The 136,577-nt window shown below is 50.9% G+C and overlaps 23 protein-coding genes across 23 annotated transcripts; 9 read left to right on the top strand and 14 right to left on the bottom strand.

Annotated features, from left to right (window-relative positions):
* Positions 1-9,934: 9,934 nt before the first annotated feature.
* On the bottom strand, positions 9,935-10,534 carry MYCGRDRAFT_97913 (uncharacterized protein; the record flags this gene model as incomplete). Its single annotated transcript, XM_003847027.1, has 1 exon — positions 9,935-10,534. The coding sequence occupies one exon, from the start codon at positions 10,532-10,534 to the stop codon at positions 9,935-9,937; it is 600 nt and encodes a 199-aa protein (XP_003847075.1).
* Positions 10,535-19,201: 8,667 nt separating this feature from the next.
* On the bottom strand, positions 19,202-23,605 carry MYCGRDRAFT_97914 (uncharacterized protein; the record flags this gene model as incomplete). Its single annotated transcript, XM_003847026.1, has 9 exons — positions 19,202-19,205; positions 19,371-19,472; positions 19,696-19,763; positions 20,961-21,008; positions 21,320-21,533; positions 21,601-21,664; positions 21,864-22,050; positions 22,258-22,456; positions 23,241-23,605. 9 exons carry the CDS (start codon positions 23,603-23,605, stop codon positions 19,202-19,204), a joined length of 1,251 nt encoding a protein of 416 aa, XP_003847074.1.
* A 6,150-nt stretch (positions 23,606-29,755) lies between these two features.
* Positions 29,756-30,337, bottom strand: MYCGRDRAFT_97915 (uncharacterized protein; the record flags this gene model as incomplete). Its single annotated transcript, XM_003847025.1, has 1 exon — positions 29,756-30,337. One exon carries the CDS (start codon positions 30,335-30,337, stop codon positions 29,756-29,758), a length of 582 nt encoding a protein of 193 aa, XP_003847073.1.
* A 7,677-nt stretch (positions 30,338-38,014) lies between these two features.
* MYCGRDRAFT_97917 (uncharacterized protein) lies at positions 38,015-39,021 on the bottom strand (the record flags this gene model as incomplete). The annotated part of the gene is made up of 3 exons (XM_003847024.1): positions 38,015-38,167; positions 38,607-38,854; positions 39,012-39,021. 3 exons carry the CDS (start codon positions 39,019-39,021, stop codon positions 38,015-38,017), a joined length of 411 nt encoding a protein of 136 aa, XP_003847072.1.
* A 1,941-nt stretch (positions 39,022-40,962) lies between these two features.
* Positions 40,963-42,388, bottom strand: MYCGRDRAFT_111784 (uncharacterized protein; the record flags this gene model as incomplete). The annotated part of the gene is made up of 4 exons (XM_003847023.1): positions 40,963-41,037; positions 41,137-41,383; positions 41,444-41,715; positions 41,768-42,388. 4 exons carry the CDS (start codon positions 42,359-42,361, stop codon positions 40,963-40,965), a joined length of 1,188 nt encoding a protein of 395 aa, XP_003847071.1.
* A 297-nt stretch (positions 42,389-42,685) lies between these two features.
* Positions 42,686-43,000, top strand: MYCGRDRAFT_97919 (uncharacterized protein; the record flags this gene model as incomplete). The annotated part of the gene is made up of 1 exon (XM_003846941.1): positions 42,686-43,000. One exon carries the CDS (start codon positions 42,686-42,688, stop codon positions 42,998-43,000), a length of 315 nt encoding a protein of 104 aa, XP_003846989.1.
* A 1,451-nt stretch (positions 43,001-44,451) lies between these two features.
* MYCGRDRAFT_97920 (uncharacterized protein) lies at positions 44,452-46,241 on the top strand (the record flags this gene model as incomplete). The annotated part of the gene is made up of 6 exons (XM_003846942.1): positions 44,452-44,464; positions 44,707-44,714; positions 44,854-44,962; positions 45,294-45,364; positions 45,477-45,511; positions 45,998-46,241. The coding sequence occupies 6 exons, from the start codon at positions 44,452-44,454 to the stop codon at positions 46,239-46,241; spliced, it is 480 nt and encodes a 159-aa protein (XP_003846990.1).
* Positions 46,242-46,979: 738 nt separating this feature from the next.
* On the bottom strand, positions 46,980-47,810 carry MYCGRDRAFT_97921 (uncharacterized protein; the record flags this gene model as incomplete). The annotated part of the gene is made up of 1 exon (XM_003847022.1): positions 46,980-47,810. One exon carries the CDS (start codon positions 47,808-47,810, stop codon positions 46,980-46,982), a length of 831 nt encoding a protein of 276 aa, XP_003847070.1.
* A 1,992-nt stretch (positions 47,811-49,802) lies between these two features.
* Positions 49,803-50,262, top strand: MYCGRDRAFT_106667 (uncharacterized protein; the record flags this gene model as incomplete). The annotated part of the gene is made up of 1 exon (XM_003846943.1): positions 49,803-50,262. A coding segment is annotated over one exon (214 nt), but the record flags the coding sequence as incomplete, so codon positions are not given.
* On the bottom strand, positions 50,261-51,352 carry MYCGRDRAFT_97922 (uncharacterized protein; the record flags this gene model as incomplete). Its single annotated transcript, XM_003847021.1, has 1 exon — positions 50,261-51,352. The coding sequence occupies one exon, from the start codon at positions 51,350-51,352 to the stop codon at positions 50,261-50,263; it is 1,092 nt and encodes a 363-aa protein (XP_003847069.1).
* A 777-nt stretch (positions 51,353-52,129) lies between these two features.
* Positions 52,130-52,974, bottom strand: MYCGRDRAFT_106672 (uncharacterized protein; the record flags this gene model as incomplete). The annotated part of the gene is made up of 1 exon (XM_003847020.1): positions 52,130-52,974. One exon carries the CDS (start codon positions 52,840-52,842, stop codon positions 52,495-52,497), a length of 348 nt encoding a protein of 115 aa, XP_003847068.1.
* A 617-nt stretch (positions 52,975-53,591) lies between these two features.
* On the bottom strand, positions 53,592-54,188 carry MYCGRDRAFT_106674 (uncharacterized protein; the record flags this gene model as incomplete). The annotated part of the gene is made up of 2 exons (XM_003847019.1): positions 53,592-54,001; positions 54,072-54,188. The coding sequence occupies one exon, from the start codon at positions 53,950-53,952 to the stop codon at positions 53,731-53,733; it is 222 nt and encodes a 73-aa protein (XP_003847067.1).
* Positions 54,189-57,418: 3,230 nt separating this feature from the next.
* Positions 57,419-57,829, top strand: MYCGRDRAFT_27948 (uncharacterized protein; the record flags this gene model as incomplete). The annotated part of the gene is made up of 1 exon (XM_003846944.1): positions 57,419-57,829. A coding segment is annotated over one exon (411 nt), but the record flags the coding sequence as incomplete, so codon positions are not given.
* Positions 57,830-59,183: 1,354 nt separating this feature from the next.
* MYCGRDRAFT_97925 (uncharacterized protein) lies at positions 59,184-60,189 on the top strand (the record flags this gene model as incomplete). The annotated part of the gene is made up of 3 exons (XM_003846945.1): positions 59,184-59,317; positions 59,513-59,523; positions 59,645-60,189. The coding sequence occupies 3 exons, from the start codon at positions 59,184-59,186 to the stop codon at positions 60,187-60,189; spliced, it is 690 nt and encodes a 229-aa protein (XP_003846993.1).
* A 7,554-nt stretch (positions 60,190-67,743) lies between these two features.
* On the bottom strand, positions 67,744-68,157 carry MYCGRDRAFT_97926 (uncharacterized protein; the record flags this gene model as incomplete). Its single annotated transcript, XM_003847018.1, has 1 exon — positions 67,744-68,157. The coding sequence occupies one exon, from the start codon at positions 68,155-68,157 to the stop codon at positions 67,744-67,746; it is 414 nt and encodes a 137-aa protein (XP_003847066.1).
* Positions 68,158-69,631: 1,474 nt separating this feature from the next.
* MYCGRDRAFT_31070 (uncharacterized protein) lies at positions 69,632-69,829 on the bottom strand (the record flags this gene model as incomplete). The annotated part of the gene is made up of 1 exon (XM_003847017.1): positions 69,632-69,829. A coding segment is annotated over one exon (198 nt), but the record flags the coding sequence as incomplete, so codon positions are not given.
* Positions 69,830-72,350: 2,521 nt separating this feature from the next.
* Positions 72,351-74,897, top strand: MYCGRDRAFT_97928 (uncharacterized protein; the record flags this gene model as incomplete). The annotated part of the gene is made up of 5 exons (XM_003846946.1): positions 72,351-72,529; positions 72,668-72,849; positions 73,212-73,375; positions 73,431-73,764; positions 74,611-74,897. The coding sequence occupies 5 exons, from the start codon at positions 72,351-72,353 to the stop codon at positions 74,895-74,897; spliced, it is 1,146 nt and encodes a 381-aa protein (XP_003846994.1).
* Positions 74,898-76,781: 1,884 nt separating this feature from the next.
* MYCGRDRAFT_97929 (uncharacterized protein) lies at positions 76,782-79,027 on the top strand (the record flags this gene model as incomplete). The annotated part of the gene is made up of 3 exons (XM_003846947.1): positions 76,782-77,957; positions 78,556-78,615; positions 78,824-79,027. The coding sequence occupies 3 exons, from the start codon at positions 76,782-76,784 to the stop codon at positions 79,025-79,027; spliced, it is 1,440 nt and encodes a 479-aa protein (XP_003846995.1).
* A 23,598-nt stretch (positions 79,028-102,625) lies between these two features.
* MYCGRDRAFT_83225 (uncharacterized protein) lies at positions 102,626-103,039 on the bottom strand (the record flags this gene model as incomplete). Its single annotated transcript, XM_003847016.1, has 1 exon — positions 102,626-103,039. A coding segment is annotated over one exon (243 nt), but the record flags the coding sequence as incomplete, so codon positions are not given.
* A 12,655-nt stretch (positions 103,040-115,694) lies between these two features.
* On the top strand, positions 115,695-120,273 carry MYCGRDRAFT_97930 (uncharacterized protein; the record flags this gene model as incomplete). The annotated part of the gene is made up of 6 exons (XM_003846948.1): positions 115,695-115,873; positions 116,412-116,651; positions 117,390-117,422; positions 118,166-118,328; positions 118,404-118,613; positions 120,178-120,273. 6 exons carry the CDS (start codon positions 115,695-115,697, stop codon positions 120,271-120,273), a joined length of 921 nt encoding a protein of 306 aa, XP_003846996.1.
* A 405-nt stretch (positions 120,274-120,678) lies between these two features.
* Positions 120,679-121,925, bottom strand: MYCGRDRAFT_97931 (uncharacterized protein; the record flags this gene model as incomplete). Its single annotated transcript, XM_003847015.1, has 3 exons — positions 120,679-120,738; positions 120,867-120,950; positions 121,329-121,925. The coding sequence occupies 3 exons, from the start codon at positions 121,923-121,925 to the stop codon at positions 120,679-120,681; spliced, it is 741 nt and encodes a 246-aa protein (XP_003847063.1).
* Positions 121,926-125,404: 3,479 nt separating this feature from the next.
* MYCGRDRAFT_97932 (uncharacterized protein) lies at positions 125,405-126,732 on the bottom strand (the record flags this gene model as incomplete). The annotated part of the gene is made up of 3 exons (XM_003847014.1): positions 125,405-125,753; positions 126,004-126,191; positions 126,583-126,732. 3 exons carry the CDS (start codon positions 126,730-126,732, stop codon positions 125,405-125,407), a joined length of 687 nt encoding a protein of 228 aa, XP_003847062.1.
* Positions 126,733-134,555: 7,823 nt separating this feature from the next.
* MYCGRDRAFT_97933 (uncharacterized protein) lies at positions 134,556-135,542 on the top strand (the record flags this gene model as incomplete). The annotated part of the gene is made up of 2 exons (XM_003846949.1): positions 134,556-134,647; positions 135,083-135,542. 2 exons carry the CDS (start codon positions 134,556-134,558, stop codon positions 135,540-135,542), a joined length of 552 nt encoding a protein of 183 aa, XP_003846997.1.
* Between the last annotated feature and the right edge of the window lie 1,035 nt (positions 135,543-136,577).

A 136,577-nucleotide genomic window follows, 5' to 3' on the forward strand; every position in this document is an offset into this window, starting at 1 on the left:
CCCTAACCCTAACCCTAACCCTAACCCTAACCCTAACCCTAACCCTAACCCTAACCCTAACCCTAACCCTAACCCTAACCCTAACCCTAACCCTAACCCTAACCCTAACCCTAACCCTAACCCTAACCCTACCCTAACCCTAATCCGAAGTAGAGTTAAATCTCTTCCCCCCGGATCTACGCCTAGAGAGACAGTCAATTTTATACTCTCTACGCGCAGCAAAGCTACCTAAAAACTACCCCGTAAGACTCGCTATCTAAAGCGCGCCTCCGGATACGCGAGAAGTCCGACACGAGGACTCGAGAGAGATACTTCCGCAAAAACGATAGAGAACACAGATATAACTACTCTGTTATCGACTCCGACAATATAAGTATTTCGTAGAATACGAGAGGGCTAACTACGCAAAAGACGATCTCTTTAGCGTCTGGAAAACCCGATACGAAATAGCAAGACAATAGGAGATTAATAAGGTACCTAGGAATACAAATAGCTACCTTAGTCGATTTCTATAGAGCTCGCTAGGAAAACATAGAATAGGAGGAAGACGCGCTTTAACTAGTGCCTTCTATACTATCCTATTAGGACACGGATACCTAAAGTCCTATCTCTATCGCTTTAGACACGGAACGACGCTAGACTGCCCTTGCGGACGACGAGAAACAGCAGAACACCTCGTATGTAGCTGCCCTATCTACGATGTATTTAGGCTACTACCGCTACGACAAGCACAATCTCTACTAGAAATAGTAGAAGATAAGGAACTCCGGAAACACCTTACTACCTTTCTCTCGGATACAAAGATTGCTTCTAGGTCCTAGCACCTAGCAAGAGGCGAAGACGAGACCGTCTAGCCTACACTCCTTTTACTTTTCCTTATTTGTCTTTCTTTAAAGTCCTTCGATACTAGCTGGCTACTATCCTAGGCACGGGTCTTTCCCTAAGGTTAAGAGATACAAGAGAACAACGATTGTACATAGATAGACTGCTATCGCGAGACAGCCGTCCTATATAGTCATAGACTCCTATAGGACGTAAATGGAACAAACAAACAAACAAACAAACAAACAATAACTACGACAAAGATAATAAAGAGCTAGACGTAGAGGTTAAGCTCGAGTCCGATTTAAAGAGTAAGAAGGAATCTAAAGCCCGCTCGGAGATTAAGAAAGGCGTAAAGGCTAAAGGAAAGGCGGAGGTAATATAGGCTATTAAAGAGGCTTCGTCGAGCGCTAGTCCTACCTAGGAATACTTTATAGAGATAGGCCCGGCCCGTTAAGTTATCCGCCTCCTCCCCTAGGGAATAGACTATACTAAGTAATAGATTAAGGATAATAACGAAGCGTCGAGATTAGCGTACATTACGCGTTAGTAAATCGTTAACGTACGCTTCCTTAATAGGGCGCGAGCGGATAGTCGGTAGGCTCCTACGTACCGTCCGAAGACCGTCGAAGAGGCTAAGAAGGCTCTCTAAATTCGGTCGCCGTACTTTACGGAGCATCTCTCGGGATAACTCCTCGTTGTAGTCTATATACCTAAGCTAATAGCGGAAAGTAAGTACGTTTCGGACTAAGCGGAAGTAGCGAGAAGCGTAGTATAACGAGCTCTATACGGAAATAGTATATTTTCTCTTATAGAAAACAGAATAAGAAAGTTATACTCCTAAACATTTAGTAGAGTCGTAAAACATAACTATAAAGCTATTTCTTAATATCGAAGCGGGCTATAAAGATATTACTTATGTCCGAGGCTACTAATATGCCGCTGTCTTTTGTCTAGACATTATAAGTCGCTTAATAAAACCCCTAGCGTAAGTATAATCGTAGCGTAGCCCCCTATTTCCGGCGTACGTAAGCCTCTAAAACGGACTATCTCCTATCTACCTCTATCTACTTAAACTCGACTAGCCTAACATTAGTACTCTAGGGTATTATAACGCTTTACCTTAACTCCCCCCTCCCGCCCGGATTCCTCTCCTTTCCCCTCCTCTCTTTCTCCTCCCTCCTCTCCTTATTAACCTCTATTATAACCTACCTTATCCTATCTCCCGTCGGTAACTAATCTACCTTTACCTACGGCGAGTTCCTTATATACTTTAACTCTCTATCTAACTACTTAATTATTAATTCTAAATCTATATCCTTATACTTATTCTTATATAATCTCTCGAACGAGGGATATATCTTCCTATTACCGTACGGTCGGCCTATAAAAGCGTAGAGCCGGATAGAAGAGACTAGCAAACTACGACGAAGATAACGAAGAGCTAGAAGTAAAAGTTAAGACTAAGCCTAATTCGGAGGTTAAGGGGAATTCTAAAGCCCGCTTAGAGATTAAGAAAGGCGTAAAGGTAAAAGAGAAGGCGGAGGTAATATAGTCTATTAAAGAGGCTTCGTTAAGCGCTAGTCCTACCTAGGAATACTTTATAGAGATAGGCCCGTCCCGTTAAGTTATCCGCCTCTTCCCCTAGGGAACGGATTATACCGAGTAATAGATTAAGAATAACGACGAAGTATCGAGATTAGCGTATATTACGCGCTAGTAGATCGTCGACGTACGCTACCTTAATAGGGCCTAGGCGGATAGTCGGCGGGCTCCTACGTATCGTCCGAAGACCGTCGAAGAGGCTAAGAAGTCTCTCTAAGTTCGGTCGCTATACTTTACGGAGATTCTTACGGGATAACTCCTCGTTATAGTCTATATACCTACGGCAATCGCGTAAAGTAAGTACGTTTCGGACTAAGTAGAAGTAGCGAGAAGCGTAGTATAACGAGCTCGATATATAAATAGTACGTTACCTCTTCTAAGAAACAGAATAAGAGAACTATGCTACTAAACATTTAGTAGAGTAAGTTACCGTACCGCTAGCCTACGAAAGGGAAATTGCGCTCTATACTTACTTCTTTACCGGCCCGCTAGCCGATAAACGATACTTTCGCCCTACGCTTACTTCTATATAAAAGAGAGTTACCGCCCCGCTAGCCTACGAAAGGGAAATTACGCTCTACGCTTACTTCTATCTTTAATATAGTTACCGGCCCGCTAGCCGACAAACGATACTTTCGCCCTACGCTTACTTCTATATAAGAGAGAGTTACCGCCCCGCTAGCCTACGAAAGGGAAATTACGCTCTACGCTTACTTCTATCTTTAATATAGTTACCGGCCCGCTAGCCGATAAACGATACTTTCGCCCTACGCTTACTTCTATATAAAAGAGAGTTACCGCCCCGCTAGCCTACGAAAGGGAAATTACGCTCTACGCTTACTTCTTTACCGGCCCGCTAGCCGACAAACGATACTTTCGCCCTACGCTTACTTCTATATAAGAGAGAGTTACTACCCCGCTAGCCTACGAAAGGGAAATTACGCTCTACGCTTACTTCTATCTTTAATATAGTTACCGGCCCGCTAGCCGATAAACGACACTTTCGCCCTACGCTTACTTCTATATAAGAGAGAGTTACCGCCCCGCTAGTCGATAAAACTTCTATACTTTATAATAGATATTATCTATCTAGGTACGTCGATCTAGCGAGGATCTAGTAAGGCCTTAGCTATAAGCTCTTCTCTACGTTATAAAATATTAGGTAAGCGTTATAAAAAGATAAACTTTCCCTAAATTTAGGATGTCTTAGCAAAATACTTTATTTTCCTAGACTTTAATAAATTATTTAAATACCTTCCTATTCTTTAGATAGAATAAGAGAAAGTGCGTTCGAAAGAGCGAGCCTTCTTATTCTAGAATATATATAAAAAAAAAAAAAAAGGAGTTTTTTAGCCCTAACCTAAACTAAAGGTTGTCTCCTAGAATAGATACTACGAATACGAAGTTTACCGAGGTAGACTTCCTTCTAAATATAGGATACTAGAAGTAAGCTAACGAGATCCTTAAGCGAATCTTAATAAAGATTACGAAGAAGGAAGCTACGAAGGAGGAAGCGGAGGAAGTAGCGGTATAGACCTAGTATATACTATCCTAAGTAGGACGTTAAAAGGCTTAGTCTAATAAGTAGGATATTAAAAGGCTCGGTCCGATAAGTAGGACGTTAAAAGGCTCGGTCTAATAAGTAGGACGTAAAGTAGCTCCGTCCGATAGGTAGGACGTAAAGTAGCTCCGTCCGATAGGTAGGACGTAAAAAGGCTCCGTCCGATAAGTAGGATATAAAGTAGCTCTATCGACCTAGGACGTAAAAGCGGAGATTATCCCTTAAGGATAAATTAGGCGTTTACCCTATTAAAAAGGAGTCTCTTCCCTCGAGATAAAAGTAGGCGTCCGATTAGTAGGACGTTAAAAGGCTACGCTACGACGTAGGAGACGTAGGCGACTAGTAAGGCCTAGACTAGCTTTATACTAGACGATTAACTCTATCCGGAAGGCCTAGCGGTAGATATAAGGTATATACCCTAGATCTACGGCTACTTCCTCTTAAAGCTAGGGAGCGGGAGGAAGAAAACTAGTCCCTCTATAGAGTAGTAGGAGGCTTAGAGGAATACGAAGGCGACGGCGTAGTAGGGGAGAGGAGTAGACGACGACGATCGCTAGAGGAGGAATTCTAGCCGAAGGGAAGACGGCTCTCCCTAAACCGTTCGGGAAGTACTTATAGACTAGTATATAAGTAGCTCGATCGGAATTAAATATCTCCGATAGTAGATACGCTAGATAGAGGGAGGATAGAGCTCTACCGGACGGTCTTAAAGCGGGATATTCCTCCTTAACGAGACGGGGTTATAGTTTCGGGCGGATAAGGAGACGTATACCTCGTCCGTTACCTAGGAGGTTTAGAAACTTAAGGTACGATAGATAATAAGTAATTACTAGAGCGATATTTTATATTAGGATACGGATTAGCCTATTAGTAGTCTCTCTTTTTAGCGGTTTAGTTAACTTAGGAGATAGTTAAAAGGACACCGTAAAACGTAGTTAGGCTAGAAGTAGCTACGGTACTATATATCGCGAGGCGCTTTACGTAGGAGCGTAGGTCTATTTCCTCCCCTCTAAAGACGGCTAAAAGAGTCGGTAGTAAGGGCTTAGATAGGGCTTTAGTTTAGATTAGGTATAAAGGTAGACTAGCCTATATAAATAAGTATAATAAACCCCTAACCCTAACCCTAACCCTATAACCCTATATCTACTAGCTCTACCTCTAGCTAGACCCGACTATAGATACTCCGGGTAGATTAGCCGTACTATATTAACTTCGACGCTATACGATAAGCCGGCTAAACGACGACGATACGGCGTAGGCGCTCTACTATAGCTAGGAGAGAAGGGCGCGGTATCGATAGTATCTATACTATATAAGCGCCGATATAGATAAGCGGAATACGGAAATCGTATTACTCTACTAGTAGGTAAGCGAAGCCGTACTAGGACTCGCCTCTATACGTTATCGAAATTGTCCTCTAAGTAGACGAAAGGCGGAGGATATAAGTAACGGAGGTAGAGAGAAGAAGAATAGAGGTAGAGAGAAGAAGGATCGAGACGGAGAGAAGAAGGATAGAGGCGGAGAGAAGAAGGATTAAGAAGGAGAGAAAAAGGATCGAGAGGGAGAGAAGAAGGATTAAGAAGAAGAGAAGAAGGATCGAGAGGGAGAGAAGAAGAATAGAGGTAGAGAGAAGAATAATAGGCCTTAAAAGGCGATAATAGACCCGAAGCGAAAGCGAGCCTAAGATAATAACAACGCTACTTATAAGCTAAAGCGGCTACGCCGCCGTAGTAAGAAGAAGAAGGACTAGTATCTTAAGGCGATTATAAAGCCGAATCTAGACGCTAATAGCAGGACGCTCGAGACGGTCTATCTCTATAAGAGAGCGTAGCGCCGCGCGAACGAGAATATACTACTAGTACCGACCCCGGCGACGAAGGCGAGAGGAATAATAGTAATCGATAAGGTAACGAAGGGATTTACTAGTCGATTTATCTCGATAGCGACCCTCCCGGTATAGGAGATATTTCCTATCGACGATCGATCTACCTTACTCTCCTTCTCGATCGATAAGATAATATAGGAGCTTACCTACTAGGATACTATAAAGGCCTACGGAAACGATAGGATATATATCTATCTAATAAAAACCCTCGCGACGACGAGCTTCCTCCGGATCCTAGCCGCCCTCTATAATTTCTATCTCCGGAATAGTAAGACGCTGCGGAGCTAGAACGAAACTATCGTCTATCTAGTCGTTAAGGATAAGACCCGACGGGAGAATAGTACGATACCGGCGAAGGACGCTAATAACGTTCGTCCGATCTCGCTAGTAACGATATTTTAAAAGGTCTTTAAGCGCCTACTCTTCTAGCGCTTTAATAGTAGGATATAGGTAAGGATATATCCTAACTAGGCGGGATTTCGAAGTTACTACTCTACTATAACGAACGCCGTAGTCGTTTACGCCCTCCTCGAATCGAGCCGGATTATATACGCCGTATTCCTCGATTTTTAAGCTACCTTTAACGTCGTAGATTATATACTACTCGTAGACGTTCTACGCCGGCGGAGATATCCGGAGAATATACTAGCTCTAATTACGAGCCTCTACTTTTTCGACGTCTAGTCCTTTATCGTTTTAGATTATACGGCTTCTTAGTAGTTTCCGTAGACGAGGGGAGTTCTATAGGGCTTACCCCTCTCGCCCTATCTATTTAATATCTTTATTAATAGCTTACTCGAGGACTTGAATCGACCTAGGATACTCGCCCTAGCCGGCTCTTCCGACGTAATACCTATAGCGCCGCCGATTCCTTACGCGCTATTCTTCGCCGATAATAGTATTCTCCTTACTAGCGACTTAGACGAGGTACGTATACTAATCTAGATCCTCGAGCGCTAGTCCTCTACTAACTATATCGCCCTAAATATTAAAAAATACGGCTATCTAGCTCCGGCGTCTTCGTAGGAAGCGATCTACCTCTTTAGTACGGAGGTACTAAGACGGCCGAACAGACTGCACCTTCACGCGGTGGCCGTCGTAAGTACCTTCCTCGGAAGGGAAACCAAGACAGTCTGGAAGAAACCTCCTCGAAAACCTCTCGAAATCCGCCCGAAATCCTTCTCGAAATCCGCCTCGAAACACAAGCTATAACAGAACAACGGCACGATTCGAACGAACAGCCCTCTACGTTACGAACGAGAAGAAGTAGTCTACTCTATCCTATACGCGCACCTCCTCGAAATCCGAATCGAAATCGTATGTCCCTTCTCTGGTAGAGACGTCGTTGCCCTCGAAAGGAAGCATACATACACTTTAAAGAGCTAGAACTCGGTAGAATCTACAACTCTACGATCAACCTGCGTAGCTGTATACGTTTAGAAGCGGCATACAGTTCTACAAAGGCATATTAAGGACAAGAGAAGACAGCGAGTTAGACAGCTGCTTTTGCACTGCTTTTGCACTGCATTTCGAATTTGCAGCGTGCGTGCGAAGCGGAAGGATCCGCTGAAAATTCTGCAAAAAGCTTAGCGCGAAAATTCTGTAGCCCCGGCTACAGATAACGACACTCGTTTGATTTCCTTTGTCTTACGCTATTTTAAAGTCCTTCGGCAGATTCTGCTTGTAGGTCCTGCCTTAGGCACGGGGTTTCCCCTAAGGTTAAAGAATACCGAAAGAATTTGATTGTAAATAGATCTACTGCCTTGCTTGCAAGGCCGTCCTACATAGTCTTGGACTCCGAAAGGACGTAAATGGAACAAACAAACAATAACAAACAAACAAACAAACGGAGGTACTAAGGAGAGAGGTATATACCTACCTCGGATTTCCTATAACGGCGCGAGGGATTAACTTAAGAAGGTACCTTAAGAGCCGGCTCGAATAGGCCGGGAAACGAAGCGACTTCCTAACCCTCGACGTAGATAGTTAGGGCTTCGCGTATCGCCTACGAGTCTATTAGTAGTATCTTATACTAATGTTCGAGTATAGCGCGCCTCTCCTCGTAGCGTTTACTAAGGACTCTCCTAAGTTCTAGGACGAGACGACTAAGGACGTTACGAAGCTAACGAAGTAGATCTCGGGTTATACTTCTAACCCTTACTTTACTCGTAATCTCCTAGGAATCTCCGCCCTACCCTCGCGATTTAAAGTACTAAAAACTAGCTTTTAGGTCGTAAAGAAGTACGCTCCGGAAGAAAGTCCGCTACGGAAGTTAGGATTACTAATCTAGAAACCTAAAGCGTTCTTCTAGCGCTTAATAGAGGATAAGCTCTACGAGAAGTACTATAAGATACCCGAGTCCTAGCCTCGCGACCGAAGCCTTAGCGAAGACCGCCGTTCTATCTAGCGGTTCCTACGCTAGGAGAGAGAGGAAGATATAGCCGAAGAGGCTAAGAAGTAGAGCCTAACCTAGATTATACTAGAAGAAAGCTACCTAAAGTAGGACTTATAAGGAGCCGATTACTTTTTAAAGGCGCTATAGTCCTTCTAGAAGCGCTTCCTCTAGTATCGGTATAGAACCTTCTATATCTATAGTTTCTATATCTATATAAGTAAATTTATCTAAGGATATAAGACTTACTACTAGGAAAATAGGACGAGCTAGCTCTCGAGGAAGGAACAATAGGTAAAGTAGAAGATATATAAGAAAATAGATACTATAAATATAAAGTTTACTAAGGTAGACTTCCTTCTAAATATAGAATACTAGAAGTAAGCTAACGAGATCCTCGAGTAAATCTTAGCGAAGATTATAAAGAAGGAAGCTATAAAGGAGGAAGCGGAGGAAGTAGTAGTATAGACCTAGTATATACTATCCTAAGTAGGACGTTAAAAGGCTCTATCCGAGAAGTAGAATATAAAGTAGCTCCGTCTAATAAGTAGAACGTAAAGTAGCTCCGTCCGATAGGTAGGATATAAAGTAGCTCGGTCCGATAAGTAGGACGTAAAAAGGCTCTATCTAATAGGTAGGATATAAAGTAGCTCTATCGACCTAGAATATAAAAGCGGAGATTATCCCTCGAGGATAAATTAGATATTTATTTTATTAAAAAGGAGTCTCTTTCCTTAAGATAAAAGTAGGCGTCCGATTAATAGAACGAAAAAAGGCTACGCTACGATATAGGAGACGTAGGCGACTAGTAAGGCCTAGACTAGCTCTATACCGGATAATTAACTCTATCTAGAAGGCCTAGTAGTAAATATAAGGTATATACCCTAGATCTACGGCTACTTCTTCTTAAAGCCGGGGAGCGGGAGGAAGGAAACTAGTACCTCTATAGAGTAGTAGGAGGCGAGGAAGAATACGAAGGCGACGGCGTAGTAGGGGAGAGGAGTAGACGACGATAATCGCTAGAGAAGGAATTCTAGCTAAGGGGAAGACGGCTCTCCCTAAACTATTTAGGAAGTACTTATAGACTTATATATAAGTAGCTCGATTAGAATCGAATATCTCCGATAGTAGATATACTAGATAGAGGGGGGATAGAGCTCTACTAGATAGTCTTAAAGCGGGATATTCCCCCTTAATAAGACGGGGTTATAGTTTTAGGTAGATAAGGAGACGTATACCTTATCTATTACCTAGAAGGTTTAGAAACCTAAGGTATAATAGACGGTAAGTAATTACTAGGGTATTATTATTTATTAGGCTATAGATTAGCCTATCGGTAGTCTCGCGTTTAGCCGATTAGCTACTCGGGGGATAGAAGGACACTATAAAACGTAGTTAGGCTAGGAGTAGCTACGATACCGTATATTATAAGACGCTTTACGTAAGAGCGTAGGTCTATTTCCTCTCCTCTAAAGACGGCTAAAAGAGTCGGTAGTAAGGGCTTAGATAGGGCTTTAGTTTAGATTAGGTATAAAGGTAGACTAGCCTATATAAACAAGTATAATGAACCCCTAACCCTAACCCTAACCCTAAACGTGAAACGGAGATCGAAGCCGGGCTCCTCTTTAAAGCCACCGATCTTCGCCTTCTTGTCCTTGGAAGGACCGCTTTATGTCTCCTTTAATGAGGCACGCTCAGACTGCGTACCTCGACCCCAGGTCGATGCATCAAAGTTCTCCCGGTTTGTCGGACGACCAGAGCGACCGCGCGATTCGGAAGGCTTACGACTAGATGAAGTCTGATTCCTTCCATCGTCTTCTGCGCCTCGCTTTCGACTGCTAACATTCAAGTCGCCCAACTTGGACTTGGTGCGGGTGATCTTTTTCATCAGCTCCGCGAGGGTATCCTTGATGTCAACTTCTTCGTTTTGCACCGTCTGCGCCTGCAGCCTCGTCTTCTGGTCCGCGAGGGTTTGTCGCGTCTGCAAGAAGATGTCGGGCTGATGAGGCTGAGGCTGAGGCTGATGCGGCTGCGGATTGGCTGATGGCATATGAAATTGGCCATATCCTTCCGAGCGCGCTGCGTACAGGCGCGACTCGTCCCAACAGCGGCGTTCTTCGGCCAAGAGACGAAGCTCCTCGTCGCGACGCTTGTCCGCTTCCCAGTCCAGACGCTCCTTCACCCGCCGCGCGTCATCAGTTTGAGACGGTTGCTGGTAGCCGTAGACGTTGTAAGGCGGCTGTCCATATGCGTCCAACGCTACTGGCATTTGCTGCGAGTCGAACTGCGCTGGCCGACGTGGTAGAGGGTGCGGAACGAAGGCTTGTGGTGCCTGACCTTGGTTGTATCGCGGAATTGGAGGCCGCTGCGGGCGCTGCTGTTGCTGCTGCGGGCGCTGCTGCTGCTGACAACTTTGGTGGCGACGACTTTGGTGGCGCCGATGACTGTGTCTTTGCATTCGCTGGCTTCGACGACGACTGTGTTGCTGGTGTCGAACTTAAAGTCGCTGTCGATTGTGACGTCGAAGACTTATCCGCCGCTGCAGTCTTGTCCTTCTCTGCGCGCAATTTGGCGGCGAAGGCCTGGTGCGGTGCCTGTTGAGGAGTTGCCTTTGATGCAGGCTTCTTCTCTTCAGGTGCTTGATCGGCCTATCTTAACGACTTAAGAGACAGCTTTAACAGGGCTGTCTGTGCCTTAGACTCGGTTCCGTATTCGCCCAGCTATGACTTGGATGAAGATGAAGGAACTGGAGCCTTCTTCTCTTCTTGTGGCTTTGGGCGATTATCGGAAGAACCTTCGCCTGCCGAAACACTCTTGCTGGTACGTGCTACAGCGGGAGTTGAAGTCGGAGCAGGAGATTGGCTCACATGTTGATCACTCTCTTCTTCGAGGGGCGACAGTGGTCTAGGAGGCGCGCCTCTTCCAGCCGTCCTCGAACCCAGAGGTCGCGGTTCCATTTGTAGTATGACCATTTATCTGACTTGAAGTTGAACATCCACTCGTGGCCGAGTGCCTCCAGGTTGGGCGGCCATTTTGGTGCTTCGTCGGTGGACTCGATCTCCTGTTGACCTGTATTATCCGATGCATTTGCCTTGCCTATCTTTCTACTGCGATCGCACTCGTCAGCCATGATGTGTGGTGACGATGATGTAGAGCTGGAAGGTTGCATCAGGGAAAGTCCTTTGCAGCGCAGAATTTCGACAACACCTCTAGCGCAAACATTGATCGTGTCCTATATGTGGCAGTAGGTCACTACACCTCATTTCTCAAAACCTCGTTTTATCGCTATTGCGATGTTGCTCTGCCAACGCTTACTAAGCGCTCGCAACGTCTACCTCTCTTGCTCGCAACAGCGTTCTTCTTCTTCCTTTAATTACTACCCTTACCGCCCTCGCCGCCCTATAATGCTACGAACCGCCCTTAACATCGACTACCTCTAAGCCGAGATTAAGCTCCTACTTAGAGTCTCCGAGTAGACTTATAGCGAAGTTATCGATTAGCTAAGGAACGAGAAGAACGTATATATCGAGCCTCGTACGTTCCGAAGGATACTAGCGAGATAGGAGCTATTAACGTAGCTAAAGGTGTATTAAGATTAGGAATACTAGGCTCTATTAAGTACTAGGATTAAGGAGCTCTTCTAGCAATAGGATGTTAAGGATAAGATGCTATTAAGGTACTTAAAGAAGGACGGTTTTTAACTATTAATAACGTAGCTACGGAGGGTTCGGAAGCGACTAGGCTTATATCGAACGACCCTAAGACATAAGTAGCCTAAATACGATAAGGTTATCCGGATAGTGTTAGAGGGGACGATTAAGGGTAGTGCACTAGATAACTTTGGATATAAACGATTAGTAAGGCACCTACGGAAGGAATATAACATTATTAGAAGGTCTATATATACGCTCGTAAGCTAGATACGTCCGCTCGTAGGCTAGATTCGTCCGCTCGTAAACTATAATTTACGCTACTTCCCTTACTCGTAAACTCCCTCGCCTAGCTCGTACGCTAACGCTCCTTTGCTCGTAGGGATCGTATAGCTAAGATCTCGTATTCCCTTAATCCTATAGGCTATAATGCTCGCCGCCGGAAGGGTGGTCGTAAGGACGTCTAGCATAGTCGTCTAAAGGCTAAGGGTCCTAATTATATATAGTCGGTAGATGCCTACTATAAGTTCGAGACCTTTAGTATCTACTTCTACGCCTATATCGATATATACATACGGAAGATTATTTAGATCTACGTAGGTACTATAGCTAAGACGGTCTTCTCGGTCTCTAAGTAGTATTTAGATATAGTCCGAGAACTTAGCTTTACGCCGAAGGTAGGCTCGTTACCGTACGTCCTATGCTCGTAGCTCTACTAACTTCTATAGATTATACGAGCGGATTACGGCGTAGAGACGCTATTAATAGCTAATATACACCTCTTCTACCGTAAACTTTAGGAGGGTTAGAGCATTAAGTTCCGTAATAGCTTCTAGTATATAACGAGTAAGGGCAATTAAACGATCGAGCGCTTCTAGGGTCTTAGTACAGCTATAGCATAGAATCGATGGCGTAATGCCTTCTACCGGCTTCGCGATGAAGAGCTCTATAGCGAGGATAGTAGGGCTAACCGCGTAGCATTCCTTGCGGTCTACGTTCTAATCCTCCGGTTTACGGTCGAGTAGTTCGTTAATAACTACAACAACTACGCTATTCGAAAGTAGGCTAAAGTCGTAGGGCACTTGCCTAGTATTCCTACTTATAACTACGACTACCCTCCTAATAGCGTAGAGGATCGCGGAATTTACCTTAACGTAGAGCATCCGCGTATTAAGCGGATAGTAGATTAGTATACTTAATTCGGTTAGTATTCCCCTACGTACGAGCATTCCCCCTACGTACGAGCGGCTCGCGAGCGGTTACGAGCCTACTAGGGTTTAGGGGCGGTGTAGGGATTGTTAGCTTATAGGCCTACTTCTTAGGCTACTAGCGTTACGAGCGGTTTACGTACTATTACGAGCTAACTATTAACAGATCTTCTTATATACCTTCCCCCGCCGACTCTATAGTAGGCTTCCGATATCCTAGTAGCTAGTAGCTATCCGGCGACGCTCGATAGTCGCGAGCTAGACGCTAATAAGGATAAGATCTATATAGATATATATCTCTACCTCCGCGATACTACTACTCGTTATCTTGCCGCTAGTAATAACCTTACGGAGTTTTAGACCCCTCCGAAGGGCGCTAAGTTATAGCCGCGTAACCGTATAAGGGACTTCTTCCGTACTAATAGCTTTATATTCGACTAAACGATATATAGGCTATGCCCTCCTACCCTTCCTCTTCCTCTTACTCTTACTTACTACCGTCCCTTATATATATAGCGCTCTTATAGCTACCCCTTAGTTCTACCGCAATCCTACGGCTCTACCCTATACCTCTTATGCTAACCTTAGCGATAAAAACTATAGCTTCTGCGGCTGCCCTCTACCCTTACGAGCTCCGGCGAGCGACGACGACGAGCCTACGAGCGAACGCTAGCCTACCCCTCCTAGCTCTAGTACTCGCGAGGGGTTTTATATCCCGTAGAGCCGCGCTAACATAGAGATAAAGAAGGACGCTAAGCCGAAGGCTCGTAAGACCCCTAACGCTACCGCTAACTTATTAAAGGAGGCTAAGAAGGCTAAGCGTATTAGGGAGCTGTTAGCTAATGCTAAGAGTAGGAACAGGGCTAGCCCTAAGAAGAAGGACGATAAGGTCGTAGCGTTGCCGGTCGTCTTTACTATTAAGTGCACTATCGACACTATCGATATAGAAGATCTAAGCGATAACGACGAGGACGTAGTAGCTATATATTCTAGTCGCCGCAACGGGTATACATAGTTAGCCTAAGGCACTATTACTATAATAGACAAGGCTCTCGAGGACGCTATTGCGGAGAAACGTAGCAATGTCTTCCTATAGTATCTCTTAAACGAGAGCATAACTACGAGGAAGCGGCTATAGAAGCCCTACTACGACATCTACCTTACGAAGGAGTATAGTAAGGGCTAGCCTATTAAGCTCGGTAATACTAACCTCGCTACGGCGGACACTACGCTTAGGATGCTATAGCTCTTTAATCCAAAGACAGGCCTTAAGACCCCTTCCGCGAACGTCCGGATTACTTATATTATCTACGTTAAGAAGGCTAACGAGCAAGGCGACCTTAAGCCTAGCTCTAAGAACGCGGACGACGGCGGCTAGATATATTAGTACCTTAAACGCTCTATAAATAAGGACGGCGGACCTACATTTAAGTATGTAATTAGCTATAGTATATAGACCGATAGCACTGTCCTACACCCTAACGGTCGTATATTTAAGGACAAGGACGGCGTTATTTACTATCCGTTTATATAGACTAATAGCTATACTAGCGTCGACGGTAAGAAAGTCCTCGTAGGCTAGAGTTACCTACTCGTAAGCTAGCTCGCACCGGAAGTACGCTACCTTACAATAGACGTAGGCCCGTCCGGTAGTAATAGTAAGACGCTCGTAGACTAGTCTATAGGGCTCGTAAGCCGTCCTCGTTCCGCTCGCACTACCCTTCTTAGCTCCTCGTAGGATCTATAGCGCTCTAGCCCTCTGCCTTAGTAACGCTCTAGCTCTAAGCGCCCTACTAGCCGCGACCTCTAATTATCGCCGGTAAGCTAGCCTAACGACGATTACATTCTACTCGACCCTAATACGGACAGCTCGGACGATATAGCAAAGGCTAAGGAAGCTACCGCGAACCGAGCTAAGGAGAATAGTACATCTTCGACGATTACCTCCGTAGTAGCTAGTACGCTAGCGCTAGCGATCCGTTCGGACTCGACGGTGCCCTCTTCGTTAGCGACAACGACGATAACAACGCCTTAGTTAAAGTCGAAGGCGCCTAGCACTACTACTAGCACTACTACTAACGCTACTAGTTAAGGGGGTTTAGAGATGCTAGAGGAGGTCGCCGAGCCGGTCGTTAAGCCGGCCGTTTAGTAGTAGAAGATAAAGAAGAAGAAGAAGGTTAACGAGCCGGTAGCTGTTAGCACTAGACGGAGCGAGAGGACTATTAAGCTTACCGAGAAGGGTAGGGCTAACTAGAAGGACTAATATATACGAATCTAATAAATATACGCTACCGACGACTCGCTCGTTACGTACTCGCGGACTAAATAGACTAGCTCGTAGCTAGAAGGAGTAATAGACGTATATATTAGTATCTTAATATCTTAACACCTTAATTCTCTTCCTTAAAAACGGCACGTAGTAGGCTCGTAGGCTAAAACGGCTAGCTCGTAAGCGTAAGAACGAGGGATTTAAGGAGATATTTAGTATTAAACGCATTTATTTAGGTATTAACGAGCAGGCTCGTAGCGCTCGTATAGGGCACGTAGGCTAAATCGATCTATCTATTAATCTATTACGCCTAGTCTACCGAACTTCTCGTTAATAGTACGCTAATACTATAACACCGACTACTTAATCTTAGCAATAGTAGCCTTTAACTTACTACGTACATTATTAACCTTATCTATAATCTCCTTAATTAGCTTAGCCTTAATCTTAGCCTTTAGCTAACCTCTTATACCCTTTAAAACTCCGTTCTTACGCTTTAATTCCGACACCTCCGACTCTAGCGTAGCGATCTTATCCTACGCATTATTTATCTTACTACGCATGTTACTAACAGCCTCCTTTAATACACTCTTCTTTTCTACCGGCTCCTCCTTAATCTTTACCTCCTCTCTAGCAAAACATAGAGGCTTGCCCTTATAGTAGTAGTAAGCGTAGGCAACTATAGTCTTAGAAGTCTTATAGTCGAGTCCGCGATCCTCGCACTAGCCGCACTTAGTAACCGCCGGAATGCCTGTTTTTTAATATTAGCCTACGAGCCTTACTACGAGCCTTACGAGCTATATTACCTTCGTCCGTTTCTATAACTCTACGTACATAATTATACCTCCTAAGCATCTAACGTCCGCTCTTCTTAGTGTTTTTATCGCTACTCTATACTTTAGCGAGGGACTCGTTCTATAGCTCGTCGGAGATGTACTAGAAGTCTTTAGAGGTAGCCGTAGTAGACTTAGTAAAGGCGAGGAGGTCGGTAGGTAGCTAAGATATAGGAGCGATAGCTAGAAGGGATGTGGTCGCTAGCTTAGAGTCGCTGCTATCGTCTAAGAGAGAGGAGAGAGAGGAGTCGTCGTCGTCGAGACGGCGCTTAGGGTCGCGAGCCTTACTAAGTTCCGTATTAAGTGCCGTAAAACTAGCTATTTTTACGTACGAGCGGTATATATTATGTAACGAGCGAGCTACGAGCGCGCGCGGTAGAGTAGTAGAAGTAGTAGTGTTAATGAGAGGTTTAAGAGTCGAAGAAAATAACACTTATCTAACTAACTAAACGGCGTATTAGCGCGCGCACTTATATATAATTGTCGATATTGTCGATAGAGTAACTCTACTGCTGTATAGGTGACAATACAAGCAATTGGCGACAATGGTGGTGGTGGTGTTATTAAAGAAATAAGAAATGAGGTGTAGTGACCTACTGCCACATATAGGACACGATCCATTGCCAAGACTTTGGTGTGGAGGGAACTGCGATGCAAAACAGAAAACATTCGATGAAGATGCGCGGTCGACACGCTTTCATCCTCATCGACATCATCATTATCATCATCATCATCATCATCATCATCATCGCCACCAAGCACGACGACGACGATAGGACAAGCAAAGCCTGCACGTCGACGAACGACCAAAAGGGATAATATGGTGCATGGATTGCTGCAGAGTTGGAAAAACTGCAGTGTGACTTGCAAGATAAAGCTCACGACGAGCTATGCATTCCGTGTCAAGAGATTATCATTGACGGCGACACTCGTCGTGGTTGCAGACGAGCATATCCTGGACAATGGCCTGATAGCTTTTAATCGAGGCAACGTCGAGAGGAAGCTGAGGAATGCCGCTTACGAAGACGGTACACTCCCAGACAACGCCCAAGGGAGGTACAAGTGGTGGATGCAAGACAATCCAAGTTGTCGTCCGCACCTACAAAGTCAGCGGCGGCAACGATAACACCAGCAGCTTCGTCATCCAACGTGCCGCACTCGGCCTTCGGCAAGGGCTTTATCGGCTTTCCGGACGAGGGGCGTTTCCCTTTACTGGAGGCGAAGCCAAAGTACCTGTGGCCCGAGAAGGCGACATTGGCTCCGATGCCTAGCGCGAGGCTAAACGTCCCTGCTAATCCTCGCCACGGTCATTCAACCGGTCAGAGAGGTCGCGGCAACGCGAGCAATCTGATGTAAGGCCAACTGGGTCGTCAAGGTAGCAACCTTCGGCAGCATCCTGGCGATGGCAAGCCTCCGCAAAACGTCGAGCGAGCCGTCATCCCGTGCGACTTCGATAAAGACGGCAATAACAGAGCTTGTACTCAGGAAGACGCGACGTGGTTGGATCACAATCGCTTGCCACCTTCGGCAGCATCCTGGCGATGGCAAGCCTCCGCAAAACGTCGAGCGAGCCGTCATCCCGTGCGACTTCGATAAAGACGGCAATAACAGAGCTTGTACTTAGGAAGACGCGACGTAGTTGGATCACAATCGCTTGCCAATGCGTGGGCCGATTACTGGAGACACTATCCCGCGCAACGATCCGAAGAAGTCTAATGCGGCCAACTCGGCTATCCGAAAGGCGTAGCTCGAGAAGAACAACATCTGGCTCGAGTGTGCTCGCTGTCATGCCTACGGGTTGACGTGCGATCACGGCTTGCTATGTCAGGCTTGCAAGGACGGTGGATATTAATGTCAAATTAAGGTTTACAACCTTGGCATGGACTGTCGCTACGGCAATTGCCCCGGGCTTTATAATAACATGTTCAAGATGATGGCTAATGCCGCGCAGGATCTGGTTAATGCTTCGCAGAATCTAACTGCGGTTAAGCCTGGCCCGATTCTTAACATTGTTAGTAAGTGGATCAAGGAGTTACACAAGTAGCGCATGGATCTCGAGGAGTATTAAGTTCACTCCAGAAATGGGGATACGTTGCCGAGATCTCGCTACTTCTCGCCACTTACTGCCCAAATGGCGCTCTGCACACAAGTGGACGCCGCCAGTGGCCTCGCGCGGACATCTGAATGTGAAGGAAATCCCGGCTACTTCCCCACCGACAAGGACCCTCGCTGGAAGCTCGCACTTGTGTCTCGGAAATTGTGGAAGGACCAAGTTGCTCGCGACAATAAGGTGCTTTACAGAGGCAACAAGTCGAAGGAATTGCCGCTACCGGTGGCTTAGTCCGCTGCTAAACCGCGCGGATCGTCCAATGGTGCTCCCAAGACTTCGTCGGATGCGTCTTTAGGGAGGACATCTGGGTCGACGGCAGCACCGGTTCCTGCACTACCGAAACCTGCAGCGACAGACTCCGAGCCGCCAGCTGCACAAGCAACGTCGAGCGGTACTACTACAGCGGTCCAGGCTATGCTGGCGGCAGCGCGTCTCACGGACGGCATCGGCAAGGCGACCGGCATGAACGCGGAGTAGTCACTTTAGCAGACTACTCTCACACACACACTCTCTCTCTCTCATTCTCTCCTACTCTCCTTCATCGTCTTTTAAAAAGGCGGTTCTCCTTCATCGTCTTCAACAAGGCGATTCATATTCATCGTCTTTATGATAAAGGCGGTTCTCCTTCATCGTCGTCCGAAAACGGTTCCCCTTCACCAACCTCATCGTCCGCAAGACGGCTCCCTTTCATCGTTTTCAAAAAGCGGTTCTCCTTCATCCAACATTATTGTCTTGACAAGGTAATTCCCCTTTATCGTTTTCGGAAAGGGATTCTTTTCCTAAACTCATTGCCTTAACAGGGCAATTCTCCTTTATCGTCTTCAGAAAGCGGTTCGTTCCTATCGCCTTAATAAGGCGGTTCTCCTTCATCTAACCTTATTGTCTTAACAAGGCAATTCTACCTCATCGTCCGTAAGACGGTTGTTCCTCGTCGTCTTTCAACAAGGCGATTCCCTTTATCGATTTCAACCAGGCGATTCAAATCTCATCGTCCGCGAGACGATTCTGTAGGGGTTTGTAGTATTCAACGCTCACATAGCGATTCTGGCATCTGTAAGTGGCAGATGGGGCCATGCGGGAATCGAGAGAGCAGGAGCCAGGACTCGAGGAAGGTCGGGAGTCGGGCGGGTGGGATACCTAGAAGAAGAAGTGCGAAGTTAGTAATGTTGCCGGCAATCGATAGTGCGTAGGACGATGCTAAGCCGTCATATATGAGGATTTATTAATGAATTATGACGACCTCTTGCTACTGATGATATGAATCATGACGACCTATTTACTAATGAGTCGTCATATTGACCACTCTGCTTCGATGGTTCCTCCTGCGCCCGCTGACAAGCCGCTGCGTGTTCTAGCTCACCTTCGAAGGAACATTCTGATGTGCGACTGTTTGCTGCCGTGGACTGACATTGGACATGTGAGCATAATCTATGGCGTTGTCAAGTTTGGGTGTTGACAGAGGCAATTTACGAGGTGACCTGAGGTGAGGTGAACTGTGGACCCGGCCATGATGCTCCACTGCATCGACACGGCCTCAGCCACCTCGCCTGCCTTATTAGATGTGCTAGCGGCTCTCGTAGTGAGTACGCTACCTCGATGTCGGACCTCGTCGATGCCTGTCTTTTCTTAACTAGCTAAACGGAATAAACATGGAAGACGAGACTCAACAGACGAAGACAGGAAATGGTTAACCTTTGCTTCGTGATACATTGCAGTAATATCGCCGACCAGGCTGACGTCGCTAGAGTTAAGCGTTCGCAACAGGCGATTGACGGAGAGGGAGTCGGCCTATCTTTGGTCGGTAAGATGGAATGTACAAGAATGGAGGCCTGATTCTCCTCTCGTCGCTCTGCACTCTTCTTGCCACGACGACATCCTAAACCCACGGGCACGAGTCCCTTTGTCTAGTCCATGCCGACGTTCGAGAGAGCTCCTCGTCCTTGTTCTAATGAATGCATGGATAGGGTGGACATGAAGGAGGAGATCGAATAGCTGAATTCGGCGTGAAGCAGAGTCACCCTCTCCAGCATGCTAGCAAGTCAGAGTTGCGAGAGATGACCGCATGGGAAGCAGACGTGCCCTGTTGATCTTACTCATCTCTAGTCCATGGCTGTCGTTGAAGGGACTAATACCGAGTCTGCTTGTATAGTCCAGAGAAAGGTGCAGCATACCCTCGTCCAATCTCAGCAAGAAGAGCAGCAGCTTCCTCGTCATACATTCCAGCAAAACCACAGATTAAGACATCGACCTCGAAGTCAAGCAATCAAAGTAGATGACTAGCGAGGAGAGAGTTGGACGATTTACAGGGAGGGATCCTCAGCTCTGATCTCATCGCTCTACACTCTCTGTGAGATGACTCCTTTTCATATCCATAATAACGAGTTCATGCCATCGCTCGCCGTCGACGCTAAGGAGTGCTGCTTGATCTTCGTTGTCATTCGGCTCGTAGTCGCTAGTGATCGAGCATTACCACGGCAAAAGGGAAGTGCACGACCTCTTACTCTCGAGTTGGTATAAGATGTCAAAGACAACTTGCCGATATTCAAAAAAGGAAGCTATGGCCAGCGGCGGGAATCGAACCAGCGATATCGTGAGCAGAGATGGAAGAGCCATCCAACCTCTTACCACTCGGCCACGCCGGCGATCTAATGGGATGGCATTCTTGGTACGAATCTATAGGTAGACCAGCTATCGTTCTTCGACTACTTCACTGCATTTAGCTTGAGGCTGGTGGAGGAACCGAAAGAGAAACGAATTGAAACGATTGCTTTTGTCCTACGTCCCTTCCTTCCTACTCTTTCCAACACCAGGTCGATAAGCTCCTTGCCGACGGTGTGGTTTCCACCGCAGTATTTTCCGGGCTCTCGTCCAAAGACGCTCGGTTCATCGACTGCGCTATGAACCAATGGACACTTGCAATTTCTGCACTCAGGCTGCCCACAAGATCCTTTCATCATCCGTCGTCGCCTAGTACTCAGCCTTACCGCCCTCATCACCCTCGGCGGAGTCGGCAGCAACCTCCTCGTCATCGCGCTCGAGCGCAGCCAAGTCCTCTCGCCCTTCTCCATACCCTCGCCGACGTACCAGGGGACGAAGGCGCGCTTGCTGTACATGAGATCGACCTCGTGAAACAGGGCGGACCAGACCTCTGCAATGGCGGTATTGTTAGAAGGAATACAGTGGCCGAAGGCGCGCTTGCTGTACATGAGGTCGAACTCGTGGGATGCAATGGGCCAATGGCGGTAGTGTTAGAAAGCATGCACACCTCTTGCAGTACATGAGATCGACCGAATTTGTGGGACAGAGCGGGCCAGGCCTCAGCAATGGGGCTGTTGGAAAACATGCACAGGGCACGGTTGACCTTTGCGAGATCGCCCGTTGGGCACGTCCCGTAGGGGCTGGTAGCAGCTACCGATCTTGAAGCCAGTTGGCCACCAGTCGACAGTGCGCTTGGACTTGAGGATGGCGACGGCCTGGCAGCAGATCCGACGTCTCCGCGATAATGTTCGTTGCCGGAATCGCACGCACGTTTGCTGTACATGAGGTCGAATTTGTCAGAGGAGAGCTGGTGAACGTCCTTTACGACGACGTCTCCGCAGTACAGAAGGGCATGTGGCCAAGGTCGAACTTGTGGGACAGGGCGGACTAGGCCGGTGATTTTGGACACATGCACACGGGCACGGTTGACTCTGGCGAGATCGTCGTCTGGCACGTTCTGCGGTGGCTGGTAGCAGATGCCAATCTTAAAGCCACTCGGGCACTAGTCGACGAATTGAATGTGGTGCGCTTCGTCTTGAGGGTGACAACGGCCTAGTGAACAACCTTGGGAACAACGTCTCCGTTGTAGAGCAAGTGGCCATGTACTTGCCGTTGCGGGGGTCGCACTCGACCATCTGGCTGTCTGGCTCGAAGCAGAACATACTGATCTGCTGCACGCCATTGGCCTCGTGGCAACGAGCGGGAAGTGAATACGCGGGTATGGCACCAGGTTGGTCTGGAACTCGTCGAGGTCGAACCGGAGGGAGGCGGCGATGGACGAGACGACCTTGGTGAGCCGCGGAGGCAGGCTGCGATGTGCTGCTTGTTGTTGCAGAGACTTCTGGCGGACATCGTCGGACAAGCTGCTGAAGTGAAAGACAAGGTTGGGGAATTGGCGTTTGTAGGGTCTCTGCCATTGTCGGATAGATCTAGATTATCTTGCTTGTGCGCACGCTCGTCTTGCGTTTGCGGCATTCACGCACAGCTGCGAGCTTCTTCTCGAAGGCTGTGGGTTGTGACCGGCAAGACGTTTTCCAAAAGGCTCCTCCGCCTTGTCTTGAATTGAAGCACGACGGCGACACCACTCCTCCTCCGCGGATCCGTATTCTTATCTTCTTCATCGTATGTCTCGACAGCTTGCTTCTAGCTTAGTGGCTGCTTCTTGCTTAGTGGCTGCTTCTTGCTTAGTGGCTGCTTGGTAGCTGCCCGTGCGTGTCGCGATGGTCGCCAGCCGGTGCCCACGTGCGCTCATTGCTTCCAGTGGTAGCGAGACTGGATCGTAATGATCTGGCTGTTTGGCTCGAAGCCGGTCTCCTGCACGCTATTTGCCTCGTAGGCAACCTTGACGGCGAACACAATCGTTGAGCGGGAAGTGGATGCGGCGTGGGTATGGGACGGACTAAGTTAGTCAGGAACTCGTTAAGATCGAAGTGGAGGGAGGCGGTAATAGAATCTTGCATATGCGTGCATTTCTTGCCGTAGTCGATGGAAAGGCGTTGTAGGGTAAGAGCGCCGAACCCAGAAGGTGTAAGCTCTGAATAATGGGGAGTGGACGAGTTGGAGAAGATGGTGGTGAGCAGAAAGCTGAGAGGACAAGAAAAAGGAGAAGGAGACATGAAAGATGCCCTGGCTGATCCTTCTGCTAACAGTCCCCAAGACTGCACACAGGGCATCGTCGCATAAGTGCTGGGTTTCAGAGTGAAAGCGTCGGAGGAGTCCAGAGTATAGGCACCAGAGTTCAGGTCGGGACCACCAGCAACCTCCGCACCACCACCACCGCCCGCAACGTTGATAGGCACCTCCGCATCAGCGCTGGAGTTCAGGTTGGAAGCACCGCCGCCGGAGGCCAGATCGAAAGCGCCAGAGTCCAGAATATAACCACCACCGAACGTCGGGTTATTAGCGCCGCCGAAGTCCAGATCAAAAGCATCAGAGTCCAGAGTAGAAGCGCCGGAGTCCGGTTTGGAACCACCACGAACTTCCTTCCTACCACCACCGACCGCAGCATTCATCGGCAGCGCGGACTGCTCCCCATCGACGTCCTCACCACCCTCATTTCCAACCTCTCTCTTTCCCCTCTTCCGGCCCCTCCCACCCTCCTGCTCCTCTCTATTTCCCCTACCGTCGTCCAATGGTCCTTCACTTTATACCTAGCATCACGCCTTTCTCCCCCGTCTTATCCCACCCCTTCGCTAACCCTATTAACCGCGCCGCCCCATCCTCCTTCCAACCGCTTCCCTCCCTATTGCTACCCTCTCCCGATCCGTCCTGCTTACTATTCTCTTCCTACTCCCTCTCCGACGATCCTTTACCGGTTCGAGGAGCTCTCTATAGCTCAAACTCCCTCGCCCGCTCTAGAATACTACGAAACCGTCGGATTAACTAAACCCTCGGACCGCCGTCGTCGTGTCTGGCGTAGAAGGTCGCGCGGGCGATGAGAGCGGCGATTCGCGTAATGGAGTTGTGGGCGCAGGGACAGGGTGGGGAGTAGGTAGGGGCCCAGTAAGCCGGCCGATCGGGAACAGCTAGGCGATAGTGACTACGGCTGCGACGATTGCGGCTACGATGACTGCGACCGTAACAAGCCAGGCGATAACTTCGACGACGGCAATTCCGCCTCTCCCTCCTCTTCCGCCTATGTAGACCAACACTCCCCCTCACCTCCTCCCCCTTACCTCCTCCTCCTCCTCCTCCTCCTCCTCCTCGAAGCACAATCGTCTTGTAATAATGCAAATCCTCAATTAACGCCAAAATGCGCCGAGTGCGGGTCATGCCGATGCAGAGCCGACAGCGGGTGTGGGCGTGTTTCCCGTAGACGTCGACCGGGCAGGTGGCGGCGCCGGAGGGATTGAGGGCTTCTATGTTTTTCTTAACACGATTGGTTAGATGGTGGGTCTGTAAGGGCTGGGATGGAAGAGGGAGGGCTGGGATGGGATGGAACGGGGGAAATCGGGTGGATTGGAGGGGAGCTTTGGTACCTGGAATGTTGAGTTGAGCGCCATAGTAGGTCTGGAGGGGAGTGATGGTGGATGTTCTGGTGGATGTCTTGGAAGGTTTCATGGTTGCGATGCTGGTTGCGATGCTGGTTGCGATGCGCTGGTTGCGACCGCGCTGGTTGAGATTGCGCTTTGCGAGACAAGTCGCAAGACTAGACGAGTTAAGCTACGAGATGGTCTTGTACAAGCAGACGGGGCGATGCAAGACAGAGCTGCAGCGACGCCGCCGAGATGTCGCAGTAGGAGAATAAGGACAAGAGAGAGGGAGCAAAGATGGAGGTCAAACATACATCCAAGACAGGTTCCAACATGGAAGATAGGTACCAATTTGGCGCGACAGGTGGAGCACACTGCATGCCGGCAACGTCGCGCTCGCGCCCAGAAACGAGATCAATACCGGCGCTGATAGCAGGATCGCTACTGCGGCCAAAAATCCGGGTTGGTGGGTGCGGGCGGGCGGAGGCATGGAGGGACGGAGAGGTGCAGGGGAGCATGGGGACGGGGGGAGTGCGGGTTCATAGAGTTGTTGTCGGGGGTGGAGGAGGAGTGGAGGAGGGGTTCAGAGGTTGTCGATGGGGTATGAAGACGGGGAAAGTTGTGGAGAAGAGGAGGAAGGGACAATGGGTTCGGGATGGAAGTGTGAAAGATGGAGATGAAGACCCGTTCGGCGTAGCGTAGAAGAAGTAGAAAGAAGTACAGTGAGGGCGAGATGGTTCGCAGCGGGTATGGATGGTTCGCCGTGGGTATGGACCGAATTCATTTCGACCGTATGCCGCAGCTCGTCGCATGCGAGCGCGGCGGCGACGAAGTCGAGTAGCTTGTCCCTCACGAGGACCAGCATCAAAGCGGCTGCCATGCCGATTTCTCATGCCTGTGAAGCTCGTTTCCACACCGACAGAGATAATCAGATGAGAAGTGAGGTCCTGTCTTGTTCGGTTGTTGTCGCCCACAGATGCCTGAGGCAACAGTCGGGCCATGAGGTTGACGACAATGACGTCATCAGAGATCGTCAAACGTGGCCCACAGGTTTGTAACAGTGTGACAGTGAACAGAACACGTCGCACACGGGAGGCACCGCACAACAACAACCCGGTGTTCAATCTCGCTACGTCCGGGAGACATCCAACGGGTAATACCGTAGACTTCCCAATCGAGTGGAGTAAGGTATCTATCTTAATTACCTGCGAGATACATGTCCATCTCTTCTTGCTTCCGATGCGGTAATATTCATCATCCTCGACGACATGGTCTGTTGCGTTCGCAGGGCACGATCGATCGGGACCGTGCATGAACTGGGTGGAAGTGAACTTGCATGAACAATTCCCGCCTTCCCACGGCCACGACGACATCCTGAAAATCTCCTCTTCAGATTTGGTGCTCCCCCAAAAAGAACACGAATTTTCGGGCATGTTTACTTTTTCCGGAAACGAGACGTCGAAGATTGGCGGTTCATTTCGCATGGCTATTGGGACAAGGAGCCTTCCCTCCTACATATATCTCTCGTCTGATGTGTCCACGATGCCTTCCTCGCCCATGCTCCAACAAGTTTTTCGTGAAGGCAGGGAGGAACCTTGGCATCAATGTCCGTTCTGACGGCGAGAGATACTCTATACGGTACGTTCGTTCACCTTCTTGCCGACCAACTTTTGCACGGAACCTAACATGCTTCCTCCCAGTTCCTACGAGACATCTCTACTCTTCATCCTTCCACCGAACGCAGAAGGCCGGTTGCGACCAACGAACCCTCTCGGCGACCTCTTCCGAGCAAAACCCACCACCACGCGCACCAATCGACCAAAAGTAGCCCTCGCCCACCCATCGTCTCCAGCCCAATCCAAAAAAAGAAAAATCCTACAACACCCCAACGGACGACGAGGGAAAGAAATCAAAAACGCCACCTCAATACCATACATCGCGCAAGCTACTCATTGCTCAAATCACCCACCTTCCGCGACCCGCTCGGGCACTTTCGGCTGATACCTTACTCCCACCCCATAATCACTCTGGCCGCCAGCCATCCACGCCCATCACCTCCACTCCCGAGCGTCAATGGAACAGGATCCTCCCAGCCATCCCCGCTATCCCGCCATTTCTCTCCGTCGCTCTTTCAAGGTCTGATCAGCCTTGAGAGAGTGTGGGAGAGGGGCAGAGCATGGAGTGTGGGCGTAATCTCCTCCGGTCCCTTGTCGTGGGGGAAGTCAAATCGTCGCCTTAAGGATCACGGAGTACCAAGAAATTCATCCTCGCTCCGGGCGTCTGTTGAATTGGAAGGAAGGACCAGGGTGTGGTTGGAAAGACCTCGCTGCTGGGGAAGTTTGGTGTTGGTGATGGAAGGAGAGGTGTGGACTGAACGGCGTGGGAGGTTACTTTTGTGTATTTCAGCCGGCAGAGAGTGCGAGAGAGTGGCGAGGGAAAGAGTTTGGCGTCTATCCTTCCTTCCTGCCCATCCTATCCGTCCCATCCATTTGCTCCGAAACAACGGTCTGATCAGCCGTTGGTTTGGGATAGGTGGATGGACGGGTAGGTGGTTCGTTGAGTAGGAGGTGGCGGTTCGACCCGTATACTGTTCTGTATGTGGAAAAGGGTCGACGAGTCGAGAGAATGAATGCTGTTCGTCTGCTTCTTGGAGCCAGCGGCTTGATCACCCGTTGGTTTCGGACAGACGGCTGGGAAATCAATGTAATGCACGGATGCTGTTGTGCTAACTTGTGCAATATTCACCTAGTGTGGTTAAAGTTCGAACTAGACCTGGACTATCGCTCAATTCACTTAGGAAGTTCTTGAGCCATACTGCTTCTTGAGCACAGGCGGCGGCAGCGATGTATTCCGCTTCTATCGTGCTTTGAGCACATGTCTTCTCTCGTTTTGATGCCCAAGAGACGGCTGCTCCAGCGAACATCGCGAACTATCCGGTGGTGGATCTTCTGGTGTCGACATCACCACCCCCCCCCCCCCCCCCCCCCCCAGTCAGCATCGACGAACATGTGCAGGTCGGGGTTCTCGCTCTAGTGTTTGCACTGGAGTCCGAGGTTGACTGTCTTCTTCAGATAGCTATAGAGTCTTTCAGTGGCAGCACTGTGCGTCTCGTTCGGATTGTGGCAGTGCCTAGAAAGTACTCCTACTGAAGCGCTGATGTCTGGTGTTGTCTCAATCATTCCATAGTTGGCCGAGCCAATCTCTGACTGGTATCGCTGGATTTCGTTAATTGGTCTGGGCATCCCAACGTGCTTGCAAAGAGAGGACTTGCTGTCCGTTGGCGTAGAGAATTCCCTTGTGTCTGGGTAGGCGAATCGATCAATGATCTGCTGAATGTAGTTGGACTAATGAAGATGCACATCGCCGTTGTCGTACTGGTACACGTAGATGCCGAGATAATGGCTGCATCGTCCCAGATCTTCTATCTTGAACTTAGTGGCGAGATTCCTTTTTACTTCTTCGATCTTTGCTTCTTCCGGTTCGAAGATGAGTAGGTTATCTACGTACACCGTCATGTACATGCCGTCTCGATAAATAAAGACTAACTAATCGTTAGTAGAGGCCTTCCATCCCTGAGTTTCGAGATAGGTGCGGAGTCGTAGGTACCAGTCGCGGTGATTGTTTCAGTCCGTACAGTGCTCGATTAAGCTTCAGCACATTGCCTTCTCCCACTAGGAAGCCTTCTGGTGCTTCAACGAACACTTCTTTGTCGATTTCACCGTTAAGAAAGGCGGTCTTGATGTCCATCTGATGACATTTCCACTTCTTGCGGGCTTGGAGCGCGAAGAGAAGTCTGTAGGAGGGTGCTTTAACAACCGACGAGTATGTCTCGTCGAAGTCCAGCCCGTAGATCTGTGTGAAGCCTTTGACTACGAATCGAGACTTGCGCTTTGCGATCTTGCCGCTGGCGGCCATCTTTCTTCTGTACACCCAAGGAGACTTAAGTATTTGTCTATCGTAAGGACGAGGAACAATATCCCATGTGTCGTTCTGGAGTAGGCTGGAGATGTCTTCTTCCATTGATTTCTCCCACTGAAGTCCATCTTCCATCGACAATGCCTGTTTGCGGTTCCATGGTTCTGGTCCGAAGGCCTTGTATGCTTTAGCGAGGTGGCATTCTGCCTTGGCAGCACGGCGTGTGGTGAGGCATTCGGCCTTCTCTAGGGATCGTCGTGTCTTGCGGTTCTAACGGTATGGTGGCACGGGGAGTTCTTCTTAAAGATTGTGGTCGGTAAATTCTCCGTAGCCGGTCAAGATGCGAAAGCCGGTCTCTGCGAGCTCGTTTGCCCTCCTGTCGTTGCTGCTTGTAGTTGTTGCGACTGTGTGCTTGCGAGACTGAGTTTCGCTGGGCTGATCCTCGAAGTCGTCGAGATCGTTGTCAATTTCGTCGTCGTCGCTGCTGCTGTCGCTGTCACCGGAGGTGTCAAAGTCACTCTCAGCGCGCGGCAGGGATTTTTTGAGCTTCCTCTTCTCATTGGCGTTCCTTACCCATTCGGGGTTTTGTGTGTAGAGGTTGTATCTCAACAGGGAGGTCGAGTTTCTGTAGTGCTAGCATTTGCCGATCCTCCTGGTTCCAACGTAACGATCTTCGCTCTTATAGTTGTTGTAAGGCATCTTACCCTCGCAGTCAGGGAGGGTCCTTTCGAAGTAATGCTGGTTAGCAAAGTCGCACGTGAAGTAGGTAACAATGCCATCTTCGTTGGCTCCTTTAGGATCTCTCTAGTTTTCTAGTAGGATGTCGAGATCTCCCTAATGGTTCAATGGGTCGGACAGACGCCGTGGAAAGACGATTTGAGTATCGTCGTCGACCTTGTAGTAGCAATTCCTTTTCAAAGGGTTTGTAGTGCAGTTCTGACACATCCGGTCTTCTGCTCGGTCGCACAGAGCGAGTTTGCATGCGTTGCATCTTTAAAAGTGTTTCTCAGCTTCACTAAGAGCGTCGTCGAGGAGCTCGCTAATTTGAGATCGACGTTTCTCATCGCTGTATCCTAGAAAGTGTTTTCCCACGTGCTTCAGGTTGTTACGCATCCTGCGGAGAATTTTGCTGTCTTGTTTGGGCATCGCTGCATAAGGAAGGTTCAGTCTGTTTTACAATTCCACATAGGTGAGTTTTCTTAGATCATGCTTTTGTGACAGCCTTAAGTCGTGGTACACGAGGTTAGTGACGCTTAGATGGTCGGTTGTTCGTTTCTAGTGAAGGTTCTTCGATATAATGCCTTCTGCTCGAAGATGTTTGATGCCGGCAACGATGGCGCTTCGATTCGTTGCATCGCCGGTGGATTCCTCCACTGTCTTAACACGATCATCCAGACCCATGTCGGGATCCTTAAGGTGAGACTTAGCAAGGTGTTGCAGGAATCGCTGTCGCTTCGAGTCTCGTTCTTCTTTTGCCTGAATCTCTTTTCCGTTGCGATTAGGGTCAAGGTGGCGCTGCCATCGTCTTCGAGTTGTTTCTCCTGATCTGCCTAGCAGAGAATTCTTCATCATTTCGTATCGATTCGTGAATGGAATGTTCATCCCCTTAGGGTATTGTTTGAAGTTGTCGAGTATGACCTGATCCTCTTCTTCTGTTGTGAACACGTTCCGTGGCGCAGCGGCCTTCTTCTTCTTGTCAACCATTAAGACAGTCGCTGGGTGAACGAGGAAGAGGTCGTCGGGGTCGGAGTCGTATCCGGTTCCGAAATCGTTGTTGCTGGCCGCTTCGTGACGCGCCCTTTCTAATGGCGTCGAGGAAGCTTGGCTGAGATCCGAGTTCCGGCGGTTGGGACTCATGACCTCGTAGTCATTGTTGTCTATGTCATCTGTTGGGACTTCTGACTCTGGTTCGGCGCCGTCGGCTATGCCCTAAGTCGGTTTTTGTAGTTCTGGCTCGTCTTCTCGTTCAGCAGATCCATCATGATTTTCTTCTTCTTGGTTCTGGTCATCTGAGTCCTCGTTGGAGAAATGTTCTTCATCGCTTTGTACTCCATGGTGATTCGCAGTTTCTTGCAGTCACTGTGAGAATGGTTCCCCAGGCTGAGGGTCTTCCAATCCGTTCCCTTCATTTACTTGCGCCTTGCTAACGCGATAGACTTTGTGACGGGCCGGAGATCGCGGCCTATAGTGACATTTAGGCGGATTCATCGATTTTCAACTTTATAATAACACCACCACCACTACAATCACCACCATTGTCGCCAATTGCTTGTATTGTCGCTATACAGCTGCGCTAGTTACTCTAATTACTAACAATTATATGTAAGTGCGCGCTAATACGCCGTTTAGTTAGATAAGTGTTATTTTCTTCGACTCTTAAACCTCTTATTAACACTACTACTTCTACTACTCTACCGCGCGCGCTCGTAGCTCGCTCGTTACATAATATATACCGCTCGCAATATCGCACCCTCGCGCGTACGTAAAAATAGCTAGTTAGATGCTACTTAATACGGAACTTAGTAAGGCTCGCGACCCTAATCGCCTACGCGGACTCTCTCTCTCCGACGATAACGACGATAAGCTAGCGACTATATCTACTATAGCTATCGCTCCTACTCCTTAGCTACCTACCGACCTTCTCGTCTACGATAAGCCTACTATAGCTACCTCTAAAGACTTCTAGTACATCTCCGACCTCTAATAGAACGATACCCTCGTTAGAGCATAGAGTAGCAATAAAAACACTAAGAAGAGCGGACGTTAGATGCTTATAAGATACGATTATGTACGTAGAGTTATAGAGACGGACGAAGGTAATATAGCTCGTACGGCTCTTAGTAAGGCTCGTAGGCTAATAAAAAAAAATAGGCATTCCGGCGGTTACCGAGTACGGCTAGTATAAGGATCGCGGACTCGAGTATAAGACTTCTACGACTCTCCCTACCTACGCCTACTACTACTATAAGGGCAAGCCTCCGTGTTTTGCTAGAGATTAGGTTAAGATTAAGGAGGAGCCGGTAGAAAAGAAGTCTATATTAAAGGAGGTAGTTAGTAGTATACGAGGTAAGATAAATAAGGCGTAGGACAAGATCGCTACGTTAGAGTCGGAGGTGTCGGATTTAAAGCGTAAGATTAGCGGTTTAAGGGGCTTAAAAGGTTAGCTAAAGGAGGAGCTAATTAAGGAGATTATAGACGAGGTTAATAACGTACGGAGTAAGTTAAAGGCTACTATTACTAAGATTAAGTAGTCGGTGTTGTAGTATTAGCGTACTATTAACGAGAAGTTCGGTAGACTAGGCGTAATAGATTGATAGATAGATCGATTTAGCCTACGAGCTCTCCGCGAGCCTTACGAGCCTATACGTTAATACCTAAATAAATGCGTTAGTTGCTATATATCTCCTTAAATCCCTCGTTTTTACGCTTACGAGCTAGCCGTTTTAGCCTACGAGTACGCCGCGAGCCGTTTTTAAGGAAGAGAATTAAGATATTAAGCTATTAAGATATAAGATATACGTTTATTGCTCCTTCTAGCTACGAGCTATTCCGTTTAGTCCGCGAGTACGTAACGAGTAAGTCGTCGGTAGCGTATATTTATTAGATTCGTATATATTAGTCCTTCTAGTTAGCCCTACCCTTCTCGGTAAGCTTAATAGTCCGCTCGCTCCGTCTAGTACTAACAACTACCGGCTCGTTAACCTTCTTCTTCTTCTTTATCTTCTACTACTAAACGACCGGCTCGGCGACCTCCTCTAGCATCTCTAAACCCCCTTAATTAGTAGTACTAGTAGTAGTACTAGGGGCCTTCGACTTTAACTAAGGCGTTAGTATCGTCGTTGTCGCTAACGAAGAGGGCATCGTCGAGTCCGAAGGGATCGCTAGCGTACTAGCTACTACGGAGGTAATCGTCGAAGAAGTACTATTCTCCTTAGCTCGGTTCGCGATAGCTTCCTTAGCCCTTACTATATCGTCTAAGCTGTCCGTATTAGGGTCGAGTAGAATATAGTCGTTAGGCTAGCTTACCGGCGATAATTAGAGGTCGCGGCTAGTAGGGCGTTTAGAGCTAGAGCGCTACTAAGGCTAAGGGCTAGAACGCTCCGGATCCTACGAGGAGCTAAGGGTAGTGCGAGCTATACGAGAACGGCTTGCGAGCCCTATAGACTAATCTACGAGCGCCTTAATATTACTACCGGACGGGCCTACGTCTATTATAAGGTAGCGTACTTCCGGTGCGAGCTAGCTTACGAGTAGGTAACTCTAGCCTACGAGGACTCTCTTACCGTCGACGCTAGTATAGCTGTTAGTCTATATAAACGGATAGTAAATAACGCCGTCCTTGTCCTTAAATATACGCCCGTTAGGGTATAGGACAGTGCTATCGGTCTGTACGTCGTAGCTAATTACATACTAGAATATAGGCTCGCCGTCCTTCTTTACGGAGCGTTTTAAGTCTATATATACCTAGCTATCGTCGTAATTCTTCTAGCCGCTAGAGTAGATAACGTAAGTAATCCGAACGGTCGCTAAGGGAGCCTTGCCGGTTGTCTTTAGATTAAACAGCTATATTATCCTAATGGTAGTGTTCGTAGCGGCTACGTTGTTAGCGCCGAGCTTAATAGGCTAATTCCTACTATACTCCTTCGTTAAGTAGATGTCGTAGTAGGGCCTCTTATCTCGCCGCTACTTTGTAGCTACGCTCTCGTTTATTAGATACTCTAAGAAGAGCCTTCTACGGTCGTACCTCTAAGCGTTTTAGAGAATAGTATCTATCTCGGCAATAATGCCTTAAGCTTACTACGAGATCTTATTACGTTTGTCGGAGTAGACCGGCGTTATATTATCGTTAGCGTCCTCGCCGTCTATAGGAGGCTCCGGATCTATAAGGGTAATAGTATAAAGGAAGCACTTAGTAGTAAATAGTAGTAGTAGCTTATCCTTATCGTCCTAGGTACTACCTCTCCTCGCACCCTTACTATTAGCTAATACCTCCCTTAAACGCTTAGCCCTCTTAGCCTCCTTTAATAAGTTAGCGGTAGCGTTAGGTAACTTACGGGCCTTCGTCTTAGCTACCTTCTTTATCTTAGCGTTCGTATAGCTCTACGGAATAAAGAAGCCTTCGCGAGCACCGGAGCTAGGAGGGGTAGGCTAGCGCTCGTAGTCGCTCGTAGGCTCGCCGTCGTTGCTCGCTAGAGCTACTCGCGAGGGTAGAGGGTAGCTGTAGAAGCTATAGTTCTTATCGCCGAGGGAAGTATAAGAGGTGTAGGGTAGAGCCGTAGGATTACGGTAGAATTAAGAGGTAGCTATAATAAGTAAGAGGAAGAGGAAGAGGAAGAGGAAGAGTAGGAGGGCTTAGTCGAATATAAAGCTATTAGCACGGAAGAAGTCCCTTATACGGTTACGCGGCTATAAATTAGCGCCCTTCGGAGGGGTCTAAAACTCTACGAGGTTATTGCTAGCGGCAAGGTAACGAGTAGTAGCATCGCGGAGGTACAGATATGCTTCTATATAGATCTTATCCTCGTTAGCGTCTAGCTCGCGACTATCTAGCGTCTCCGGATAGCTACTAGCTACTAGCATCTCGGAAGCCTATAGTAGAGTCGGCGGAGGAAGGTATATAACAAGATCTATAAATAGTTAGCGCTCGCTACTACTCGTAAAACGCTCGTAACGCTAGTAGGGCGAGAAGCTAGCCTATAAGCTTATAATCCCTACACCGCTCCTTAACCCTAGTCGTCTCGTAACCGCTCGTAGCCGCTCGTAGCCGCTCGCTCGTACGTAGGGGATACTAACCGAATTAAGTATACTAATCCGCTATCCGCTAGATACGCGGATGCTCTATATTAAGGTAGATTCTACGATCCTCTACGCTATTAGGAGGGTACTCGTAGTTCTTAGTAGGGATTCCCTTTAAGTGCCCTTCGACTTTAGCCTACTTCCGAATAGCGTAGTCGTTATAGCTATTAATAAACAGCTTAACCGTAAACCGGAGGATTAGAACGTAGACAGTAAGGAACGCTATACGGTCAGCCCTATTATCCTCGCTATAGAAGCCTTTATCGCGAAGCCGGTAGAAGAGATTACGCTATCGATTCTATACTACGGTTGTACTAAGACCCTAGAAGCGCTCGATCGTTTAATTGCCCTTACTCGTTATATACTAGAAGCTATTACGGAACTTAATGCTCTAACCCTCCTAAAGTTTACGGTAGAAGAGGTATATATTAGCTATTATAGGAGTCTCTACGCCGTAATCCGCCCGCATAATCTATATATAAATAGAGTTAGTAGAGCTACGAGCACAGTATAACCGGTTGCGAGCCTACCTTTAGCGTAAAGCTAAGCTCTCGGACTATATCTAAATACTACTTAGAGACCGAGAAGACCGTCTTAGCTATAGTGCCTACGTAGATCTATATAATCTTCCGTATATATATATCGATATAGGCGTAGAAGTAGATACTAAAGGTCTCGAACTTATAGTAGGCATCTACCGACTATATATAATTAGGGCCCTTAGCCTTTAGACGACCGCGCTTAACATCCTCCTTACTACCCCTCCGGCGGCGTACATTATAACCTATAGGATTAAGGGTATACGCGATGTAAGATATACGGTCCCTACGAGTAGGCGAGCGTTAGCGTACAAGCTAGGCGGAGGAGTTTACGAGTAAGGGAAGTAGCGTAAATTAGGGTTTACAAGCGGACGAATCTAGCCTACGAGCGTACCTACGAGCGTACTTACGAGCGTATATATAGACCTTCCTATTAGGTAGAATTCCTTCTATAGGTACCTTACTAACCGCTTATATCTATAGTTATCTAGAGCACCGCCTATAATTATCCCCTCTAACGCTATCCGTATAATCTTATCGTACTCCGGCTAATCGTCCCTTAGAGTTAATCGATATAAGCCTAGCTCCTTCCGGATCGTTCTTAACTACCTTAATAAGAGCTTAAAGCTGTCCTTCTTTAAGTTCCTTAGTAGCCTCTTATCCTTCGAGTCCTATCTCTAGAAGAGCTCCTTAATCCTTATATATAGTAGTGCCCTATATTCTATATCTTTATAGACCTTTAGCCGTATTAATATACCTTAGGCCTAGAGCTTCTCGCGGAATGTTCGTAGGCTAATTAATACGCCCTTCTCGTCCTTTAGCTATTAGATTACGGCGTCCTACGTCTACTTGGAAACTCTAAGAAGGAGCTCGATCTCCTCTCGAAGGTAGTCGATATCGATGCGAGGGCGTAGTATAGCGACGGCGAGGGCGACGGCGACGGCGAGGGCGAGGGCGAGGGCGAGGGCGAGGGCGAGGGTAGTAAGGGTAGTAAGGGTAGTAAGGGTTTAAAGAAGAAGAACGATATTGCGAGCAAGAGAGGTAGACGTTGCGAGCGCTTAGTAAGCCTTAACATCGATAAACGAGGTTTTTCAGAATCGATGAATCCGCCTAAATGTCACTATAGGCCGCGATCCGGATCGAAGATTCTCATGACGGACTCACTTTCGAAGCCAACGAAGTATCCGGGCCACGATCTCAGATTAAGGAGGCTTTTCCGGCGACGTTCTGGCGGGATGTTGACGTGCACTCGGCTTCCGAAAATGTGTTCCGAGCTAAGGTCGGGCTTGATGCCTGTAGTAAATTCCCAAGAAGTCTTCTTGTTCTTCATTGCGCGAGTCGGCGAACGATTCTTGAGCCATATTGCGTGTTCGAAAGCGTCCAGTGCGACGGTCTCCGGAAGCGGAACCTGCCTGAGACTCTGTTGAGTTCGCACGTCGAGGATGCTGAGGATGCGTTGTCCAACACTAGACAGGTTCGCCTCGAACATCATCGAGGACGCCTTTTCTCGGTCTGTGCGGAAACCACGTTCTGCGACACCGTTCATGTGGTGATCGAAGGACACAGAAGGCTCGATTGTGATGCCCTTTAATTCGAAGAACTTGGTAATTGCTTTGAAGGACGGTAGCTCGTTGTCCAATCGATATCGAGTGATTTTGGTGCCAAGTTATCTTTCAACCTTCTTGTGCAATCTGAAGAACACTTTCGGTAGTTCGTGCTTGCAGGTGTATCGGTCGGACCACGTGAATCGTCCAGCATCGTCTGTCAGAGCTAGGATGTAGAAGGCTCCGTCCCAGCTTGGTATAGGATATGGTCCCCATGCGTCGGCATGCATCATGTCGCCGGCCTTTTTCATTCTTCTTGTAGCTGGGTCCCTTGGAATCTTGTTCACCGCTTTTGTTGAGGCGCATACAGGACAGATGAAGTCAAGTTTGGCCTTGACTTGGGCGTTAGTGAGATCGATGCCGGTGCTTTGTGGGAATAGCTTTCGCAAGTTGGCGAAGCCGAGATGACCGAGCTTGCGGTGCCAGACGAGGACTGGATCAGAGAAGTCAATTTCTGCGACGATAAGGTAAGGTGGAAGGACTCCATATGGCAGTGCCATGACTTCCATTTCCTTGGCCTTGTGACCAGCGGGTTTCTCAATAATCGTGCGTAGTGTAGTCCTGCGTATGCGGTAGCCTTGCCGACAAGGTCACCATTGGGATTGACAATGGTGATACCTGCTGCGTTCCACATCCCTTAGAAACTTCCCTCCTCTGCGAGGTACGACAGAGAGATGATGTTGAAACGCAGATCGGGAGCGTATGCGACATTGGTCAGAGTCAGGGTTGTAGGCTTGCTATCTTCGCTGATGAATTGAAGACGGACTGTTCCTCCTCCCTGGATGGTCATTGCGTTTTCGTCGTTCGCAGTACCGATATTGTAGCTCATTTCACGGAAGTCGATAAAGAAGGATTTGTCGTGAAAGATGCACAGCGTTGCTCCTAAGTCTACAATGGTAGAAGATATGCCCTCTACTTCTTGATCTCGCAAGAAGGCCATAACTCGTGGTTGTACTTGAACAGTTCTCATGCCGTTAACTACCTCCTGCTTGCATCAATACACCCCGTCTTCCTTCCCAGTCCTCCCCCATGTCCTTACTCCCACTGTTTCCCATTCTCTATCGTCGGCGTCAGCCGAACTAGATGATGTTGTCTAAGTTGAGAAATTAGTAAGTGAAGGAGCAAGAGGGCTGGAGGAGGACGTATTAGTACTCTTCTGGAAGATAGATGATAAGGAGGTAGTAGTTGTGATGAGAGGCGCAGAAGGAGATCGTCCGATGACTTCGGGTTTGGTGCGCTTGGCGCTTGGCGAGGAGTGAGAGCGGATTCGGTATTGTTGCGCGAAGTAGTTGTCTTCGTTGAGTTTGTCGACGTGAGGCTTGATCCTGCCATTTGCGGATAACACCCATTCCTCGTAGCTGATACGAGGCGATGGAGTAGTCGAGATTCTCGATTGGGGTGTTAAGACGGTTCGTAAGTTCGTCGGAAACTTTCTGGGATAGCGTCGAGATTTTGGCATTTCCGTAGAAGTATTTGTAGCCCTCTGGCGCTTAATCGATGCCGTAGACTCCCGAGATGAGCTCCTTGTCCTTTGGCGCATTGCTAGCTGAGAGCGCCTTTTCGAAGTCTTAACAGTCAGCGGAGGCGAGGATGACTCAGTCCTTCTTCTTTGTGCCGGTCACGGCCAGGGCGACTTTAGACTTGACTTCCTTCTCCGCTTCTTCCGGCTCACTGACAACCATCACTTCCATCTTCATAGAAGAAAGAATGTCCTTCATGCTTTTGCCGTAGTTGGCGCCATTCTTGTTCTAGCTGCATTCAGCTTCAGTGTGTGCGGCTCCTTCTTTGCCGCAGTGTTTGCAATCTCTCTTTTGAGTTCTTCCTCTTGTCCTTGTCGTTGTTCTTGTCGTTTGTTTCGGCTTTGGTAGGTTTCCTGCTCTTTTCGAGAGCGAGACGTGCCTCTTCTCCGAGGAGTTAAGCTTAAAGAGTGTTAATGTCGCGTGGGATGTTAGGAATGCTAGCGCATTGTTCCCAGGTGCGAATGAAGTCTCTGTATTCGCCGGGAAGATGTTCGAGGAGTTTGACGATCAGCTGAGTGTCGTTAAGGTCTCCTCCGGCAGCAGTGATTCTCTGCTGAATGTTCTTAATTTTGTTAATGTAGGAGGAGACTCCGGTTGCAGAGGAAAATTGTGCAGAGGAGAAGAGCGTGTAGCCCATCTGTTATGCCTGTAAGGCGGACATTCTCACCATGGAGACGATAGTGTCGTACAGGATTTTGGGTGAAGTAATGTGAGCCACGCGATCGTGGATGGCCTTGTCGAGGGGTGACAGAATGGCCGTGCGAGTGTTGACGATCCGGGACTGCTGTTTCTCGTACTTCTTCTCCTTGATGGCGTAGGTTTGACATTGAGTTCGGTATGTGTTGACGGACTGCTTGGCCGCTTCTTCAATTGCTTCTGCATCGTTGCCGAGACGCGAAAGCTCGCGTTGTTGAGCTTCAAGGTTGGGCTCCGTTGGTTCCTTCAACTTGGAAGTGTGGCGTAGGATTGATTTGGGTCGTAAAGAGGAAAAAGAAGAAGGAGAAGAAGAGGAAATGATATGTAGTGAACTTGCCCGGCTGCAGCGCTGAGCAAGACCGTTAGTGAAGCGGACAAGAAGACATTCTGACTACGAATTCTCATCACCAGAAATCGCGGAGAAGAATTTCTGCTCTTTATATATTGTTACTATCATCAAGACGGGTTATTATGATATCTCACTTATTAAGACGGCTCACTTATCAAGATGGCTTACTCAAGACCGCTGGCTCATCCTCACGGCTTATCCTTACAGCTTATCCTCACAGCTCGGGTCTTCCGTGATTGTCCGCCGCCATTAAGCGTCGCACTGCTTTTACTCCCTCCTCAGTAGGAGGTCGGAGACGGTGAGAGGTCAGAGACGGTGAGAGGTCAGAGACGGTGAGAGGTCAGAGCGGTGAAGGTCAGGTCGAAGAGATGAAGGTCAGGTCGGAGAGGTGAAGGTCAGGTCGGTGACGGTGAAGGTTAGGTCGGAGAGGTGAAGGTAAGGTCGGAGAGGTCAAGCTAAGGTCGAAGAGGTGAAGGTAAGGTTGAAGAGGTGAAGGTGAGGTCGAAGAGGTCAAGTCGAGCAACCCTAGCTTCAGGTTTTGGCGCGGGCTTCAGCTTTTGGGTGGGAGGGTGGAATGAGTGATCGCACGGAGGACGTTGAGCGTGTGTAGCACCCAATGTCAGTTCCGATGTGATCAAGGTTGTAGCAAAGAATCACATGAGCCTGCGGCTCGTATAGAGTGAACCAGATATAAAGGACGATCGCGTGGTCAGATTGAGTGACCCACAAATACCCGACGCCAGAATTCTAGAAGTCGACTAGGTCAAAGAAAATCAAGTCATCTTCCTTTTGAGGAGTGAAAATCTTGGTGCCCGCAAAGCCATACATACGGTATGCGACGCGTCAACTGTCCAACGACTGATGACAACTCATTCGCTCTGTGTTCTCGCCGTGCCGTTTACCGAAAATCGGCTTGGACCGGTGCAACTCACCCGACCAGCAGCTCGGATCGCACGCTGTCCTGCTCTTGAACACGGTTCGAGTGCTGGACGGACAGGAAAATTCCTCCCCCTCGTGTGACACGGCATGCATGCACGGACATATGCAAGAGGCGAGTTATTATCATTCTTGTGCTGTCTATCATTATAGCTAATATCCCCCGGCCCTCAACCTCCTCCTTGTCCACCGGCCCAGCCTGCGCACCCGCTCCATGACCTAAAGACCGTCCCCTAGCAGTCTTCTTCCTCCCTCGAAATTCGACACATTGCCTCTCCTCCTACGCCGGGGAGGAAACTAATACCCTCTCCGTGCCCGGGCCTGATCAATCTTCGGCCGTTCTTCCAGATCCAGGTAATTGGAGTTCAACACCCAGTGCCGCAGTTGTGTTTCGTGGACGATGAGCTTGCGCGGAGGGATCCATTGATGGGTGTCGTATTATGTCGTAAGGAAGGAAGTAGAGGAATGGCGGGAGGACTTTGTCGGGGTGGAGGTCGATGGTATAGTGGCGTCAAGTGGCGAGTTGCCTGCGGCGCATTGCGAGTTTGCGCACGTACGCGGAGAGATTGTGCTTGAAGTTGTGGAAGTCGTCGCACGAGTAGTTGAGGACGCGTCGGCGACGTGGTGGTGCGGGAGACTTGTCTCGGTCCGAGGATGAGAATCAGGATGAGTGAGTGGGAATCGAAATCGGAATCGGCAGCCAGACTGGGAGGCGTGCCGTGCAACGCAAAGGACGGATGGAATCTCCAATGCCGATATGCAATCCCCAGCACACGAGCATGATTGTACATCTTAAGCCAACCGTAGAATCTGCGAGCATTGACAATCGTTTCGTCTCCAACAACAACTAACATTCCTTGCTCTTCACTTTGGAGTTAGGATCACGAGTGCGTGTCAGCATTTGTTATGCAGATGAGGACGAAGCGACTTGTCCAAATCACACCTGGGCAGTTGCATTATACCTCACGAGGCAAGTGAACAACGCCTCTCTGTATACCTCCCGCGCCCATCGTGCCAAATACCTCAGACTCATCATCAACTTCTACAGATCCAGCAGGCTGTCCGTAGCACCAAGTGTAATGTTCGCATTGACGATGTCGACCGCATTTTCGTTGAGCTGCGCAATGGCGAAGTACATCTTCCACGAGTGATGTTGAACGTGGATGAGCGGATGGACGAACAGCTCCTAGTCCTCGTCTGTAGCGAACTCGCGCACGCGCGCGAGGTGTGCGGCGCTCCAGACGGCGAGCTGGTTTTTCGCCTTGTCGAATTCAGAGACGGTCTTAGTTTCGATAGAGGCGATGTAAGGGCGCACGCGCACGGCAGCGTACATGGTTTGCGTAATAGTGGCATGGCTATGTGGCTGCCTTTTGAGGAAGGTCTCGATGACGGCGCGCTCCGAGTAGGAAGGGGTGAGATTGATCGAGTAGTCGACTAAGCGGGACTCGGAGGCCTGCAGCTCTCTGGTAGGGACCCATGCTGGGACGGGCCTCGCGGTGGTTCTGCAGAGGAGTTAGCGATACACAGCTGGCGTGCGATCGTGTGGCTGGACTTGCATGTTGTGGAAGTAAAGCGACTCCTCGTGCGGCCTGAGAGCTACGCGGAGGACTGGTGCGTGAACTTCGGCATTCCACGACGGCTCGGAGGCGTTGTCGTCTTCTTGCCGGAGTGCGTCTTTCAAGATGTCGCATAGTTGCAGGAAGTCATGCTCGTGGTCGAGGGGGAGATGTTGCTGGGCCTCGGGAGCTTTGTGCCGGGCTTTTAGCTTGCTCTCGCCCTGCTGCCGCATTCGGGCCTGTAAAGAGTTTAGAAGCGGTGTAAGTCGAATTGCGTGGTGATGTGCCTACCCAGATGGTCTCGGGTATCAGCTCATCGCCCTCCGCAATGGCCTCCAGCTCCTCACAGAGATTATCCAAGCACCTTGGCAGAGCTACGTCGCTTCTTCTGCAGTATCGGATCGACGTGTCCGCCAAGCGCAGGTCCACAGCATCTTTCATCGGACTCTTAGACCGGGTCGAGTGCTTGGTCGAGTGCGACGAGGCGGAGCCGTAAGATCGGACGTCGTCGTCGGATGGAGGCGGGAAATGGGTTGCGAAGCGATTGTCGGGGCGGGCAGCTGGTCGTCGCGATTGACGGGCCACGGGCGTTGGCATTGTCGTCTCGTCCACATCGGTGTCGTGGGAGCGCTGGTCACTCCGCAGAGGGCGTCGCTTATTCGGCGAAGGCGTGCGGGACATGGCACTCTTGTTGTTGATGCCAACGCGAGGCGGAACGCTGCGGTTGGCTTTGGGATCGACGAGACACGAACGCTTGCGCGAAGTGTAGTGTTGGCAGCGGAAGTCTGGTTGGTCGTTGTTGTCGCGGGCGCGTTTGCTAGCACGTGTGCTGCTGGCGGGAGGTGTGTTTTCGGCGTCATCTAACCAGGCCGAGACGTCCCACATGATGAGAGGATCATGGTCCAAGACGATACATGGTATTCACGTCTCATCGGCAGTGTTGTGCTGTTTCTGTTTACTTACCTTAGGTACATGCATCAATATTTCTATCGGGCGGAGGCTCGGCATGGATCGGACCGGACCGCGATAGATGCACAACCCTCTTCTCCGTCATGTCCACCAACAAACTGGAATGGTTGATTCGACCTTTCCACACACCAACATTACTTCACATTCGTGTTGTCAGGCCCTCGAATCCTCACTGCGTGACATGAACTGCGACGACGACGATATCAACCACCCAGGTACACCGGAGGATGTACCTTGAAGATGCAGTTGGGCAGTCAGCAAGCTCCCCTCAATCTCGATGCGGGCTCGGCGAGTCCAAGTGAGGTCGTGTCTCGCGCTGTCTCCGATGAGGAAGACAGCGAGAGCGATGACGGTGTGATGTCTCCCTCGATCCGGAAAAGTATTGGTGCAGATATGCGAGAGCCTGTCTCCAAGGATGAGGTCCAGCAAGACGAGGATCAGAATGTTGGTAGTGCAAAGATGGAAGAGTCTGTTTTCGAGGTCAAGCTCCAGCAAGATGATCTCGCATCGGATGAAAATTTCGAGAGCAACATTGCAACCTCATACCTGATTTGACACAGTTCACTTGACGCTCCAGCTCCAGCGCCGGCTCCAAATCGTATCGGCACAGGTTCAAAACCCCGTCTGAAATCTTCTTGCAGTCCAGCTTGACGAGTGTGAATTTTGTCGACAGCAGCATTGCGGTAGGTGATGGCCGGGACGAATGTCCTGACCGTCTGCAACTCGCTATTGCCGATGAGGGCATATCTCTTCTGATCAGGCCGCCAGGATCGCTTGCTAAAAAAGCAGAAATTAGGAGCTCAACAGGCTCGGCCTTTGAAGACTCTGCTTCGACCCGGAACAGCCAAGGATTGACTTTCTCCTTCTCTTCAAACCGTGCTTGCTGTTCCTCAATGCTAGTATCAGCTATACGAGTCGCGCGGCTCGTTCAGCTGAAACGAGCACTACCCTCCACACTACCCTCCTCCAATTGCCTCGCATCGTCCGGGTCGAATGCAGCGACAAGTACGTCTTCCAGGATTTCCTACGCCAGCTCACACCTCTTCCCCGCAAGAAGTATATAAGCTCGCTTTCCTTTTTCCTCTTCTCTTTCCTATCCTTCCTACTACTTTCCGGCATAGCAGCTACCCGCTCCTCTTTGGTCATTTTCGCTCTTCTTCGCCGCTATTGCCATGTTCTGGCGCTCTTTTTTCTTCTCCTGTCCCGTCTGCTTTCGAACCCTGGCTCGAAGCACTCCCGCCGGATCTACACGATGCTGCAACGCTACGCCTAGCACTCGCTGTGTGCAAAAGAGTGCTGCGAAGTGGAGTAGCGAATACAGAAAATGGCAAGGCTGAAGGGTGCGGCATATGAAGGAGAGTGCGGCGCGTTGTTGTGGACGGAGCTGCCGGGACGAACTACCCAAAGCGAGCAAGATCCATGTCCCTTGCATATTTGGTGAGGCCAGGATCGAGACTCTGACCTTCCAACCTCAGCCCTGTGCTGCTCAACTTACGAGCCTTCACACGATGACTTTGCTGAGGGTGCCAGCAAAAGCAAGGGACAGGGTTACCGAGATCCCGGGAGAATGGCGGTGAAGTCGCCGAGGACATTGGTCTCGATTCCATGAACATCGAGCCCACCCACTATGGCAGAAGCCGGATGGAGATGATCAAGAGGCTCAAGAAGCGTGGCAATAGAGTCGTTACCAGGGTAAGCGTTCAAAAGTGGATGAGGTAACCCGGCGAATTCCCCCGACAGAACCGCGAACTGGCAGAGAACCACACGGCGCAGTCACGTGCGAAGATTTGACTCACGACAACGCTACTTGCGGGTCCTCCGTTCCGAGCAAGTGCGGGTTCTCCACTTCTACATACAGAAGGCCGTCTTGCGCTCTCACTTTCGAATGAAGAGAGAGATCCCGCGGAGGCGCCAAAGTTCCCAAGCGGGCTGGCCTTGGGGACGAGTTAACGAAGCCTATCCTCCTTCCCAAACACCATCGCCGCATTCCCGCCGATGCATTCCCAATGTACGCGGAGGGTATGTGGGATCAAATCCACAGCATTAAAAATTCAGCAGCTCAAACATCGACCGCCCCCACCGACGCACGGCATACATTGGAAAACGAAGCATGTCGACACACTCATCACACATTCGCAATCGGTAGTGTTTGAGCTGACATGCAAGTTCCTTGGGTTGTAGACATGGGACGGTCTCCCGCCGCATCGACAGACACCGCTAGAGCCTCCCACCACATCGGTAGATCTGACTTCTTAATTCAGGTGGTAGAGTATGTAGACGTGAGTCTGTAGTGCGAGCGCAGGAGTATTTTTCATACGACGAATTACACAACCTCATCTACAACCTTTGCGCACGCCCGCAGGCGTCAGCTGCTCCCGCCCACCCCTTCTGTTTTCCACCACCTTCAGTTTTCCACCACTTTCCACCACTACCGCTTCTACTACTACCCTTCACGTGCAACGCCCACCTCTCTACCAAACAACACCTTCCAGCAAGAGACCTACGACGTCAGCAACGGTATGTTGATGTTGTTATGCTGTTGGAATCAGGTGATCTCACCCTGCTACACAAGGCAATCAGACGGACGAGTGAAGTGATAATGAAGGGTGCAATCTGCACGTACATTGGGCGGGTTGGCGCCTGATGAGATGTGAGAGAAGCCGAGGGAGAGAGCAATCGCGGCGAATCAGCATGAACGACAAGAGGGAGAACAGGTCCGCTGTCGTCTGCTCGCCATCTTCCGCTTCGGCACTACCATGGCATCTGTTGCTTCGACCAGGACACAGGTCTAGTCAGGCGGCCGTTTCCTTCCATCTCCAAAGGGAGCAAGAATGCAAGTTCTGTGCAGTCATGTCGCAACGGGACAACGAGGCCGGCGAGCATTTCGAGGAAGATCATACGAGCGAGGGAGACAAGGAGGTCAGGTCACGCATAATTATCACCAACCTTGTGAGGTCACAGGCTCGGTCTCCCATTCGTTGTTCCGTCGGCACCTGTGCGATGGTCGGTACTTGCGCTACATACACTGGAGGATGATGTGGCGGAAGTCGGGTGGGCAGTGAAAGCGTAGGTCTCATGACCGCTGTCGATCCTCTCCGAAGTGGAATGGTATAAAGGAAGCTGGTCGTTCATCGTGAGCGCGTCTCCTCATGCGCGGTGCGGTCGTGCGAGAGATGGATGTCAGAAGATCGCGTGCGGTTACGGTTGACCTGTGTCGCGCACCGAGAGCGCGGGTGGAATGGGAGTGGCTCCGCTCCTATCTAGAATGCCGGGAACGTGGCGAACTTGCTTGAATCCGTGCTCTGCTAATTCGGGCGTTTGCGAGATTGGCGATCGATGTGGCGGTCAAAGTCGGAATCGAAAGTTGCATCTCATTCATCGCGAGTACTCGCTTCATCCCTTCGAGATGGGTCTAGTCCGGTCAGACAGTACGACTTTCAAAAACGTATACGGTACTAGCCGGAACATCGCCCGTGAGTAGGGTATGCAAACAAAGCAACTGTACTTGCAGGATCATAGTGTCGCCGTGAAGACAATCTGATCCTGCGATAGTCCTTTGGATGTCCGCGAGAAGTGCGCTCAGAGTTTGCGCACAGAGAACATCCTGGCGTGTCCTCAGATATGCATTCCCTCCAAGCAAAAGCACGTTGGCATCGGTTGCGAGGAGATATTCCAGCGCGAAGCGAAGTCCAGGGCAATGACTCGTACTGATATTGAGAATGTCCTCGAATGGGCTGTACGAATCCGTCAAGAACAGACGCTTGGGACAGAGACATGGTCCGGCAGTGGAAGGTAGTAGAAGGGGGTGATCCGCTGCTGATAGGGTTGATTCGAGCGATATCATCGAGGAGTGGAGTGGATATGTCCATCTGAACATATAAGCAGAGAATTCAGGGTGAAGCTCGGATTGAGACTGGACTCCGCTTGGTACGACGTCGATGGGATTCTGTCGACGGGTTTCTGCCTGCTGCTCGACGAAGGGTCTCGCTCTGGCCACGGGATCTCGAGCGTATTGACCAACATGTTGACCATCACCTCGATATGGCGGAACTTGCATCGCCGAAGTCTCGATGGCGCGGCGGTGCACACATTAAACAAGTAATTCGAACTCAATGTCTCCCATCTTGTCCGATCTCCTAAGGTGGTCTGCCCCGATAGATGCACTCGTCTACCGCCGAGCCCTGCGTGATGATGAGAAGGAGTGCGGCTCCGCTCCCTGTGCAACGTCACCCTTTCTTCATTGCTTGAGGGAACAACCAAGTCAGGTTCAAAAACGGAACATTGACAAATCAAACCGAAGGTGGACATACAACCCGTAAGGTACGTCAAAGTACGCGGTACGCAGCCGATCTCCTGGGCATCGGTCTAAGATGGAAGACAAAATCGCCTATCATCCTCACTGGGGATTGCCTCTACATTGAGATCGCAAGGACGTCCCAGAGTTCCGCGAAACGCATTGGTGGGTTTCCTTCCTACATCTGCACCCTTCCTCAATCTGCACTCTTCCTCCATTACTCTCATGCCCGCAATGACATCAGTTCCCAGAGCCAGGCACACACTTCCGTGTCGTGTTCCTTGTGTGACGCCATATAGTACAATTTCCCTTGCATGGGCAACTTGCCCGGCATTGACCATGGCAACCACATCCCAGCTCTTCGAACGACTGAATGGTCTCTCGGATCTCGACGTGGTCTGGAAAGAGGTCAGGTTCTTCTGTCATCCACTTTTGAAGTGCTTCAAGCATAACTCGTAGCTGGCGCGGCAAGTCCTCGTTCGTGGCTGCCGGATTGTTGTAGACCCACAACAACGACTTCAATGTGGCGAGAATGCTCCTCTGATCCCACAGCATTCCACCCTCCATCAGACAGGTTTCAGGCGTAAAGACTGCGTGTACTTGGCGAAGTCCGGGTGGCATAAATAGGACGTCTCCCTTTCGCAGCAGGATCAGACGGGCTTTCCCTTCTGGCAACCATTCGTCACCCTTACGACCGTGACTTGCCCTGTCGTCTTCGCTCATATCTTTCTCTGGGACGATCATCCACAGCTTAACGCCGAACAGGCATCGAACATACGTCCCACCTAGAACATCAACGTGTGCGAACGATGTTGAGGTGGGCTCTGCGAGTATGTTGAAAGTTTCGCATCTGTCGACATCGGATCCTCCTCGACTCCCTTCGGTTTGTTCTTTCCCCGGGCCAATTTTCTTTGCTCGTTTGGAGAGGGCAGAGAGAAACTGGAATCTTGGCTTCTTGGTGAACGTAGGCTTGTCGGCATGAGTAAACGATGCTAAGTTCAGCGCATTGTATCGCTCCTCCTGGGTGTCAATGTCGCACTCAAGCCGTTTTGCAAATGTCTGAACGTTCATGGTCTCTGGCTGCGTTTGATTCGGTCGGCGAACTTCTATTTTTGCATCGCCGTATAACAAACGGAGGGTTTTCGCAGCTGATGCGGTTGTATAGACGTCTGCATCCGCAAAGGGGTGGTCGTATACGACGATTGGTTTGTCGAAATGCTCCCCTTCTTCGATCAAAGCATCGAACTCCAAATTAGTGTAGAAGTGTACTTCCGCGTTCGCCTTCGACACTACCTCCTAGCGGCCCGGCATAACGTTCACGGGGGAGGCTTGGAGCAAAGGCGTCTGGCCACGGCGGTTGTTCTGGGAGCCAATCATGTTCTCGCTCATCTCTTCGCTCCCAATTGCAGTACTTAGCCGGTCGCTCAAGAGACATCTTGCTTGTTGTCGGCTCCTGGACGGACTGAAATAGCGTCATCGTCTCCCCCAGAAGTTCTTGAGGTGGGGTCCCGGATTCCAGGTGATGCAGTCCAGTCGCGGCTACGCCTTCCATATCGAAGGGCGTCTTTGAAATAGGTGCGATCTTTGCAGCGGTGAGGTTGTTTGCGGTTGTGCTTAAGAGAGCCTGGCGCACGTTCTGATTGGCAGTTGAGGCTGCGACAGAGATTTTACACCCTTGTGATTCATGGTCGTAGACGCCTCCAGTGGCATTTCCCTGGCCGCATTGCTCCCCTCGAAGTGCAGGTAGAAGCAGATCTGAAGAGCAATGTGCAGGCGAGGCTTCCCCTGGCAGGCCCTGAGAAGTTTGAAGTTGAACATCGTCCAGGATGCGCTCGCCGACTCCGCTGTTTGTTTCCATCACAATCGAGTCACACCTCTCCTTGTGCTGGCCCGATGGTGGAATGGCAGATATCTTGCGCTGGCTGTACACTCTGCCCGACATCGAGCTGTCACACGCTTTAACCCCAGTTATGAGATTTTCAGCCGATATCACATCTGCGGCCATGAATGTTTCCGCTAGGCTAGAGCCTCTGCCAGGTGCTGCGATACGCTTTCTCATTGCCTTAAGCAGAGCATCGCGCATGATTGCCCACTTGACTGGCTCTGAATTAACCTTCGCGAACTGCTTTGACACTCTGCTAAGCGCCCGAAGCACATCACGTTTGTCCCCAACGTCTCGTAGCAGTTAATGCGGTCGCAGCGACCAGGATAAAGCTTCGAGGGCAGCAAAAGGCCTAGACTGGTCGACGTTGAGGCTCGAAATGATGCTGGCGTCAATAGTTGGAAGTAGTGCAGAGATTCGTGTGTCCAAGACAGCCCAACGATGCTCCGCGTTTTCGTCCCAGCCTACGGAAGCCTTGAATGCGTCGCAGACAGATGTGTACCAACTACGAACCGTTGTGGCGTCACAGTACGGGAACTCTCCCATCAGCCGCTCGAGCGCTGATCTGGTAATGTGGGTCATGGTCAAGGGCCGCCGAGGGTGTCTTTGTCTCACATTGTGTGTTCGTATGCTTGTGTTGACATGGAACTGTTTCGTCCGTGGTGTATTGACGCAGCAGAACAAGGGCTGAAAGGCAGAATGAAGGCTAAGAAGCAGAATGCGGGTTCAAAAGCGAGCCGCGAGAAACGGTGATGGAAGTGACGGTGTTGATGAGAAGCTGGGAGTCGAAGAAAAGCGGATTCGATGATTACCGTCAGTGCAAACGGCGTGTTGGCGCAAATTGTTGATCATTGGAGTCTGGACGACAACACGAGCAATTTGTGAAAATGATGCTGGTGGTGTTGTTGGTTATTGGATGGTTGGAAGAAGTAAGAATCGGTAAGGTAGTGTCCAGAAAGTTGATGCAAAGAGACGCGATCAAAAGCATCAGGCCCCGAAAAGCAGAATGACAGAATGACGTCAGGAAAGCAGAATGGCGCCTGAAAAGCAGAATGACGCCTGAAAAGCAGAATGATGCCTGAAAATCAGAATGACGCCTGAAAAGCAGATCAAGTTCCCGCAGCAGATTTCCCACCCCACGTCCACCCACCCCATCAAGGCTCATCTGGTTTTCTCAAAGCGAAGAGTCGTTGCTTCAGGTCAGATGTTCTCGGAAACAGATTCGCTTCATCTACATTTCCTATCTCATCCACGGATCCTCTCTGTCCGCCGTCGCCCTCAACATTCCGCACGAGGGATCCTGTGACCAAGCAAGCGGATGGAGACGTAGCCGCATACAGCCATAGAGTCACAAAGCAAAGAGAAGGACGAGCACACAGCAGAAGACCTGAATGAAGATGATCGAACTCCTTTCTGCATTCGTGCCTACCTCCGCGAGATTGAATGTCACCCGGTACGATCCAACTTCTCTGACCCTCTTCTCCGACAGCCCGAGCCTGAAGCTGAGCCTTTACCCAGCTCCACCTTCCTACTCGCCGACAGATTCATTCGACGCCTGAACCAGACCCATGTTCACTCCGTCGTCCACATCCGACATCTCTCGGTCCACTAAATATCCATTTGCTGGGTGATGGAGGTCCTAAGGCGACTGAACCGGAGGCCAGACACGTCGGTCAACATCATACAGACTGCCGCTGAATCCAATCTGCTCATGTCCACCCTCACCCGGCATCCCCTGGTGCACTGGTGCAAACGGCATCGCTGACTCAACCGAAGGCCGGCTCCATTGGCTAACACCATCCACATTGTTAAAACTTCCATTCTGCACGTTTGCATCCTCAATGGGCATCTGCTGGTACACTGGTGCAGACGGCATCGCTGGCTCAACCGAAGGCCGGCTCCATTGGCCAACACCATCCACATTGTTGAAACTTCCATTCTGCACGTTTGCACCCTCAATCGGCATCTGCTGATACACTGGTGCAAACGGCATCGCTGGCGGAACCGAAGGCCAGCTCAATTGGCCAGTACCATCCATATTGTTGAAACTTCCATTCTGCACGTTTGCACCCTCAATCGGCATCTGCTGGTACACTGGTGCAAACGGAGACGGATGAATCGGGCTCCACCTGCATCGGTAAAGACCATCTTGATCGAGGTGAACTCGCTTCTCATGTCCGTCCCAGAGCGCAGTGAAGGATCTTCTATGAAGAAGCGTGATTGCAGCTTCGCCTATAAATGTCCTGAATTCGGCGTAGCCTACCAACGACCGGGCGGCCAAGGATCTGAGCATTTTCGCCGCGGCGCCGGTATCTAGGTAAGGACCGCCTGACGCTTTCCTGTGCTGCATCTGAATGGCGATCCGCTGCATGGCGGCGCTGAAGGCGGCTTTGAACTCCGGTGCGTCGAATCCGGAGCCGAAATGTGCTCCTACCGCCAAGGCGAGCTTGTCGAGGAAGCATAGTGTATTCGCCGACACTGATTCGATGGTTGGGGAGGAATGACTACGAAGCTTTCGCACATAGCCTTTGGTTGTTCCAAATCCGAGGCTGGAGATGGAGATGTGATTGTACACGGCAGATTGGACCAGTGTTGGCAGATCGTCATTGGTGATGTAAATATATGTAATCGGATCACGCTCTGCAGTCATCGCGGCGGAGGGAGGACGTGGTGATTTTACCGCTACCAACATGAAATCGTAGTTGACTGCTCTGAATGCGAGGGTGAGCATGTTGGGGTCCAGCAAGAGTGTGCAAGAAGACTGATTAATGCGATCGACACGAGATGCGCATGGGATATATCAGGCGTGCGAGAAACCAGACAGTGTGGGCTCGGCGTCTCGCGTACGACCACTCGCCAGTTGACAGATCAGATTCAGACGGTCGCCGGCCGAGTGCATATACTGAAGGTTTCCAGAAGTCGTGCGACGATCAATGCAGATTCACCCAACACAGATTCAGCCGTCGGTCCATGGTCGCTGTAGGTTGAACGCGGTCTGCGACGCGGGTGAGGATCAAGGACAATTGACTGCGTCGATCGGTGGAGATTTTCCTTTCTTGCAGCTGCTCGTGAGTGAGAGCTGTCGGCCACCACGAACAGTGAATGTGTTGTAGTACACTCGTCGCATCTTCCCTGTCGAGTCTTAATGCACTATCGAAGCGCTCTAGCCGCCAGCTCGTCATTGCTGTATTGCTTCTCGGAGAGTTGTTGCAGATTGGCTGATACTGGTCGCACGGAGGAGCGGCTCCATAGTACCCTCTCTTATCGATGATTGAGATAGATGATTGATTGGTGTTTTGAAGCTGAACCACCACGAACTTGGCTGATATCGTTGCAGAGCATGCAGGATGGCAATATCGTTCCTCGTTTGTGGACATTGGCGGTTCGAATCTGCTCTTGGACTATCAATATGCCGAGCTTCCTTCAGAGCTTCGATCCACCATGACAACGCTCGGCTAACTCCTTCTCCTCCTTCCCATTCTCGTCCGGCCAAACATGTCTGGGCATAGCGTCCCTCAGCAGCGACCCTGTGCCGGTGAGAAGTCCTCCATCAGAGTCTGGACTGAAACTGGAAGTCTCGAAGTCAAGGGCGATGTTGTACCTGGACATGTGTCAGCGAGCAGATACCGTACCAGAGAGGAAACCTCCGTCATTCTCCGCGTTCCAGTTCCACTTCCGGCTGGGCTACGGGCAGCCATCGTTCCTCAGGCTACGCAGTGAGTGTCTTGGCGCAAGACTCTCCCTTAAACAGTCTTTACACAAGTGAGGTGAGAGTACTAAAGAGCCCGAGCAAGTTTGCGAGGACAGCGACGGGCGTACAACAGCCCGAACGCACGACGACTACGACAGCGACGACTACCACGACGATCACGACTACGAACCTTGCCCGACTCCGAGCTTTAATCCCTCCAAACCGCCACTACTATCGAAGGCGCGCACCTCCACGCACACCGATTCACCCTTCTGACTTACGTGCTTAAGATCATCGTGGTCACCGGCCGCCTGCACAAACGGAAACCAAGGCGCCGATATCAAGAACCCCTTCCAAGCTCGGTTTCGGAGGACGACGAAGGCGTGGATAAGTAGGAAGACGGAGACGAAGGAGAGCAGACAGACGGAGATCGAAGGAGAGCAGGAAGACTGGACATTCACCTCCCGTAATGAAGTGATACAGAATAGAAGAGGTGGTGGAACTGCCAGAAGCCAAACACCGTACTTCATCGCCCGAAGGGACCCATACGGACAATCATCTGCAGCACATTCATCCCTCTCTCGGCGCAATTGCACCCGGATGCATCCCACGCGACCATACAGAAGCTCAACCCTTCTTTAACCTGCGGACGCTACATGCCGGGCGTAAATACTACAAGCTGCTATTATACAGGAGCGAATGGAGCAGGAGAAAGCCGCCGCTCTACGCAAAGTGCTAGAGCGTCTTGCGAATGACTTGAACGCCATCTACGCGAGTGCAGCCGAATTGGTAGATAGTCTGACTAGCAGATAGTTGAGAATCAAAGCGTCGCTAGCGCAAGCCCGTGAAGTGGAGGATGCTTTGTCACAGACGCTCGATGTCGCGGGTTTGTGAACGGGAGGGACGTGAAGGCGGCATGGGAACAGTCTTCGATACAACAGTCCATTCGATTTCTGGAGGCTGTGCGGATACTCCGATGGATATTACATGGCGGCGTCACGTATTGCATTGGCCAACACTTGTTAGCATACGCATGCATCATCCTAACGAAAAGAGATCGAACAAAATGCCAACTAAGTGTCTACGCATTATTCCCTTTACTATCCAGCATTACAATACATTATTACCTAACGGCAGGTAACCTGTAACATCGTTTCCAGGTTGAAACAATCCACCCAAGGTACCTTTAACCTCGCACAGAGACACTCGACCGCTCGCTCCCGTACTAACTTCACAATCCACTATTCCGCCGGTATAGCTAAGTAGTCGGACGCACCCTACGAACCCCTCCACAGCCCTCGATCTCGATACTATCGTCCGCTCGGAGGTAGAGGAGGGTGCCGGCCTGCCCGTTGAGGATAGTTATCCACGCAGATTTCCCTGCCCTGCTGGAGCGGGAGCAAAGTACGCTGGAACTTTCAAGAGGACTTCCCAGATAGGCGGCAGGCGGTGTAGGCCTTACAGAGGCCTGTCTTCGGGGACCGCCGTCTGGTATACGATCGGAGCGGGAAGAGAAGGCGGTCGGGTTGGAACGATGTAGGGTACCAAAGACTCGGAGGTAGTCTGCGGGCCGTTGTACGGGTGGAGGGAGTGACCAGGAGGGATCGATGTTTAATGACTTGGGAGAGGACGGCGATCATCCGGGCGGCCAACCGACTCGTTGGGTATGTCCCGAACTTCCTGGGTCCGCTGTGTATAGGAGTTAGCGTCGTGCGTTTCCCTCTACATGTCACCAAACCACGACGAGCAGGTCACTTACCGCTCCGTAGCAGTACTTCTTCTCTTTGAGACAGTGTAGACAGCGGTTGCGCTCTATTGAGTCTACTACAACTTGACACTCGAGATATCCCTGGCGACAGGACACACACTTCGGGCTGGCTGTTACAACTTGATACTCGAGATATCCCCGGCGACAGGGCACACCTCCCGGGCTGGCTGTTACGCTATCCATTCGTAGTGGCGGAGATTTGAACCAACGAGATACCAAAGGACTTGAACGAGCGATGGAGCGGTAATAATAAAGGTCGACGATGGTGTCGGGTAGATTGTTGAGGATGGACACCCGTACATCGCATTCGAAGCAAGGGACTTTGTGGTACGACCGACCCACTCGCTATTGAAGCATCGATCCCGAAAGCCCCGTTGTAAAGCGTTGGCGAAGGGTGCATGTCGACCTCGTTGCTCGTACAGGTACAGGAAGTGAGAACGCAAAGCGATGGAAATGTCCTCTCTCATCGAAGGACACGTAGGGCGCTGTGTATGGCGAATTCATGCAGAAGCATCAATCCTTGGCGTCGGTCGTCGGATGAATCGTAGCTTTCGATGGCCATTTGCATTAGTGTCGTCGTCGTCGTTAGTATTATCGGAGGAGGAGGAGTCGCAACTCTGTTTCGTTGGACGTGGGAAGGTGGATGGTGGAGAGGGTTTCAGGGCATGCATCCGGAAGAAACCAACGGATGTCGCACAGCATAATGCATAATGCATAATGCATAGAATGCCTGTCATGTTTGGAATGCTGTGCTGTGTCGCTAGGGCTGACGGCAACCCGCCCCACGTCCGATGCAAGATGCGGATAGACGAGCAGAGACTCCCGTCCTTGCCATTATGCCTTCAAATCTACTGCGTGCGCATACCGACGGTCTCGTAAGCCGGTTGCCTCCTCGCCTCTGCATCGTCCATGAGGCCACCAATGTAAGAACACCAAGCCTCGACGATGCTGTCGAGAATTCCGCTTCCTACTACCCGCACCGCACTGTGAGCCAACGAGCTATGCTCTTTTGCAGTTATACTCGGCGATACTGGGCCGTGTCAGATCTGCATTCAACATCTAGAGACTATGCGTGTCGACCAAGACTTCAGCATACTTGCGCTCTCCCAGCGCGTTGCGTTTCGCATCTGGACTACGCCATGTCACGGCTTCCGCTGTTGCGCTCAGACATCGCGAAGCTCGATGCCGCGCTGAGTCGAGCCGCTGGTGCACTCTCGTGGACCTGTTGAAGGTGGTGATGACCTCCGAACCCGAGAGCATCTTCCTGTTCTTTCACCGCATCGAAATTCGCTCCCGGCCAGGCGGCCTCGGACATGAAAACGTGCGTAAACCCAAAACCATGCATCTTCACGTCCTCGGACCTCAACATGATGATGGTCTGGATGCGGACCTAGATGCTGAACGATGACGCGGCCGATATGCCCACCCGCGCCATGAGCGTGGCCGGCTTTGTCATCCTGATGAAGTCCTCGGATCTGCACTTGGCCCATAGCACGGTCTGCTTCCTCGCTGGGATCGACAGCGCCTGTGTGTTAAAGTTGGGTTGGAGTCGTACGGCAGGATTCTCATCGTTTCCGCCCTCTTGTCCAGGTCAGCGAAGTCCAACTCGGGGTCCACTGCGATGTAGGAACAGCCTACAGTCATCATCTGCCTCCACTCCTGAAGACTCCCCACGATGAAGGTCACGATAACATTGATGCGCTCGGACGCCTTGCTCTGCGCCATCAGGTAGACGCGCTCCCTTATGGAGGAGGACATGGCCGCGACGTCCAACAAGGTCGTGTTCGTGTTCACGTCTGCGCTCGCGACGGAAATCGCGCTCCTCTCCACATCTATGCTGTTGGGGTCCTTCTCGTCGGCCTTTCCCACGACCTCAACAACTTGATTATATCCGTGTCCTGACATTCAGACACCATCGATTTGCCTCTGCAGCCTCGACAATATGCTGCCATATTCCAGATGTACAGCTTCTTCTCGGCCCAAGTGTTCCACCTGAAGTCGATTTTCTGCTTTCTGTGCTCCTCCCATCTCCTCTGTCACGCGATCGAATGTCAAGTGCTACCCTCCCGTGCTTCCTTTGCAGATCAACCACACTTTGCTTCTCATCTTGGCACTCTTGTTGGAACTCGAGGACTTCGATTCGTGCTCATTCGAGGTCGCTCGTCACTGCACGCCTCTGGGAGTGGATTCGCGGTTTGTTCTCCTCGGCAGGCTCCGGAAAGCGTGTCTTGTACGACGCAAGGTTCTTTGCGACAGCACATTGGTGTGTGCCTGGCCATCGAAATTCGATCGCATCGTTTCATTTTGGTAGGTATCGGCGGCCTGGGCGCCAACTGTCGTGTCGCGGCGACTCGTTGAGGGTGAGGGTCGGTCGCCTGCTGAGGAGTAGCGAGGGCGCGTTGAGGTTCGCATAGATAGGTCGCTCAAGCGGAGTAGAAGTTCGAGGACCAGGCACCAATCCCTGCGGAGATTGCCCTAGCCGATGCGGGAATCGACCAGGATATATATTTGGAGGCGCTAATCCCCTTCGGGGGCACCTTGGCATGATGGCACTCAACATCCTGATGGCGATGCAACGAAGCGCCTTCGCGTCGTCGACGGTGGTGCATGCACGTAGCAGCATCATCATCGTCAAATCACATCGCCAAGCGCATCAGTTGAGAATGTCCTCTCTCTTATCATCAGCAGAGTCGGAGCATGACTTCGATCAATATCTCCCAGACGAATCGTCCGACTGGTCGAGCGCGTCTCTCTCACTGCCTGCGTCCAACTCTTCACATGCGCTGGGCGAAGACGCGTGGACGAGACTCACAAGACTGCCACAGGACCCGAGCGCCCCTCCAGGCGAATACTTCGAACCGACGTCGCCGCCATCGGCCGGACAAGCTGGCACACCCCTCCCCATCTCTTCCTCGGTCGACTTTCCATCTGGGCATGGAAAGTGAGGTAGGTATCCTTTCCTGCTCCTTCCACATCGACAACCGTCCGGCCGGTCACTTCCTCCAATGTGTTCACTTCCACATTGAACTTCCACCTCCACCTTCAACTTCGAAACCTCCACCTTCAACTTCCCACCTCCACCTTCAACTTCTCACCTTCAACTTCCACTCCGACCTTCAACTTCCACTCCGACCTTCAACTTCCACTCCGACCTTCCACTGGAAACTTCAGCCTTCCTTCATCCACCACATGCCTTCCTCACTCGAAGCATCGGTCATCGACCGCGCCGACCGCGCCGTCATCCACCGCGCATCTCGTGCTCCGAGGTCAAGCTTTCCGGCAGGATATGCGTTGGCTGCATCAACTGACTCGCGCATAGTGAGTGTTTCACCAGCGACATCGTCACTATCGACGTCGGACCACCACACGACAAGCAGACCTTTAGTGTCCATACGGATCTTCTGTGCTACTACTCCGGGTACTTCAAGGCCGCCCTACGAGGGCGATTTATCGAAGCGAGGACAAAGCACATTAATCTTCCCTCGAACGAGATCGACGTCTTCACAGCGTTTGTGCACTGGATCTATACTCGCATCCTACCCGGGCCAGACGAAGATGCAGCTATCGCGACGCTCAGCCAGCTATGGGTGTTCGGCGATCAACGCCAGATCCCGCTCCTCCAGAACGAAGCAATTGATCAGATTGCACGAGCTGCCTCGAAACAAGGACACATACCAAAGGCGTTCGTGCCATACGTCTACTGCTACACGACATGCAACTCACCACTGCGCCGTCTGGCCATCGACCTAGTGTGCAAGGGATGTCCTCGGGGTTTGTCCGATTTCTTCGAAAAATGGGACAAACAGATGTTGATCGACCTCGCGGAAGCTCACATGTCGGATCCAAGAGTGGGACTTATTGCGGGACAGAGGGTGCGGCACATGGACTACTACGTCGAGGATCAAGGACAAGATCCCGCAGGAGTGAGTGAGGATCGGTCGAACTGAGTCGAGGAGATGGTGATCACAGGAGATGGACAGGCCATGGAAGGGTACGGATATCGACATTTGTATGAGCCGAGCATGGAGTTTCCGACGTCGTGTGGCGACGGCGGACTCAAGGACGGCGGCGGAGACTGATGCGAGGATTTGGCGAGCAGTACGGTTCTTGCGGTGCTTGCAGGACTTGTCTGATTCTGCGGAAGTGAGGATTTTACCTAGGTCATGGTTCGGAGCTTGGAGCTGGCTGGCTTTGTGGAATGGCAGAGCGTCCGCGGGACATGGTCCAGTCCAGGAAGAACTTTGTGTCACTTGCCCTGTGAAAGAGGATGATCCTCGCCGCGAAAGGAATGCATGTTTCTGAAGAGTCGTTCAACGTTGCAAAGTAAAGTCAAGCGCTTGTTACCCGCGATCCGATCATTCTGTCCAGTCATCATTCTGGCGCCGGGATTTTGCGGATTCCAGACGTTTGGGCAAGGGCAAGGCAGCCGAGTTCCGAAACCGAAACCGAGCTCCGAGCATTTCAAACCCGACACGATCATTCACCACGACATGACCCGACACAATCATCCACCACGACATGACATGACTATTCACCGCGACTCGACCCGACCCGACACGACACGACACGATCCTCACCTCGAACACTAACAACGACTGCCGCTCATCCACACGATCCTCACCCCGAACACTGACAACGACTGCCGCTCATCCCTACTCACCGTCCAAGCGACCTCATTCCAGCAAGACGAGGAAGATGAGGAAGATGAGATCAGGAGGGAGCATGTTCGTGGCGGGTGACATGTTGGAAGCAGAGCACGTACACAAATACACTCCACCATGCCACAACATCACCAACGAGATCCGATCTCGCAGAAAAAGACAGCACACCGTTCTTGCATTGTTACTGGCAACATGAATGATGGAGGAATCGGCGGATGTTTCTGCTTTGCTTGCCTGCGATAAGAAGACGGCCTCGTTACACAACGACGAGTCTGCCAGCCCTGGTCAACTTCACTCCTGTCGGACTGACCTGACAGCTTCATCTCGCATAGATACTTGTCTGCGCAAATGGACAGCTTTATCTCGAATGACTTTATCGCTTTAGGAGTGGACGGTTTTCATTTCCTCGACGGCGCCAAAATGGACCAGCTCCAACTCCTCGATGACCAGATGGACGGAAGTTTTTCCGGACCTTGGCGCATCGATTCGCTTCTGGGCTGAGACCAATCAGGTGTCCAAAGAGTGTTGGCCGTTGCGAGCTCGTCACCATCTCTGGCATTGCTACCCGGTTCGTATGTGCGATTGTGATGGATGTGTTGGAGCGGGTGATGAGCTGCGTGTACCCGTCACATCTCCAACCTGAAGCTCGTCGCCTTGGGAAGACTCGCTCCGGCAGCCGCAAGGTTATTCGTCACAGCAACGTTGGGGTGGAGAAAGTCATTGGGTGAGTCTTTGTACTTCGACTCGTGAATACATGCTAACGTGCCACAGGCCCGCCCGCCGTAAGACCGTTGCTAGCGCAGTCCCTGCCGCCGTCCCTGCTGCTCCTCAACTTCGCTCGTTCTCCCGTTCGCCTACCGTTCAGTCGGATGCAGAAGAGGAGTCCATAGGAGTCCATTCGAGGGGATGAGTTCGTCCAGGATGATGAGGAGGAGACCCGCCCGGTGAAGAAGTCTGCGCCGGTGAATGATTCTACATTGGCACGGGGAAGCCGCCGTGTCTCTCCCCGACACTTCATCAAGGCCAAGCTCGCCGCCATCGCAAAGAAGAACGTGCTACGAATCACGGACTCTCGCGTCGCAGACATCGTGGCCGAGTCCAACAGAAACGTCATTCACCCCGCCGACACCGCGATGCAGCATCTCCTGATGCTGCACCACCACGCCAAGGCTATCAACAACACCGAGCTCACCACCCGCGCCGACGACTTCAGCCAGAGCGGAGCCAGCGACTTCAGCCATACCGAACAAGCCGACTCCGCATCGTCGCACAATTGTCAAGCAGGCACAGCGCCTGAAGAACGTCGAAAGGGCCTGTTTGCTCCTGTTCAAGGCCAGTGCGGAGCACATCGATGTGCTTGGTCGGCTGGCCCAGTCCAACAACGGCGGCACCTACTAGACCGCTCTTGGGACGCATGGGATTTGGCATTGGGCGTTGGTCGAGATTGAAGAAGCGATCAGAGTGATCACGAGAATGGGGTACACCAGGTATTGGCGATGAATTGAGATCGAGCGCAAAGGAAGGCAGAATTCAAGAAAAGAATGCATCCAAGAATCGAGCTTCAGGGTGTGTAACCGTGTTCAGATTTTGAGATGGAGCTGAGCATGGGTATTCACAGCCCCATCTCAATGACAGCGACTAGCCACTTTCCAGCGCAGTCTGTCAAGACAGCGACTAGCCTTGCGCCAGTCTGTCGACCTGCGATACCGTTAACCCTCGCAGCAGGTTCCTCGAGACGCCCCTACCTCGAGTCTGTCGATCACAGACCAAGGAACAACACGGGTCCATATCACTCAGAATGGCCGTGCCAATGCACTCAGGCATTGGAGCGGTGCACTCAGGCACCGCGTGGACAGCGTGAGAGACATAGTCATGCGGACGCGCAGCGACGATTGTCCACCTCATCGCATCACCGCTGGCAGTCGACAACTGTCACCTCCGGATTTACGACTCTCAATCCTCGTTCCGGCCACACCGACACCAACACGTGCTTGTGAGCGGAGCTCAGCACCCTTCAGGGAGACCAAAACACCTGACTGTACACCGACACCGACTGCGCTGCGGCGCATACACCAACATCGAGAGCAGCCGCATCTGCTTTACCAACTGCCAGTGAACTCAGCGAGCTCGTGAGCTCACCAACACACCGACACTGGATCACTTAAGATCACCGAAGCGCCTCAGTGGACCGCTGTGGGCTTCCCAACACTGACACCAAGAGCAGCCTCATCTGCATTACCAACTGATCGACCGCCGCGCCAGCCATCGCACCGACCGTCGCTCCACCACCTCATCCTTCACCACCGGTCGCTCTACCGGTGCCTCAGAAGCCACGAACTCTGCGCTCGCGACAGCGCACCAATCCCCAGCAGCTTCAAGCGCTCGCTGTCACCACCCTCACCAACTCCGACTCCGAACGCCTTCACACGACCGTCCTTACCAGCTGCGCGAATCACCAGCTACACCGACATCGCCGTGATATTGCCAGACGCCTCATCAGCCATGAGCGTCTCAGGAATCAAGCAGTGCTTCCGAGTTAATCTCAGCACCTTCAGGACGACCCATTCCCTGACTGGAACATCACCGAATCAGCGCACCGAAGCGCTCTGGAATCAGTGCCCTTTGCTCACGCCATCGCACCAAACCCAGCTGCCACCCTCACTGGCACCTACTACCAGCAAGAGCAATGGATATAATGGCCTCACTGGCAGACAGCTCACGGCTGAGTCATGAAAACTTCATGGTGTTTCCAGCCTTCTCATTGGCAAACCATTTGACACCGGATTCAGCGTTTCCAGAATCCGCACGAGCCGTTTGCGCAGGTTTCAGATCTGCGACCAGCCGTTCTTAGGTCCAAACCAGCCGCCAGCTTCCTTCCTTCCTTCCCCTCTGCGTCGATTGCTCGACACACCGTTGTCGCATCGACACGATCTCTTCACCGGCGTGTTCCCCTCCTGTTTCTCGACGAGCTCGATGTCGCTTTGATTTGGCTATAGCAGCACCACGAGGACGTGGTACCTGAAGGAGGGAGCATGTGTGACGGCCCATCGTTATTGCTGCCTCTGGCACCGTCACCTCTTTATATAGCGGTCCTTCCGACCTTCTTCTTAACACTCTTGATCGAACTTCTTTAGTCCTTGAACGTGTCTCTTATTTGAGCCGTGACAACAAGTTCGATTCGTCCACAATGAAACAACCGCCTGACACTGGTTTGATGCCAATTCAAACCCTCGCCCACAAGATCCAGAGTCCAGCTCGGCAAGACCTCCTCCATGACGCCTCTCTCGACCTTTATGAGCGCCAAGTCATTCCATCCTCCGTCTCGCACTCGACAACAGCCACGGAGCTTCAGCTCATTCCCTCCGAACCTCGCATCCGACGACAACAACAACATGGTCGCCTGCCTCACGTCTCCGTCGACTGAACGATCTCGATCAGTGCCGCAGAGACTGCCCGCGACCAAATCTTGATGAACTCCAACCGCGGGCGTGTGTCCTGGGAACACCGGCAACGAAGATTCATCCGTCGTGCAAGGCCACCATCAGCGCAAGCAGACACTACGGTGGTATCGCGTATCCGACAGTTCGACGAGTCACTCACAACTTCATACCTTCACAGGTGCGCACACCTGTTGAACGAAAAAGATGCAGGATGAAACAACAAAAGGCGAGGGAGAGGGACCAGGTTTACGGTCCAGTGGAGGCAGGCTACAAGTCGAGGATTGAGGAAGACATACGAAAGAACAAAACACCCATGAGTAACGAGGGACGTGCGTATCGTAAAGTATGTCGCTCAGCTAGGTACTCTCTAGTATTCGGTCATCTCTCTCATGATGCCGAGTACAACAGACGTCTAGGCTAACGGAGTAGGCCTCAGCCGTTAATAGTAGTATAACTGTCTTCTGCCGACGTTCCTCTCTCAGACCTGCCATCTAACGCGGGCTGTGGAAGTCGCACTCAAAAAAAAGGATTCAATCCTCCAATAACACCTCCCAGCCGATTGCACGAAGAGGAAGCTAGCGATTTAAAATGGCGGATTATAGCGAAGAAGGAAAGGCGCAAGGTATAAGCTATCCTACGTTACTTCGATCTGCATTGCCTTCGGATCAGGCTGGCTGCCATGGACAAGCGAAAGACCGGAGGAGACTTTCAAGTCTGAGCGGGACTTTCGAGTTTTTTTGCATGGTCATTTCAGACTTTGTATTCGCGGGCAGGAGGAGGACTTTCTCCGCCATCGGAGGGGAGTGCCCGAGCTAGAGAGTCCTGCATCGCCCGACCAAATGGATCGTGTCGTTTGCTTTGTTGAACAATAAGCGCTTGTAGAGACCATCTCGACATGTTTTCGGCCAAACGGTGTGGTTAGACCGGTGTGGAGTGCTCTGCACGCTTAGGCGAGGAGCTTCGCGCGCGACTCTTCGAGGCGGCATGGGTCCTAGAGGTTCACTTCTACGGGAGGGAGTGTACAGTATAGAAAAATTTGTAGACTTCCATTCCGTTGCTATTCTTCGCGAGCGACTAGGTGCTTAACAAAATGAAACAATGAAGACGTTTAGTCCTTAATAAACTTAGTAGCAAAAGGTTTCTTTAGTCCTAGCTAGGAGAAGTAAATCCGAGCCTTAATTATATACGAAACCTATTTCCTTATTCTTCCTAATATTCGTTATAGTATGTCCTATTCGTACTAGCGACCTAGAGTCTAGTTATAAGTAGCGTAGACCTTAGAAGTCTAAAGAGTAGAGCGTCTTTCTATAAAGCCGACTATAACCTTAGTAATTCTAGTAAATAGTAAATAGAGCATTATAGCGCTTATCGCGGAAGGGATATCGATTATATACTAGAGTAAAAGGGGGAGAGGTCCGGGTATACTAAAAGGTACCTATAGCGATATTCTAAAGAGAGTCGGTCGCGAGTAGATAAGATAGGAGCGAACGGATTATATATAGTAAAATACTATCGGATTTAACGGCGACGTAGAGGAACTACGTTATACTAAGTAGGTCCGACTACTTAGTCTAGTATTAACGCGCCGCGATAAAGTATATACTAATACTAGATTATTTTTGCTTACGAAGTGCCTAGTACATACTCTCCCGTTCGCTTTATTAGCCTAGCCTTACTAGTATAATCGATAATCGATTAACTATAGTAGATACTAGCTCTATAGATAGTAAGACATATAGCGGTAGCTCGATAGCGGTTAGTCCGGTAGCTAATAAATCGATAGCGTATAGTCCGGTAGCTAGAAATTAGCGTAGATAGTCGACGTTAGTAATACCGATAATCTTAGACTACCCGCCGTATTCGTCGGGTAAGGGTAAGATATCGTTAGAAAGAATATTACCTAGCCTTACGAGCTTACCTAAAATATAAGGATGTTTACTATCGCGGCTACCGTTATTATTATTATCGATAATTCCGTCGACTACGAACCGGAAGAACGTAGGTATGCTTTACCCGAGTTTAAGTAATACGCGTACTTTATTACTATCGGGGATATTATCTTCGTCGTTCTCCGCGGTATTACGCTTTAATAAGTAACTAATATCGATCGCGTTAATTTAATATCTATTGTCGCTAGATACCTATACGAGATTATAGTACGGCTCGTCCTACGAGGGGGGGCCGAGCTAATAAATCTCTAGGTCCTACTATAGCTAATTCTTATCCTTCGATAGGAGTCTTAAATTCGGGATAGTACCGATTAAAAGTTAATAGTAGGTCTACTCGAGGTAGGAAAGTATAAATTCTTAACGAACGCCTTAGAAGAGCTTTATATAGGACGTTTAAAGTTAAGAGAGTTGCTTCGCCGAAGCGTACTAAAAGTTTCCGTTTTGCTATCTAGGGCTTACCCGCTCTAACTCTAACTCTAGTATACTAAGACCGATTATTCCTATATTATATATAATTATATATATTGTTCGTAGATCGGGACAGCTATAGATTACCTTATATAGGTACTCGACCCTCGCGACGATAACGACATCCCTATTATCTATCCTATCTAAAGCCTTTCGACGTAGAGCTACGATCTAAAATAGGTCTTCCGACCGAAAAGTTCTAGAAACTATAATAGATAAGTAGTAGAAAGTTATGTTTATCGCTAGGACGCGTTAAAACTCTAACCTATATAACGCTAGTACCTTATAAGTATAATCCCTCTTTCCCGCCTATCCTATCTTTTAAGGCGCGAAATTTGTAGGATAGACCTCTAATAATACGACATCGTAGGAATAAGCGCACATATGTCCTTATTAGCCTTATAGTATTAATATAAGTAGCTTGTACTACTTAGGAAGGCAAAAGACCGTAGTAGCGTCGTATAGTATAACCCCTAAATCTTAGAGGATTTAAATAGCTTATGCCCGCGGCTACTACGACTAAGACCTCTTATTTAGACGAGCGACGACATAGCTCTACCCGTTTATAACCCCGTCCTTATAAATCTATTCCGTACCTATCTAATACTTAATATAGTATCCTATATATCGAATGTCCTTCTTAATTTTCCCTATAATTCTTTACTTCTCTCCTTTAAGTTTACCTAATCGATCGCGAGGATCTATACTATAGATATAATTACTAGGCCTAAATAGGTTCCTAAAACTATAACTCCGTAGCCTTCGATGTTAATATTATAATATTAGAGTAGCGGTAGAGTATCTTTACTATACGCTCTGTTACTCTACGTCTTTAGAACCCTAGATTTATCGTTGTTGTAGGAGGAAAAGTACGTTTAAAGTTAAGAGAGTTACTTCGCCGAAGCGTACTAAAAGTTTCCGTTTTGCTATCTAGGGCTTGCCCGCTCTAACTCTAACTCTAGCATACTAAGACCGATTGTTCCTACACTATGTACAATTATATACATTGTTCGTAGATCGGGACAGCTACAGATTACCTTATATAGGTGCTCGACCCTCGCGACGATAACGACATCCCTATTATCTATCCTATCTAAAGCCTTTCGACGTAGAGCTACGATCCAAAATAGGTCTTCGGACCGAAAAGTTCTGGAAACTACAACAGACAAGTAGTAGAAAGTTATGTTTATCGCTAGGACGCGTTAAAACTCTAACCTGTACAACGCTAGTACCTTGCAAGCACAATCCCTCTTTCCCGCCTGTTCTGTCTTTCAAGGCGCGAAATTTGTAGGACAGACCTCCAATAATACGACATCGCAGGAATAAGCGCATATATGTCCTTGTTGGCCTTGTGGTGTCAACATCACCGCCTTCGGGGCTGAGTTGCTCGTTGGTGATGCATGCCCGAAATGTCCACTGCAGAAGAACGATCCAGTCAGCGCGCACTTCCAGACTTCTTTCAACTGCGCCGAGTCCCAAAATCCCCCCACTTGGCTTCCTCGGAGAAAATTCGGCAACGCTGACTGATTGACACGCAACTGATTAATTTTCAGCGGTAGAGCAATGTGATCAGGACACTGGCGGGCGGTTTTGGCTCCACTACCTACCTCGGCCACCGCCAACGAGTACCCACCACCGCCGCCTCCTCCTCCTCCTCCACCATCGATAGCGACCACAAGGCCGCTCTCCCCGTCCCAGGATCCCTCCTCCGCCTCCCAAACATCGGCGCCGTCACTCCTCATACCGCGCGCTCGGATGGGAGTCGTCCTTGAATGACCTGGAAGACGAGCGAGACGGGAGAAAGAATCCGTTGACGTGTATTCGACACAATGTGCTGGGTATAGAAGGGAAGAAGGAAGTTAAGGTTGATTGAGACCGCAAGGTCGGCGATAGTGTGATATCAAGGGAGGAAGAGTTGGCTGTGAATCAGAACCAAGAGGAGGAGGATGGTTATGAGCAGGATGGTCACGAGGGAAGTGGCAGTGCTGAGTAGAGTAGCAGTGATGAGGATGTTCTTGCCGGATATTACGCAAGTGCGTGCGCAGAATGCCCAGAGTGCGAGAGTTGGGCGCAGGAGTCGTGGAGTCGAAAACCACGGGAGAGGACTCGTCAAATATGGTGAGCATGTGTCAGTCTGTCCCGAGCAAGTAGGAGAACGATTCAAAGCAGGCGCAGAAGCAGAAGCCAACGAGTCGGTTGGTGGAAGGTCTGTATAAGATGGAGGATGCGCAGCACGAGTTTCAGCCTTGATTCCAACAGAGCATCATTCCTCCTCGGCAGGTCAACCACGCTCCATGCCACAATAGCTCTCAGGACAACACGACCTTCCCGATCCGAGCTCCAAGCTGAGCTATTACACACCACCTACCAGCGTGGGAGACGCGCAACACCATACTTGCATATTCCACAGCCCAGAAGAGAAACTTGCCAACCAAGCCTCGAGGCCAACCTCTCCCAGCTTCGCGAAGGAAATGCTCATCTCCAACCCACCCTCCAGCACACCAACGAAAAGAACGTGGATCTGCAGACTCGGTCAGAGTGACATCTCAAACTTCGGTTGGAATAGCTCGACTTGGAAAACCTACGACACTTGCCCCCCTCGGTAATGATGATGATGATATTCCTTTTGCCGAACCCCATCGCAGGCCCGCTCTGAAAACCAAACCCCCCCCCCCCCCAAAAAAAAAGGATTGGGCCACGGCCAGCTTGTTCCGGACTCCTGCTCGAGTAGTGAACGAAAAAAGAAAAGGAAAAAGGAAAAGAAAAGGAAAAAGCACCAGCATGAGAATTTCTGTGATTGTGTGATACAATTCGATTTTCCCACCTCGTTGTCCCCAACTTCGCCGGTCCGCCATTCCTCTTACTTCTGTTCTCTCATTGCTCCAGTCTCAAAACATTAGGGTTTCCGCATGTCTTCCAACCGCTCCAACGTGCCCGCCCGCCGCGCCGATTCTTCCATTTTTCGAAAGGTCTGTTGTAGCGTTGCCGTCTTATCGTCCCTCCTATCGTGATCATAATCTTTCAGTTCCGGCGAGCCCAACGCACCCAGGACTCTGCATCGTCGCTGCTGCTGTTGTTTTTTTTTGGGACCCGCCGCGGTGATGTCGCCGGTGGTGGTGGTGGATGCCCTCTCACGCTGATTGATCTAGTCGAATGATGCCCTCTCACGCAGTTCCCAGCCAGATGCAGTGATGCTCTGAAGCACGTTCAGCGCCTCGTCCAACAACCTATTCGCTTCGAGGAAGGGCGGTAGTGCCTTCTTGCTCGTGTTGCGGATAGCTCTCATCCTATCCCTCTCCTTCTCCGATCGTGAGGACGAAAGTCCCCGTTCGACGTCCTTGGCGAACAAGTTGCAGACCATTTCGGCAAGATCGGCCAATGCCTTTCTCCTGTCTCGGGTGAGCGGTACTTTGACCAATCTGGCGAGGTGAGTCTGGCAGATTGTGGCTGTGTTTCCGAGGTCGGTGAGCAGAGAGATGTGAGAAGCGGCAAAGGAGGTGAGAATGGAGTTCAGGTGGGCGATCTGGTCGTTGAGGGTGGCAAAAGTCGGGTCGGGCATTGCCAGGCATGGTAAAAGAGGGAAAAAGAGCTTTGGACGGAAAAATATCCAGGACGCCGACGCGGCATATCTTGGAGTCGATGGCGATGGAATTGATATGAGAGGTAATGTTGACGGCCTGTTGTGCGGCGACAAGCGATTCGGAGCTGGAGCGGTCGAGGAGGAGGGAGATGTTCCTGCGTTGGATTGGATTAGTACATACAATGACAAGATCGAGGAATGAGAGGACGAGGAGATGAAGCGGACAATGACATACCACATCCCTTCCGCTAATGCAAGTCCCATAATTGCCAGGTTCTCATTGACTGTATTGACCCTTGGTGGCGAAACGGGGACAGGACATGCCCACCCGGAGCCATCTTTTTCCCGAGCTTTTCGAAACCGGGGGTACTGAAACGGGTTTCGGGAAACGTTCGCTGTCAACTCCACAAATTCACATGCGGCCAATTTAGCGCGGACCTGCCATTGCATGGTGTCGGTAAGGAGTTCCAGCGCAGAGCTCATGGGGTAGGCGGCAGTGATGAGGACGTCAATTGGCTGGTGGGTTAAAGGCGTGCTGCGCCGACAGAAGGCCACGAGGAAGGTGATGGCGATGGAGATGATGCCGAAGATGGCGATGTGACAGCACGAACAACCATGATATCCGGAGGATGAGGAAGATCGCTGACGGGTGGGCGGCACGTGCGAATCGGATTTTTGATCTTGCAGCGGCGTGTCGCGAAGTGGAGAGTGCGGAGTTTTCGGTGCTGGATGTGGCAGTTTCCGAGAGGATTTCCCGGTCTTCTTCAGGCTTCTTGTTGGTGTGGTGCGGTTGGTGGCTGGTCATGGTTGGTGTGGTTATTGGTTGGTGTGGTGAGCACTCGCCGACCTTTTGGTTAGTGTTGGTTAGAGTCGCTCGCCACCTGGTAACCAGCCGGAAACAGGTCCGCAGCCAATCGGACGAGGGCAGCGAGGTCGAAGTCTATAAAGGACGAAGCCAAACACCGAGCTGGCATCGATGCTGACCGGGAACAGGCCAGAACGACGTCGTCCAACCTACCCAAAACGTATCCTTTTGGCCCCCAAATTACTTACGTAATTTGGTGGTATACCACTGGTGCAGTTGGTGGGGACTGCCCGACCTGTTGGTTGGTGCTGGTGAGGACCGTTTTGCCATTGGTAACCAGACCAACAAGAAGCCTGGTCTTCTTCTTCTCCTCCTTCACGACCGGAGGTTTGACTTGTTCCGTAGGTGCAGCGCACTCTTTCACCGCGTCCTTTTTCCGAATTGTCTCCCGAACGTCCTTCTAAGCCTTCTTCTACTCCGTCTTACGGGCTATCTTCTAAATCTTAATATATTACGTCCGTTTAAACGACGCTATCTTATAGATCGCGCCCTAGATCTATAACCCTAACTAGCGTAGGCCCTTAAGCTAGAGCTAGAGTTGCTCTTAATAGACGTCGTAGTCGGTCTCGGGAGAGTCCTCACGGGGGAGGTTTGATGGCGGCGGGTGGTGTTGAAGATGGGACGGCTGCGGTGGGTGGTGTTGAGGTAGATTCTGCTGCGGTGGGTGGTGTTGAGGTGGATTCCGCTGCGGTGGGTGGTGTTGAGGTGGATTCCGCTGCGGTGGGTGGTGTTGAGGTGGATTCCGCTGCGGTGGGTGGTGTTGAGGTGGTTTCCGCTGCGGTGGGTCGTAAGGATTGTACTGCATCGGCGAATGTCTACGACCAAGTCCCGGCGACGAGGGCTGATGGCCGATGAGTCCATGATCCTTCTTCTTCTCCTTCGTCTTCTCCTTCGTCTTCTTCTTGACGGGAGACTGAGATGCAGATCGGTTCTCCAACTCCTGCATCTTGCCCCGTATCTGATCCGAAATTTCCCTCGCCGACTTGAGGGTGCGTGGCGTAACCGGGGTCCCGGGCCGATGATCTGGGTCGGGTGTGGTTGGGCGGTCGATTTCCATGGTGGGCGGAGGTGGATGAGCGTGAGCGTGAGCGTGAGGGGAGAGGGAGAGGAAGAGGCATGTGATGTCGGTGGCATTCGTCTTTTATGATGATTGTTGGCGGTCTTTTTTATCTATGCGAGTGGACGTTCTGTTGCAATCAGTTCTGCTCAATCCAGCATTTGCAACAAGCAGCGAAGCAACCATACCAAACCAAAGCAACAGTACACCGAAACTTCCTGCGACACTATAGCGGAGACAACCTGCACCATTCTGCCTTTCGACGAAACATACCACTTCGCCGCCATCGATGCCTGTGCCAGCAAAGAGGGCCGAAACGAGGCAGTCAAGTGAATCGAGACACAGAAGCTGCGTGATGGAAAGAATTTGACACTCTCATCCTGCCAGGTCCGTCGAATGAGTGAAACTCGGTTCTTGGAATCCACAACAATTTTTGCGCGAACTTTCAACGCTAGGCAGGAGATGCTGCTCAGCTCCGGCTGCTCTCTCAGATGGCCCTCGAAGCCTGTACGTCTATGACCTGTTGCGTCTCGCGCAAGACCTTGGCCAGAGACTATGTTCGATACTGCAGCCGACTCGGGCTGAGGGTTCGTTCCTTCACGACCACTTCCCGCTCGCAATTGATGTCCGGTGTGCTATCGTCCTTGAGCTCAATTCCACCAAGCCTGACCGTAGATCCACCTTCACCCTCTTCTTGATCGCGCCTTGTAGCTCAATCTCCAAGCCCAGCACTCGTTCGTTCCCAAAGGTCCAGATTGTTCGACCATGCCGCCAGCCTCAGATCCGGATCAGCACATAGGCCTGCCGTAGAACTCGTCCTCCACCACCAAGTGACTGCCCGACAACCTCAAGTAGGGGTTTGACGATGATGTCGTCCGGACCATACAGCTGTTACGGGTTGAGACATGCAGCGGAGGGGCACGCTTTTCGCGGAGGATGCGGAGGATGCGCTCGCACGATTCGATGGTGCCGAAGATGACGAGCGCAAGGCGGGTATGGCAGGAGAAGGAAAAGTTCCGAGTTGACGTGCAGCAATGGCCTATATACACCGACGTCAGACCTCGCATTGCGATGTACCCCAAGATCTTATACCATGTTTTCATACCATGTTTTCATACCATGTTTTCGCCGTTGCTACATCCATGCTGATCGGGCGTAGGCAAAGCGGAGGTTCAGCCTGCGGCGGCGAGGACGAGAAGGTCGATAGTATGGGCGGACATTGTAAGCTGAGGTGCTTGGTCGGTCGGTAGCCAAGTGTATGCTAGAATAAGGTAGATGAATGGTAGTTGAGGTGTATCTGCCCAAGTCGAGGTCGGCAAGTCGGGCGTTCGTCAAGGAAAGTTGAGCCGTCGGCCTCAGCTCCGCTCTCCCATCAATTCTCATCAATTCTTTCAAGGACTGTCAAACCTTGAGGTCGTCCCATTCCATGCCCGGCTCCGAGAAGTCACTGCCCTGGCTCATACCCCGGCAAGGTCGATACTTGACCGACTCCAGCACCACCTCCACTCGGCTCCCTGGCCTCGACACTGCACTTCCCGTCATCCAGATCGGCACAAGCGTAGTCAGCACGATACGGCGCAATCCTCAAATGCATTGCTGGTCGGCCTCAATCTCGTGCTTATCAGGCTCGGCGTATACTCCAGACGACCTTGTATACCTTACGCAGACTCTTCCCTCGTGCTGGAGCCCTTCAGGAGGCCACACTGCAACGAGCACATGTCGATTCGGAGTTGAGTCGACCTACGCAACACCAGCTCAAATGCGAATATGGCTACCTCGAGTCGACTTGCGCAAGATGGCTGGCGAGTCGACTCACGGAACACGGCGGCCGTCGAGTCGAGCATCAAAGCCCATGCTATACAAATCCTAGCATAGAAGGCTTGATTTTCCTAGAAACCCTCGACCTCTGACTTTCTCTTTCATCTCGCTCAATCTCTGCATACCAACCACCTCACGTGGCCTCTGCATAGCAGCCTTCCCCTACCTTCTCTTTCATCTCACCCAACCTCTGCATACCAACCACCTCACTTGGCCTCTGCATAGCAGCCTTCCCCTACCTGATCCCTTGACCTACCAAGCCAAGCGAAGCCCTTGCAGTACAAATTTCGGTGTGGGAGGCTTTACTTTACCTGGAAGTTTGTCATTCGAGGTGTGTTTTGTCTCTCCATCGCGTCGACGTTTTGACACTCTGCAAAGTTTTCCAGTGGCATGGTCGGTAGAGAGTCTGAGAGAAGCCATCTCAGTCACCCCATGCCCGCCCGCCCCTCGCTGAAGCTGAGGTGGTCCAGCAGTCAGGGCTCGGGCAGAAATCGGATGAAGCCGAAAAGCGTTACGATAGAGCGGCCGACACCAGACTCGCGGAGAAACGCCAAGGTCCTGTCGAAGAAGCTGATGGCACTGGGGACGATAGGCTTGGTGAACAGGCCAGCGTACGTGTTGCAAAGATCAGCGGTGACTGTAGCGACTTGTGCGTCGGAGGCCGCACAATAGGACAGGACACTCAGGTCGAGGATGCGCGCAAGGATCTGCTGAAGGAGGAGGAACCCAAGCACAATATCGATGTGCAGTTCGAGAGCTTGCAAGCAAGCGGAGCTGGAGAAGGAGCAGAAAGCTGCCGTCCGAGCTGCTCAGCGCGCCGAGAGGAAGGCGAATGCTGATAATGAAGCGGCGGAGTTGCGCGAGAAGCTCGTGAAGGAGAGGAGAAGGGGCATGTTAAAGCTGAGAGGGCGGTGCAGAAGGCTTCGGACGAGTACGAAGCACAGAGCGCAACCCTGGACGACAAACTCGGCCACTTCCGGGAAAAGCCAAGGTTCAAGGGGATGAAGATATTGGAGTTACGGCGCAGGAGAGATCACACGAGGGACTGGACTGCCTGAACTGGCACTGCCTGAAACGATGCGCCCATACCTTCTTGCGAATGGGTAGGATTCAAGGCAATCGTCGTCACAAGAACGGCTAGAAAGGTAATTGCTACACAGACGGTGAATAAGAGCATGGGTGGAAGGCAGTTGGTTCTCTACCTCCTACAACCGCGACCACGTCTGCTGGAAAAGCAGCTATGGGATCGCACCTCTGCTACCTAAGCAACACCATTGCCTACTAATGTCGCAGACGACACCGAAGGCGCCGCCCCAGATCGATATCAGACCAGCGTGCATGTTCGCAAAACATACAAGGATGTTCCTCTTACGAGCAACTGCGATACCGACGATGATGACAATATCGATCCGCAACCTCATGCCCACCACGCCGCCTGCATCGACGGCGCATTGCACGTTAGCCCTCCCCTAAATGGCGACACACCTTCCTGAGTTGCTGAGGCGGCAACAGGATTATACTAGACATCCTTCTCGCCGGTTACAAGTCTTCAGGAGTACTTTTGCAAGCAGTTCCGGCACCGCATATCCCCTCCGCCGCGAGACGCATCTTCTCAAGACTGTGCTAGCATTGCAAATCATGCCTCCCACCGAGCAGATCATCTTCGAAGCCAAGCAGCGGCCGATGCCTCATAGCAAGCCCAAACGTCCATCCACCGTCGTCAACGACAAAGGCTACGTGGCCACCCGCGGTTTAATCGTCCCTGGCAGATCGTCCTCTAAATCCTCTCTCGAAAGCATAGCGGGATCCTCCATCACAACATCAATCAGCCCATCCGAACTCTCAGGTACGCCATCTTGATTCTCGTTCAACTCGATTAGAGGTCGTTTGGGCCTGGCCTTTTCCACCACTGCTCGGAGCATAAATCATGCCAGGCCACATTTTTCTCCGCATTGGCCGGATGGCTCCGGAAGCCAGCTCTCTCTTCGTTTCGTGATTCGGTGACGACGACTCGTGGGGTTGAAAAGCTGTTCAAGCTCTGCTACTGCTGCCCCTTCCGCTCTCGATGTCGTTTTCAAAAGATGTATGCGTGGCCGCCTGCATAGCTGTAATGCTTTCCGGAGGAGATTCGGTCAACATACATCCGAGAAGCATCGATAAGCCCTTGGACGGCGTGCGATCCTCCTGTAGACGGGTGCGGAGGTCTCTTGGCAATCCGACTTCTCCGTCGTGGACCGGCGACTTGAACGGATCGCCGGGTGATCCGGCAAAAAGTTGATGAGCTTGGACAGCCGGCAATGATTGCTATGCTGAAGCAGCTCCATCGACATGGCTTTTGACAGCAGCAATACTCCAGGTCTTCCCCGAGTACATTCCAAGCGATCGCGTGGACCCATTAGTTCGCTCAAGCCGGCTCGTAGCGCATTTTTGCTAGCTCGAGCGTTCAATTCACTCCACTTATCGACTGGACTGGCCCTTCGGAAGTTTGAGTACATGCAATGCCAGTATCCCGTCGGTCGCAAACGGCCGTCTCCTAGTTTCCGTTGCGACCAAGGCCCTCCATGCAACTAAGAGATATCCATTGCTGCATGTCCTCCCTGCAATAGGTAGTACCTCCAACCGCCGCCGCTGATCTGGCCCAGCTGGAGAAGGTGGAGTGCGAGGACCAGACCAACATTTCAGACCATACCAGGAAGATGGAGGGCGGATGATGAGTTTGCGATGGCGGTGTGGGAGGAGGAGGAGGAGCGGCGGCGCCGCAATGACAGGGAGGATCCGGGAAGCAAATCCAGCAGGGCTCGTGACGTTCCAGGTGCCGATGCCGATGCCGATAAGAGTCCTGGCGCTCCCACTCCGGAGACGGGTATCATCGCCAGCCTGAGATCAATCGACTTCAGCTTGACGATCAACGTCTGGCGCGGCCTGAACAAATTCGAGAGCACGTCCCTCGTCTCCCTTGCCGTCCGAGATCTCGACTAACATTCGGATCCAGAGCTCCTCGCCGCCATCGTGCTCGGCGTCTCCTCCCTTTTCATCGCGGCTACCATCCTCCGCTTCCTCGCGATGTCCATTCACACCGCCACCACAACAACAAAAACAACGACGGAGCCGGAGTGGACCGATGATGGAGCTTGTTTGAACTCGACGGGACACCTCGTGCTCTGCCAAAAACCAGGTGGTGGGTTCGTGCTGCCCGGAGATTGGGAAGAAGCAGCAGAGGACGGGACAGAGCCTGGAGAATAAGACCGCGGGGCTGACATTCCGCGGCCGACTGGGAGGAGTAGGACAGTCTGAGCGTAGCTGAACACAATGTTGCGGTCCGGCGGCGAGGTCAGCTCGGGATATACAGAACAAGCAAGCAGATGAAGATGGAATTTGCCCAGAACACGGTAGCCACCTGACCACAGAGTTGATGCTATTGTATAGCTCTGCGTCTCTCAACTCGGCGAGGACCCTTCCAGATTGCCAGCCGAGCACGCGCCGTGTGCCAGATACGCTCAAGCTGCCTCTTTTAATCACGAAGATGAGTTGGAGTAGGATCATAACGCTAACCATCCCGGTGCGAACCCGCGCAGTCGGATGGATCACTGGCTTTCAGGAAGAGTTACTACATCGAGCAATCACGAAAAAGTCGCAAGCAATGCGCCAGAGTGTGCGCAACCTGCCGTGGTGAACATACTCCTGTCTCAGCTGGCGTGACTGGCCGCCCTGAACAAGCTTCAAGCTTCAAGCGAGGTGTACGCTCAGAGCACTTGCGGCTCCGGACGGAACAGCAGATGCTGGCCCATGCTGGCCCTCGCGCTCACCGCTTTCGGAGGCGTACCGGCGATGACTCGAGGTTGCTCAAGAGTCGACAGTCTGACCAAGGTCCAGCTCCGGGCAGAAGAGCTGCGCCGCGCCGCTGAACACCAACTCGAAGCGCTGCGGCTTTGAGGCACTTCAAAAAGGCATACTACCGGGTCCAGCGGCTGCAGAGGCACTGTGAGTCCACATGTCGTCGCCACTGCTGTCTTCCCTTCGATTTCTCTCCTGGGAAGGCAAAAGGCGACGCCGCCATTCACAGATTGAACCTTGGGCCTTGCACCGTCGCGGCTAGGATTCCATTGTCTGCACCCAAGGCAATAAAATGCAATGCGATATAACTACAAAGAGTCGAGGCCAAGTATATTTATCACACACCTTGTTCCTTTTGCTTTCCTTTTCTTCACGATTCACGTCCCCATCCGGCGCCACATCGACCGAGCCATTGACTATGGCCGCCAGCAGTTCTCCCGCATCCACTTCATCCTGGACTACGATGACCGACAGCGACGCATCCTACTCACCTTCCGAATCCTCGAGCGCATCGTCCACCTCGGAAACGCCAACGTGGGGAAATCCGCTCCCTGCTCTCCGAACTCGAATGCTTGAAGAGAGATGAGGAAAGACTCTCTCGACTCCCAAATAGACCACCGAGACCAGAACATAGGGCTGGACTGAGCGCGGCTCCTCGCGATAATTTCCTGCATTCTTTTCTTAAGCTGTGTAGAAATTCCCTGCCTTGTACAGCAGCGGCCGCACGAGAAGGTGCGTTCCGGATCCGAGCCAGAGCTCGCTCTAATCATTCGACCGAGCGACGCCTTCGCCTTGAGCAAAATCGCCTTCCAATTGCCATCGAGGTGGATAGAGTGGATAACTCTACCTCCGCTTAGAATCAAACATTTAAGCGGATTGAAGGAAGAAGCCGACAAATCAGAGGCGCGCTTTTGGCTCTCCGTGCTCCAAATGTACGGCGAAGAGCTGGAGGCTCGAGGAAGGGCTCGAGAAGAAATCAGGGAATCATTGGCAGCAGGAAGACAAGAGATCGGCGCGTGAGTTGCAAAGATGGAGGCATGTAGCTGGCCGCCAGCGACAAAAGAGAAGGACGACTCGTGGATACGTCGGGCATTTGCCCAAGTCGCGAGCTCCTACACCAGCAGGGCATGCAAGGCGCTCCTTGTTCAGCCGGCGGAGCATGCCAACGGGGTGACGCAGCTAGCGAGCCTCGTGGACGACATAATCGACCACCTGCGATTTGAGCTTGCGGTCTTGGATCTCTACCTCCCGACCTTGTTATCCCTCCACCTCGAGTCAAACGCGCAGATGCGGACGATTACCGAGGAAATATATGGAATAGCAGTGGCGGCTACCCAAGGCCAATCTTACTTCCCCTCGCTGGTCGATGTAAAAGAACGATCGCTTATCCGCCTGCTCTCCTCCTCGGCTAAAGCGAGCATTGCGCTCGCTCGGCAGGAGTATGGTCTCCTAACCCTCCTCGCACTCACTTCTTATGCTTTGTTGTCCGCACTGCAAGAGCGCAAGGAAAACATTCTGGTCCTACAGTCCAGTCTGGACGGATTGAAAGAGCGAATGTCGGAGTTCTCGAACGGATCTTGCACCAGTCCTCTTTGCGTAACGACCATGGCGAGGGAAGTATATGATCGCCTCCCGACCGTGGCGGAACTCGACAGGACAACCAATGAGAAACGTCCCAGCGCCAAGACGATACGAAGTTCCGCCCTCGAGTGGATGAAAAGGCATGCTCTAGAGCAGCGCGATCAAGCCGGCAACAACAACAACCCAGCCGATGATGCCCTCCGAGCCTTGCCCTTTGGCGTACCCACGACCGGCTCGAGAAACACTTCAACAACTAGCACTCCGCAATCCGACTCCTCCCAACCGGCCGCACCACCTAACACCCATACCTCCGCCGCCGCCGCCGTACGTGCCGTACGACTTTACAACCTCACCTGGCTCCACCGCACCGTCGGCGCAGCAAGCTGGCACTGGCAAGGATCTAGCTCATGCCCCATCTTCTTACGCAAGGGTCCTTACTCCTGCTCCGACTCCCGCCTCGAAGCAGCTCTCCTCTTCGCCGGCCTCGACCTCCCCGACCTCCACGATTACTCCGGGTTCTTGGGCAAAGACGATACGTGGGAGGATTATCGATACGGGATGCCGCCCCGGGGCGATGCGGCGTACCTCTTGGTGTGCTGGCCGACGAACTATACCGCGCCGAATGTGTGTGCCAGGTTGAGTCCGACGGAATATTTGGGCAAGATGGGTTTGCTGTAAGGGGGACATTTAGGGGAGGAGAACCGAGGTCCGAGAAGGAAGGTCAGATCGGACGTTGCAGGCAGTTGGCAAAGCGACATTCCGTCAAGGGACGGCAGAATAGAACCATTCGGGGGGTTTGCGGGCGAATTGGGATTCTTGTTTTAGCAGGCGTTTGAAGGAGTAACTGTCTCAACAACTGGTTACATCCCTCGCTGTGTTTGCTACACACTCTTGTTCTTATTCTGCACAATCAGTTGATGTCTTCAAGGACAAGCGTCGTCTACAATGTTCGTGGCAGTTCGACACCCGCCTTGACTCAAGGCATTTCAGACTTAGTTCTCCCCCGAGACATTAAAGAAAAACCTCTGCGAAACACCAACGACTCACAGCCGCGATGGACAACGATACGGATCATCGCCGCATCAAACCTAGCGTCTGGACTGTTCACTCGAGCCGCAAAAGAGGAAGACATGCAAGCTATCGCCGAGATCTACAACTGCTACATTATTCCTCGAGCCGTAAGGACTCATATCGCTTCGGAGTAATGCAACGTGCTGCACAGGTCGAGTGGGGCATGTGGTGGAGATCGGCATATGGTGGAGATCGCGTCCACAAGGAACGGGTCTGTGTTTGACTGCGTATCTCGCGACTGGTCCGAGCGCATGACTTGGTCTATAGGCTGTGGAAGCAAGGGACTGGCATCTGCTTGGATTTACGAGCCTGTCAAACATCTGGTTTCCCAGACTCGGTGCAATGCTTGATTGGATCTTGCCTTGGATCCGGAGGGTGGCTTCTCCGCCGATCTGCTTCTTATTGCGAAAGACCTGTAGCTTTGTATCGAAGCGACTGCTATGCCGATTTCTTATGCCTGTGAAGCTCGCTTCTACACCGACAGAGATGGCCAAGTGCAGCAAAGGCACGATAAGATGATTTGGAGCACGAAAGAGGAGAACAATCTGGGCATTTGGTCCAACTTTCCCCTGGCGCATGTTAGCGCAGATTCATTGGCGCAGAGCGGTGGGGGGTTTAAGTGAAGGAGCTTGCGACTGAACGACCCCCGTGAGCGAGTGCCCAATTAACCGCCGCATTTAACCGGGCTGGGGGGCTCAAAACTGCCACAGGCGCATGCGCTAATTAGCTAAATCCATAAAGGAGTAAATTACGCGCAGCGTAATAGCTGCTACGCGTGCTAAAATCTTACTACTAACGTTACCTCTTACATTCTACGTAAACAACAGCACATTATAAATGTATACTACTAACATGCGATACTCTAAGGCCCGCCGTAGGCGTAAAGAAAAGCTCTACGTAGTAGCCGCCGGAGGCCCCCCGGAGGGTCGCTAGACAATTCTATAATAAGTAAGACTTTAAGTAAGTACAATAGTCGGCAACCTATATATATAGTCTTATATTTACGTATAACATTTACGTAGTATGCGGGCCGCCTATAAAGAAGGCTTAGCCTTTATAGTCCGTAGTTTCCTTAGCTTAAAGAACCTTCTACTCGTTTGCCGTCCTACTCTTAATTTATTAATAACTTTACTATTACCGACCTTACTATTACCGACCTTACTACTACCGACAACTACTATCGTCTATACTATAGTCTAGCAACAACGTAGTTATAGCTACTATCGCACCTTCTAGTAGTAACGATCCGCTAGATAGACTAGGTAGAGAGAAGCGTAAGGCGCTAATAGATACGCCTAACGTACCTTTTAACGTCGAAGAAGAATTCGAATCCGACTACGACCCCGCCTACCCTAGTATAATTTAATATAAGGACGGCTCTTACTAGTATATAAAGGACTACTATATCGATAGCCGTAAAGGTCGTAAGAAGCGCGTAGCTCGATACGTAGTCTACCGCGGCGTAAACCTAGGGTTTAGACTAAATTAGACTACTAGGCCTAGAAAGCTATAGAGGCGTAGCGCTATAGTAATAGATAGTTTCGAGAGGCGAGGTAGACAACTTTAGGAAGTTGCGCCTTTAGCTATACCTATACCTACACCTATACGACTAGCCGCCGCACTACCTAAGGTACCTCCCCTATACTACCCGCTCGGTACTTAATTAACGTAGAGAACACTCCTTTTAAGAAGACAGATCTCTATACGTAACCGCGCCGAACGCTACTATAACCGTACCGGTAAAGTAGAGTCGGCGCTAGTACTAGACGTAGAAGTAGTATAAGGTCTAGTAGCGTAACCCTCTTAGAACGATAATCGCGAATACTTCTACTATAAGACTTACTACTATCCCCGTACGTATCTACTTAATTAAGGTCTACGAGGTAACGACACCTATAACTACTATAATAATAGTAGTCTCGATGTTAATCTATAGACCGAGAATAAGTAGTATATTAATAGAGGCTACGATATGTTCCGTAGTAGTTTTATCCTCTACGATACCGAACACGCAATAGTATGCTTCGGTTATACTCCGTTACTACCGGACGGCGGTAACCGCGACTCGTTACCTAACCCCGGCGATATATTCGAGCTACGACTAGCCTCCTCCTTCCGTCTACTAGCCTCCTCCTTCCGTCTACTAACATCCTTATTACGACTACCCCTATCGTTATTATAACTACCTCCGCCGTCGTTACGACTACCGCTACCTCGCTCTTAAAGCATATAGTAGCTAGATCTCGATGCTAATAACCGTAGATTATCTAGACTCGGACAGTAAGCTCGTACGTACGAAGAATGTATACGCCGTCTTAGGGCTAAGGATCTACTTCCTCTAACTAGTAGTAACCTCGACTAACTAGTAGTCTCGGACTATAACTAGTAGCTTATTATAAACTTTAATTAAAAGCTAGATAGTAATTAGATAACAACATACCGTCTATATAAGGAGAAGTAGTTTAGTTAAGACTTAGCCGACTTTTAAGTCTAGAAGTAGATCTATAAGACCTATCGTAGCGCTGCTCGTAAGGGCAATAAGAACAAGCTTCTAATAGCTCCGCCGTTAATGTCGTTAAGGAACAATATAGATCCTAGCGCAATTACCTATAGTCTACCGGAGCTCTCTATAGTTAAAGAGATACTAATCTTGTGAGGGGGGAACTTCCAAAGGTTCCGATCTCCCGCGGATAGTAGCAGTACGGAGGTATGGAGTAGCATAGGGGGCAAAAAGGGCGGTAAACTGTACAATTAGAGTGAAAGGTAGGGGGGCAAAAGAGGTAGTATTAAGTGCTCTGTACTGTTGGGCCTCGTGTGCGTATCTAAGGTCCTTCCGGAGGTCGATGTCCTGATAGTCCTCCGACCTGCACACGAAGCTGAAGCTAGATACAGACCGTACGTGACAGTGCGATATTCCCTACTACATCCGTCCCCCTCCTGTAGTGTCTGACCCAGACACTGCAAGAACCTAAACTATACTATTGTGTACGCTTATAGCGTAAAAACCCTCCAGATCTAGCACTAGCGTCGTCCTTTTTAACTTGTTGCTAACGTAGACTGTCCCCATCCTCGGGTTTTGCACCCACCACGCATGTCTATCGCATGCATTGCAGCCAAAACAAAAGAAACAAAACAAAAGAAATAACAAAAAAAGAAAAAAGAACCTCAAAACAAGCGCTAGTGCAGAAAACAGCCGCTCCTTATGTCCTGTTCGCACTAAATGTTTCCTAGACCCGATGCGGATTTTAGTCTAGGAAACATTATGAACCTATCGCTAAGTACTATCCTCCTACTGCATGTCGCGTCCAGGTACGCGCTTGCTATCCTTGCCGATAAGTGAGTCGGGGACTTCCTAGGGTACTGCGATGTCCGTATCTCCCTACCTAAGCAGCTCACGTTCCCTGTCGTCTACATCGTCAGGAGCGACTTTAGCTAGTAGAGGTTAGTACTTCTAGAAGTCGGTCGGGTGCTTGTCCTTAGCGTTGTAGTACGATCGGTTACCGAACGTATTCCTCTCCGCGTACTTAATGTCCTTATAGTTTGCCTTCACTCGAGCTACAGTCGCATCCCGCTGCTTCTTAATCTATGCCCTTAGATCGACAATATTGAGGCGTATAAGCTTCTCTAGTTCGACGACGACTCTAGGGCTCTCCTACTTCTCGTAAGCAACAAGTGCAGTAGCGATGTAGTTGTTAGGTGTTAAAGACACAGCCGTAGGGAAGGCGTAAGGAATCTTGCCGTACTTGTTAATAAGACCGGAGGGTGTCTTGTCGGGGGCGGTTAGGTCTATGTAAGCTTTGCGCAGCATCTCCTAGTTACTAGCTTCGGCACATTCGAGAGAACTATCTATATATACAGCCACGAACTAGGGAAGAATCGTGCGACGTTCGGTCTCTGCCTTGGTGTCGACACTATATAGCAGATGCGGAACCGTAATGCGAACATTAAATGCCTTGCAAGGAACGTGTTCCTACTTAAGCTTATAGCGATCTAGGAAGTGTTGCGGCAGCACCGTATTATTAATCTTCTATACTGCTCCGTCTGCGTAGTTGTTAGCCCTTATCTACTAGTACTATTCCTAAAAGATCTCCTTCTCGTGCATCCTCTTAACGAGCACCGTGCAGTCCTTCTTGCCCTCGTCTGTTAAGGAGACCGTACCTTAAATCTAGTTAATACCGCGATTCTCCTCGACTATGCGGCTAACCGTAAGGTCGATGTGCTTAAAGGTAGTGTTGTCGCCCTTCTTAGTGCTTTTAGCGTAGTATAGGTATGACACCAGCCGGTGCTTATAGTTACCTCGCAGAAGAACATATAGCAGCCAGTATAAGATGTCCTAGCGGATAAGCTGCTAGATCTGAGAGTAGCATATCGTGCGAAGCCATCCGTAGTTAGGCTAGCTATTAATTTCGCGCTAATGCTACAAGTACATGTCCATTTCCTTATTAATAATCTTGCAAAGGGCCTTGTCCTGTCCGATCTACGCGAAGAGGGGAATGTTAAGCGTGCCATTTCTCTTGAACTCGTTCTCCTAACCGGCCGTTAAGTACATCGCTTGGCGAGCCTTGTTAAAGAAGCCGTCAAAGTTGAGCTGGCCGAGTTCTCTACGTGGGACGTTATTGTCGAAGCGGTACGGCCTAAGGAAGTCCGATAGTCGAGACGGACGAGCATCCTTAAACTACATCTTGTACGTCTCGGAACCTGTCTTCAGCTGGCTAAGCTTGTACGTATCGTACTTAAGGGTAGTAAGTTTGAAGAGCGTATTGTTCTTTGCCATTACATTCCCGGTCTTTACCTTAATTCCGAAGTATCGAAGCAGGTCCCTCGCATGATTATAGCACAGGAACGTGCACTCCTCCTTTAGCTTCGTACTGTCCGGATATAGCAGCTGCAGGCATCGAAATAGCTGGTTCGGGGTAGCAAGACGTTGCGAAAGCAGAAGCTTCCTGTCACATCTGCCTCCGCCGAATACCGACAATCGGCATCTGATCCCCTGCCTCAGCGGCATATGCACCCCTACTAGGGCCTTTTAAGCTCGTTTGAGCCAGATTGCGCCTGTAGTATAAGGATACGTAGAATCTCCTCCTTCCGAGAGAGTATCGAATCGAGTCTGTTCTGAAGTGATTTATACTGCTACTCTATTCTTTACTGCACCTTTTACACACGATTCGATCTACCCTACAGCACGACGAATTACTTCCGAGATAGCTTCGTCTCGTCCCGGCCTATTAGGGAGTAAGAGTACCCGTCGCCGTACGAACGAACCCGCTAACGACCCGGAGACTATAGAAACCTCCACTCAGACTGCCGTTGGCGACGACGAAGACGCCGAAGGCGGGCCTAAAAACCCGGAAGAACCTATCGGGCACCAGGATGCCGCCAACGAGGGCGAAGAAGAACTGGAGAACCCTCCACAGGAAGAAGACACTCTACCTGAGGGAGAAGAAGACGACATTAATGAACAAATCCGCAAGGAAGAGGCCGCCACCGCCAGACAGGAGCGCCTCCTCCAGCTTAGCCTTCTCTAGGCATGCAACAAGGCCATAAGGGACCGCATCGCCTAGGTACAGAACGGATCTATCCCTACTGTCCTGCCCGATGCCCTGGTTCGGCCATCCATCCCTAAGAACGCGCTCCCAAAGGCCCGGAATCCCTACATCTTCGAGGGAAAGAACCGCGCCGACTAGGAATAGTAGCAGGAAGACATTAACCGAGCAATCAACCGGGCTAGCATAGCCACCGACGAAGAAAAGATAGAATTCGCTAAAGAATAGATGGCGAGACCCCAAAAGTAGTACTAGAAGCGCCACCTTCTCGATAAGGCACCTGTTCGGCTAACATGGAGCGACATGCAGCTCGTGATACTAGATTCTATAGGTACAAAAGACGAACGCACCCAAAGAGCTATGGACAACATTAAAGAGGCCAAACAGGGCGACAAGACCCTAACCGGGCTAATAAACTACCTAAAAGAACAGTAGGATAAGATCGGTTACACCGACATTCCTAGGATGATCTATAAATTTAAGGGAGCTCTTACCCCGGCGGTCAGAAACAGGCTCGAACAGGGCCAAGTTACCCTTACGACCCTCGTAGATGCGGAGGAACGAGCCAACATATCGTACCGACAGATACAGGAATTCAACAAAAAGCGCTTAGCGAAGACTTTAGTCGACGAGACTAACGGAAGGCGCCCAAACAAAAACAACAAGCCCCCGAGTAGGCCGAGAAGGGCCAAAACCCCCCCGAAGGCAGCTAATAAGGAGAAGTCGGCCACCGCCTGCTGGATATGTAGCAAAGAGGGCCACCAGCGCTAGGAATGCCCTAACAAGGACCAGTCGGGGAAAGGGAGAGCCCGCAGTAGATCTCCTCTAATCGCTGCGGGTTAAGTCTAGTACTTAGAGGCCTAAAGAAAGGCTGCCGAGCTAGGAGGAATTCCCCGAACTACAGGGGAAGGGCTGATACGCCTTAAAGTGGAGATACAGGGTCCTAATGGGACTAAGACACTCCGAGCACTGCTCGATTGCGGAGCGCAAAGCAACTTTATGGACAACATGGCAGCTAAAGAGCTAGGCCTGAGCCCCGAGTTGGGGCAAACGGCCTAATACGTGGCACTAAACGGCCAGAGGATGGCTGTTTAGGGAGAATGCCGCGTCCCGTTCAAAGTAACGGACACTTAAGGACACATAAGAGGATGTGTAGAAACCTTCGTAGTCGGAAGAATCTACGGGTTCCAACTAGTCCTCGGCATGCCCTAGCTAGAACGATAGAACCCGAGGGTGAACTTCATCCGCAAAAGCATTACCTAGAAGGGGACGAAAGGCAGACAATAGAGGCCGGTTAGGCTCGTCTTACCTAAAGAGTTCTAGAAGGACGCCTCCGGCATCCCGTCAGGGCGCGTTTGGGCCCTTGCCGCTTAACGCACAGACGACGCGCCAAAAGAACCGGAACTTCTAAGCGAATTCTCGGATTTCGCGGACGTTTTCGTAGAAGGAAACGAGTCCCTTCTCCCCGAGACGGGGCCGAATGAGCTCAGTATCGACCTCGAAGAAGGTAAGGAGGCCCCGTACGGCCTATTGTACAACCTCTCTATAACAGAACTGGAGACTCTGCGCAACTACCTCGCCGACAGCCTAGAGAAGGGGTAGATCCGCCCCTCGACCTCCCTAGCGGGGGTAGGCATCCTCTTTGTAAAGAAAAAGGACGGTGGCCTACGTCTGTGCGTCGACTATAGGGCCCTTAATGCCGTTACTATCAAGAATAGACACGCCCTGCCCCTCGTCTAGGAATCTCTAGACCAGTTAGCGCCGGCAAAGTTCTTTACAAAGCTGGATATACGAGACGCGTACTATCGCATCCGAATTAAGGAGAGTGACTAGTGGAAAACTGCCTTTCGGACGAGGTATGGCCACTTTGAGTACACTGTGGTCCCGTTTGGGCTGACCAACGCCCTAGCAGTGTTCCAAGGATATATAAACCACGCCCTCCGGGGCCTGCTAGACCACTATGTTGTAGTATACCTCGACGATATCTTGATATACTTACAAGACGCCGAAAGCTACAAGAAACACGTCAGGATAGTCCTCGAGAGACTCAGAAGACACCGACTCTTTGCTAAACTGTCAAAGTGCGAGTTCTTTAAGCGGCAAGTCGGCTACCTTAGGTTCGTAGTAACCCCAAACGGGGTCGAAATAGAGGCAGAAAGGATCTAAGCTATCGCTGACTAGCCCCTTCCGGCCTTAGTTAGGGACATTCGCATCTTCATCGGATTTGCGAACTACTACCGCCAGTTTATCAAGGGATTCTCCCGCATAGCTGGCCTACTAAACCGCTTAATAGAGAGGGGCCCAAATAGTGCTAAAGGAGGACACCGACAGAGAAAGGAGGAATCAGTTCCCTTCGAACTCCTACCTAACGTAGTACAAGCATTCCAGCAGTTAAAGACCAGGTTTATTAAAGCGCCTATCTTGCGGCATTTCGACCTAAAACTGCCCATCCGCGTCGTAACAGATACCTCTAGGTTCGCCGTCGGGGCAGTACTATCCCAACCGCATAAAACGGAGGGTAAAATGCACTAGCACCTAGTAGCCTTCTTCTCTAGCAAGATAAACGCGGCCGAAAGGAACTATAACACACACGATTAAGAGCTTCTCGCTATAGTTAAGGCCTTCAAGCACTAGAGACACTACGTTAAGGGCGCTTCGCACCAAATTGAGGTCTTAACAGACTATCACAACCTGAAATGGTTCATAACAACCAAGCAACTGAGCCGAAGATAGGCAAGATGGGCAGAGCAGCTGTCAAACGTCGACTTCCGCACAACGTACAACCCGGGGTCGCTTAATGCCGCCGCGGACGGAGTAAGCAGACGCCTAGACTTAGAAGACAGGGACCACTCGGGACGGTGGATTAACGAAAGCGACAGTGCTCCTGCATTAGACACCCTTAGGCACTAACTAGGTCTGTCCGAAGGAATAACGGCCGAATCTAGCCCCGTTCGGTCTATAATAGCAGTTATAACCTACCATCTGCAGCTCGCCAGGACCTACTGCAGCAAAACGTACATAATAGCGAGCACTCTAATGGAAGAATTATCAGACTCCCCGCTGATTGATATAATACGCGAAAGCCTGAAACACGACCCTATGGCATCGACAGTCGAACTAGCGATAAATAACCCGGATCCGCCGGAATAGACCCAAAGGTAGGCTATACAGGGCGAATTCCTCTTCTACGAACGGAAACTATACGTGCCTACGGGCCTAGTACGCCTAGCAGCCCTCCGCTAGTGCTATAACGATCCCCTGGCCGGCCACTTTAGGTTTGAACGGACCCTAGAGCTGTTGCAACAGTCGTTCTACTAGCCAGACATAAGAAAATACGTTAAGGACTACGTAAACAGCTGCTAGACATGCGACAGGGCGAAGCTACAGCGACATAGCCTATATGGAGAACTCTATGCGGAAGCTCCACCAAACGGGCCCTAGGAGGACCTAACATTGGATTTCATTACCGATCTGCCCCCAAGTACGTTCATAGGGCACATATATAACTTAATCCTCGTCGTCATAGACAGGTGGTCCAAAATGGCCCACTACATTCCTATACGGAAGGACATTAACGCCGAAACCCTCGCGGAGGTCTTCCTAAGAGAAATCTTCCGCCTTTACGGGACTCCTAAGTTAATTACGTCCGACAGAGGACTAATCCTTATATCCAAGTTCTAGAGCACGCTTTGCTACCACCTTAGGGTCCAAAGGGGCCTAAGCACCGCATATTACCCCTAGACGGACGGTCAGACGGAACGTTAGAACCAAACGCTAGAGCAATACCTACGAGTGTACTACAACTACGAACAGGACGACTAGGCACAGATGCTGTCGGTAGCCGAATTCTCTTACAACGATAGCGTTCATGCGACAACAGGGGTAACACTATTCCAAGCATGTAACGTTCGCGATCCAATTGCCGCCAGATGGCCCGACCTGCCCTAATTGGAGGGCAAAGCTCCTAGTGCGGCGGAAATAGCGCATAGAGTAATCGGCCTACAGAAAACGCTATATAAAAGACTAGCTGCGTCACAGGAGAGACACGCACGATACTACAATGCTCGCAAAACTGCGAAAACATACAAGGTTAGCGACCGTGTGTACCTCTCTACTCGATATTTGAAGTCCATCCGGCCGTCGGAAAAGCTCGATCATAAGTATGTCGGCCCATATAGGATCAAGCGAGTCGTGAACGACGTCGCGTACACGCTGGAACTGCCGGAAACGATAAATATCCATCCTACATTCTACATCTCCCTGCTAGAGGAGGAAAAACCTGCCAAAATCACCGAACGGGCCCAGAATAGCCCAAAGGAGATCCGATTGGAGGAACCCGACGTTTACGTAGTAGACAAGATCCTGAAGCGTAAGAAACAACACGGCAGATGGATGTACAGGATCGCGTGGAAGGGCTGGCCCGCGTCTGAAAACACTTGGGAACCTGCGACTCACATTAGCCCTGCTGCGATGAGAGCATTTAATAGAAGCACGGGAGGTACTAAGGGCGGTAGACCAGCACGATAGAGATACAAACGCGTTATCAGTTACTATTAAGGCCCAAATGACACCAGTTAACACCACACTAACTCCTTAGTCCGGTTCCTAGTTACCTAAGAATTTTCTCTACCTTAGAAGAATTTCAATCTAATGAAATCCTAGGGGGGGAAATTAGGGGCCAAACGGGCCCCTAAGGACGACATTATCACACAACGAGAGACAATCGAGCACAGTAAAGTCATTTTGATTCCATCTAATCCATAAGTCGCTAAGTCGCAGCAAAAAGAAACAACCCGGGCGTTACCGCGCCTATTAGTCCTGAAACGAGCCTAAAAGAGGCTAAAAGAGACAAAAGAAACACGAAAAAGCGCTTACATGCTTATTCCTTAGGCTCAAGGTCCCTAGAGAGGTCGTACTCGGTCGGACGGAGCACTCCCTCTACAACAGAGGCCTTCGAGCCCTTCTTGGCGCCCGCACGGGTGTGGACGGTGTCTAGAGCGGCCGAAAGGGCCCGAACGCGACGCCTTAGGCGGTCCTCGGTGGATCCTTGGGCCAGAATAAGTCGCTTGCGGGGGGTGTTAGGCACGTCTTCACCCTGTTGGGGTTAGTAGGGCACTTTTGGGCAAGAAGGGACCCAAATACTCACAAGCTCCCTCTTTCGCTTCACAGCCTCCTTAGCGAGCAACTTCTCGCGCTTTCTAAGCACAAGCGGTCCCGTCTGGTCGAATTCGGCCTTGCCTTGGTGCAGATAGAGGCCGTTGACACCGGTGAAGGAGTTGAAGCGCCTAAAAGGGGGTTAACGGAGCCAAACAGACCCGAACTAACTACATATACCCCTTAATGCGCACGTAGACCGCCTTGTAGGCCGAACAAGCCGCCGCAGCTATCGCTCCGGTACCATCGGCGGCAATGGCGGCCCTGCGGAGCTTATTGGCCCTCGTGATGTCGCCTTTGACTAGTTCCGGCATCTTTTGACTACATTAGCCCCCGAAAGCCCCCTTTTGACCCTGTGTGTACATACCTGGAAACAATCGCGGTTAGAGCAATTGTGACACTTTAGGTGATATTCGTCCTCATCATTAGCTGCCTACTTGTCCGGCGATTCGCGCGCAAAGAGGCAGAACTGGGCCAAATCGGCCTTGTTTGAGGGCTTGTTAAGGCAGTTAACGCACGGATTGCCCTTGAAGATGCCGTTAGCGGCGAATTGCTTGCGTTAGGTCGCGATGGAGGCGGGTTGCGTCATGATAGGCTCGTTCGGTCGCGGATGGGGTCGTTTGGTAAGAATGGCGGTTTTTCGATGAAATTCGAGGTCGTCCGGTGGAAAATAGGGCTAGAAAGGAACTGAACGCCACGTTAGCACCATACAGGCTACAAATGCCCCTTAGGGGGGCACTTTTGGACCTGTTTGGCCTTCGGATGGGATTGAGTCACACTTACTAAGTCTGCACAAGGTTGTTGAAGAAGAGAAGAACTCGAGGGATCCGAGCCTAGGTTTTAAAGCCGCAGTGGACCCTAATTAAGGCCTTAGGCTATTAAACTTGGCAAACACCAAAAAGAATTCACTCGAGGTGAAACCGTTCAGAGCGCGACGCTCTGCGCAAGGAGGGGGGCTATGTCACATCTGCCTCCGCCGAATACCGACAATCGGCATCTGATCCCCTGCCTTAGCGGCATATGCACCCCTACTAGGGCCTTTTGAGCTCGTTTGAGCCAGATTGCGCCTGTAGTATAAGGATACGTAGAATCTCCTCCTTCCGAGAGAGTATCAAATCGAGTCTGTTCTGAAGTGATTCATACTGCTACTCTATTCTTTACTGCACCTTTTACACTTCCTTAGGCTATTAATCGTAGCGATAATTTGAGGTGAGGCGTCCTTACAATCACAGGTCGTGTTCGTAGGTTCCGTAATAGGCATGCCGAGAGCGATCTGTGTTTCAGTTACTGCCTGACTTACTAAGCGAGCCCTTCCCGTAGTGCGAACAACAGGACTCGCGTAGATACTCCCTCCGAGACCAGGGCTGGAAATAGATCTGCCGGAGTAGGGTATTTGGGGGCGGCCAGAGCTACTCTCGGAAGGGGTACCGCGCATAGGAAGACTGCCGAGATTGGCTGGCTTGTCCTTAGTTTTAGACCTCGTACTTATAGCGGGAGGTGCTTCAATCTGCTTCTAAGTGTTAGATCCAGACGCAATTTCCTTCTCCTTCCCCTTAGGCTTGTAGGGCACCATCCACCCACGACTATCTATGTGCCGGTTGTACGTGTTACGCACGATGTCAATCTGCTCCTGTGTAGGGCGATCGATTCCTCCTAGTTTAGCGACTGTAAAGAAGTCCTTAGTAGTATACTTAGTCCCTCTCGGATCTACATAACCCTATCTAGCGCCCTGACTATACCGACGAATGTATTCTCGTAAAACAAGCATAGCCACTGTCGTACCCTTATCGGACCAAGTCTTGTACTTCGAAGACAGCTTTCGAATCTCTTTCGCTATGTTCTCGGATTTGTACACGTATTGCCTTAGTTCCGGGTTTGCATCTATCACGTCCTGTCCCCATTCTTTTGTGAGGGCGTCGTAAATGCCCTTCTTACGGTTTCGGGTCCTCCTACTATCCGTAGCTGCCGCCACCAGCCTCGGATAAGCAGCTGCAATACTGTCCTGTCCCGTGATCCTCCCGGTTCCTAAGGTAATAGGGACCCGGTTTATTCGTACGAAATCCTATATGCCTGCTACAAACTCTACTACTTTTTCTAATCCTAATTCTAAGGTATTAACGAAGTCTAACACTACTCGCTCGCGGTCCGCGTCTAGCATGCTCTTAAGGAGACTCTCGAGTTTTCCTAGCTCTCTAGTGTTCTACGTAGTCGAGAAGGCTACACGCATTTCTTTATTGTTTGTTAAGGGTGCGCTCCGGAGGCGAGCCAGGATGTTGTCTATGTCGGTAGTAGTATGCGCAGTTGCGCTCGTTGTTAAGGTATGTTGTGTACGCTCGGTGCGCTCGTATCGTTTCGAAGCTGTTCTTACGCTAATGCGCTCGGGTAGTATGTGTGTTGTTTTGCGCTAATGCGCTTGGTTAGTATGTGTATTGTTTTGCGCTAATGCGCTCGGTTGGTAAGTATGTCGAGGGGGGCTTGTGGAGGATGTTTAATTAGGTCGAAGGTCTGCGAGGACGCAGATAAGGTTCGTCTAGGAGGAAAAGGAGTCGTTAGGGGAGGTGCAAGGAGATAGGAAAGAAAGAAGATGTAGTAGATGTTGTAGGGAAGTCGGAGGTGTAGAGAAGATTAAGGCTTTTAAGTAGGGCGAGTAGGTAGAAAGCGGGTCCCTTGCTTGTTCGTAAATTGTGTGCGTGCTCGTGCTCGTAATTGTTAGAAGAGCTCGTAATTGTTAGGAAAGGCCTGTGATTGTTATGTCGGTAATTGTTGTATTAGTAATTGTTAGTTCGTAAATTGTGTGCGTACTTGTACTCGTAATTGTTAGAAGAGCTCGTAATTGTTAGGAAAGGCCTGTAATTGTTGTGTCGGTGATTGTTGTGTCGGTAAATGTTTCGCATTAGCAGTCTCGTAATTGTGGCAGAATGTGCATAATTGTCCAGAAAAAGGCAGCCTAGCCCCTAAATGTCCGAAAGGGTGACTAAGCTTCGTGAATTGTAACTCCCTCCCCTTTAGGGTAGAGAACGTATGTTTAGTACGCTCTAAACAATAGTGGATTAGTCGTAGCTAGCAGAGACACCTAGGCAATGTCCTATCCTTCGCAAATGTTTACTAGACCCCTTTCCCTAAATAGTCTGGCAAATAACTAGGCCTATCCGGCAGTACTAGCCTTTAAAAGATGTCCGCCGGTAGGAGGCAATAACAGCAGCTGCTCGCTCGTAATTGTGTGCGTGAATTTGCTCGTAATTGTTCTTCGTAAATGCGCTAGTAATTGTAGTGCGGAAGAGTTTGGCGGTGTCGGTCTATTAGATGGATGGCGGCGAGGACGGAGATGATGTCGTGCCGGGGGTCTTGTTATAAGCGAAAGAGCTTACTTCAACACAAGGAAATGTGTGTGTCTCTTTGGGTAATAATAATGTTTGCCCGAGAGAGCGAGCGGAGCCTTTGCCAGACCACCGGTCTAGGAAACAACCATAGTAAGCCGAGAGCATCCGTCGCTATATTTGCCAGACCCTTAGTCTGGGAAACATTTTAATGCGAATTATAGCCGCACTTAGATTCTTAGGTACTGTGATCGTTCTTCCGGGGACAGCGAGGATTCCCTTACCCCCTGCACGATGTTCGGAGGTCCGGGAGCCGGTTCCCTATACTATTCAGCGGCAGGGTCGCCGCCCTAAGGTAATGCCGGCTCTTTATCCTTACTCTTAACACTTGCAAGCTATTTAGGGTTCAAGTCCCCGCGTGTTAGCTTTTCGAGCTTATTAATATGCTCGAGGTAGTTAGCAGGGACTACCCGAAGTATGTCCCTAGACTATGTGCCTTGGAGCTGTGCCTCGTCTAGCTCTGCAATCTTGTAGGTACCGGTGTCCAGGCTTATACTTATTACTCGGTAGGGCCCCTTCTATCGAAAGGACAGCTTCTTATAGGTAGACTTTCGCTCGCCTCTTTTTAACAGCACGAGCTGCCCCTTCTTAAGCGGCTTGTTGTCGACATTATAGTTTATATCCTAGTACTCCTTCTAGGCATCTCGTAGCCTGCGCTGCAGGGCGGTGACTTCTCTAACATCCTTCTTAGAGCAGAAGATCTACCTTACTCGAGCGGCTAGCAAGTCTTCGGTCGTACGCACTATCTTCTAGCTAATCGTTTTCCAAGTGTCGTACCGTAGCTCAATAGGTAGGACGACATTAAATGCATAGAAAAGACTTGCCGGCGTACATCCCGTAGACCTGCGAACAGTAGTGCGGTCTGCCTATAGTGCTGCGTGGAAAAAGGACCTCCAGCCCTTTAGCTTGCCCTGCGTGCACTTCGAGAGGACGTCTAGGATGTTGGGATGTCCACGCTCGACTAGACTGTTCGCTTTAGGGTAGTAGGCGGACACACGACTAAGGTTTGTATCTATTTAAGCTAGCAGTTGAGGCACATCGCCGTAGTTCTCAGGCCCTCTATCAAAGAAGATCCGGTTATAGGCTCTAGTGCGTAAAAAGACGTCTTCAAAAAGAAACTTCGCGACCTGCCTTAAGCTTACACCTTAATTCTGCCCCTTGTTTACGATCCTTCCTTCCGGCTATCTAGAGAGAGACTCCCTAGCTATGATAATGCTTCCGGAGCTATCGACATAAACGACGTCCACATGCTACGACTCGCCAATATAGCTGTTGTATCTTGGGTGCAGCTCCGATATACTCGCTAGTCTAGACGATCGAAGAAGGCACTTGGGGCACTTTCCGACGAAATCTCGGACCTGCTTATACAGTCCCTGCTAGTAATACCGACAAGCGATCTTTATGTAGGTCCCTTTACGCCCTCTGTAGCCGGAGGTAGGGTCCCTATAGAGGGTACGGATAATCGACTTCTGCTTAGACTCCTTGTCGATAACTCTACACAGCGGCTTGTTAATTCTTTTCTAATACTATAGGCAGCGTTCCCTAACTAGGTAGCGAGATGCCCGTTTCTTAAAGGCATACTAGCTGTTCCTGTTTACTCCTACCGGTCGTCGAAGGGTTAGGAGGTAGTATGCCATATCGTAGTGGAAGTCCGAGAGGAAGCTGTTAATACTGCTCCGAACAAGCTCCTCTTCTAGAGTAGGGGTAATCTCTTCGGCCTCGACACGATTCGCGTACGCTGTATATAGCGTGCTGTTAATTATTTCTTCGTAGTCCTGCTTATGCTCCTCGTTAATGTTATCGGACTGAGTACGCGGTCGTCGAGACAGCGCATCTACAGTAGTGTGCAGTCGGCCGGGAACATGCTTTACATCGAAATCAAACAGTCGTATCTATAAAAGCCACCTTGTTATTACTACGTTAGGCAAGTCGGTCGGTAGTCGGTTTAACTAATGGACTAGAGTATTCGCGTCTAGCTTAAGTAGGAAGTAAACACTGTAGAGATAGTGCTTTAGCTTTTTTAATGCCTTCAAAACACCGAGACACTTAAGTTTCCTAGTATCGAACTTTCGCTCGTTCGGCTTCTAGATGCCGCTTTTATACCGAGATAGGTGTCTTGTCTTGTAGTTGTCGACATCTCGTTGCATAAGGACTGCTCCGAACCCATCCCCGGATACATTAACAGCAAGGATGATCTGTCCTCCCGAAACGTAGTCTATAGTCTTAAGAGCTAGTGTAGTAACGAGAGCCTTCTTCAATTTCTCTATCGATGCGTTATGCTCGGCAGTCCAATACTAGCACACATTAGGCTTTAGTAGATTGTATAGCGGAGCTGACACCTGTGCATACTTCTTAATCTAGATGCGGAAGTACACGACTACGCCTAGGAATACTCGAACCTCCTTAGGGTTGTCTGGAGCAGGCCACTCGGTGATCTTAACGACTCGTGCTTTATTAGGGTAACGGCTATGCACATCACAAACATACCCGACAATTAGTACCCCTGTCGAGAACCATCGCGACTTAAGAGCTGATATAGTGAGTCCGGCTCTCTTAATGTCGGTAAGGACTACGTTAAGGTTCGTAACATGTTCAGCAACCTAACGTCGGATGCCGGGCTCGGTTTCCTCGTCATCGTACGTAGTGCGTGGACCTTTAACTCTAATATCGTCCAGAAAGGGGCGAGCTCGGTGATTTATGTGCTCCTGAAGGATAGTGGTCATAATCCTTTGGAACTGAGCGACCGAATTCGTTCCGCCTATAGGAATCCCTGTGTGCCTAAACAGCCCGAGCGGTGTATAAAAGGAGGTAAGGTCCCGACAGTGCTCGGCTAGGGGTATTTGGTCGTATCTAGAGAAGAGGTCTATAAGCGAGGTAGTAGTGTAGCCTGCGAAGTCTGCAGAAAAGGAGTCTGCGTCCGGTGGCATGTTAGCATCCCTTAGCGTGACACGGTTTACTTCTGTAGCTGAGTTAATAAGTCGGTACTTCTTCTCCTCCTTCTTTTCCTGGACACTCTCCCCTTCCGGCATAGGGTCCTTAGCTTTTAGTGGCTTTAGGTTGTCTAGCTTCTTTTGCACGATAAACCAGGGGTTCCGGTATGCACTACAGGATGGCTCGATTACTCCATTACGGGCTCGCTTACTAACCATCTGTATTACTACCTTCTCGAGGGCTGCGGGAATAGGGAAGTTCTTACACTGCCAGGCCTTATGCGGAATCGTGCGGATCTCTACTAGTAGGGAAACATCCTCGTTAAGGCGACCGACATATAAGAAATCCTAAGCAAGAGACTTCTCTCGTCGGAAGAGATAGGCATAAAAAAGCTCGAGTTCTTTCGGCTTTAGTTCGATTGTAGTCTTAAAGCTGTTCATGCGTTCAGGGGTAAGTCTCGAACCCTTCTCGATGTCGGAAAACTTGGGGATAAGGTACTTGTTATCCTAGGGGTGCGTGCTCGGTGTGAGTTTGGCCTTATTTTCAAGACATCTCTGCTGCCAGTTGAAAGTACTACTAGGGGGCTTGCTGCTAGTGTCGTGAATACTACCATTAACGGGTCTGATCTTATCCGCCTTGCGTTTGTATATGGTGTATGTATTCGGAGCGGATCCTACCTCCTATTCCGTTTTTCGCTAGAGGTAATCTAACTAAAGAATATCCGCCCACTTAATGATTAGCGACGCTACTCGAGCTTGTAAGGTGGTTTCCTAGACTATATCCGAGGGATTAATGGTGTATTTTGTCGAGGTAATGGTCCGGAACTCGTCCTAAGCCCTTACTTTATCCTAGGTGCTAAGGAAATGTTTGCTAGACCCGGGGTCTGGGAAAGGTTTCGGGTCGACTTCGACTAGTAGTCTCGTTCCGGACGACTGCAAGTGATCCTCCGGATAGTTAAATGATGCTACCGCGTTACCGGGGTGTCGGCAGCCTACTCGTTTCCCGACTCCTCGGGCTTGGTTGTGTAGAATGCCTCGGTCGGACCGTACCTGTCTCCGTATCCCTTAACTCTAGTAAAGGTAATTGTTGTTCCATCCGGTGTCGCGATTGTACACTCGAGGGACCCGTCGTCGCAGTTTACAGATCTGAGCCGCACCTGTCTAGTCCATAGTCGGCTAAGAAGGAAAGGTGCAGTCCGTGCAACAAGAAACGACGAGTAGGTAAGGACTCCTATAACCTCGATCGGTACCCGCTCTGCAATACCTAGGAAATCCGCACAGCTACTAACCGTATTCATCTGTATTAGCCGGCAGGTGCGTATGCTAACACCCGCTCGCTTTACCGTAGACTAGCTTATAATATTCCCTTTAGATCCCTTGTCAATTATAGCACGACGCTCCCTATGTCGTTTCGGACCGACAATGCATTCTACAACGGGTAAGGGTATAATAACATAGTCTCGGTCGTTAAAGGACAACCGCGCGTCCTTAGGGTCTTCGTACAGGTCCTGCATCAGTCTCGGGGGCATTATAACATATAGCTCCTTAATTATAGGACCGAGGAAAGCAGGGTTATCGTCTTCTATCTCTTCTACGAACCTATTACGTGCATAAAATCCAGAGGGCAGGATGTGCTTAGCCGTAGCACTGCTAAGTTCAAACTCGACTCGCACCCCGTAAGAACGAAGCGGCTTATCTATATCGTACTAGTATGCTGCAGTAGCAGCAATGTTGTCCTCCTTAACGATAATCGACAGCCCGGCTTCCTTAGCAGCTATTACGAAGTCTTCTTAGTTCCGAGCATAGCGCTTAAGAAGTCCCCTAGCTATAGCAGGCGAGGCAGCGAGAAGCTCCCTAACAGGGATATTAGACGGCTACGCTAGTATCCTGTCGAGCAGCACCTTTTCTATGTTAAGTCGCTCTCGAAGGTAAATGTCCCTTCTCTAAGCACCCTTTCTAGTCGCAGTAGGCTTCTGGTTCTTCTTTTCCTTCAGCAGCGGGAGGTTAACGAAGCCCTAAGAAGGAGGGGTAGGATCTAGATCTATGCTTCTAGTAGGGTCCTAGGTTTGGCTATCGTTTGCGGACTGCGGCTGGTCACCGGTATCAAATGCACTATTACTAGTAAGAGTGCCCTATATCGACTGCGAGCCTTCTTCGACTACCTTCATATACTCTTCCGTGTTAGGGATCTTGCAGGCATCGATCTTAATAGACACTGTCTTCTTTGGCTTCACAACACGGCTGGTATTATTGCTCGGCTTGGCGGCTAGCTCCTTTCCCTTAGTCGTGCTTATTAGCCTAGTCGTAGCGTTCGTAGACAGAGAGTTAGTACGGATCTAATTCACATAGGGGGCACGGGGGTCTCGCTTATCAATATACACCAGATCCTTAAGAACCGTACTTCCAGCGACGATGTTGCACTAGTTTCTATTTATGTTCGTCGCTAGTGCGGGTCCTATAGGGGAACCTAAGCCTTAGCCTAGGTGACTAGGTTGAGCTAGTAACGAGGGTACAGGTTTTAAGGTCGGTAGAACAGGGCTAGGAACAAGTGCCGGGTTAAGAGGTGTACTCGGTACATGTGTCCGAGGAGTAAAGGCAGCTATAGGTAGTTTATAGGCTGGCTAGTACTTCTTAGCATCCTTAATATTCGCATCGGCAGGCTAGGTGATAGCCCTTCCCTATACTTTCTCGATAGCGGGAGCTATTATCCGGAGCTTAGGCTGATCCGGCCAGTTCCTGAACTGCACCTTTCGTCTGTTAACATTACCTTCTCGTCCGATATACTACTTCTTTTCACTGTCGCGGTGTGTCCAGCCCGCACTTAGGAGGTAGTTCATGTACTTGCATTCGTGAACACTATGACCGGGTTTAAAGCAATAAAAGCATGTATACTTGGAGGCTTCCTAGTAAAAGGGGTTCGAGCTGCTAGACGACTAATAGGGCACTAGTCCAGGTCTAGCGACATTGTACGAGTAGTACTCGGGAGAATCAGGGGTGTCATCGGTATACAGCGTAGCCATATAAGACTTCGGAAAGTCTCTAGGTGGATTGACAGCTATACGTGCACTTCTCTCAGCTCTCGCACGCTCAATCTTGGCAATAGTTATCTTAGAAAGCTTTTTAGACAGGTCCTCTATGTCCGGCAGCTTCTCTTTTAGTACGCGTAACGACCAGACTCCATCGTTCGATGCATCTAGCTTCGGATACCTCTTCTTAGTCTAGTTAACAAGCTAGCTGGTAACCTGGCTCTTACCCTTGCCGTACAACTCCTAATAAGCTATGCGGCTTGTAACGTACTTAAGTGTCGCATCGTACAATAGAGGAAGCTAAGTATAGGAGGCTAGGTTCGAGACGTCCACTTCGAGCTTGTTTATAATTTCCTGTCCTACCTCGGAGGGCAAGCCTTTAAGGAAGAGGTGGTATCGAGCGACTTCGTTGCACTGTTTAAAAGGTATCCTTTTCGAGACCGCTTTGAACGTTATAACGTACTAACGCAAGTTATCCTTCTGTCCGGAGACATCCTAGACTCTTTCCTTTGCGCACAGCTCCTCGAGGAAAGGGAGGCTGTACTTATACACCTAGCTATTATAGCACCGATAGTAGGAAAGAGCCTCTTCCTTAAAAGCTTCGTAGTTTTCGCTGTTAAAGCCTAAAAGACTCTCGAGCTAAGCTCGAACATCCGGTACCGAGTGTCGAGCAGCAAGTCGGATCCTTTCCCTATTAGGAGTGCGTAATCCTTTAAAGTACGAATTAAAGAAGTCGGCCATAGTCTGGAAGAAAGTCGAGGCATCCTTGCCGTCGAAGGATAGAGTACTAGGCTCTCTAGGGAAGGGTACGCGACCACGGTAAGCAGGCGCTCTGTTGTTGTAAGTAGCCGCGGTAAGGGTAGTAACAAGATCTGCGATATTTATGTTAGCAGGCTAGGGAGCAGGAACTGTACTATAGGTCGCTGCAGTAGCAATCCCTTCGGCTTGAGGGAGAGCCTCATCAGTCGACCCTTCAGTCGAATCAGTCGCAAAGCGAGCTGATAGAATCCTATTGCTATCGCGGAAGGCGCGAGCATCGGAAGGTACCTAGATAGGGCTATTAGTTCCGGAAGCCTCGCCGGTGCTTAGGGTGTTGCGGAGAATCTCCGAAGGAGTATTAAGATAGCTACGACGGGAGGGTCCGTCCAGGCCGTTGTTAAGAGTGTTATTAGAAGACATCGTAATAGCGATGTGCAGCTTAGTGTCGCAAATAGGGAAATAGGAAGTAAGGAGTGCAGATGCGTGTTCGGAAGGTGTATAGGAAAAGGTTAGCAAGTCGTCGTCGATACCGGGGCGACGGGAGTGGGCTATTTGAAGCTCTCGAGGGTTTGCTAGACTATTAGTCTAGGAAACATTGTTGCTGCTAGTAGTGCACTACAGCTGATTATGCCGTTCACACATAGTCCAGGGCCATATTCGATAGTCTCCTTAGTGCGGGCAAGGTGTAATCGTACGTTCCGGGCACGTAGGACGGCTGAGTATCTAGAAACTCGAGAATAAGGCGGGATCGCTCCTCGTACGGTGTGGAAGAATCCAGGGTAGGGAAATAAGGACTAGGGATGCGTCTAGGGTCCGTAGCTCAGTATTATTTGTTTACCAGACCCTCTTCCCAATTTAGTCTAGGAAACATCGCGTCCTCGAAAGGTCGCACCTCTTAGACTGTTCTAGCCAGCTAGAGCCGAGAACCACACATCGCATTCTCGTACCGAGAACCTAGTGTCGGTAGATCTAGGCAGGGCTTATGTGCTCCCTGGTTCCAGTGCCGGGTTCGTAGCGATATCATCTGCCATTGCCTCGGAAAGCAACACCGAGGAGCGGTCGGACGATCGGTGCGATAGGGCAACGTTTCTTAGGGTATTCGCGACGCCTACGCCATGATGGCTAGTTAGTCTCGTTTCTTATAGCCATTCTATCGAGAGCACGGGACGGCTTACGTAACCGAGTATTCTCTAATGTCCAGCATATCTATTATAGCTACTACGGTGGTCGGTGAAGTTTTCCAGGTACTTAAGGGCTCTTTTTCCACCCTGTTTCTCTTTCTTTTCTTCACGAACGCTACGTATAGGCTGTGCTACACGCCTGGCCTACCTACCTCGGCAGGTGGTCGGGCATAGGAAAAGCTATAGCAGTACGATTTTGGCCCTAGGAGGCTTGTTTTCACCCTATTTTGCATCCGCTAGAGTCGATATTATCTCCGTAGCAGTGTCGCGTTTTAAAGGCGTGTAGCTAAGCTCGGTAGCGTAGTCGCTCGTACAGGTGTAGGAGCGATAATCTCCAATGTCTATCATGTCTATTATAACTTTCACCGCGACCGGTAAAGTTTTTTAGGTACTTGAGGGCTCTTTTTCCACCCTGTTTCTTCTTCTTTTCTTCACGAGCGCCTCGTATGGGGTTTACTGCACGCCTGGCGTACCTGCCTCGGCAGGTGCGGTCGCTACTCGTCTCGCTTACCTTCACTGGCAGGTGGTCGGGCATAGGAAAAGCCATAGCAGTACGATTTTGGGCCTGGGAGGCTTCTTTTTACCCCAAATCGCGTCCATTATGGTCGATATGCTCTCCGCTATAGCGTCGCGCTTTAAGGGCGTACATCCGAGTCCGGTAGCGCGGTTGTATGCATTAGTGCGAGAGCGCTTTACACCGAGCCTCTATGCGATGTTGGTGTCCCTTTTTTATGTGCTCCTTTGCTTCCTCGGCTTCTTCCTTCTCCTTCTTGGGCTGTATCGACGAGCTGCTCGGCGTAGGGTGTGCAGCTCGGTAGGGTATAGGGAATGTATGTGTGTTCGTGTGTTCGTGTATTTAGGGTGTATTCGGTGGTAGATCTAGCAATGTGCACACAGCGATTTGTGCATTAAGGTACTTTGTATTTTAAACTTAGACTTTAAACTTGGGTACTTGAGCCTACTGCCCTAGCTAAGGGGCAGAGGTATATCGTGATCCTTTCTTCGAGGGAGGGTATTCGTCGTATGCGTCGTAAGTACTCGTTAGGCGACCGGCGCTGTTGTCGAGGTCGTAGCCGCTCCGCACTTCCGCACTGCTGCCTACCCTTTGTATATCCTCCTTCTCCGCTTTCGCGAAGGAAGGAGTCTTACATCGTCCACCAAAATGTAAGGGGGGAACTTCCAAAGGTTCCGATCTCCCGCGGATAGTAGCAGTGCGGAGGTATAGAGTAGCATAGGGGGCAAAAAGGGCGGTAAACTGTACAATTAGAGTGAAAGGTAGGGGGGCAAAAGAGGTAGTATTAAGTGCTCTGTACTGTTGGGCCTCGTGTGCGTGTCCAAGGTCCTTCCGGAGGTCGATGTCCTGATGGTCCTCCGACCTGCACACGAAGCTGAAGCTAGATACAGACCGCACGTGACAGTGCGATATTCCCCACTACAATCTCTCGTATTTATATCTAGGTCGAGGTCTTTACGATTCATAGTTAGTAGTAGGGAGGTAGGGGCTACACTATCGCATTCCTCCGTAATATTGTTTAGCTTACGAATAAGCTACTATACGAGCTAGGAGCCCTTAATGTCCTCGTATTAAAACCGCGCTAGGTAGAGGGTAAGACTCTTAGTAAGGAAGAGTAGGCGAACCGTTAACGCTAGTTCTTACGCGAGTTTACTATTCGTAAGGACGCTATACTACGCTAGCTAATCTACCTTAAGGCTAACTATCCCGGCTATAGCGACATCGCTATCGATAAAGCTCGTATTACTAACCTTCCTATAAATAGCAACATTATCGGCTAGATGCCTACTACTACCTATAACGCTAACGCCGGCGAAGACGGCCGAACAGACTGCACCTTCACGCGGTGGCCGTCGTAAGTACCTTCCTCGGAAGGGAAACTAAGACAGTCTGGAAGAAACCTCCTCGAAAACCTCTCGAATCTGCCCGAAATCCTTCTCGAAATCCGCCTCTCGAATCCGCCCGAAATCCTTCTCGAAATCCGCCTCGAAATACAAGCACAGAACAACAGTACAAGCACAGAACAACAGTACGATTCGAACGAATAGCCCTCTACGCTACGAACAAGAAGAAGAAGAAGAAGAAAAAGAAGCAGTCCACTCTGCCCTATACGCGCACCTCCTCGAAATCCGAATCGAAATCGCATGTCCCTAGAGACGTCGTCGCCCTCGAAAGGAAGCATACATGCACTTCAAAGAGCTGGAACTCGGTGGAATCCATAACTCTGCGATCAACCTGCGTAGCTGTATACGTTTGGAAGCGGCATACAGTTCCACAAAGGCATATTGAGGACAAGAGAAGACAGCGAGTTGGACAGCTGCTTCTGCTTTTGCACTGCTTTTGCATTCAAATTTGCAGCGTGCGTGCGAAGCGGAAGGATCCGCTGAAAATTCTGCAAAAAGCTTGGCGGCTGAAAATTCTGCAAAAAGCTTGGCGCGAAAATTCTGCAGCCCCGGCTGCAGACAACGACACTCGTTTGATTTCCTTTGTCTTGCGCTGTTTTGAAGTCCTTTGGCATTGCCTTAGGCACGGGGTCTCCCCTAAGGTCAAAGAATACTAAAGAACCTGATTGTAATTAGATCTACTGCTTTGCCTTTAGGGCAAAGCCGTCCTACATAGTCTTAGACTCTAAAAGGACGTAAATGGAACAAACAAACAAACAAACAAACAATAACGCCGGCGAAGGTGCTAGTATAACTAGAGATTAACGCCTACGGACTTAGCTAGAAGTATAAGGCGCAAACTCCGTAGAAGCTAAGTAGCTAGACGACGATAAAGATCTCGGCTTCGATAGTAGTACTGTCCCTAACGTTAACCCCGATTAAGGAGACCTCGATAATCTCGTACGTCGTATTCGCGCTCGAGCTACTCTTCCTAGCGGTTAATAACTACAACAGCGTCCTTAATTAACCTAGCCGGAGGTAGAAGAACGCCCTCTCTCTAAGTAGGTTAATTCTTAGGCTATCCTATTATTAGTATTCCCGACATTGTTTCTACGCGGATTAGCTAAGATTAACTAGCCGCGTAAGCGTACGGTAACCTATCGTTAATACATTAACTACCTTATAAAGTACGAAGACATACGCTTCGCGAGGCATCCGCGTTTCCGATACGTAGTTTTCAATACGGAAATGCGTAACTAATCGCGCGGTAAGTCTACCTTCTTCGTAAAGCATTACCCTTAGTTTAAGGATCTTACTACCGACGATATTCGAGCTGCCTTCGATGCGCCTAACGATCTATAAGCTAAGGCGCTTCTTAACTCTATCGTTCGCTCTTTAAGCTCGCTACGTAGTACCCGCGTATACTAGAATAGTATAAAGCGCAACCTAGAAACGTACTACTATACTCTCGAGCCGCTAGCGGCTTTCTTTACCTTTAGTGCCGCCGATCTATAGTAGTTGTAACTAATGTAACTAATGCCTCGATTTAAAGACTAGGTAAATAGTACGCCGGAAGAACGCATTCGTATCGCTCGTAAGAACCTTCGCGACAACCCCTACATCGCTACCGCCTACTTCTACCGCCGCATCTAGGCGTTCCTAGACGAAGTTATCGTACCTAAGTTCTATATAGAGGACTACTAGTTCCGGTACGAGTTTTAAGGCCGCGGTAGTATTTATTACTATAGCTTCTTCTAGACAAAGGGCATACTAAAGCTAGATATAGAGACGGAGCAAGGTCGAATAGACTTTACTAAACTATAGAATCGTTACCTTAAAGCTAATAACCCTAAGCCTTAGCGCACTATAGCAACAACCGCTCGTAGAGTAATTAGTTCCGGTACTAATAAATTAACTAACACCCTCCGCGATCTTGTTTGTTTGTTTGTTTGTTTGTTTGTTTGTTCCATTTACGTCCTTTCGGAGTCCAAGACTATGTAGGACGGCTTTGCTATAAAGGCAAAGTAGTAGATCTAGTTACAATTAGATTTTTCGGTATTCTTTGACCTTAGGGGAGACCCCGTGCCTAAGGCAATGCTAAAGGACTTTAAACAAATGCGAGACAAAGGAAATCAAACAAGTGTTGCAGCCTAAGGCTGCAGAATTTTCGCGCTAAGCTTTTGCAGAATTTTCAGCAGATCCTTCCGCTTCGCACACACGCTACGAATTCGAAAGAGATGCAGCTGTCCAACTCGCTGCCCCCTCTTATCCTTAATATGCCTTTGTGGAACTGCATGCCGCTTCTAAACGCATACAGCTACGTAGGTTAATCGCAGAGTTGTAGATTCCACCGACTGTTCTAGCTCTTTGAAGTGCACTTTTCCGTAGAGGACCCGAATCTCTAGAGGGAAAGAGGTGCGATTTCGGTTCGGATTTCGAGGAGGTGCGCGTATAGGATAGAGTGGACTGCTTCTTCTTGTTCGCAACGTAGAGGGCTGTTCGTTCGAATCGTGCCGTTGTTCTGTTATAGCTTGTATTTCGAGGCGGATTTCGAGAAGGATTTCGGGCGGATTTCGAGAGGTTTTCGAGGAGGTTTCTTCCAGAGGTTTCTTCCAGACTGTCTTGGTTTCCCTTCCGAGGAAGGTACTTACGACGGCCACCGCGTGAAGGTGCAGTCTGTTCGGCCGTCCCTCCGCGATCTTTTAGACATTATTAACCGCGTATAGCGTTATAAGTGCACCGACTACTATTAACGCCGTAAGAAGGGCTAGAACGCTAACGACCCTACTACCTTCTATCGATTCTACTTCCCCCGGGAGGTTTAAGAAGAAGCTAAAACTAGTAAGAAGCGTAACCCTATCTACCCGATGTTTATCGCTTAGAGTAATTAAGACATACTTAACTACTTCTCGCTAGTTATCTTACTCGGTTAGCGCGCAAACTACGATATATCGCCTTATACCTCTATATATATAGTTATCGAATATGTAGCTAAGTACTATAGTAAGGCCGAGACTTCGTCGTAGCTATACGACGAGATAGTTAAAGCATTAATCCTACATGTGTCTTCTAATTAGCTAGTCGTCTTACTCGTAGCAAAGGCTATAAATAGGCTTATCGGTAACCGTAACTAGACTATATAGGAAGTCTCGCATCTGTTGCTCGGCTTGCCTCTTTAGGCTAGCTTACGTACTATTATTGTAGTCGATTGTAGGCCTATCGAGTCTTAGAGTCGCCTATTGTCGCTCGACGACTAGCCGGATGCTAAGGAGGGTAGTAGTAGCGGCGGACGTCGAGGTAAGTCTCTTATCGAGAAGTATATAGGCCGTAAGATAATTAATAACGATGTTAGCTACTTCGATATCCTTACGACCTACGACACTAGCTCTACTTAGCCTAAGGTCCTTATACGTAGACTACCGCGACTCCTTAACTACTTCCCTCGATATAAGAACATCTACACCGAGCTAAGCTATATTAACTACTACCGTACGAAGATCGTACTCTATTATCTATTCCGCGAGTATCTAAAGCTACTAGTTACTCTATAAGACGCTCTAAATAAGGAAGACTTCCCCTTTAATACCTAGGAAGAGGCATATAACTTCTATACGCGCAATTACGTCTACCCCCGTAATTACCTCGAGCCGCTATAGAAACTAGGTAATATAGGCCCGGAGTTTAAGGAGCGTAAGATTAATAAAGAGCAGACTAAGGCTTACTAGACTAAGCTCGATCGTGCTCGTCGTTAGAACGAGAATAACCCTAATGCGCTTAGCTTCCGTCTAATCGATCGTAATGTAGACTAGACTCCCTTTGTCGGTATATACTATATACGCTTTCCTAACATTACTACTTATCTAGGGCGTAACTACTAGAATAAAGAGAAGCTCGCAAACCCTACGAATCTAGACGTTAACTCTTAGTCGACAGCGGAGAGGGATTATCTAAATCCTAAGTAGCGTCTTATCTACGACATAATTATAACGTAATATACGGACATCCTCGCCGGGCGATAGCCTAAGTAGCTACTTCTTAATGTTAACGGGCGTACCGGTACTAGAAAGTCCTTCGTTATTAAGCTAATCTTAGCTTATCTTTAAAAGGCTTCTCGTAAGGCTAGAAGACCTACGCTAGTCTTACGTTTAGCACCTACTAGTATTATAGCCTATGTAATTAATAGATAGACTCTATATAAGCTATTTAAGCTATAGATTAAGGGCTAATTTACCGACCTTACCGCGAACATAGTCCGCGACATACGCGTAGCTCTTACTAATATCTACTTCCTTATCGTCGACGAGAAGAGCATAATCGGTCTAGCGTAGCTACGGCAGATTAAGAAGCGTATTTAGTAGGTACGGGCATCGGATTAGCCTATAGGTAGCATAAACGTTATACTTACTAGTAATTTCTTCTAGCTCCCTCCGGTTAGCGTACACCTACTATATACACTACTATCTAAGCTTAAGAACATCTACGACATCGCTAGCCGGGCTACCTACTATAGCTTTAACTAGATAATCGAGCTTACTCGTCTCGTACGATAGTAGGGCAATATATAGTTGCCCTTCCGTTAGGCTCTCGAAGGTCTACGTAGTAACACTATTACGCGAGAGTAGTAGCAGACCCTCTCTATACGTGCCGGGTCTTAGTTAACCGTAGAAGAACGCCGTTTCTTTAATGCCGCACCCTATATCTACTATACGAATAGAGCCGTAGACGACTAGAACGAAGAACGCTTAAAGGAGATTAGTAGCGCGGTAATTAATGTCGTTGCTACCTACGATAATTAAGAAGTTAGTAAGCGGGCTTTAATAGATAAATGCGCTTAGCTAGAATACGAGATTATAATGTTAGTCGGTAGTAACCTTATAGTACTAGACAATATCTAGACGGACAATAGCTTAGTTAATAGCTCTTAATACACTATCTACGCTTTTAAGTAGTTCCCTAGAACCGTCGATCTACGTAATACGCTACCTTACTACCTTATTATCGCTATCTCGCTATAGGATTATATAGGCACTTATCTCGAAGAGCTAGTAGACGGTCGAATTACGATTCTAATCTTCCGCGTCCGCCGCTACTTCTACCGCGGTAGTTAAGAGCATTACCGTTAGTAGTTCCCTATCCGCCTCGTATACGCTATAACCGTCTATAAGTTATAAGGCCTAACGATAGACAAAGCTATTATTAATATTAATTAGAAGGAGTTCGTAACCGGTTAACGCTACGTTATAGTGTCTCGTATTAAGACTCTCGGCACCCTAATGTTTAAGATACCGTTTAACTTCTCGTTGTTCTCGAATCTAGAGACTACTACCTCGCTTACCCGCTAAGCTAACATTAACCGTCGCTAGCCTTAGCGTATCTACCTATAGAACGGTAGTAATCGCGATACTTAGGACTCGTAGCCTCGCTCTACTCTAATGTCGAAGCGGCTTACTCGTAATGCTTCTGCTCGTTTAGGCCTAAATACCGACTAAGAGCCTCTAGGATCGATTAAAGAGCGTATATTGTCTACTTTTAATCGCCGCAACTACTCGAGTTAGCTCTAAGACGATTAGTCTTAACGTCTATTAAACACTTAGTAACTATAAGAGGGTATACGAGCTATAGAGGAGGCGGAGGACGAAGATCTCTATATAGCCTCGCTACGACGACGGCAGCGACAGTAGCAGATATAGTAGACGGCTAAGGAGTAGATAAATAAGGGTATAGATAGTCCGAGCGACGATAAGTTATAAGGGATAAAAGAGTAGTATATAGATGTCTTTAAAGAAGATAGGGCTTCTAGTAAGTACGTAGATTATAATAATACAAACCTTTAACTATAAGTAGAAGATCTACTACCGTCGCCGTAAAGATCCCTATTATAACTAATATCGTTAAAAGTTAAAGGAGTTCTTAGCCCTCTAATTAGCCTAGCCTTTAACACCGGATTCGGTACTTCTAGCTTCCGTACGAGTCGTTTATATAAGTAATAGATATCTACGTATTAGTCTAGAATCTACGCCGTTACCGTCCCTACCCCCTATTTACTCTTACTCTTACCTTAATATACTATAACAACTTTACCTTCTTTAATTATTCGCGGTAGCTCCGTATAGCTTAGTAGTTAGTACGTTAGCTTAAGGACTACTTATCCTCTCGTCCGGTTTATTAGCTCTAGGCGCTTCCCCTTAAGTAAGGGTTATACTAATAGTCGTAGGTTTAATTCCCTCGTAGGTTCGATTCCCTCGTAGGTTCTAATCCTTTAATTCTTATAGTTATTGTCTCGTACTAATACGGGGTAGATGCTAGCCTTAAACTACGTACTAATTCCTACTTATAAGCTATACCTTCGCTTTAGTAGGCGCCGTAAGGCTTTAACCGTTCTAGACGGACATCCTTAGGGATAAATTGTTAACTAGAAGCTATACTTTATCTTCGGAAACGTTATAGTTAAAAGGAAAAGGGTCTCTCTATACTTTATCTTTAGAAACGTTATAGGCTATAGTCCCCGTTTAGGCTAGCTTCGGCTGTCGGAAGGGAGATATCCTCGGTTAGAGGCATTCTCCTTTTACTATACTATCCTTTTAAAAACTACTAAGTCTAAAACTACTAAGTCTAAAAACTACTAAGTCTAGCTCTTAAAAACTACTAAGTCTAAAACTACTAAGTCGATTTCCTTTTACTCTACCGCCGCTAGCGCTACCGCTAGCGCTAAAGCGTCCTTAACAATTACTAAGTCCTTTAAATCTAAGCTCTTTAAATCGTCTAAGGTATTCGAATTCGTATACGGTAGTTATGTAGCGTAGCGCTTAAGCGCTGTTACGCTTATTAGAGAGTGAATTCGTAGAAGGTGACGTTTTAAATTGAGTTTTGGTCACGTGGATAACGATTGTTGTTGCCTGAGGCGTTAATTTGGCACCTGCGCCTCCCAATCGTCGAGACGATAAGCATATTAATATGCAAGGCTGAAGGTTGTGAAACCTTGGGTTTGCCCTCGGCGATTGCATTCCATGTAATGCACCTACTGATCTGTGGCATGCTGTTGCCCAAAGTCTGCCGACTTCCATCGAGATGCTCGCCCGGGCCTGGTCGATCATCGAAAGGCGGTGTGCGATGACAAGGTACCGGCATCCAGCATGCAGATGCAGTAGTCGGATGCAGGGCAGGCGAGCACATCTGGTAGGTCGTGGCACCAACAGTGTGGACCCGTCTCTCTTCTCGGCAACAGCATCAGGTCTTCTTGATCGGCTAGCTTCACGACTGCCTTGTCCCGTCGGCACAAGAAGCAATGATTGTTGTTTGAATGGAAGCGATGTATGTGAATGGGAGCAGCCATAAGACGCTGAATCACTGGCAAGTGGTCATCCTTTGAGAATTGATAACCCTATTGCCCTCGGCCGATGCTGTTACCAGGTACAACTGTCCCAGCTTCCGCATCACGATCTCTCCAAGACAGCCGACACATTGCTCTTCGTCACAGTCCCAATGGCACCCGACATCAGTCGCCTCACCCTCCCTCGCGTCCTAGTCCGGTCAAGGGGGTACCGTAGAAGAGGAGATGGATGGTGCATGCCCTGTCCTGTGGAGAAGGTGTGGTACGTCCGACTGGATCAAGTCATCGCTGCTGTAGGCTCGGCTGCACTGCCGCCAGTGTATCCGACCAATCGGCCAATCAGCAGCCGAGCTAAGGTACTCGTTCTTCAAAGTCCGACATCCCTTTGCTCCGAGTCGCGGGCGTCCCACGAGGGATATTCCTACACTCGAGTCAGATCTCAGATCACGACAAAGATAACGGCACAGCTGGCATGTTAGTGTCCCTCATACCGAGCTATGAGTGAGCACCGCCTAAAGGCGAAACAAGACTTGGTCGACTCGCTAAGAGATCCCGCTGTGCCAAACTTACCGGCTTGTCATGCCTGCGCGCGAGAGGTTGACGAGTTCAACAGCACAGATCAGTTCTCTTGATAGTGTTTAAGACAGCGCGAGATTTGTAGATTGCACGCTTTCTGGTCGACACGCTGAACAGATACTTCGGCTCCCCGAGGTAATGGTCAAGCTCAGAGCTCACGGGTGAATCGGAAAGATGTTCCGTGCGTACTGCACGGGAAAGAAAAGCTGCAGCACGACAGCGGAAAAGCCGTCGCCATTTGGAGAGTCGTCGTGCGAGCCAGCCGGCGAGCTGCCCTTCTTACAACGTGTGGTGATTGACACCGTGGACATGTGTCTCGACTAACGTTAACGCACACCACGAATCTTGTCGCCGAGTGTGGATCTTGTAGGCGAGTGGGAACTACCGCATGTCCCACATTGACCACGCAAGAAAGATGGCGTGCCACAACACACACTTCCGTCTGCTTCCTATGCCTCCCGTCTTCTACATGGCATCTCTATCCCTACGAACTCTCTGGATTTACCCTTTGCCTCTACACTCGGCACAAAGACGTGTCATATTTCCGTTCGACGATACTCAGAAACGTCGTCGACTCGACGTCGCCATCGAGCAAGCCGGAAGATACAACTCCCTTTGGCGGCCTACTTGACCGACAATCTGGAGCCGCAAGCAACTTGCGGACTATCTCAAACCTGAAAGTGTGAACAGTAAAAACTTCCACCAGGCCCTCGAGTGCGAGGAGTGCCTGTTTCTGAATTCGGAGAAGCCTCCCCCTGCTGGAGCTAGGACAACTAGCAGGAGTTGATGAGGAGAAGGTGCGCACGAAACAGTACTTCGTTTCGGCCGGTTGATGTTGCATGACATCACCGATAATGCCAAGAATGCGATAGAATGGATGTATGAGATCGGTGTCGAAGCACCCCAGCCCGACCCTTCCGGACGATCAACGACACACGAGTGGTGTGGGATGTAGCTCCAGCAGTCCTGAGCATGTGGCATTAGCACTGCGACGGAACTCCAACGGAGCTGCCTTCGGCCAAATTCTGCCAAAGTACGGCGGCCAGCTCAAGATGACTTCCAGACTAGACTATCAGGAATGACTTCGACTGACGATCGTATGTGTCGGACGGAGAGCGCATGATTATTTCAGTTCGTTTGCGCTGGGAATGGTCCTTGCCTGGTTGTACTTGTACTGCGACCTCCCTTCCTAGAGGCCGCTATCTGATGCCCTGGCGAGGCGGTTGGCGGCATGCTCCTACATAGAGCAGCCGAGAGCACGAGCGAAGAATTTGTCGAACATGTGGCACTGTCCACCGCTGCAGCGCGAGCGGCAGGTCCTCCTACCCGAAGTGCTCCTTCGCAGCCTCGGTGACGTAGTTGAGAACACACAAATCGCGGTACCAGGCCACGGGCAGAAAGTGGCGTGCTCCCTCGGTGTCATCCCATTTTCCTTCATCCTTCGTGCCTTCTCCGCCCATCGCCTCCTCCAATGCCGAATGGTCTTCTGGCGGTCAGACCTCCAATTTCAACATTGGAATCCTCCTTCTTCGTAATTTGAACTGGTACGCATACCCTCCGGACAGACCGTTGCGAGCACTTAAGTTCAAAAGAGCTGGCAAGTTCAGCAAAGGCATCGCATCCTGCAAACGTTCTAGACTGACCAATGCCAAATGCGCCATGCATCACCTCCTAATGGTATTTCCAGTCGACCCGATGCTTTCACTCCAGAAAAGTGCGACTAACTTTGAAACAGGACATCAAGTCTTCCTCCTTGGACCGACCGCGATTCTCATCCACTTCTCCACTCACATCGGCTGCTACATCCTCCGCGCCTTGTCGATCGCGCAAAGCCCGCCAACATGCCGGGACGAAAACGACAAGCGGACTGGAACGCTGCCAACCGTTCAGACGGAGATGCAGTCCACCTTCCCCGCAAGGACGAGTCGAGCACGTTTCTATCTAATCTTTCTGGCCCAAAACTTGACTCACTGCCACGCTCCACAAGAAGTCCTTCCTCGGCGTACATTCATCGAGTGGGCACAAATCGTCTCGTCCAGTCCGTCGGAATGTCGCCACCAGTAGCTCCACCAGCGTCTCTCGTATTATGGCTTGATCAAAGGTGTCCAGCGGCAGGTTCCAGTGTCTTCTCTCTTTGCTCCTCGTTGGATATATCCAATCTCTCGCACCTCGCCACTTCTTGCCAGCAATCCACACCCTCGCAGCCACAGCCCGACGGACATCTGTCGGAATGCGGCGCGCGTCGGGCTTAGGGATGACCAAGCAGCTGGAAGCAGTGGCGATGGAGAAGATGACGCAAGAGACAGAAGCTTGAGCGATCGCCATGTCCTTACAGGAACCTCGATGCACTATCGCGGTCGGCGGTGATGTCGGGAGTCGAGTAAACAGGCGTCCAGCATGCGCCGTTTGCGATAGCGCTCGCTCGTGGCAGTCTTTGAAAACATGTTATTGGTTAATGAATGCATGAATAAATGATGACGGCCTTGTCGTCGTGGTCCCTCGTCGCGGCGAAGAGATTTCCTGCTTGGACTGCCTTGGGAGCAATGGGTACTGAACTCTGATCGATTCGCGCCTAGATTCGCAGGTGCGCTTTGTTGTGAAGGCGGATACGAAACCTGCGCAATTCTCGCCAACGCGAAAGCGGAAAGGACAAGCGAAGGCACAGCAGCAAACTGCGACAAATACTGCAGTCTACGACGAAGTCCAATTGATGCAGCATGTCTCCGAACAGGAAGCAGATATAGCCCCAGGAGGAAGTCATTGGGCACTTAGCGGTCAGGATGAAGCCGTTGCTTTGGATCCGCCCCAGAAGCGGCAAAAGCAGCCTCGCGAGGATCGCACTGCATCGAGAAGGTCTACCTGCAGATAAGGATGCGAATGCAGGCCACGCTGGACTTGTCGAGCAAATCGAGGATATGCCTCGTCATAAGCGCAAATCGACATTCGCTGTATCCAGAAGGAGACACTACAGTCGACTCAGTTAAAGTCAAGAAACAGATTGAAGAGGAACTGCAGATCGCTCAGCGTAGACATGCTGCAAATCCGCGCGTCGCCAGAAAGGAGAAGCCTCGGCGCGATCGGACGGAACAGCGACCGCACAAGCCGCAAGAACAGGGCTCAGCTCCTCGAGACCGGCGTTGACGAAAGACGAGACGTATTCCTGAACACGCAGTGCTACATCCTGTGACCACTTCTCTCCCTCGCTGGGTCACTCTGTCTTTGCCGCGAGGGGCGCTTTTGTTGTTTTTCCTTAATAGGCGTCGGCAACTTCAAGACATCGAAAATTCAGGGGATCTGGAGGCCAGGGGTCCAGGGTCCTCGGACAGGACATTTTCATCTTGGACCTTTCCACTTTCTCTATCACCTCGTCTCACTCATCCCTTTACACATCATGCCCTGACAGAACTGCAAGATGCCGTTAGCAAACTCCCTCCGGCCAGGCGACACCCTCTTCTCCGCGCGTCTCCGCAACCACCACCGCCCACGAGATGTCGAGCGAGGAGCCCAACATGCAGCCCATTCGGTCCTGGCGGGGCAGGCGACGCTGCCAGATCACGGTCCGCTCGTCCTCGAGCGCCGACGAGAGTGAAGATGAGCTGGCGTCCCAGGTCGGCTCGCTCGCTCGTAGGCAATCGACGCGCGAGCCGAGCGTCAGGCCATCCGGCGAGCCACCCTCCAGCATGCACCGCCGACCGCGCCTGCGGTTACGAAAGACCTCTGCAGCTCGCGACCAGCGACTATCGAGCAGCCCCAGCTAGCCCTCCATCGAGCAGGCGCCCTCTCCCACGCCCGTACGCCGTTCCCGAGATCCGTTTAAACTTTGCTCGAAGCGCCTGAATCGACTGACACCGACACAGAAACCTCCGCCCGCACGGCGGATAAGCTTTCGCCTAAGCAAGAATAGTCGCCGCCCGACGGCTACGGTTCGGTATGCTAGTCGCGCTTGTACAGAGAATGCAACTTACACTCTCGCAGATCCCCGACGCAATCGACTAGTCGGTCCATTCCGTCTCGCAGCCCGAGTCTGCCCGTCTTCGATCAACCTCTAACCCTCCTCTAGCCAAGGTGGGCCGTCGCCGCCATCGCCGACAGCAGATTGAACCGAGCAGCGCGCGGGGAGCGGTTCTATCGCGTGCGGTGGGAGGATACGTAGGAGCCGGCGGCTGCACTCCAGGGCCACGCGGACAGATCGGTGGCAGAGTTCTTCGCCCGCCGAAGCCATCGCAGCGCTGAGAGGGAGAGACGGCATCGAGGACGCTGAGTAGTGTCTTCGACTCTTCTCCGTCTCGTCGCCGATCTCTACAGATGACTAAGACCGCTCTGATAGTACATTTACTGTTCATCCCAGCCTCCGACGCTATCGTTTCATGTCGCTTTCGCTAGGCTGACCAGGGGTGACACACCTGCGGACATGACCGGCACTTTGGCCGCCTTGCTCAAGATAGTTCCGACCGGGCTCCTCGTTTACGCCTGTCAGCAAATCCATATGTCCTCCTCCGAAACGCCACGTCGTTGCAGCTCGCCTTTCCCCTCCTGTGGTATAAGAAAGACGCGAACCGCCACGTCGCAGCCTTGCCTCTCCATCCTGCTTTAGCACCATGTCCGGCAACGCGATGGCTGTCCAGCCCTGGGGACCGATTGATCTCGGAGACACGACCAACGCCCCAGCACATAACCCGCCCTGGGGACCAAAGTGATCTTCAAGATCCGACCAACATTCCGGCACAGTATGACGGCCCGACTCCCGCACGAGAGCATTGTACATCGTTGAGGGATCTGCTCGTCTTGCTCAGCTCGACGCATCATCCACAGTTTTGGCTACGCATTAAATGTGCCGACCGCTCGACGACTCAGAAGGGCGATCAGGGCATTGGGTACTACTACAGTCTCATTAGGCGGATCGCTTTACACCTGCAGGTTGTTCGCCGCAAGCGTGTCTAAGCTGAAACTGCGCTGACATTCCGAGGCAGGCCATCTCCCAGCCCTTAGCCTCAGCACCACTACAGCTACCGGCCGAGCAGAGCTCGCCATACCGGACAGGCTATGCATCACGTTCGAGCACTTCGCTCGGTCGTTGTTTATTCGCGTGGAATCGCAAGAGCCCCTGCGGACCTTTGTCGTTCATACGACCACAATCTTGCAGAATTTTTTCCACCAATTGCCTGCCTTCATCACCTCTCACTGGACATACTGTCTCGTGAATTTCGCCCGATTCGGAGCGGTGTGCGCGAAAAGAGCGGGCGATCTCGATGCTGTCGACAATTGGAGATCCTAAGGGGAAGACTGGTACGAGCGGGCCCTGCGACATGGCCCAGCCGGCTCCGGAAGACTCCACTACCAGGTCGCAGCCTTGGGACGAGGGCTACGCTAGCTCTGCTTCCACGCCAAATCCCAGACTTGCGAGACACCCTATCGAATGGGGCGGAGCAATCTCTTGTCCTAGTTCGACCAGTCTGTGGAGCTGGCGGCAGATAAGGGCACAGTTATCGAGCATGTGGTAGCACTGCACGCTCTCCTTATGGACGATCCCACCAGCAAGGACACCTATGCATGCTTCGAGAAGGTCATGGAGATGCTTCGCGGGCCAAATCTCGATACCGAAGAGCTCGACGTCAACCTGGCGATCCTCAACATCTCCGCAGTGAAGAATTCCCTCTGGCAACTCTACATCATCCCATTCGATCAACTCGGGCCACCGTATATTGCCTCTCTACCTTCGCCGAGCACCCAGCCTGATCTATGCACCCAGCTGTGGTCGTCGTGCTCTAACCTGATGCTCAATCTCGGCCATGCCCAATTGCCCCACAAGATGCCATACTCTCTGCCCGCCATCCATGTTCTGCTGGTCTGGCTCCATAGCATACACCCGCTCCAGCGTCGGTATTCACTACCCACGCTACCGCTTGACCCCTCGTCCCTAGACTAGGAGAAACTTGCAGCGGTCCTGAATGTCCTAGCCGAGCAGCAGCCCATAACGGAGCAACTTCGACAGTGCGTGGGTCGCAATAAGTTTCCGGAATCTGGACCCGGGATCAAGGGCTGTGCTTGTCATTTGAAGGAAGACTACCTCTTGAAAGGCTTCCTCTGGGCCGATATGTGCTTCGAGTCTACCTTCCTCGAGGAAGAGGACGGCCCAGATGATGACTTCGCCGACCAGGAGTCTCGTGTAGAGCGAGTACTGCTGCGAGCTTTGTCGCTAGCTTCGATGGGCGGGGCATTGCGCTACGACGAACAGATCGAAGCGAGAAGACGATGGGAGACCAACGGCCCAAATCACAGTCCTACCCGGCGGCCACGGACAGTCAATGGCAAATACGGCTGTCGTGAAGAGGAGGCGCGCTGGGCCACGTGGAAGCAGAGCGGCTTCCCGATCATCGCGGAAGGACAAAGGCCCGGATCCGACTCGTCGCCCTCCAACGAGGAGCAGCCAGAGACTGGCGGCACAGAGAGATGCTCCAAAGAGAAGACAGTTGCGGTACGGCAGGACGTCACGGGATGAGGAGGTGCATCGGAGTCAACTCCAAAAACGGGATGATTGTAACATATCATGGATACTCTTGGAACGGGCGTCGTTGTTGATGCTCTCGCTTCAACACAGACCTCTGAAGGTCTTCGTATTCGTCCGGGTCCATCAATGCTTCAAAATGCCTACCTCAAGCCGATTAATCGTGCAGGTCCGTACAGATTCTCGACCAACAGGAACGGCACGCGCTCGTCCTGTCCTCACCTTCTTGTCGAGAGACTGAGCGTGTGACAATCTTCCGAAGTCACTCTCCCCGAATAATCTCAGGCATGCCCAACGCTTCATTGCCGTCCTCATCCCTTCGACAATGCTGGACTATAGCTAAGACTCGTAGCAGCGATAGTTGCTGCCGAGTCGACACGAATCCTGGGAGAGTGTTTTCATGTGCAATGCTGTCGGCATCTTTGGACAGCAAGGCAAAAGTCTCGGATCGGACGGGCCAATCGAGCTCTTCGATAAGCCGCATGCGAAAGATGTAGCTCTACGTACAATCTGATCCTACTTTGGTAGAGGCATCGCACTGGAGATTACCAGAAGCTGCAGGGTGATAGAGCGGCGAACGAGCAGCCGATACAAGGCAAGGATCGGACGATGAACAACTGCAGTGGCGACTTCGAGATCGACGGGCCTGACAGTGAGCGATTCGATAGTGCCTGGTAAGACTCTCTTACCTTACTATCGTACGGATAGTCTGTTCATTATCCATGTCCGTGGTGAAGCGAGGTATGTTAGAACCTTGTGGGTAAATGTATCGATGAGTGCTGGATTGGTTAGGCGTATCTCAATGTCTCCATCTCTTCCTCCAGCATTGACTACGAGAAAACTCCCGAACCCCGCGCTATGTCCGGTCCAAGGTCGACGATAGAGTCCAAGACTGATGAAGTCCAAGGACGTTCAAACGATGAGTCCACATTGTTTGGTATTTATCGAAAGACTGACCATCAAGGGGTGTGCTCCAGCTCGATCTCCTTCGCACCAACCACAGCAAGCCGAAAGCGTGCAGCGAACAAGGAGGATCAGCCCCTCCACGGAAATGTTGTCAAGACATTTCGTCCAAATCGCACAACGTAGATTTAATCGCAGGGTCGAGGGACCGAGACCAAGCTTTCCTTCATTTTCCCTGTCCGCCTTGTAAAGGAGGGAACGAATAGTCGTCGAGGAGCAAGGTTGCGCTGTGGATAGATGGCGTACTACGCGTATCAATCCCTCATGCTGTCGTACCTATGGCCCTTCGCGGCGGCCAAGATCCAGGAGGACGAGGCGACCGGGAGCATCGGCGGAAAAGTCCACGGTCGTGGCTAACAAGAGCTGAGAATGTGGCTAGCATTGGCTGGCACAGAGCATGCAACTTTATTAGCGACAAGCTGGTCGTCGAGTATACAGCATGCGAACGAGGGGCTAGATGAATCGATCGAGGATGAGGCTGAAAGGCGCCGACGGTGAAGCATTTGATCGTCAGGAAAAAGGCAGCATGACGTCGAATTCAAGCGCACACTAATCGGCGAATTTGCGGCTGGTCGCTCACAGCGCAGCTCCGGCATCGTTGTCATCTTCCGAGGAATTGCGCGCGGTCCTGTGCGTCGCATACTTCATGGACGGCTGCAGAAGCATCTACAGCAGCCTGAACACGTAAGTTACACCTATGCCAAAGAACAGGGAGGTCACCATCTTGCCGTCGTTGATCAGACCACACAAGATTCATAGGAGGCGAAACAATGCCGACGCTGCGAATCGATTTCCGGATCCGTACAGCGATTGCCCACCAAACAAAGCCCAGACACGGACTTGCGATTCGTTTCGCCTTCCGGAAGGAGAGCGCGGCAGTCGAGTAATGACCAGAGCGCAATGGAGGATCGTCGCTTCAGAGATGGCGTCAAGGAGATCGAGAATGAGCCAGAGGAGCGGCTTGAAGAGGTCAGTACGCGCGCTCGTACGGACGCAGAATACCTACTACTTCGCACCATTTACCGGAACTCCGCTCATGCGGAGAGGTAGTGAAGAAGAGTGCTAACGTTCCGGACATCGATGCCGTGCCGAACAGCCACCCAAGCCCAAAAGCCCACCAGGTCGGCCGGCTGTCGGTGCAGCTCTCCATAGTTGCCAGAAACAAGGTACTGGACAGCTTTGAGATGCACAGAGTTGCTTGGAAGATCATGGTAGTGATGAAGAGCCACTGTCAGCCGGTCAGTGTCAACGCCGTGGCAAAGTTTGGGATGACGATACATGTTCGAACTGCGCCCACCCTGCACACCATACCAAAACGCCGAGGTCTGTAAGCGGGTCAGATGTGATTCAAGCTCTTCAGAGGGCAACACGTACCACTGAAAGAAGGTCCCGTCCGAGAGGTATGTAGAGCTTCCGCCAAAGCTGCCTCTCCTGAACCGGCCATGGCGCGACACGCCTCGCACACGAGGCGATGATTGCGGGGATGCCCACGACGAAGATAATCAAAGGAAGGACGTGCGTTCTCTTCATAGTGAAAGGAGTCCGGTCGCATCCGCAATTGGCGGCTGCCTGCACACGCACTTTGTCGAAAAATCGTCTGCGATGTGGTCGATGCAGTAGCAGAATGTCGGTCTTGGGGCGTGAACGAGGAGAAAACTCGGTGAAAACGGGGTTACGAAACGGTCAGAATGAAGCGGGACGACTCCCCTGCCATTCCGTGACGAGGCCACCCGCAAGGTAAAGGCTCAACTCGGATGAGGAGATTGCTGCATGTCAGGGTGGAATAACGTCGGCAGCAGCGCCAGCCGAAAGGATCGCGATGCCACTAGCTGTAGCAACGAGCACGGCCTCCGGCGACACATCGACAGTTATGCACGCGCTCACCGGAAGCGATGTCTTGCGTAACATGATGAGAAACCATTTCGGAATCCTCTCACTGTCATATCTCAATGATCAGGGCTCACACCTCCCTCGGATCTCTCGATGAACCAACAACTGTGAAACAACTCGGTGTTGTTCGGATGCACGCACCGCAACAACATCGTCGGAGTGTGGAGTCCTCCCTAGACGGTCAGATCTGAACCGCTGAACGTGCATGCATGCAACTCGCGGAAGCGAGGCTCGTCTGGTCCGGGGTGATGTATAGCGCGCCGCGGAGTTCTCTTCGTGGAGCCCAGCCGCCAACCATGTGCGGCATCATCCGACCTCCTTTTCGCACTGTCAGCTTTACTCTTACCATCGCATCGACCATGGACCGGTATCACAGTCACCACGAGGGATCATCCGTTCCCGCTGCCAGCACCTATCGTCCACAGATCCCGGACGCGCGGCATGAGTCTTCCCACGATGGCTTCGAAACGCATCACTGGACCAATTACGACTCCAACGGCGGAGCCTACTATATGGCACAACACCTCGCACCTCCAGCGTATCTCACCGAAGCCAACCTGCGAACTACGAGCCAGGATCAGATCGATTGCAACGGCCATTCATACACCTGCGACAACAACTATACGCTACCGCCACCCGTCAGGAATGCATCCTCTTCCAAGCGCCCGGAGATTGTCCTGAGCTCGAGCAGCAGCTATCACAACGGCTGTTACGTACTTTCAGCTGGAAAGTTCCTTGATCTCCAGAGAAAGAACGAGTACTTCTGTCTGGCTTGCGGTTGGCACGAGAGCGCCAGCACATTGTTCCCGCATCTCGTTGCGGTCCACGGAATCAGTATGGAGACTCCTCGGCTGAGGCTGATAACATCCAAAGCATCCCAGAGAACGGTTTCCGGCCCACCAGACTGTCCGCCAACTTTGGTTCTATGGCAAGATGGAAAGAAAGATGGTGAAGAGCATGGACAACAACATCGCTTTGGCGCTTGGGACGAAAATGAGGACTGCCTGCCGACGGAATTGGCTCTGCTCTGGTCTGATCGACAGCATATTTGTGGCGTGTGCTTTTTTAGAGGAGACACCTCATTGCACAGACTCCACTACAGATGACTTTGTTGCTTGCAGCGTTCTCTTCAAGAACGCTTTCACTACGGGTCCGTCCGCTCCGATGCCACCTCCGCTCTGCTCCCTCGTAGAACTGGGCCGGCCTGCACGACGGGGTCTGAGCAGGAACTTGTTGGCCGCCATCAGATGTGCTGCTCTGAGTCTGGCCAACGCGTCCACGCTGCCGTTGTAGGCATCGGCCATTGCTCGACTGTCCTGTCGGGCCTCTTACTGCGAGATGGAACTCTGGGTCGACGATGAGCTCCTCTATGGCAGCATAATTGCCCGTCAGCAGCGGTCCGCGCTGCAGCTCGGACTGGAAACCGGTCGAAGAGGAATAGTCGAGGCATCGAAGCCAACCTGAACCGAGTTCGGTCTGGCAAACTTTGTGGAAACGAAGGCCATGCTTGCAACAGATCTGATGGATGATCGGCTGCAAGTCAGATCTTCGAGGGCACGGCCGGCTTTTTCCCTACGTCCTGCCGCGATGCCCTGCAACGTCGGCGATTTCTCCGTAGGGCTTCCGCATCACCTGGTCTCGGCCATCTCCGACGGCCATTACTCCGACGGTCATGTCACAATGGAAATTGTTGTTGAAAGAGTGTACATGATAACACACTTTTGGCATCCGCTGTTATATACATAAATCTACGTGCAATATCGTGTCGTCAATATCGAAAATCTCACAACGTACAGAGACATCATCGTGTGCCCAAGCGTACGCCTGGGGTGCACCTTCTTTCAGCTTCGGACTTTTATTCGGACTTGTAGGGTTGGCGAATTCGAGTCGACAACAAGTTTCCTTGGTATCCAGCAGTGAACAGTTGGAGAGGCACGCTTGACTGGAATTCAAGTGTAGTCGAGGCATGTCGGCCGTCTGAGCCTGTGAGCTGACTCGATTCGCCAACGGGCACTCCCAATCGCCATTTGGTTTCACAAGTATGGATGACTTGAGGGTCTCTCCCGGGCATGGCTGAAGCCGCGGTGCATGAACCGAGACCGAGCTGGACAGTCCGTCCACTGCGCTCACGTCGTAATAGCATTTTTGAGAGGGGCTTTTACCACTGATAGCATCGCAGGTGACTTCCACGAGAGTCTGGTTCCGAGAGCCGTTACTGTCCGCGATGTTGTCCCACCACGCTCGCCAGCTTGATCGTCCACGGTCGTCGGGGGAAAAGGTGACGGTCATCGCTTCGGATAGGGGAGAGCTCACGACATGGACTTTGCTACTTCTCTCCCCCTGAAAACGTCCACTTCCATCGCTGATGGGGATGCTCCCAGCAGCGACCATCGTGTGTAAATACCAGTCACTGGGAGAAGAGCTTTGGAATGACACCGAGTAAGCGCAGCGCGTACTCGAGAGCAGGGCGATGAGAAGGGAAGTCATGGCGGACTGATGATATGACGCCGACTGAGAGCGCCAGCTGCTGGATAAATACCTCGTGAGCGAGATGCTGAGCTCGTGTACGGCGGGCGTGACTGTTCGATCATAGTAGCTAGCAAAAGGTTCGGGCCGCGGACCCGCTTCGAACGCTAAACATTATTACCAAGTTGGGAAGTGAACATGGCTAATAATAGACCTTCGGCGGTGGCGCAAAATTGGCTGTGGTTGCGGCCACGAATCCGCCGACGCGGTTCTATTTGGGCCTTGCCCAAATCCGTACTGCGCCGTGCATGCACGAACTAACCGCAAGAATGTACACAGTCGCCTCTCCCTCTTGTTAACCGGCTCCCGTGTATGTCCTTACTAACGACAGTAATGGGGAGTTACAACTTTGCATCTGCGGCTCGGTGCCGGTTGGTCTCTAGGAAGTCCAACATAGAGGACAGCGGTGTCCAGTGTTAGCATGCACCGATTGTTGGACGTCATAGCTCGCTAGTGTGCCCGACACGGAAGATATGTGGTCATCGAGATGCATCTGCAATCGTGCGCGGATCTTACTCTACTGTATTCGCAACATTCTCTAGGTCGACGACTTCGACAGGTAAGATCGCGTCTGGTACCACTTATTCTCTGCCGCTGCATCCTATGCTAACTATCTTAACAACACAAGACTGTCGGAGCGAGCAACACTTTTACGGCTAGGCGCCTCGAACTCTGGATGAGCTGTCCCCGCGGCGCTTGCTCGCCTGGGAGTCAGGAACAGACTGCATCGAGGGAAAAGGACGGTCCGTTCCCCGGTTCTTATTCTTGAGGTCTTGATCGAGGACGCTGCTGCGAGGGACGTAAGGCCCGGCCACGTCAAAGTCACAGCAAGAGGCTCTCTCGATCGAGAAAACTTCATTTGATTCATTCAGACAGTCTCAGCGCCCACAGAGATACATATCTGTCTGAGAACGCCGTCCTGATGTATTCAACCCAGTAGCCCATCGCGCCCAACTTAATACTCTTCTCTTCTCCCCACGACATGTTCCTCTCTTTGCCGCCTGCCCTCGCCCGCACAGTGTCCTTCTCCCAAGCATTGCTCCGCCGCAAGTGTCAACATTTCCCGTGGCTACTCTTCCCGTAAATCTGCCGCATCTCCGCTCAATCCACAGTCCGCGGGGCGTTCTCCGCTGTTTCCGGCCTGCGCAGCGGCGAGGGTAGCGATGTGTTCGAAGGTCGTGCCATGGCGGGAGAAGCCTGGACGGACACATCTCGGATGACGTCGGTAGTTGAGGTTTCGCAGAGTTAACGGGATGGGAGGCGGAAACGTGTGAGGTGGAGGGTCCGAGTCGGTGGGTGGTTCGCCGTCTGCTTGATGACCTTGTTAACGGCTATGCCTCAGCATGAAAATTCGCCGATGCCCGAGAATAATATGTTAGTCGTCTGCTAAGGACGGAGAACCGGGCTAGCACTCCCAGGAGACGGCGAGGAAGTATAGTGGTGAGATGTTCCGCCGGGATGTCCGCTTCAGCGCTCTCGTCTGACTCTTCATCTTTCGCACCGCCGTGCACGCTTCGCCGATGATGCCAACTCCGGTCACTTGTCGACACCTCTCCATCTCCTCCTCGGCGACATGAGCGAAATCATCATCGCATCCGGCTCGGAGTTCTCATTTTCGCGTTCGCGTTCGGCGGCGGCGGATTTTCTGCATGGCTGGCAGGTCGTTCGTTGATGGCAGTTTCGCTCTGTCTCGCGGCCGCGACGTTGTGCGGCAGCAGCAGGTGTGCGGCACAGTGGGAGGTTGTTCGTACAAGTGAAGTACTAGTAGTCATCTCAAAGACAGCGAGCTGTACCATCGTCGCTCCCGTCGCCGGTATTCCCGTCGAGTTCGCGCTTAGTCAGCCTCGAGAACGAGAAGTCCGAACACAAACGTGATCAAAAGCCACCCATCCACAATGCGCTATCTAGGTAGGACAAAAGACAATTGATCTCACATGGCCGGCCGGCAAAGGATGTTGCTCCATACATCTCGAGAGCCACCAGTTACGCCTCGCGAACAAATCGCACAAAAGTCGCCGCCGATTCCGGAACTCCACGTCCACGCCGAGACTGGAACGAGCAGGTGAAGCCTCTTGATCAGTCCTCCCCGTGTCTCTCAGCTCTACGAGTCCTCCATCCCGTGGTTTTCGAGAACAAATGATTGGTTCAAACAAAGCTTTCTCAGCGGCCGCAGCACACGAAAGGTTATCAGCGACGATGCGCCAGGGTCGGGCTCTCCTCCCTCCCGGACGCAGCCTCGGCTCGATCCATCGCGGAGGATATCCTCTTCTATCGGGAAACACGGGCTTCAAGCTGGGAATTTCACCGAAAGATTCGCTGCACACGGACGAGTGTTCGAGGCCGATACTTGGGAATCTGCGATTGGAATGTCAAAGGTCGATCATCCCCAGCAGTCGTCTGAATGTGCCATTCCAACGGCATCTTGCTCGATTGGGACGGAGCTTTACTCCCATGTGTCAGGTACATCGACCAGAACTCCCCGACTTTTTTTGAGTCTCGTCCAGTCTAGACGTTCATGTACAATACTAACGCCTTTCGATCACACAGTCGAGCTAAACGCCGCAATTCGCTCCGGAGCACTACAGCCGACGACTCGAGGAGTGCATGTAGCTCGTGCTACAAGTCGCCCCGCGAGCCCTAGTCGGCATCACGGCACCGTCCTCGCAGGCATCCCAACCTAAGGCGAGGCTACTCGGATCTTCACGACCTTGGGCCGACGAGATGAGAGGGCGTGGTGGGAGGACATTAGGATATGTGGATGGAAAGATGGGAGACAGAAATGGAATGCCGCAAGATTGTGCCTGACCTATCCTGTCTACTCCACCCGCCTCCCGAACACCATGTTTCGACTCTTCCACCTCCCCGTTCTCATCCTCCTCCCAACGCGACAGCCAGGAGCACCGACCGAGACTCCCGACACTCTCTGATGACCCACCCGCCTTCCTCCAATCCCCAACATCCCTCTGCCCGGAGGACGAATGGCAATCGTCTTGCATCACCGACCGGCAATGTCGCGAGTACAACAGTCCGATATCCGAGACCTTGACCAACAGGAACAAAGCATACTCCGCTTCTTCGGGAGGTTTTCATGGCAGGAGAAAAAAGAGAGCCTTGCTTGGGAGAGATGTTCCGTAGAACGATATCAAAAGCGATTACGCAGGTCTGGGAGTGCATGGCTGTTGGACTTTACTACGAAGGCGGCGAGCAGGCCATGTGTGAGGAGGAGAAGGAAGACGATATCGTTGTTCGGAGTAGAAAGAAGGGAGAGAAGTCGCTGTTCCGCGCCGCGATCATCGGCGATTCCTGTCCCTTCATCGGTGGCAACGCCCTTCACACTCCGGACGTCAACCTTGAGCGTTCGGAACAACCTTTGAAATCCACCCAAGATCGACATCGCCGGTCAGATGTTCAATGCTTTTGAGCATGATACGGCCTTGCAGACCGCCGGCTTCACTTCCCGATAGCCATGACAGCGCTTCCAGGCCTACGAAACTCCTGCGATGGGGAACCCAACTCAAGTGGACGCCCTCCAACTCGATGAGGGGAACATCAGCGCTCTCGTCCTCCTCTTGCAGGTAACAGTAGTCCGCATCGCCTTCCAGCAGGTAAAGTTTCCTACCAAGGCACTCCTGCTCGTCGACTATTGCGCCTTCTAGACTCGTTCCACGTCTCGCGTTATTCTGGAGACTTATCCTTGCGAGTCCGTAGTTAAGACTCAGCTGCTGGAAGTTTCCCTTCCCTCTTGAGAGAGAAGCACTCGATGGACGGGGGGTTTCTCTGGGGTATGGAGAAGGTTATGCTGGAGGAGGGTACCGGGATGGCTTTGTCGTGCGCATCACCTGCTTTCCGGGTCGGACTGGTCGTCTTGATGCGGTTGTCCGGACTCCATTCCCCTCTTCCGAATCGCAGCTTTCGTTCGGGTTCGCTAGACGCCATGTCGTACCCTTCTGAGTAGCCCTTCTCTCGCTTCTCCAAGTCGTGGGCGGGTTCGTCGGAGTCGTATCTGGTGGAGTCGTGCTCGGTGGAGGCGTGCTCACTGGAGTCGTGCTCGCTGGAGTCGTGCTCGCTGGAGTCGCTGTCTCTGAACCGGACCTCCGAGCTGGCCCGGTCTGTCCGAATTTCCAGATTGATCTGTAATCGTCTTCGTGTGTAGGCGTTTCTTGTGCATCTTCATCCCTAGTAACGGATGGTACTGCAGAAGCGTTGCCTACGACAGAAGCCAGAAGTATCACCGGCAACAGAAACATCACTGGCGACAGAAACATCACTGGCGACAGAAACATCACTGGCGACAGAAACATCGGTAATCGGTGAGCCTCCTTGCACGGACATCCGCCCTCACATCACCGCTGGGCTAGCCGACCGTCATGCATGTCTCCCGTATCAGTCTTCTTCGTATCATCTTCATCGTCCATCGTCATCATCATCACTATCTGGAGCCTGGACAGCATGCCATCTTCATACCAGACAACATTGACCAACTCCAACTCTACTTAACCTCTTCCTTCATTGCCGGTTTTACTATCTGGGCTTCGATGTCTTCGGGCAGTGGGGGAGATAGCAAGGTCGTCAGTACGACGATGTCGGGTCTGGCGGAGAGAGGAGTCTTCAAGATCTGTAGTCGCAGAACCTGTGTCGTAGCAGTGGTCCGCGGCAAAGTCGTCTTCTCCATCTTACCTGGCCTCCCTATGTCTACCGTCCGGATCTTGCGAACTATGTTCTCCTTCCCAACTAACCTCATTATCTACACGGCCGACTGATCATCCCGCCGGACGTCCCTCATCTCTCACACAAGCCATAAGAAATCCGCCGGATCCAATCGCATCGTCGTCAAGCCCACGGATCAATACCACACTCTCGTTACGAAGGTCCCAGGAACTACCTCACATCTCCAATCCGGTACGACAAGACATCGCAGGGAAGTCCGAGCAAGAACAGCGCGTCCGAAGGGTTTGATTGATTTGCTTGTGAGGATGACATCTTCATTTTTAAAGACGCATCGCTTTGATCCTTCTTCACCGATCTAAACCCACCCCACATCAAGCACTACGACTCGTTGTCTCTTTGCATTTCTCGCTTTGAACATCTAAGGCCGCAGTCCTAATCATAGGAGGTGCAGGAGACGCGGTTGAGCCGAAACCGCTCGTTGTAGCAACGAGAGCAGGACGGCAGCGTGGCGCCGGTCAGCGGCAACGTGATCAAAGTCCAGGTCGCAGTGTCGTAGTATCTCGGATTACGGCGGTAGAAGTTCGTTACAGAGACGACTGTTGCTCAGCAATATGAGGAAATCGTGTGTGACTGACATGGTTTGAGTTCTGCCAGGCCTGCTAGACGTTGGCATTTGTTGGAGAGGCTGTAGTCGATGTATTTGTCTCCGCTCTGCTTTCTCCGCCACTCGCGGCCGATGCTTACCACCCGCTCCCTTGGAGACATGTCTTCCGCAGATGACGGTGCGGTACCGTGGTCTTCGAATGATTGCAGTCCCGGAGGCGTCGTCGCTGTTGAAATGAACGAATCTGCGAGAGCATTCGATCCGCCTTACGTCTTGCCGCGTACGCCTAGAAGGGTAAAGTGCATATTCTTTGCCGTCCCTTCCGCATCGATATCAGCATTTCGTTCGTCGGCATCGTATATCACCATCTTACTTCTCGGCATCGTCGTGGTCAACATTCTTATCCTTGCTATTCTCCTCGTCGTTGTGTTCTTGTTGCTCCTCCAATTCCTCGTCCGACTAGCCTAAGACCGGGCATTGGTCTCGTAGTGGTCGGATGGATATGTGTTCTTCAAAAGAGGAGCATTATGAAGATAGTCCCGCGCAACACTCTCCCGCTTCCTTAATGGACTCTTCGATAAGCTAACGAGACGAACAGGAACAAACAAAACAACTACGACAGCATTTATACGCCTGTTCGGTGGAGACAGAGAAAGAATCTCGTAGTGTCGCACCTCATCGACCGTCCGCCTTCACCTCCTCGCCGCCCTTAGCCCTGCGTTGATCACATCTCGCCGCCGCCGACGAGGGTCCTTTGCAGTTAAGTTCCAGTGCCCCGAGAGTTGCGAGTAATAATAATGGAATTCCAGTGGACTAAGGAGGTCGATCTTCACATACTTGAGTAAAGTGGTTGTGTATTGGCGAGGTGCTATGTAGTATCCCAATCATCGTGACCGCACGCGCCGTCGCCCGCCCGTTCTTCACACACCGCTGCCTGTCGACTGTTGGTCGTCGCCTTAGGAGCTTCGCCGCAACACAAGACCTGAGGATTCCTACGACTACTAAGCCCAGCAGCGCCTTTCCCGGGTTAATACCAAGCTCGGCACCATCTTGGATACCCTGGTAACCTCGAGCCTTGTCCCCAGCATGCGGTATAATCATCTCTTCAACTATGGTAAGTCCTGGAAGATTCTGCGTAATCCTGATAGCATCCGTGTTGGTTCTCGTAGACATGGACGGTAGCCTCTTCGTAATGTCAATGCACAAAATTTCTCCGGAAGGACGTAGCCAAAGCCGGAGCAGAACTGTGCAAAGGCGTACAGAGGTAACCATGTTTTTTACGACTTTGTTCCAGGGAGCGGGCAACGGGATTCGAGTGCTGAGTAGGGTAGTACGGTGGATGGAAGTCGATGTTGCTTCGATAGCAATCAGCAGTGTAGCACGCACTTCAAATGAAGTCGACAGTCGTTTGTGGCGGGCGGCCACCAAACGTTAAAGGTTGTTTTGGAGGAATAGACCTTTGAAAAGAGCAGGCATTAACGCCGTTGGACCAAGGGTAGATCAGAGCAAGCGACATGAAGTGTCATTCCCGAGGCGATCAAGGGAGAGTAGGAGACCCCGATGTTCCTATACGGTAGAGAACGTGCATAGGCGGGACTACGCTTCACCTCGAGTCGATCAAGATCAGTCTTAGAATCAGGCAATCTCTGCATGATCTGCTTCCGAACGGCGACCGGATGGTCCAGAACGTGAGCTGTAGTTTCCAAAGTGGTCGGTGCGTGCTCATGCTGCTTGAGTGGCGGAGCTGAGTTACCTATCCATTGGTCGCTCAGATTGGAACCATGGCTGTCGCGCGAGGGACGACCTTGGGACATTCGGTGCTCTGATCTCGGAAAGGACTCGGGAGATAGCGATGGTGACATTCTCGGCGCTGCTTCAGAGCGTGGCTTTCATAGGAGATATTGGAGAGAGGATAGTGCGGTCGGGGTGGTGAGGCTGCCGGGTGATGATTTGTCTAACTCGTTTTACCTCTTGCTGCCGTGCAGACCTGCGAGAAACCCCAGCCGCAGACTGAACCCCTGGCCAATCTATCACCATCAACACTGGGACGTCAGACCGGCACCGTCCAACACTGCCAGCAGCCAAGCTGAAGTCCCAAAGTCTGACAGCCCATCCGCAACCCGAGAAAGGGGGTGCTGGCTCCCCCCAAAATGTACTTCAGTCATCGAGCCCAAGTCGACAGCTTCAACCGGTAGGATCCCTTGAACGGACGGGACTCGCCTGTCACCAACAAGCCAGCGATTCAATCCGCAGCGCGGGAGACACGACCATCGACATCATCATTATCGTCGAAAAGAGGCGGCGGCCCGTACTGCAATGCGAAGCTTCTCGTCCACCGCAGAGAGAGCAGAAAGATATCAAGCCTTACAGACAAACCTGCTACGACATCGCTTCTTCCTCGTCGCCTCATCTCTATCGCAACCCTCTTCCACACACACACACACACCCCCGCCTCGACGCCTCCGCCGAATCCAAGCCCTACAACTAACCAACGTATGAGTACAATCGAAAAAGACTTCCCATCCGCCGTCCGCCCACCCGCCAGCCCGCCCGGCAGAACAGCAGACTAAGAAGGAAAGCAGAAAAACCACGCACACCATCTCTCCAGATAAATCGAAACCGACCTCGAACGGTCCTCCGCGCAGGGTTGCACCACCGGTCCGAGAAGGAAGGAAGTCACCCGATCGATCACATCTATGCCGCCGCCACACGTACGCCCGCCAGCCAGGGTGTTGCGTGTCCTTCGAAACTTGGCTGGTCAATTTTTTTTTCGTATGTACACGCGGCGATGTGCGGACCAATGTGCTTCTTACTCCTTCTCGCCCACAGCCGCGAGAGTATCCCTGGCTTGGCTTGGGGCGAAGTCATCGGAGGAGGGGAGCCAAGGCGGGGATTGTGCGAAAGAGGGTACATACCAGGTGGGACTCGGGGACGTTGCGGGCGTAGGTGGGTAGGCGTACGATGAAGCCACGATGGGGCGAGAGGGTCGAAGAATGATGACGAGGTGAGTGCAAAGTAGTGATGGTACGATAATACGCTAGGCCCGGTGGTGGTGAGGTTTCCGTTCCTTTGAGCAAATCGTTGGTGGCATTTCCTCTGTCAGGCAGTAGTATCGGAAAGTCTCGTTCCGCGGCGGTCAGAGCATCGTATAACCCTCCGAGTAGTCGCAGGCATTGATCAAAGAGCCAGAAGCTGCAATACTTATCCTATTCATGGTAGTGGATTGGCCGAGTCTGCTTGAACGAAGTCCAGGGATTTCATACGAAGAGCGGTGGTGATGGAAGCAATGCAAAGACAATGCCGAACAGTACCAAGGCCAATCCCGTCGGGAGATGACAGGAGAGGATGCTCATGCCATGTCCAATCCGGATTCATATTCCACCCGCTTCGCATTCTCTGTATCGATCCACTGCCATCACCCGGCCAGGACCATCTCACTCCACCCATCACGAGCTGCTGGTTTCTCCTCCGCAGTCGTGCGATTTCATGGACCTGCTAGCAAAGCTGCGAGCAGAAAGAATGCCGGATGACAGAGTCGCCTTCACTTTGATTCTGGTTCATGGTATGCATGGGGTCTGTTCTGACAGGACCCGCGGCATGCGGAGGGAGGGTATTGGCCCGTTCGTCCAGACCGGCCTCCACGAGGTCATTGACATCAGCTCCGTGGATGAGTCGATGTTCTGGGCAAGGGTCATCGCTCTGGGGTTGTTGCCGACTGATCCCAGCCATGTCAACTTGCTTCCTTCGATGGGACGTCTGCTCTCCAGTTCCACCTCCATTGGGATATGCGACAATCACTGCAAGAGCCGTGCGTCAGAATGATGCAGCAAGAATCGGTTCATCAGCGGTGACATCGTCCGCGGTCTTGCGCCTCTTCCAGCAGTGAGCGCGGTCAGCTTCGTTCGGATCGCGGAAATGGCTTTCCGTTCGCGGCGGGCGAGGCACTGATGCCTCGGCGGAGCTCAATACACCTCAATACCGCGCCGGCAGACGTGGTTCTGAGCGCCATCGACATGCTACACGTTCCTGTCTGTCAGCGCGACAACGCCCTGGAACGCGCATCTTAACTTGCCTAGCGATTTCTCCATCGAGCCACAACTGGAATGGGCGAAGAGGAGGCACGGCTTTCCGATAGTCTTGAAACCAGGCAGTCCTCCTGGTAGGCGGCTTTGCGTTGTTCCAGACCTTGTCGAAGTACGTCTTGTACGCTTGTGCGAAGCCTTTCATGTACCGACAGACTGATTGGCCCGCTTCTGCGGCGGATGCAACCCGATCAACATCCGTGCAGCTGCGGTCGATGATTCTTCGCATTATCTTCAACTCACCGACTCCTGGTCTCAAGATTGGTAGGCATTTCAATTGTGAGAGACCCTGATGGGATTCTTCTACCAGGCGTAGCTAGTAAAGGCGATAGCTTCTCGGGGATACCGTTTGCAAGCCGCGGCCGACGTGGGTGACGCTGAGAACTTAACAAGGTCGACGTCGTGCAATCGCACTCCCGAAGTCGTAGGTCGCTGCGGATAATCGCGAGAGGCCTCTATCGGTCCGTGAAACTCCAGACATGGTCTATACTCGGTATTAATGACGGAGGACCGTAGGTCGCTGTCAGGAGTTTCGAATCGCTGGATGAAGTTTTGTACCAACGCGGTGGTGGAGTGCTGCGGCCCAAGTCCCACAGCATGCGAATCCCTCACCAAGTCGCGGCGAACGCGAGTCGACAACAGAGCAAATTCCATGGTTTGTTCCGCAGCGATCATCGCACGTGGCCGCGCAGCCTCCCTCTGCTGCCGCCAAATCCTGCCCGTACACCTCGGCGGCATCATCCTTGGCAATGCGACGGCGGCGACGACTGTTATCCCGGCGGCGTGCTTCGGCCTGTTTCCTCGATTTCTCAAAATCCTCTTCACTCAGCTTCGTGACCGTGGCGATCCACCTCTTCATGGAGAGTGTCGCTCGGTTCGGGGTGGGCCATAGTATTCGGCCCTTCGGACGAGTCGTCACGTCTGAATCATGACTGCTGCCTGCGAGCGAGGCATTTGAGGCTTGTGCAGCTGGTAACTGAACGGATCAAGCCAGGTCGTACGAGATCGGAATTCAGGGTGATGGCTCCGGACGGAGAGGAAGATGTCGCGGAGAAAGGCGTGGATAAGGTAGAGAAGAATGCGCCGGCGCGGTGTTTGGCACGACTGCTAGAGGCCAGGCGGGGATGCGACAGCGGTTGGCGAGGCATGTTGCTCGGTCGGCGGATCTCACCAGCGGCCTAGTTCTAGCCTGGCTTTGCCAAAATCCGAGCGTTTTTCTCCCAAGATTTGACTAGCGGCTTTGCCAAAATCCAGTTCTCACTGTGGCCTCAGGCACCCAAGGTCGTGAGGATGCGAAGATTACGCCCAAGACAACGCCTTCACCTCCCACTCGACTTCGGTGAGATCATCGCCACATCACATCGACCCTCCCACCCGCAGATCCATCCTCTCTCTTCCGATACTCCGCATCTCACCCAGCACAGATCGTACGACAGTGGACAGTGCATCCGCAGACTTCCAAATCCTCGCCGCAGGTCGAAGTCGATGGGTATCCCGATCACGGCAAGGAGTGCAACCTCGAGTTCTGCGTCGACCTGGTCCAGCATCCCGACACCCCGCGCCGAATACAATGGCGGGGATCGAGCCGCGAGAGAGAGCGCCTGTGAGGAAGAGGTGTGAGGAAGAGGTGTGAGGAAGAGAGAGTGGTAATGGATGGAGCGAAGCAAGACGAGGAATCGGTGCGGCGATCGCTTCATTGCAAGGAGGTGTGCACAGAAGTGGGATCAAGTACCACGGCCGAGAGCGACGGCGTTGGACAAGTTGGAGGGGTTGGGCGACCGGAGAGATGCGCTCGATGGAATGGAGATACCTAACATCCCCTCTCTCTGCCCTTTGTCTATACAGAATAAAGCTCCCTTGCAAAAAAGAAGTACTTCTTCCCGCTCTTCAACTTCCTTCCAGTGACTATAGCTTCGAGCACTGAAATCGAAAGCAAGTCTTCCTCCACGATCGGCAGTAGAAGCGGTCAGACCTCCCTCACATCTCCGAATCGACACCCGAGAACAAGTCTTCCTCCACCATCGGTAGTACCGGTAACAGCGAGACCTCCTTAAATACCGTCGCCAGAGCTCGACCTGCGTTGCGAGATGGCTTTCTCCCCATTGAATCCCGTCAAGTCCTTCCGGCGAGCAGAAGTGCAAAAGTACCGCTCAAGAATCTTGCATCGCTGATCTGATAATGTCAACCTCGTGCCGTTCGATAAAAATACGCACATGGTACCCAGCCAGCCAGCCAGCCAGCCAACCTGCTAGCCAGCAAGCATCCCGTCTCGCCTCGCCGTGAACGAAAACCACAGTCCATCTCCCTCACCAACAGCCCACAACAACAAAAACCAGCACGACTCGTAGGAAAGTCAGTCAGTCAGTCAGACCTGCCTGCCTAGCTGCGGCGTTCGCTGCGATTGTCGACTTCAAGTGCACGGCTTCTATGCCGTGGCCGAGACAAGTCACCGATAATACCAAACGACAGCATGCCGACGAAAGCGACACGAGCTCACTTACCTGGTCATCAAGCTCTTTCTTGCTCAAAGAGAGAGGCAAAGACGGAGGAAACAATACTATCGATTGCTTGATTCGTCTTCCCCGAGGTTTCCGGGCTGATATGCTGTTGGTCACAAGTGTGATGTCCGGTGCGCCATTATCCTCAAGATGTGCCATCATCCTCCAGCTGCTCAACCATGCCGCTCAGCTCAGCCAGCTTCGATCGCTGCATTCGAGGCCTGCCGCCTCGCGCCTTGTAGCTGATAAGAAGTTTTCGTCGAGTCGAGATTGGTGCCTGAGGCCAGACTCCCCCGCTTCAATCCGGACCCCTCTCACACTCTCTCTCTCGAATTAATCACCTCCGCGATTCAATCCCCCACCACACCGGAGACACCGCGCCTGACCCTAAAGGCAACGTCAACAACCGGCCACCAATGTCATGTCGGCCGCCAGTGTCACGGACACATCTGCCACGCCGACCAACGTCTCGTCATCTCCTCATCCCGATCTGAACGCGCCCCGAGTCCGACCGAGAGAGCTCGTTTCCTGAACCTGCCTCATCCTTTTTCAACATGCCTCATCCTTCTTCATCAAGGCATTCTTCCAGGATCACGGTTCTGCACGCCGCAGCACGTCGGTTCCGATCCGTGATGACAGTACCATGTCCGCCGGAGTGAGGGAAAGAGGAGGATGGCAAGAGTATTGCGCATACACGTGGACGAAACGGGACATGGAGATCAAGCGGGAGCCAGAGTGCGTTCGATGCACGCCAGGATCTCTTAATCCTGCACAACTGTCGGGACTACTGGAACACTGCGCTCTTCCGCCCCGGCCCAAGGGCTTTGCAGTTCAAATCAGGAGCCGGCGCATGTTGACCTCACCACCTACAACACATCACCAAGAGCCCGACTCAAGTTCCCGTCCAAAGTCCATGAGATCGCCAAATCATTGTCGAGCATGCCCTGGATCCTTCAGGAACGAGTCGCTAGGACGCGAAATTTGTTTGAAAGGCGCGAGGCGACAGGCTTCGAATGCGGCGATCAACAAACTCGTGAAGGAGAACTTTCGATTGAGCGGGGCAGAGCTGAGTGGACTGGTGGAAATGGTTGAAAGATGGAGTCCACGTCGAAGATCGTGTTTTGAAGGGAAGTCATGGAGAAGGAGAGGATAGTCCAACCGAGCCGCCAGCAATCTCACGAACGGCAACTCAGCCATACCGCGAGCGACAACCATTCGGCGACATTATGCAACATGCGCGAATGCGCGCATTCGCGGACGGAAGAGCTTTTCCGCAGCAGACATTGGATACCGATACCATGGTCATGATCAGATCACTGGCAAGCTGGCGGACATGCGCGGCATGGTTGAAGAGCTCGAGGACGAGGAAGTTTCGAGCGAGCGGACAGCAGTTTCGAGCGGGACAAGGAACGGATACTCAGCCCGAGTCGCCAGCAGTGCCGAGGACAGCCACCTGGAGACGGCGCATACGGCACAGTGTGACGGGCGAGGCGGCATCGAGCTCAGCATTATATCACATCTCGCTTCCCACCGTATCCCACACCTCACCGGCGCGAACTCGAAGTCTGGAATCAACGCCAGGCTCGACATTATCGCTTCCTCCGACACAGCCGACCGACATAAAGGCTGACGTTCCCCTTCCAGGCCTGTCGTCAATCTCCCAAGAGGAGACATTCAATCATACCTCTCACCGAAACGAACGTGAGTCAACGGTACTGGTATCCAAAGCTGTGACCACGTTGTTGAGAGACCAAGACGAAGAGCCAAATAATCGGAAAGAGAACATTGCAGCCGAGGAGGCCGGCGACCAAATTGCGATTCGATTGGGCCGCCCATCGCAGCGCTGGTTCGAGCAATGCAATACACTCCATGGCATCCCCGATTGTGCCAGCTGATTGTCGCCAGGGTGTCCCATACTCACTGCTTTCCAACCCACCAACCATAATCTCGCCGGGCCCAGCTCAGACAGTGCAAAGAGGAAACAGACCCTCGACACCGGCGATCCACCAGTATTGTCACCAAATCGTCAACCAAGCGACTCATGCGTCAGGACTTTCCGACCCATCCGTCATCTATTAAGACGTGGTTGGTGTCATCGCAGCTGGCTTCTCTAGCCCTCCTATTCCTCCCCGCCGGTCCGATTAAAAGCATCTGTATCCACATCCGTATGTCTCGGCCGTAAATCCAGTCGGGCTTTGCATTCGCGTACCTGCCGCGAGAGGCCATGGCTCCATTGTGTCGTCAAACACCACATCTCAAACCTGCCCATGCGGCTAGCACAGAACATCGTGCCCGAGTACCAACTCCAGCAGCTTCCGCGGAGAAGATTGGATCCAACGATTCTTTTCGTCGGAGCATGAGGCTGTCTCAACGTCCGAACGTCCGCTCATCACCAAGAGCTGTCCCAAGTCCCACCCGGTACGAGTTTCTCGCTCCGAATCGTCATCTCTCTTGCGCAACCGCGACGTGGGATTCAGCCAACGATGCTACGAGAGGATTGCCAACTCACGGAGGCTATGAGTGTCAGCCGGCGTCCATGCTGGCCTTCTCTCCGGGAACGGCCATGAATTGTATTCCTGTCGCTTACTCTTCGATCGGAGATTCCTTTGCTGCGCGGTGAGGTGACTTGAGTTTTGGACGTCTTTCTTGAAACGTTCCGTCGGTC

This window comes from Zymoseptoria tritici, chromosome 19, assembly GCF_000219625.1.
Source record: "Zymoseptoria tritici IPO323 chromosome 19, whole genome shotgun sequence".
Classification (NCBI taxonomy): Eukaryota; Fungi; Ascomycota; class Dothideomycetes; order Mycosphaerellales; family Mycosphaerellaceae; genus Zymoseptoria; species Zymoseptoria tritici.